Source organism: Aristolochia californica, unplaced genomic scaffold, assembly GCF_029961685.1.
Source record: "Aristolochia californica isolate CCGP_79_NKW_82.1479 unplaced genomic scaffold, dmAriCali1.0.hap1 SCAF_6, whole genome shotgun sequence".
NCBI lineage: Eukaryota > Viridiplantae > Streptophyta > Magnoliopsida > Piperales > Aristolochiaceae > Aristolochia > Aristolochia californica.
In genome coordinates, this window is record NW_027182257.1 from 39,093,847 (window position 1) to 39,234,606 (window position 140,760).

General features: G+C 36.8%; 10 protein-coding genes across 15 annotated transcripts; 5 read left to right on the top strand and 5 right to left on the bottom strand.

Moving 5' to 3' along the window:
- Positions 1–1,561: 1,561 nt before the first annotated feature.
- Positions 1,562–3,600, bottom strand: LOC137934861 (protein CANDIDATE G-PROTEIN COUPLED RECEPTOR 7-like). Its single transcript, XM_068779416.1, has one exon. The coding sequence runs from the start codon at positions 3,325–3,327 to the stop codon at positions 2,002–2,004; it is 1,326 nt and encodes a 441-aa protein (XP_068635517.1). The 5' UTR covers positions 3,328–3,600; the 3' UTR covers positions 1,562–2,001.
- A 7,267-nt stretch (positions 3,601–10,867) lies between these two features.
- LOC137933882 (uncharacterized) lies at positions 10,868–23,104 on the top strand. The gene is made up of 8 exons (XM_068777967.1): positions 10,868–10,967; positions 11,669–11,894; positions 11,989–12,123; positions 12,422–12,644; positions 14,907–15,093; positions 15,238–15,422; positions 21,806–21,943; positions 22,964–23,104. Exons 1-8 carry the CDS (start codon positions 10,880–10,882, stop codon positions 23,090–23,092), a joined length of 1,311 nt encoding a protein of 436 aa, XP_068634068.1. The 5' UTR covers positions 10,868–10,879; the 3' UTR covers positions 23,093–23,104.
- Positions 23,105–23,140: 36 nt separating this feature from the next.
- LOC137933883 (ALA-interacting subunit 1-like) lies at positions 23,141–27,631 on the bottom strand. The gene is made up of 8 exons (XM_068777968.1): positions 27,348–27,631; positions 26,935–26,993; positions 26,774–26,848; positions 26,564–26,680; positions 26,072–26,142; positions 25,407–25,707; positions 23,498–23,787; positions 23,141–23,372 (listed from the first exon to the last, which is right to left on the bottom strand). The coding sequence occupies exons 1-8, from the start codon at positions 27,430–27,432 to the stop codon at positions 23,318–23,320; spliced, it is 1,053 nt and encodes a 350-aa protein (XP_068634069.1). The 5' UTR covers positions 27,433–27,631; the 3' UTR covers positions 23,141–23,317.
- Positions 27,632–30,750: 3,119 nt separating this feature from the next.
- On the top strand, positions 30,751–75,392 carry LOC137934721 (succinate-semialdehyde dehydrogenase, mitochondrial). Of its 3 annotated transcripts, none has more exons than XM_068779223.1 (21): positions 30,751–31,036; positions 31,171–31,284; positions 31,388–31,487; positions 31,935–31,983; positions 36,578–36,665; positions 36,757–36,867; positions 51,006–51,068; positions 51,146–51,256; positions 51,435–51,500; positions 51,645–51,722; positions 51,936–52,013; positions 54,155–54,221; positions 54,560–54,645; positions 59,548–59,580; positions 59,859–59,891; positions 62,791–62,891; positions 68,444–68,529; positions 68,916–69,022; positions 69,113–69,190; positions 72,664–72,776; positions 74,776–75,392. In XM_068779223.1, the coding sequence occupies exons 1-20, from the start codon at positions 30,965–30,967 to the stop codon at positions 72,700–72,702; spliced, it is 1,560 nt and encodes a 519-aa protein (XP_068635324.1). In that variant the 5' UTR covers positions 30,751–30,964; the 3' UTR covers positions 72,703–72,776; positions 74,776–75,392. The 3 variants fall into 3 exon arrangements, with proteins under 3 accessions (XP_068635324.1, XP_068635326.1, XP_068635325.1); XM_068779225.1 differs by lacking the exon at positions 74,776–75,392 and adding an exon at positions 74,244–74,298; XM_068779224.1 differs by lacking the exon at positions 74,776–75,392 and adding an exon at positions 73,694–73,844.
- Positions 75,393–82,706: 7,314 nt separating this feature from the next.
- Positions 82,707–87,991, top strand: LOC137934694 (heterogeneous nuclear ribonucleoprotein Q-like). Of its 3 annotated transcripts, none has more exons than XM_068779180.1 (9): positions 82,707–82,795; positions 83,625–84,073; positions 84,216–84,332; positions 84,422–84,562; positions 84,654–84,830; positions 86,247–86,454; positions 86,538–86,713; positions 86,817–86,902; positions 87,610–87,991. In XM_068779180.1, exons 2-9 carry the CDS (start codon positions 83,654–83,656, stop codon positions 87,758–87,760), a joined length of 1,476 nt encoding a protein of 491 aa, XP_068635281.1. In that variant the 5' UTR covers positions 82,707–82,795; positions 83,625–83,653; the 3' UTR covers positions 87,761–87,991. The 3 variants fall into 3 exon arrangements, with proteins under 3 accessions (XP_068635281.1, XP_068635280.1, XP_068635282.1); XM_068779179.1 differs by having other exon boundaries at positions 82,713–82,795; positions 83,366–84,073; XM_068779181.1 differs by having other exon boundaries at positions 82,785–82,795; positions 83,606–84,073.
- Positions 87,992–91,191: 3,200 nt separating this feature from the next.
- On the bottom strand, positions 91,192–93,319 carry LOC137933878 (endoglucanase 1-like). Its single transcript, XM_068777959.1, has 8 exons — positions 93,163–93,319; positions 92,866–93,075; positions 92,577–92,777; positions 92,391–92,483; positions 92,148–92,309; positions 91,956–92,067; positions 91,701–91,864; positions 91,192–91,611 (listed from the first exon to the last, which is right to left on the bottom strand). The coding sequence occupies exons 2-8, from the start codon at positions 93,016–93,018 to the stop codon at positions 91,288–91,290; spliced, it is 1,209 nt and encodes a 402-aa protein (XP_068634060.1). The 5' UTR covers positions 93,019–93,075; positions 93,163–93,319; the 3' UTR covers positions 91,192–91,287.
- Positions 93,320–100,463: 7,144 nt separating this feature from the next.
- LOC137933958 (endoglucanase 1-like) lies at positions 100,464–102,571 on the bottom strand. The gene is made up of 8 exons (XM_068778101.1): positions 102,434–102,571; positions 102,093–102,302; positions 101,816–102,016; positions 101,646–101,738; positions 101,387–101,548; positions 101,118–101,229; positions 100,874–101,037; positions 100,464–100,787 (listed from the first exon to the last, which is right to left on the bottom strand). Exons 2-8 carry the CDS (start codon positions 102,243–102,245, stop codon positions 100,464–100,466), a joined length of 1,209 nt encoding a protein of 402 aa, XP_068634202.1. The 5' UTR covers positions 102,246–102,302; positions 102,434–102,571.
- A 9,631-nt stretch (positions 102,572–112,202) lies between these two features.
- Positions 112,203–112,676, top strand: LOC137935389 (uncharacterized). The gene has a single exon (XM_068780044.1). The coding sequence runs from the start codon at positions 112,203–112,205 to the stop codon at positions 112,674–112,676; it is 474 nt and encodes a 157-aa protein (XP_068636145.1).
- Positions 112,677–113,184: 508 nt separating this feature from the next.
- Positions 113,185–115,048, top strand: LOC137935081 (beta-carotene isomerase D27, chloroplastic). 2 transcript variants are annotated; one of them, XM_068779729.1, is made up of 7 exons: positions 113,185–113,634; positions 113,710–113,861; positions 114,096–114,188; positions 114,272–114,333; positions 114,417–114,523; positions 114,621–114,716; positions 114,800–115,048. In XM_068779729.1, the coding sequence occupies exons 1-7, from the start codon at positions 113,430–113,432 to the stop codon at positions 114,847–114,849; spliced, it is 765 nt and encodes a 254-aa protein (XP_068635830.1). In that variant the 5' UTR covers positions 113,185–113,429; the 3' UTR covers positions 114,850–115,048. The 2 variants fall into 2 exon arrangements, with proteins under 2 accessions (XP_068635830.1, XP_068635828.1); XM_068779727.1 differs by having other exon boundaries at positions 113,185–113,861.
- Positions 115,049–123,386: 8,338 nt separating this feature from the next.
- On the bottom strand, positions 123,387–125,428 carry LOC137934048 (3-ketoacyl-CoA synthase 1-like). The gene has a single exon (XM_068778245.1). It carries the CDS (start codon positions 125,232–125,234, stop codon positions 123,624–123,626), a length of 1,611 nt encoding a protein of 536 aa, XP_068634346.1. The 5' UTR covers positions 125,235–125,428; the 3' UTR covers positions 123,387–123,623.
- Positions 125,429–140,760: the final 15,332 nt, after the last annotated feature.

Here is a 140,760-nt window from a genome sequence, read left to right on the forward strand (position 1 = left end):
GCAAATACCCTGAGCATTTCAGTATTCAGAATCCAACTCTGACTCATAGACTATCAGATCAGAAAGTAGAAACAGAAGACCACTTCAGTCTTGCATTCTTTAGGATAAGAATTATGAATATTAGCAATATCAAATAAAAGCTGCAACATTTAAAATATATAAATAGAAATTTTTAAATCTTTTTCATTGAGAAAAGAATTTGGATAACTTGTAAAACTATAGTGTTTTACAAGAAAATACTACGATAACTATACTTACAAAATATAAATTCAACCTTTTGCATGCAAACAAAAATAGTCCATAATGGCATTTTTAAAAGCAGACAAATTACAAGCTGAATTCAAGAATTGTTCTAAAAACCAAATTTGATTAAAATTCACATGGTATGGATGAAAGTTTGAGCTTTTAGGTCACATCCTACTGTCCATTCCCATAACCAGTAATTATAGACAACCCCCTAAAATTGTTCAGTAAAACTCACATTCGCAGCTAGTTGAACTTCGACGAATGATAGAAATGTTTATGGCATTACAGCTGTTCATATATCTCATGCAAAATGTGCATATCTTCTCACCAATGAATGCAGAGTCCAAATCCAATAAGAGGGAGCTCCAAGAAACCCTGTTCATTGAGTTTATATTCCAGGCTGAATATGTAGTAGTATCTTGGTCATACAACCTGGACCAACTAGAGATTCCTAACTTCTATTACAGCAAAAGCACATTGTAGGTTTGGCATAGTTTAAAAGGTTGAGTTCCATATACCTCCGCCATTTCCTTCCAAAAGACCTTACACTAGTCTAAGTGCCAAGACTTGTTTCTCTTCTTGATTAGCAGAAAGGGATACAATAAAAAAATTGAATTCAGTAGCAAGAGCTGCAGGTAGGTGTACTTTTGGAACCATGACAGGTAAATAAAAAGTGGACGTGTTATAAATAATAATAATAATAATAATAATAATAATAATAATAATAATAAAGGTGGACTCCCTCTATCAACTACAAGAATTAGCCAGGTGTTAGCATCAGATAAAGCATGGAGTTAAAAGTTCAAGGCACAAATATTCATATGATTCTCAAAACAACTATATCCAGTTCATCTCATGGAAGGAGCATATACAACAGAAAGCCTTTGTAGGATGGAGATTGAGAAGCTGTCTGTTCAGATTACCAGGCGCAACTGACCAAGGATACCCAAAAGCAAGTAGAAACTGCAAATTAAGGTCCACTAAACATTTCAGAAATGCACGAGAAGTGCCTACATTGGCATCACCTCTCTACTCAACATCTATTATCTACACACTAGTATACTGATATATTGGTTCAACTATAAAGCTTTGTGATAGAATTTATAATGAACACCAAAAGATCCAAATATCACCAAATTGACGGCTCACAGACAGAACTTCAAGTTCTATACGATGGACTAAATCCAACATAGAGCTACCAATAACTATCTGTATTCCAAAATCATGAGGAATTAAGAAACTATTTTTTTTTCTTTTTAACTGAATACTTCCATCAACCTCGTTGAATAGCTGCAATGATAAGCACGGATGCATGTGAGTGAACCAGGATCTCTCTTCCAACATTATCCACAACAAGTACACATCCCAAAACAAATAAAAAGATAATTCAATTTACAAATATAGTGGAAAGGATCGAACACATTCCACCCACAAAGTATCAAAACCAATGAGTATCCCAATCTACAAAGCTAACTTTTGAGCACACACAAAGCCAAAAAGAAAATTGACAAAAGACATGAAGTGTATAGGATGAACAAGTGTTGGATATAGTCTATACGATAAACAAGGCTGTTGAAAGTTTTTAAACTATATTGGATTAAAAATGACCTATTTCATGTGGGGAATCCTACCTGAACCTTCCCAAGGTCCTTGCTCCTCAAGTCTTCCTCTTCCTCAGAATCCCAGCAGTTCCAGAATCTCCGTTCAGTTACTATTCCAAGGAATTTCGACCTTTCAACTCAAGCCACAGATTTATCACAGTTCAAAATCATCATCAAGCTTCAAAGCTTCGGCAGCAGCTTCTTCTTCCTCATCATCAATCACAAAATAAGGATTGTGGACCTCCGGCCTGAACTTATAACCCGTGAACACATAGAAAGCAAGTGTAGCTAACTCCCCTGCCATGACACTTGTCCAAAGATACCTATATGAAGTAATAGTGACCAACGCATATACAACAACTCTCGTGAAGTAAATGTAGCAAATGACTACTATATAGTATTGGCGGAAGAGCGTGAGCTTCATCAAATTAACAGCAGCTTTCCCGTCTGTCCTGGCTGCCTCTCGGAGGTTCTTGATGGACCATACGATTGGGAAGAGTACCGCACAGCAGCAGATTACATCAACGAGCAGGAACACCTGCTTCCACGTGATCCAGGCCTGCGCGTAGGGCCCGTTCTCGTCAATTACAACCTGAGCGATATTCGCCACAACCTGAAGAGGAATTACAATCATCAAAACCTTCTTCTCCTTATCTTGTAGGTAGGGTTTGATGAAGGACCAGCCGGTTCCGATGAGAACGATAAGAGTGAAGAGACTGATCCCCTTCAAGAAGCTGAAAATGTAGAAGAGCACATCCCATCCATGCGCAGACCCAGTGCGCTTGATGTAGGATTTATCCTCCGCCTCGCAAAGGAGATTAAGCGCTTTAAGGATGACAACGGCAAACATAAAGAAATGGATCCTGTAGACAGTAAGGCGTTTCATGTAGAGAACGTAGATCCAGAGACCGGCAAGCGCGGAGTAGACCAGAAAGAAGAAGAAGTAAACCCTAGGAAGCACAGTTTTTCCAGCGGAAAGGTAGTCCGGACGGCCGTTCTTTCCCTCCAGGTTGTACATAGCAGAGCGAACGTCCATGGAGACCTGTACCTGAGGAAGACAATTCGCGAAGACAAGAGTGAATTGATTGGCCTCCGACTCCTGCAAGAGCGTATCAAAGGCGGAATTGCCCCGGAGGCGATCAAAAGTGTACACAAGCTTGATCAGGTCAGACTGAAGAGCGCAGGTAATATCCAGATCCTGGATCTGCTGCAAAACGTGGAGCCATGAATCCCGCGTGCAGAGGAAGAAGCCGATCTGAGAGAGATCATACTCCGGGCTAGAGTTTGAGAGGGAGATGCGGGAAACATTGAGTTCAAGACGGCCGGAATGCGTGAAGCCAAACTCGTCGAAGGGAATGATCGAGCGACCGTCGGACCGGATCTCAGAGAACCGGATCTCAGCAAAGGAAAGCGGGAAAGAGAGGAGCAGGAAAACAAGCGCGGAGAAGATGAGATCGGAGGGTTGAGAAGAGATCGCCATGGCCGCCAGATCGGATCCCCTCTCCCTCCCGACTTCCCACACTGGAAATGGACCAAATGCCAGAAGCCGCAAAAGCAAGAGTATTATCGGGAAATGCAGCCGCGCCGCCACACCCCCCGACGTTACGCTAGGATTTCGCCGCTGGAGCTTGGAAACGAGAGGGTTGAATATCAAATATCAATTTGCGAGGCCGTGAGCTCAAATGAGATGCGACTTCTGTTCTTATTCAAAGTTCAAAGTTGTTCACCCCAGAGAAGAAATGGTCTTTCTTCACCTTCTGTGTGTTTTCTGGGTGACAATTCCCTGTTATTGTTTAGTTTGTTACATAATTACCACTGGAATCCAAAATAGTTGGTGGCGTTTTCGTAGTTTCTGGGTAAGGTGGCGTTATTGTTTTGTCCAGGCAAGATGTGGATGATGACAGCATGAGGCATCAACCATTTCACTTGACGCTTAAGGCTTCCCCTCGTGTTTTTATATCTGTCGGTGGGATTATTTGTACGAGTGTCCAAGCCTGTAGGATCCATTCGTTGCTTCTATAGAAAAGCCGTTTCTGCGCTTTTATGTAGGATGATTAATCGATGATTAATTGAGTTTCCAATGGGCACTTCTTAGTGCACTTGGAAAGCAAATCACCCCGAAAGTAAATTCTAGGGTGACCAACTTTTCCTAGAGAATGTACTTTCTTTGTATTAGATAATGCAATGGAAATTATAGTGGAAAATATTTTTTTTTGTCAGTGTAATCATAAAAAGTATAGAAGGAATTTATTAATAAAATATTTAAACTAAAGTTTTATATTTAATTAAATATATAAAATAAATTTATATATTAAAATACCAAAATGCCCCTATAATCAAATATTTACTTTTATAATATCTAAATTCACTATCGTAAATTATTAATTAAATATAATATTATAAATCATGAAATCATATATATACAAATATAAATCATATTCTAATTTATCAAACTACCTTTACTAAAAATAACCATGTGTTAAAATTTTAATTTATTTATTCTATTTTACCAAAATACCCTTCATACAAATAATGTTGTGTTAAAAATCTAAATTCATTACTCTCTCTCATAATTTTTTTATTCATTAATTTTTAAAATTTTATTACTCTAATTTAAATGTTCAATTTTCCCACAAGTCACAAGTCTCATAACAACCTAAATGTTCAATTTCTTAAAATACAAGAATCAATAATTTTACCACATTTGAACTGCTAACAAATCTCCAAAGTAAGATGTTCTTGCAGATTGTGTTACATGCTCCCTTTGAGTATTTCTTAATTGATCTTCTTCGTCGACAAAATCATCATTTTCATTTCATCTCCACTTGCATCATTATCCTGATTACCCTTCTCACTTAACTAGTCACTTGAATTATCATCGTTATCAAATATATCCTAATCATCCTCCTTGTGTATGTACTTATGTAAGACACAACAAATAATCATAATTTTTGCCTGAAAGCCAAAAGCAAAAAGAGGGGCATCTTTTAATATTTTAAAGTGAACTATTAAAGCTCCAAAAGTACCCTCAAATGTTGTCCTCAACAATGAGTGCCTTGGGTTGAACAGGTCTCTTGAATTTGTGGGAGAATTATCTCCAAATTCTTGCAAATGGTAACTAGTCTCGTAATATAGAGCCAAAAACCATAGAAGATTTACATGCCTAGCACTGACTAAATAATATTTACCTACAATAAAAAAAATTAATGCATGATTTAATTGGAAATAATAAATAAATAAAATAAACTAAATAATTTTGTAATGAAACGTCATTTACCTTCAGGAACCCAGAGTTTATGTTATCTCGTTAATGTTGACTTTAGTACATGCGAAGCAACTGTTTATCCTTCCCAACTAACACGTACAGATCACATTTTTTGAGAGAAAACCTTTCCTGTTCCAGAATCTCGTTTGTTGACCAAACAAAATATTTGCCTTAATATGGGTACCATCAATAACACCTATACAATCCTTAAAGTAAAGATAATACATATCACTATTCAAAATCTTTGAATTGGTATGCCTTGAAGGCCGTTTAATGTAATCAAACTACAATCTGACAATAGCATCTAACACCCTATTAAAATACTTATTGATGATCCAATTTGATTTATCAAACATCTCTAAGGTAACACTGTGTATTTGTTGTTAACTAATAATAAAGCAAAAATATGCAAGTTATCTCCCACCAAGATAGTCCTTGTATCAAATCAAAATCCTCTACTTCTCAAAATCCCAACCAACTTGACAAAAAATATCTCGATTCATTCTGTAAACTCTTCAAAATTTATCAGGTGATCTTTTTAGAGATTTTTACAAATATGTAAGACCACCCATACCATAAGAGCATTGTATGTGCTCTCTATGATGTTGTAAATATTATTTCGTAAGAACAACTACAACTATGTAAAACACAATCACAATGGTAATCTTTTCTTTGATTTAAATATTATTCATTAGTACATACAATTTTGCACTTTCAATAATTAAATAAATTTTAAAATCCAAATTAATATCTGACATAAGTTAAGTCATCATAGGTATAAAAGACATAGGTATAAAAAAATAACTTATGTCAATATATAAGTTTCATGATACAATAAAGACTTATAGAAAGAGGTGAAATTACATTGAATGGCCTTTCTATAAAAGACGGTTTTACAATAAAAACTAGAAATCTCATCATATGACAACCTAATGCAATGCATGTAAATTAAATATGAGTCATTCACATTTGTCTTTTGGGGTCATCTGAATGAACATTTCTTTTTTTCTCTAAGGTGTCCAACAGATGAGGGGCATGAAATTTTACTTCTTTAGGCAAGTTTGAAATCTCTAGAAAAGCCTCATACCAAATAAGTTTTGTATTGACTTCTTTTGGTTTAAAAATCTCCACAAGTGTGGTTGTCATATTATTAATTACTTCGATAAACCTCTCAAAATTGTCAGGAGATTGTTAAAATCTCTTCCCGCAACGAAATGAACTTCCTCCAAACTTGGTATCTTTTTTGTGATCTTCAACTTTGGACTCCTTACCACTACATGGTGGCTTTAAAACCTCCCTAATGGCATCAATTTTATCTATCTTTTCAATTAGTAAACCTTCCACTATAGGAGGGAGGTCTTTGTCGATTTCAAGATTCATCTTACTAGCTACTCCTATGGCTATGGAATTTTCCACAACTAAGGCTAGCCTATCGTATAGTGGACATCCTTCACGCCTATATTTGTCAACTCCTTAATGTCCCTACAAGAAAAAATAAATGTTTGAGAAAACATGTTATCCTAGTTGGTTCAGTTGAATAGGTACACTTTTCATATATTATAATACTAACCTTTCTATACTTTTGCCACACTATATTACTTGCTATGACCCTTTGTGTGGATGGATTTCATCCAAAGCCACTAGTATTAAGATAAGCTGGTTCAACTTGATTTCTTCCATGTTTTGGTTCAGTTTTTAAGTTGATCGTAGGTTTTTTTATGGCATCTTTATTAAACTTACTCACGCAAACAACAAAAACATTGTGTTTCCTAACTCCATTTGGTAACTTGTTGCCCAAATTTATTTGCTCGATGAGTAAGTCAAGCATTTTATTTTCGTTGTCAATCGTCCATGGATCATAGTTTCTTCTAGTTCCTTCCTCCAAGATACCCTTCATTTTTCTTCTTCCAACCATCTAAACATAATAGTGGGTTATTCTACATACATGGCAATAGAAAATCCAAGATATAATCAATTATTGTCTCATTAGCATCAGTATATTAGACTCAAGCTTACCCATCCCACTTTCGGGTATGCAAGCTTTATTTCTTATCTAACTCTAGTTATCTTATAAGGCATCTGTCTTTGCTAACAAGACAATAGCATAAAAAAGGATGCCACTTCGGGATGTCTTCCAACACAATTAAGTGTTTGGCTTACTCTGATATCAATTGTTGGCTCAAGTCGCTTCTCAAGAGGGGGTGAATTGAGAATTTTAAATTTAAACTAAGTAGTGTGTGTAATAAAAACTTATGCATCAAAGCAATTTCAATGTAAAGCAAACATGCACACACCATAGGAGACAAAAGAATTTTTGTTATTAATGTTCTCCTATTGGTATTCACTGCTCAAGAACCCTTGTTTGGGAAATTCCACTATTCAAAGTTCTAATAGTTGAAATTACATAAAGAGTTCCAGCTCTCTATAAGTCATGTGTAACTCAACACATGTTTTTTTGCAATACCAATCTCTCCAAGAGATTGCTACAAGATTCTAGCTCAAACCAGTACTTTCTATCTAGATTCTACAGGTTCTAAATGAACTTCTTACAAATTATAAACAAAAAGAAATGAAAATTTACACCCTTACTTGGAGAGATCCTTCTCCTCAAGAGATCCAAGCTCCCACTTCTTTAGCAGCACAATGTAGAGTGATTATAAGACCTTGACTAAGATGAAAGCAAGGAAAAGAAGGAAAGTGTAGTGAAATTTTCAAAGGTAAACCTTTCACTCTAAAATACTTTTTTAGAGATTTTTAATATTGAGAGTAAAGGCCCTAAATAATTGCAAATAAATGCTCAGTAATTTCTCAATACATGGTTTGGTGGGGTATTTATAACTTTTCCAAGTCAAGCTAATCATTTTTTGTCCATTTGCAAAAGTCAATACTTCGATTGATCAATCACTGTGATCAATTGATCATAACAACTCTTTTTTTCTGTTAGACAGTGGTTTATTAATCGATGGATTGATCAATCAATATATTACCATTGGTCCTCAAAAGTTAAGTTGATCGATCATTGCCAGGGGATAATCGATTTGTCAGAAATCTCGTCTGGCGGTGCAGTACAAGTTAGATTGATCAGTGCAAATCCTATGATAGATCATGTTTTATGTCCCAGACTGGCAAGATTCTATTTGATCGATCAATCAAGTGGGATGATTAATCGTTTCATGTACAATTTGTTTGCCTGGACAAAATTAATCGATCATCCCATTATTGATCTCCAAATGGGATGATCGATCATGCTTTATAACATAAAATGGCCATGTCCAAGATGATTGATCAATTGACTATGGTTGATTGATCATGCTTTATAATCTTAGCATGCACACTTCTGGATGATCGATCATTGGCAGAGGCTAATCGATGATTCTAGTACCAATTCAACTAAGTTGACTTTCAAAGCATGGCATGATTTTATCTAAGTGCTCTAACTTGTTTTAAAGGGTGTTTATGATGCTTCTAAACTTGTTTACATACAATTTATGACCTAAAGCTCCATATTCACAATTGTACTCAAAAAAGGGAGTTTAGGAATACTCTCTTACATTTGTGATTAAGTTTAGACATATGACTTATGCATTTGAACTCTAGTCTTCTTGTTGTCTTCTTCTTTGTAGGTGTTTCTTCAAGAGACGTCCTTCAATGATGCTTGAGGTCTTCAGTAAGCTTGATCGCTTTAAAGCTTTAGACCTTAAGATGCATTGACTCTTGAATGTGAAGTAACTGAAATACTTGTCAGATCAATTAAGTTTTGTTATCATCAAAAGTAATATGGGAATCAACCTATGGTCAACAAAAATTGTCTCTCCAGTATATCAAGGGGTATAAGTTTTCCTTTCTTTTGTATTTTCATTATTTATTCTATTGGTTAATCTAGAACATGAAATCTAGATAGGAGAGTTGCTAGAGCTACAATCTAGTATTAAATCTCTGGGGACATTTGTAAAATATGTGTATTTGACATGCGTGGCTTAAAAGAGAGATGAAACCTCTTTTGTGCATTTTCCACCTAATAAAACTTATTAGTAGAATTTCTTGAGCAAGGGTTCTTGGGCAGTGAATACCAATAGGGCAACATCATTAACAAAACTTCTTTGTGTTCAAACCTTGCGGTGTGTGTATGCTTATTACATTCTTGCTTTAATTTTTTCTTTTGAGCACTAAACAATATCTTAGTTCACCCCTCTCTTATAAAGCCACTAGGCGAACATGATCATGCGACACTTGATGATCGATCATGCTTTATAAGTTCTACCATACTGCATTCTATATGACCGATCGTGCCCACGTAGCGTGATCAATCATGCCTTCTGCCAAGAATGTAATTTTAAGTTTGAAGCATGATGAAAACAAGACTAAGGGTTTAGCAAGTTTAAATCAGTTATATGCATCGTTTACACATGGTTTTGGAAAATGTTTATGCCCTAAAGCTCCAATGCTCATGTACCTTAGAATCAAAGTTTGATGATTATCCTTTTACATGTTCTTGAAATATTTCTATACAAGTTTGACTTTAGTCTTTAAGTCTTCAACTTTTACATACTAGTGCTTCTTCAAGATGACTTAACACGTTGCATAGTTTGAGGTTTTGTATTGAATTTGTCGATTCTTTGCTATAGACCTTGATATTGTGTTCATTGAAGGTAATGCATCTGAATGTTTGAGTTTTAAATATTGACACAATTACAGATAAGTTTTATTATCATCAAAATATGAATTAGGGTCAACCTAGGTCAGCACATCATAGAGGAAGAGGTCATGGTGTGATGAATAGGTTGGCATAGTTGCTTTCACGATGGAGAGGGTGAAGTTGATCTGTGTGAAAATGATTAATGATTTATATGAGTTTTAAAGAGTTTTATATTATGATGAGATTATCTGTTCCCTTAATCTTATTAACGGATCTAAAGTGGATCGAGTAAACAGTTGATGATAAAATTTGGATTAATGTTCAAGTCAATCTTAATTCTTCTTCAGATTTCCCCTTATTGACTTTCCTCTTTATGTTGGAGGGGGTATGGATGAAGGAGAGGTTAATTTGCAGCAAGTATTGAAGATTGTGGATGATTAACAAGGGAGGATGACTTGGAGGAGAAATTATTTTGTTCCCAACTCGGGACGGGGCCCACAAGTTAGAAGGTGTTTTCTTTTATTTTCTTTTTTACCCCTTTTCTACACAATTGCTTTTGGGGTTTGGATATAATAAAATGACATAATGTGCAACATTGCAAATAGTTAATAAAAAGATATGTCAAAAAATAATGTAAATTATCGGGTGCAAAAATATAGAAAGTTTTTAGCACTGCTAAAATGAATTTGGGAAAGAAAAAATTTAGCTTGTACTTCGGTTTCAAAACTAATAATATATTCAAACCCGATGTTTTTTTATTGAAATAGAGGCATATTTAAAAAATAAGTTATATATTAAAAAATAAAGTATATATTTAAAATTGAGATATTCAAAATTAAAACTCGAAATATTTAAATCAAGCTCGGCTCGAACTAGGCAGGTTCGGGCTCGGCTTGGCTCAATGCCACACCTAGCTAGATTCCCCTCATAGATTTTTTCTTACGTGACAATCCTTCATGTGAGCTGAAGAATGGAAAATCAGATATTATCGGATATTATCAGTTTATCCGGATCGGATCCGCTTACAGCCCTAAAGCTTCTCTGGTGTTTGTACTCCCGTTTTTGCCCTTCCTTGGGACAAAGTCTCTCGACTTCGCACAGTTTGCTGAATGGATAAACTCTGCCTCAAATATGCAACTTTCTGCCCGTCTCATCAAATCCCCCTCTCCATTCTCTCACTGTTACGCTTCGTTGCACGAAGTTACAAGCAATCGCAAAGGTTCTCTCTTAAATTTCCTTGTAATCTTCATTCCAATTTTAACTCTTGGACCTCTTCGGTTCCGTATACTCAAATTATCTTCTTTTGAGACAACAAAGCACATTCTTTTTTGGAAATGCCGGTCTGCTACAAAATCTCAGTATCATTTTTTTGCAGTATAATGTATGCAAGTTCTATTGTTTTGGTGAAACAAATGACGAGATACATTTCCAGAAAACTCAGTCTATCAGTTGCAATTCAGTCACTACGTTTTCTGCTTGCAATAATGCACAGAATTGTATGGTTCTATGTTCATTGTGCTTGATGTTATCCACTAGTTCTTCGAAGTGGTAATGTCCTTCACGCTCGAGAACTCGGAAAACATATTGTTCATACTGGATTGTTGTGGCACGTTGTAGTTCCATTTCTTATCATGTAAGAAGGATAAAAAACTAGCATATGGACTGGGATGATAAGACCTTACTATAAAATGAAAGCTCCGGTGCCTTAGACTTATGTTCTGTATTTGAGGCCTTCAAAAACTATTTTGAACCGATTTATGGAAGTGATATTGCCAGAGAAGAAATAGAGCAATTGTGTGACCTGAGATTATCTAAGAAGAAATAATCATCCATTATCTTATGTGACTTGACTACTCAAACGATTTTCTATGCATGCTGCAAAAAAAAGTTCTTATGTTCACTTGTTACTTGGCCTTTCAGGGGTTGCGAAGGTTGTCCTTAAGAAGGGGAAAACACAACTCTTTCGAGATGGGAGTCCAATGGTCTACAGTGGTGCAGTTGATAGAATAATTGGTAGACCTCCACCTAAAACTGGAGATGTAGTTCTAGTTGCAGATGGTACGGAAAAGCCAATTGGGTGGGGCTTGTACAACTCTGTCTCTATGTTCTGTGTGAGACTCATGCAAATGGAAGATGAAGCAGCAAGGTTAGTATTATTATTTACAGCGGTTTTCCTGGTATTTTTTTTCTCATTATTTTAATATTTTTAACTTTTTTCTTTATCTGGTACTTGGTTTCAGTGATCCATCTTGTGCCCTTAACATGGAGAAACTGCTGGAGAAAAGAATAACAGCAGCCATTGAATTAAGGAGGCGACTGGATCTCCCTTCTGTCTGTACAAATGCATATCGACTTGTTAACAGTGAAGGAGACAGGCATGCCCCCTAAGCAGAGAATTAGAGAAATTACAGTAGTAAAGCATGTCATAAAGTTTTCCGGTTCACATGCTAATGTTAGGGAGTAGATGGATGCAGAGTAGTTGGTTGGAGTGTGTAAATTACTTTAAGTCATTGGATTGCGTGATAAGGCAACTTATATGTGGTTTACAAGTGTGTTGGTAAAGGGAACCTATTTAATTTTTCTTCGGTTCAAGTCAAAGATTTCTTTTTTCTCCAACTTCTGTTACAACAATTCTGTATACATTTTAACCTTCTCTTCACCTTCCCATGGCAGGCTGTCTGGCCTAATTATTGATATTTTTGGTAACACAGCGGTAATAGCATCTTCTGCTGCTTGGGTTGAGAAGTACAAATCAGAAGTAGAATTTAATGTCAGTATACATAAGGCAATAACTCAAATAAAATGGAGGCCATCTATTGATATATTGAAGGAAGAAGGACTGGATGTGGCAGATGCAAGAGAGTCAAATTCATCTCCATATTCTGAGAGTGTAAAGGTAGAAAAATCTTGACTGACTTATCAGTTTATTACTCAAAGAACTCAGCCGTTATGGAAGTATACAGCCCTTCAAAATTTCCTACTTGGGAGAGTTCTTATGTTATGTAGTTTCTATGTTTTACATGTGATCTTTCTCAAGACTTGCTGATCCACCATCACCATGTCTTTAGTAGAAAAAATGGTGTGGTTTGAATACAGAAAGCCGTGCATGTCAGTGATATATGAATTTTATTGGTTGTGCCACCAATTTATCTTTTTGGTAAGGATTCAGAAGGCAATGCAAACCATAGCTGTATGAATTTTATTGGCAGTGCCACCAATTTATCTATTTTCCAGAAAGCCTACAGATAATGATGACCTTGTTGAAATTAGAATTTTTTTGTAGCTTTTACCAAAATCTTGTCCTATAGCATGTGTTTAAAAGTATATATTCATAGTTGCCATCTCAGGATCTGTTTTTAAATTTATGGATTCCTGGATCTAAGGCAATATTTAGATTATAGAATGTACATATTTGGTTTCCTGCTTCCTGCCTGTTGAAGCTTATAAGAATCCAATGTTCATTAATACTCTGGTAAAAAATGATAAGGAGAAAAGAGTTACTGTTCTAGAGGTTAGAGAAGAGATAGAAGAGAAATATGGAAGAAATAAAAAAGAGAGAAGTCGTGAGAGCGAACAGATCACGAGAGAGAAAAAATAATGGTTTACGAACTTAAAATCAAATTGCTCGATCCCTAATCGTTTTAAAGTTCCAATGACAGTTTTACCCTTCACTTAACAGCTTAAAGTGAGGGCACTATAGTACTTTAACAAAAGTTATAAAAAATAATAAACAGTGACTTAAAATACAGATACTCCTGATTCTCTAACTTGATCCTATCTCTCAAGCCTTTTGAATTCCTTTTCTAGACTCATCCTGTTATTCATTAATTCTAGACCCACATTTACTGTGGATTTGTAGCAAGCTTTTGCTGGATGTGCTTTGGTTTAAGCTTTCTATAATTTTCAGAGGCCCTTGAACTTTGGTCCAAAGTCTATCCTGCATAATGGAAATCATTGGTCTTGGGACTTTAATTTGGGACATGGTGCTTGATAACAAGGTCTCTGAGGCAAGTAGTTTCCATTCCCTTTTTGAAAGTGCTTTTGTTAGAGGAGCTGGCACCATCTCATGCTCTTGAAATGTTCTTATGAGTCATATACTAATAATACCTACCAGTGCACCTACTTGATTGCCTAGGACCCAAGCATATTCGTACAGTACTCCAGTGCCTCCACAGATCATTGATTCCTTTTCTACTGCAAAAGGTAAGACTCCGGCTTTGGATCAGTTTAATCTACAAGGTAGAAATACTGAAAATTTGCAAGCTTATCAATGTAGAGGATGAGATCATCTATCATCCTTACTCCGTTGCCCCTACAGATTCAAGTTTGCCTCTTTTTGGAGGTTGGAATTTGATTTGAGTCCCCGCATGCACCAACATCCCCGAGTTGTTGGAGGCTTTTCTAGTTGGTAAGTTGGCCAAAAACCTTAGGATGCTTATTGTTGCCAGAGTCTCTGATGCACATGAAAGAAAGAAAATGTGAGGAACTTCAACGAGTCCAACATGGGCTGATGCTTTGTGGAAAGAGACATAGCTAACGTCATTTGTTGGCTTTTGGGAAAGATATCTTCCCATGGTGCTTCAGGCAAATCCTTCACAAGATAGAAGACATACCCCCTGATTGTCAACTGGACTCACACACCTGGAAACATAAATTGGATTGTCGATTCCTTCCCATGAATATACTGTTGTTGGTATCACATTTTCAATTGTTTAGCCTCCATCTCTGTATATTGTATTCTACTATTTGATCCTTTTGCATGTATTTTAGCGATATTTTTTGTATGTCTTGCTCCCCAAGGGAGTTTTGTGTATCGTTTTCATTTTATTGATTTCTTTCTCATTGTTTTAAAAAAATAATGATACAATATGGATTATTGAAAGCTAGAGAAGTTTAATCTGCATTTTACTACCCCAAACACCTGAAGATGAGCAATATTGGGTATTATGTTTGAATTTGTGTTTACAAGTCTTAGAGCATGTATTTGCTAAATCTTGGAGAAGTTTCATCAGCATCTTTATGCTAAAAAAATATCTAGCCTACAACCCACTCAGTCCATTTCATCATTATGTAAAACATTTGAATTATCTATGTTTGGTGTACACACTCCTTGATTTGTTGACAAAAATTCTTGTCTTTCTATTTATCTCTGTGCTAGGTTATGGAAAATGGGATCTATTACAAAGTATTGTTAGATGGTCAGAAGACAGGATTTTATGCGGACCAACGAGAAAACAGGCAATTTCTATCTACACTCTCAAAGGGTCAAAGAGTTCTTGACATTTGTTGTTATAGTGGTGGGTTTGCTCTAAATGCTGCTCGAGGTGGTGCTACAAATGTCATAGGTAAACAAATGGACATGGAAAAGAAATAACATAAAAAATCATTCTGAATTGTTCCAAACTCCTAGTTGTTCTCATTCAATTTTTGGATAAGCTTACATATCTATATCAATTATCATTTAGTTGACTTCACTGATTGTCTCATAGGTATTGATTCCTCATTGTCAGCCATAGAGCTTGCAAGAGAAAATGTATTACTTAACAATTTGGATCCAGAAAAGGTTTCTTTTTTAAGAGACGATGCAACTGAGTTCATGAAGGGTGCTGCATCCAAGCAGGAGACCTGGGATTTGGTTATCTTAGATCCACCAAAACTAGCTCCTCGGAAAAAGGTATAGTATTTCTTTCTTAGGTGATAATTTTATTAACTCCGGTGAGGAACAAATCTAGAAGGGGTATGTATAGGTTTGTTTACTTTTTTTGATAAATTTGGCCTCTTTTTAATTATTATCTTTTTCTCATGTGTGTTCACAATCTTGATTCTTATTTAATGTGCATACAAAACATTCAAATCCACGAAGAACACAAAACTTTTAGTGTTTTGGATTGTTAATTCACTCCCATGGTGTTGTGCACCTATAGCAGATTGAATCTAAGGCCAATTACAATGTTGCCACATAGGGACTTATGCTACTCTACTAACCACAACAAATAACTTACATAAGCTCACCCTAACACAAGTTCATAACAACTAACTAGGCACGAAACCTAGATCCACAAAGAATTTTTTGTGGCTTACTAGGAGGCTACACGAGTTGAAGTAGCAAAGGTCAGTTTTGTCAAAAATCTCTCATTTTTCCTATTTTTTCTCCTATTACTTCCCCATGCATTGACGTTAATTGAGTTTCTTTTTCTCATAGAGTCCTACTTATTTAGATATATTTTCCGTTTAATCAGAGAGTTTTATGTTAGACTTAAGCAGTCCATGTTGACATTTATTAATTTGGTTTTGAAGGAACATCGCATGAGGCAATTTGGCCTGGGGTCTCCTCTCTAATGTTGGCTTACTTGTCTGCATCTATTGCATATCTTCCGCATCGTTATCTCCAAAAATTATGCTCACCCCTAGAATTCTTTCACTTCATACTTAGTCCATCTTGTTTGTTATTTTTCCAATTCTACCGTTACAGTATCCCTTAGTTTTTCGAAAAAAAGGTTAACCTCATTATTGATTTAATAAGAAAAGTCCTTATTAATCTCTTTAGAAACTCGGTTAAAAATAGTTTTGCATTGGTGCCTTCTTCTATCCAAAGCTTCTATAGTGAAGTAGAGTGTTGCACTATCACTTCCTCTAGTATTTCTTCAATTTATTGTTTTTTCATTATGCCAGAGTAATGCCTAGACCCACCACCTACAAAGTATAAGAGTGCGCCCAACATTCAGCGTGAGTCTAAGTCTTTTATTCTTCATCCAAAAGGTGATTTTCGTTTGAGCTACCCTTAAATTATGTCAAAATTCAAGGGTGAGTATTAGAATTTAGGAATCATAGATAAAGTTAGATCATGGATTTCACAATATGGGCACAATTGATTGGTTCTGCCATGAGATCAGATACTCAAGACCTTGCCTATGAGTCATACTATAAGTACAGTTGGTTTCAAAGCATGACTATCAAAGATATGTATGCTTATCATGTATATGAGCATCTTTTTGGCTCATTGATCCACTTGGAGTATTTAGCTTTTATCAACAAGGTGAAGCTAAGGGACATGCTAGTGCACTTTGCCTATTCCAGACATTTCTAAGAATCCTTTTCTTATACTAAGCTTGATCTTGGTGTATGCATGAGCATTTTTCACTCATAAAAAAATGTTATCTTAAGAGGCTTAATTATCTTTTCATTACCCTACTTAGGTGTGAATAGTTAATGAACCTATGACTTTTAAGGTCTCAAGTCCTAACTTGGGTTCTAAATTATTTTCTTATCATTAGGCATCCTGATTTCAAGCCCTTTTAATGTCCAGCCATGGGAGAATAACTATTGCTCTTTTTAGGTTTTGAAATAGAAGATCATATTGAATGCATGCACCAAAATTATCATACCTTGTGTCATATTTTTAAAATGAACCATTTTGAGCCCTAATATAGATTTACATATCTTAAAAGGCTTGGATACTTTGGACAATTAGTTTTGGCTGATTCTTATCTCAAACTTTATATTCTTTTAGTCATACCAAACGGTTTTCCCCAAATGATTTTTACCCATGTGTTAATTATCAAACTTATGTGGTTTTTACACAACAAATTACCAAGACTTGGACAGGTGGAAATTTTCTACTCATGTTTGCCTACCTCAAAATTTTACATATGCCATGTACATAGGCAAACTAATTGAGTGACTTAGCCTAGTTAAGTTAGGTTTACTTTGTTGAGGAAAGGACTATTCGTATGATTTCAACTTTTGACAAAGGATATGAAAATTAAAGTACAATGTCAATAAGCACACAAACAAATTTAACTAATCAAGCATATGGTTTCATTCCATTTCACAATTTTTTCAAAATTATGCACAATTGAAACCTAGTGCTATATACACAACTATTTACGTGGAATATGATAATTTCAAAATAAGCACAATTCCACTCAAATAACTATCAAGCTAGTGTTTAGTTGATTTTAAAATTTGAGTGTTTATGTCAAACTTGTGATAGTTGTCTCTAAGATGACCATCATCCCATTAGTCGAAATTTTCAAGCTTAAAGAGTTTCAAATTAAGAGTGCTAAGCTTTGAGCTCAGAGATGCTATTCATTATGGAGTAGATGAGTCCTTCAAGGATCTCTATTGTGATTTTCCATTTTCAATTTCTTATAAATTTGGTTGTGCAAATCAGAGTAAAGGAGAAATCATATACATTATTGGGGGAAGATTAACTAATTCCAAAGTCTACATGGTCTAAGGCATATAGGGCTAGTAAATGTCTCTTAAATTGACTTGTTTGTCCCTTCAGATTTTTCACAAGTCAAACACCTCAAGCTAGTAAAAGATTTCAAAATTATTTCTTTTACCTTAAGTTTGAGACACATTTTCCATTCAATGTAGTCAAGTGATCTTGGGTGCCCAATTTGGTTTGGATCCAACAGTTCTTAATATTTAATGCAAGTTTGGCTACTCTTGGGTCTTCAAACTTCCTTCATCCTCTTAAGCTATGAGTTTCTAGCTAAGCATTCAAATGCATAGAGTTCATTGCATCCATAATAGTGGCATGAATCATTATGAGAGGAATTACTCGTGGTCCTTGCCATGTTTGTTTCAACACTTTGTTTCATTTCCAAGAGAACACCTGTTAGAAAAGTCTTGGAGAAAGATAAAAAAAAGCCCAAGAGCATAAACATGGGCTTTTCTCCTAAACGTGGTTTGGAAACCCACGTTTATGTTCTCTTGGGCTTTCCTCCTAAATGCAATTCTTGACTTATCTGTCAAGGATAATAGTTCTCTCAAGTCAAGTCATATCATTCTCACTCGTCATCATCGTCATATGAGATGATGTCCCTGATCATGCGCATGTGGTCAAATGAACACTTTGTATAAGATGAACTACCCATGCACTCTTCCTAGAGTTACACTCTAGTTTGTCCCAGATTTTTTTTGTTGATTTGTAGGATGGAACTTGATCGACTACTTCATTGGTTACCATTCATTTTTTGGGATGGGAGATGAGGTCTATGGCATAAGAATTTCCATATATCTATGCTCTCAAATTGAAGGAATACTTTCATTGTATATGTCAATATTGATGTTGAGTCTCACCAAACATTGGAAAGTAAAGGCACCATGGTCCTCCAAGAATATAATACTTTCACATGTTGATGTTGCCATATCTATGTTCTCCTAAGGCAATCAAGGTTAAGGTGCGAGTAACCTAATTCTCCATTAGAATCTATGATTCTCAACCTGAAACCATGTTTCCAGAATACACTAGCTCCAATATTACTTGTCAGGTTCGGTGATGAGCAAACCTAGAGGAGGGTAAATAGGTTTTTATTTTTTTATTGATAAATTTGACTTCTTTTAAATTATCATCTTAATTTTATGTGTTCACAAACTTAATAGCTATTTAATGTGCTAAATCAATTTCGCAATTAAAGGTGCATAATCAAACATTCAAATCCACAATGAACATAGAATTTTTATAGTAGTTTATGATCCTATCTTAGATTGTTAATCCACTCCCAAGGTATTTTGTACCTCAGGGTTCTAGTACTATGTTTAGGTTGTCAAATAACACTTTTAGAAAATTGCATCTAATGCCAATTATAATATCACTCAAATAGAGACTTATGCTACTCAATTGACCACTACAACCAACACGCTTGGATTTATAGCAGCAATCTAGACGCACAACCGAGACACAAAAAGGGATTTTTTTGCTGCTAATTAGGTACAAAAGTCTAGACTGACACAAGGTTTTGCAGAAGCAACTCACTGGGCACATCACTCATAAAAAGATTTTTAGCACCGGTTGCTAACACAAGGACTTAGGGCTCACAGTAGAAGCAGCAAGGCTTACTAGTCTTTTACCTTAGAAATGTTGTTGCCAACTAAGCAACTCAGTTTAGACCCACAAAAGGTTTTCACAATAGCTAATTCACAACCACATATGCTACTCTCAATTAAATTCTGATAAAGGATGGTTTTGCCTACACAAGGCTTAACCAGCTTTGCAAAGGTTACTTGTTTATGCTTTAGCACAATATAAAAGCCTCTCAATATTTAGGTTTCGTAATTCAATTACAAACAGATAGGTACGCCAATCCTATATACCTTATCAATTATAGCAACTCAGTAGGTCCTAGATTAAACAAATTTTATAATCAAACTCAAGATAAAAATTGTATTAGTTTTGAAATGTGGGGAAAACACTTAATACAACTTAATTTAAAGCTGATTTTACTATAGGATCATTAGCAGTGATCTTAATAGACTATCTTTGATTTCAAAATAGAGAAGCTTAAGTTCAGTTTTGCTCAACCAAGCTCAATAAATTATTTTCAAAGTATAAGCTTGAAGATGCTTGAATTTTGAAAAAAACATCCCCAAATAATGAAAGCCTTTGTAAAAGCCCCTTTAAATGTAAATGCTAAAATGAATATTATGATGTCAAAGTATGAGTGCAACGATTTTAGCATAAGAGATGCTAAGTGAAGATTTCAAAGTAGAAGATAAAAAATACTTAGCTCTTAGGCAGTTGGCTTTTCAAAAATTCAAATTCAACCTCCAAATTCGATCTCAAAGAATGAGTGTTTTATGGAGTGATCATGGAAGCCTTAGGAGTCGAGAGAGAAATTTTGGGGCAAAAACGATTTAAATAAAATAGTTCTCAATGTTCAAAATCGAACTATTGAACTGGGAAATGGACGTTTTGTCCTTTGCAAATCTCATTTTAGATAGGTCACTTACGGATTTCGTATACTTATTTTGGCCAAATTGAAGCCTTCAACCTCGTTCTACACTTTCTTGGAACATGTCGTTAGGATGATTGTGGCCGATCAAATGGACTCAATTGGATGTCCCTTTTCTTCTAGTCTGATTGTTCGGTTTTTTTTACTTGGTCACCCTATTGCCTGGGCAAACAATTCCAAGTAGAACCTTTTATCTCTCCTATCAGTTGGACAGAGTTAAACTATTTCTTTCTTCTTCAATGTTGTTGGTCGAATGACCAAACAGATACTTATAACACATTTTCTCTTTCATGTCATTTGGAAGGGGATAGGTGGGTCAGAAGACCTTCACATGGCTTTTTTTTCTTCATTTCTTTTATCACCTTCGTTGGGTTCACCATTTGGGCGTATGGGCAAACAAACTTTAACCAAGTTTTTCTTCTTTGTCCAATCGGATGGCTCTACCTTGTTCGCAAAGCTGAGTTTTCTTGATTATTCAAACGATATTGCTCGACCATTCAGGCAGTGTGATTTTTACATGAGTTGTTTGCATTGCTTTTGTATTAGTCATTCGGTTGATCCTCTACTAGTAGAATAGATAGACTATCAAAAATTTCCCTTGGGGCTTTTTGAGAAGTAAGCTATATTTATTTCACATTAATAATAACTAAGTGTTTGTTATCATCAAAATTATCTCAATAGTCATGTTGAAACCAACATAGTCATTTTAAATCCTTTTAGCCAATAAAATTTCTTAGTGGGCAATCCAAGGACTCCCTACTCAAAATATTGCTTTAAGCACTGACCTATTTTGGCAAAGACCTAATTAGCTATTTTTTTTTTATAAAGATGTATTTATATTAACAAGAGATAAATTACAAGGGAAAATGGAGCAAATCCCTAACAAGAAGAGATTGCAGGGTCGCTCCCTACTTGGCTAGCACATCTGCTGCCGAATTTGCAGATCTCAGAATGTGAGACCAAATACAAGAGAATAGTGAGGTAAGTTTTAAAATCTTTAAAATCTCTCGAAAGATTTTAGTGAGACCTAATTCGCTATTTGATCCATAGATTTCTGTCAGTTAACATCTGATTATTTCAATTCAGTTTCATGTCCGGGTATGCTGTCTGGAAGAGTTTCTGACTCGAGCTATGTGTAATCTAAGCCCTTCAAATGGTGCAGTCTAGGTTGTTAATGATACATGCTGCATTTGTGAGAAGAACTGCTTATATCAGAGAGTCTGCTTCCTTTTCTTTTATACATTTATATTCCCATTGACACCCCCAGTGGATATTTGTGATAGCTGCTTCTTATTTTCTCAAATGGTTTTTCTAGGTTTTACAAAATGCAAGTGGTATGTATCGAAATTTAAATTCTTTAGCAATGCAAATTACAAAGCCTGGCGGACTTCTTATGACTTGTTCATGTTCGGGAGCCATGACACAGAGTGGAATGTTCCTTCGTATTCTTCAGGTATGTCAATGATACCCACTTCTTACTTTGTTTTTCTACCAGCCATTTACTGTCATTTTGCTTAATATCCAAGTTCTAACCCGTGCTGGATGGTGCCGACCATCCTATCAATTGGTAGCATACACTCGCAAATTGCCAAACCTCTGATTCACTTCTGATTCTTTAGGTATTTCTTATGCACAATTTCTGAAACATAAACGAGAAAGTTTCTTGAAGTCTGAATTAAATTTATTTCTTTGTTCCAAGTCTTGGACCAATTTTTTTAGGGTAAGTTTTAAATGCAGCCCCATGTATGCTATATAGTTCCAAGTAGTAGCCCTCTAGAAGTGGTGTTTTAAAATATGACCTACATTTAGTGGACCAAATACGTAATCCCATTAGTGAAAGGTAACCGAACCATTAGAGTCACATGAAATAACAATAATTTTTTAATGGTACATGACGATAGCAATATTACCCTTCCAGTAATTTTAAATTTTAAATTAGAATAAGGGGAAGGGGAGAAAGAAGAGCCTGATGGCTTGCCTCATCTACCTCAACTTCACATTTTTTTAAAAAAATTATCCAACTATTTAAAGAATTCACCTAAAGTGTGGTTTGGTTCAAACCAACCACCCAAATAACATCTTATTATCAACTAGAGCTGTGAATAGATCCCAATCTGATTTGAAGTCGTTGGATTCAGTTAGTATTTGGATGTAAACTAATAGTCTGATCTGAACATTTTATTTTTGGATTCGAATACTGGTAAATGATCAGATCCTGATCTTGTTATATCCAATCTAAATCATATCTGTTTACGGCCCTAATTCCAGCTACACTAATATGTTTTAATATGAGGTTTCAAGTTCTAGTCTCATTGAGAATTGTGCTGTGTAACTAACATTTTGAAAAAAACAAGTAAACAAGCTGCACTCTTGTATCCCAAGAATCCTATTCAAGTAATAAATTTCCATCTTCAATACAGTGAATGTGTAGGCTATTCAAATAGTCAAGTACTAAGTCAGATCCATCATGTAGGGTGCTGCGGCCAAGGCAAGGAAGAGAATTACAGTGCTACGCCATTCAGGAGCTGCCTGTGATCATCCCATAGACCCATCATATCCTGAAGGCACGTATCTTACCAACATTTTGTTAAGGGTACTCTGAACATCAGAAAAGATGCAAAGATTGGCAATGCAATTGAAAGAATGGAGAAGTTTGCAATTTCTCACTCTTTTATAATTACAAATGCATGACTCTAGCAGAAAGATATTCCCCAAGCGGGGCAATTTCTAACACCTATAAAATACAATAACATGGTGGCTGAGGGGGTCTGAGTATTATGCAAATACGTGTAGTAGTTTGCTTAGAATCATACTATTTAAAAAACATTCAGCGGCCTCCAGGAGCTCTGTTCCATGACAAGTATGTTGGATCCCCAAGGCGCCTGCATGTTAGAAAGTAAATTATCAAAGACATAATTTAATGAACGGAAGACACCTTTCTATATAAGGTATGAATAGTATTGAACAATCGTATAGATGTAAGAAAGTCCGTCTTTATGCAACTAACCTTGGCTTAACCAGATATATAACAGTGAAGGCCATTGCTAGAAGGAAGCACAATCCCCCCACGGTAAGATAAGCAATGCCAAGGAAATCATTCTTCCCTCCCAACCAGCTTGTGTTTGAAAGCACAAGCTTCTTCTTTCCGCCAAAACTGTAAGTGTTGTAGTTGTTCTCCAATACAACTGTCAAGACATCATTTGCTTCAAGGTCAACCTCTATCTTCCCATAAAGCTTTCTGAAAGTGGGGAGAGCTGCAGTTCTCATCCAAACAATAAGGTCCTCTTGCTCACTCAGCTGCCACACAAAAATTCCAAGTCAGATCTCATATATTTTTGAAACTTAGACGAAAACAAGACTGTTGAGTTTGCATTAAGGATGGAAAAAACTTTACCAAAAAAATTGAAACTTTCAGGGTCCTCATACTTTTAGAGGCATGTAAATAAGTTGCAAACTGAATCACCTATTATCTAACATGATTTTTTTTATTCTTATACTAAACAAACATTATATGTAGAAGGCAGAAAATTAACTATTTTTTAATGGAAATTATCAGTGCAGAACCCTCTCCAAAAAAATGCCTAACCCCAACTCCACTAGTTGCTGTCTTGCTGGACCTGCTAGAAAAGTAAGGCTAACAATCTTGAAAAACAGAAGCCCTTTCTGGTTTATCAACATACTTGATAAGAATCGGACCAAGCCAAACAAAAGGTTGATTTCCCCTGATTGATATAGTGGGAGTGGGTGGGGTCAGGACTAATAAACAACATTATTATAAAATTATAAATGATAATTTATAATTTCAATTGAGCTTTCAAAAAGCTATGCCCAACATATTAGCCCCTTCCTGACACTGCTTTATATCATCCGCTTAATGAAATTTTCAAAAACATTTTTATTTACTAAAAACAATGAAAGAAAATTATTTCTAAGAATTAGTACCACATGTTTTTTCCTTCAAGTTTCTTTCTTTTCTTTTCTTTTCTTTTCTTTTAATTGGCATTATGCATTTTAGAAGTTGGGATATAGGAGAATCAAACTCACTGTCCTCATGACAACTTAAGTACCACTAGACCAAACACCTGACATGTAAATTGACTCAGAATAAGTTTAGGCATTATAGAGAAATAGACGAGTATATGTATGATTTAAAGAAGCATTTTAGCATTTGAAGTCAAACTTATAAGCCCTTTTCTATTCGATATACTACCAAAACCTAATAACATTTAATATATGAGGCGATTAGTGTGTTTTAAATTCTTCAGCTTGAATAAATTTCCAGATTTTTCCCATACTCAGAACTTTGGAGTTAGTACTATCTCAGGCTTTATAGTCCATATGAGAGAGAGAGAGAGAGAGAGAGAGAGAGAGAGTAATTTAAGATTGTTCAAAGTGTGTTTAGTGGAAATCAAGTACTGGAGCGGATGATTGCAGTTGATGGACCTGAGATGATAGAGAAAAAAAAAACACAGATGGAAGTGATGAGGAATGGCTTGAAGAAGGATGACCTAATGGTGGAACTAGCAAATGATGAAAAAAATTGATGATCTATGTAACCGACATAGCATAACAATTGATAATTTAAGCCACAGCTGGATGGTCAGAGGTAAATCTTTTTTATTTATTTTTTTATTTTTTATTTTTTTACGAAGGTCAGAGGTAAATCTTAAGCATATTAATTCGGACGAGGACAGGAACACTGTTTTTAAATTGCACTTTCTATCATGTAGACTACCTTTCTTTTGTTTCTATCTATTACTTAAACTGCACAAATTTGCCAGTTCTCTTTCTTCTATATTTCTCAGTTGGCATCCAATGGAATCCAAAGATTTAAAATTAGAATGAGGATAAAACACAACAATTATTGCATCACTGCATGAAAAAATCTCAACTAAATGTGAAGAGGAAAGACTTACCGATTTGTTTGGATCTAGTGATTTACCACCTATCAGAGTTCCATTTTGGAAGTTCTTTGGAAAGACATCAGACCCAAACTTTTTCTCCCTGTCACTTTTCCATGAGATATCCTTTTTGTTCACCGCTAGTTTCTCATTATTGCGGGAGAAACTGTAAGTGTCATTGAATAAACTCCAGGCAATTAGACCACAAGGAACAATTGGGGATCCATTTCCAGTAGTATCCTCAGGATCACAACCACTTGTGGTATTTGCTTTACTGTCATCCTGCAGCTGCTCATCATTACGACTCTTGACATACCTGGATCAGTTTAGAGGTAGATGATTTAGGCTCTTGAGAAACACGAATAGCAATCTGCATACATTTCATATTCTCAAGAAACAAATAGGTGAAGGGAACTTCGATGGGGGTTGGTTAACTATTAAACAAGTTGATATATATTGACAAGGATTGAAATTTTCCTGTTGTGGAGCTAAGAAATCAGCAGCAAGGTGGTGAGAAAATTCATTGCAATACTAAACTCATTCACCTAGCAGAATTGTGGATGTTCTATAATTCAAGAAATAAATCTTTAGCTTTAGTTTTTCTTGATAACAATATTAAATGGGTCATAATAAGCATGAATGAAAATAAGTTCTCTTATGAAACAAAAAGATATATATACCTGCGGTGGTTCTGGTAGAAGTTATCAAGTTGGTAATACACATATATTGGCTTCTCCATACGCTTTGGTACCTGTAAGGTTGGCTCATCAGATGGTTTATTTACAAAATACCTAAAAAATCTGAGTTCATGTGGACACTGTGGACTTATATAGTTTAATAGGAGAGAGACCCACTTAAAATTCTAGCTAACAATTAGCTCTGTAGCCTGCATCTATATTGTTCAGTGGAAGCTGTGAGGCCAACATGAGTTTTATCTGAAGAGAGATGGTTCTGGTTTACATACTAATTTTTGAAGTTCCATTTTTCCAAACACTTTTACTACTTCAGTCCCAATATTTTAACAACTAGTGGTCCAAATAACCCTAGAGCTACAAAACAGTGACACATCATTCAAATTCATTGCAAACCACTTTGCTAGAGCCATTCAAATTCTTTCTTTTAACTTAAAAAGGAAAGAACAAAACCCATAAACCTGAGCAAGAGAAGCTTACTGTTATGTTTCTTGTGCATTTTTTGTTTGTTGATGGATTTTGAATATATGCAAGCTTATCATTCCTGGCATTCAGTGGTATGCAATGTGTCTCATAGCGATCAACAATTTCCACAACCTACAAATGTAATAACATGTAAGCCAGCCAAACAAAACAAGTAAGCAAGTAAGAGACCTTGAGACAATCAAAGAATATGACTCGTGAACATACATCTCTAGATGCCAGCAGGGAAGTAACTCCAATGGGGATGAAGATTATGCTAATGAGAATAAAGGTGGAGATCACCTGCAAAAAAACAAAGCGTCTGTGTAATCAACAGTCTTCTCACCAAATTGGTTCCAATTTAATACTCAGTATCCATTCAAGCTTACCCACTGTGGTGTAAGAATCGGCTTGCAAGCCGGGAGTTCCTGTTGGGTGAATCTCGAATCTGAAAGAGAATGAAAAACGAAAACAAAATAAAATAAAGATAACAGTTTTGATAATCCATTCGGCAGGGCCGAGTGGCGATTACAGTAAACAAGTAATCCAGATGTGAACACTTAATCCAATTAAAAGAAGCTAGCACAAACAAGAGCGGGGGAAAAGAAAAAATTGAGACCACTGGAGCATATTTTTTTGTAATATTAAGACAACACAATCGAAATCCACAAAACGATATCTACAGACAAGATCTAGAAACTTTATAACTACTGAAAGAAAACAATAGAGCCAGTACAAAAACATGCTGAACGCCCAGAAAACAAAAACACAGTAACTTGCAGCAATATAAGGTGATAATTACACTTGGGCCTCTTAGAATTCCTTCTGGGTGCCGATGTCTCGACGGATCCGTTGCTGCCGGACGTCGACGCCGCCGTCGGATTCATCTAAGAGAGGAAGCAGACAGCCTCAAGCTCGAGCAGTCAGACGGGAGCGATCGATTGTTTCAGTGAGCAAAAGCGGTGCTGGGTTTTGGAGATTCTGAAGAGACGGCTTTGGTGGTGGGCTCTTCCAATTATTCTTCCTCCTGTGGTCTCTTTTCTCTTGGCTTGGCTAGCGAAACCAAAGAGAAGAGGGAAGAGGAAATATGAAGGAAGGTGGTCCCTCAGGCCGGCTGCCCGCCTCGAGAAAGCCATGACCGACGAAGGGTCAAACAAAGCACTCACGCGGTTGGTTGATTTGTTTATAATTAATTATTTTTCACTCCATGCTTCTTGAGTGGCCCGCGGACTACGAAAACTTCCTCGCGAAACAAAAACGTGTAAAATTATACCGTCTGACCCGCGGAGAAGACCTCAACTCTAACGAGTCAACTCAGATTTGGGAGGGGAGGGGTTGGATTAGGGATCAGATTTTCCCACTTAAACGAGTCCTAACTTAGGTTTTATTTATTTATTTTGTGTCCAATTCTATGTCCGGGTTGGAGAACTTTTACTTGAGTCGATTAGTAGCTCGGCTAAATCAATTCAAATTCGACTCATGAGTCATGAGTCATGAGTCTTGTTACTGGAACCTAGGCCCGGGTTCTCGGGTACCGAGTGGATTCCCGAGTCACTTGCTTGCAACATTGGCGTTGCCGGCAGCTGGTAACAATTAAAACAGCATTAGATTTCGTCTAGATTGTGAGCCCACCTGAAATGATAGCTCTCCGGGCCATCGTATGATTTCAGCGACTTTTCCATTGGTTGACTGCGTCCGTCCATCCGGCTGGTCACTATGTCTTCGATGCCAACTAAAAAAAAATAAAAAAAATTGTGTGTTTTGACGGTGACTCGTCCGAGTCAAGTAAAAGTTTGACTTAGATAAGGTGAAGGTGACTCATCCAAGGCTTGTATGGAATTCATGAGCCAGGTAAAGGCTTAATCGAGAGCTTTTGATTTGTATTGAATGTAAAAGAAATGTATAAAATTGAGACCAATTTGAATTAGAAACTCAAATAAAAGGGAAAAAGACGTGCCCTCTTAACAATATTAGCCCATTTTAATGCCTCTTGAATAGACAAATAGAACATTGAAGCTCAATAGTTCCTCTTCTCTCTCCTTCACCTCACCTTGTGCTGATTATTTACGGTATTATCATGGGATCCTAAATCTAACATGGTATCAAAGCATTGGATTTAAGATCCCAATGTTCAGATGGCGATTAAGCAGTGGATTTATATGATAATTATGAATTATTACAGAGAATGAAGACTTTAGTGAGTTATTGGGTGTTGATTAGTAATAGGGGAACATCGAGAATACAAAAAATATTTTATCTTTTATTGTGGTGTGAGCTTAATTAATTGTTTTACTTTTACATTTTATAAAATCATAAAAACTTTAATTTAAATCTCAATTCACCCTCATATTATAAAGCCACCTAGGTATAATCATATATATATATATTGATCCTATGTGCCTAATACAACTCCTATTAGCCATAAAATCTTACATATATCAATTAATAAGTGATAAAGATGGTTTACACATCTTGTTATTTAATAACAATGGATGGAATATTACAATAGTTGCCAAGAGAGAGAAAAAATTAATTTTTTAATAAATTTACCTTTTAATTTATACTAATACAATACAAGCTTAGTTGCTAAAATAATTATCACATACAAGATATTATAACTAAACAATATATATTCTATGCTACCTAACAACAAAAAAGACATTTCTCTCCCTTTTTTTCTTTTATTTTTCTTTTCTTTTATGTGGGGTTCTAAACAAGCCTTTACGGTTTGGGAAGGTTGCATTGAATGGTGCTAAAAGTTCAAGGGCTTTCAAACCTGTTTTTTTATTTTCACATTAAAATTGTTCGAGAGGGTCATAGTGAATGAGTTTAATAGGTTGCATTGTATGAGGTTACTGACTACTATTTTCAACAACATATATGTCTTTAATTTTATTGTTAAAAGCTTCAATCGTTATTTGTGATATTTTATTAATTAAATTTACTTTTCCACCCTAAAACTGTGTTTGGAACACAAAAAGTGGAGAGAAAATAAAAGAAAATAAAAGATGCAACTTTTCTCTTTTTTAGACACCCATGGAAAATGAGAGAGAAAATTGAAGAAAAATATAGTTTCTTATATTTGGATACATACGAAAAGTGGAAAAGATAAGAAAATTAATAATATTTAAAAAGATTTATGATTAAAATTTTCTGGCAAATTTATATTTCTTTTATTTTCTCTCCAAATTTCATATTTTTATGATTTTTTATCTATGTTGTCTCTTATTTTATTTCCTTTCAATGATTCTCTACTACCAAAAAAAAAAAAAAACTTGCTCCTCCATTTTATTTTATTTATGTGAGAGTGGTTTCGTCCACTTTTGTAAGCGGTAGTTTTACGCACCTAACAGATCGGTTTTTTGGGTGTATTGGCTAGCCGCTGTCATGGTATTAAAGTTGGGCACGCTGCGTCCTGCATTTGAATCCCGTAAGAGGCGGTCAAGAATGGGTAGAGTGAGTGTCAGAGTAGTTTCTTCTACTCTTGTAGGCGGTAGTTTTTCGCACCTAACAGATCGGTTTTTTGGGTGTATTAACTAGCCGTTGTCACCAAATAGGTTAAAAGAGAAGATGGACATATTTCATAATTTGAACAAGATAAATTTTTCTAATGTACTTACAAGCAGATTTGCTCGATATATATGTAACTACCTTTAAATTTATCAAAATCCACTAATAATGCATGACATTACCATTAAGGGTGGTTAAGTTGAAATTGAATTTTTTAAAATCCAAATTTAACATCAAATTCGAATTCAAATTCTAGAACCTGATCCCAAAAATATCTTGTAAGAAAACTGTATGCTTGAGCCATATTCGCTGCAAGGTATAGTTCAATCTATCGTTCATTTAATATTAAAAATTATAAAAAATATAAATATATTATTTTTATTTTTAAAATAATACAAAATTTTAAATTTATTTATTTTAAATATATATATTTTTTGTTTAAAAATATAAATTAATGAAGTTGGATTAAAATCGGATTGGGTTATATTTGAGTTAAATTTAATAAAAAAATTCTTGAATCTCTATCACTGCCTCTCCCAGATGTTTTCAGTTCAAGTCCCTTCTGGTTACCGAACGAAACCGGACTCTCACGAGTGCACCACGATCACCGTAATCGAACCCGCGCGAAGAGCCCACGTGTGTTTCCTTCACTGACTGCCACTGCGTCCTCCTCGCCTACGTGCGTGCGGCGACAAGCATCCTAGATTCCTGATTCAAGAGTCTTTCTTTACTCGTTGCTTTCTCCTCTGGAACAAAATCTAGAACGGAAAAGCTTTCCAAAATAAAAAAGGACCAGATGTAAAAAGGGCTACGCCCACAGTTCGATCGAAAGCTCGTCGCTTGCTGTGCAATTGGCTGCCACTCCGATACTGCGTGTAGCCTCTGGTGTTTCGATCTGAAGTCCTCTTCATGGCGATGTCTCGATTTGCTTTCGGTGCCTCTAAGCTTCTTTCTCCTCTTTCTGCTCTGCAACTCCGCCAAGTTAGTTCTTTTTCTTTCTAAATGACCTCCGTCTTATTTTTGTTGTTAGTGTTATTTAATATTGCAGTATTTAGATTATGGCTTTTTTACGTTTTAAAATAATGACGGAGTTCCTCCCCTCTCTGTGTGGCCAGATGAGCATGGATACCCAAAGTGCTGCTGTTCGCTTGAGGGAATCTGGGCTTCTACGAACTCAGGGACTTATCGGCTCAAAATGGGCCGAGTCTTACGATGGGAAGTCTATAAAGGTTCCAACATACAGGATTATGTTCTCTGTTGTGTCTTTCATTGATTTTTGCCTTCTCTTTTGATAATCTGGTTTGTGAGTGGCTGTAATTCTTGTGATGATAGGTGCATAACCCTGCAACTGGTGATGTAGTCGCTAGCGTCCCGTGCATGGGTGCTAAAGAGACGAGTGATGCCATTTCTTCAGCTTATGATGCTTTCCAAAGTACGAAACAGTCCTTACTAATGAATGTTTATTGCTTTTAAGTAAACAATTATTATGTTTATTCAAATATTATTGAGTTACTTGTTGGAGGCAACTCTTACGAAGTCAGATTCTACATTCTTGAGTACTTGTATGAAGACATAAACTTCTTTTTCTCTGCTACACTATCAGTTAAGTTTTGGGCAAAATAAAATAACTAAGTGAAATATAAAAACACAAATCTTCCTTTTAACTATATACATAAAGTAAACAAAGTTTTTATAGTCATAGTGAATATGGTGGTCGTTGGTACTTTGGATTCAGATGTGCTAAATAATAGCCCGTTGTTGGTATTTTGGTTTTTTGGATATTTAAATAGTGAGAAACATGATAATCGCTGGCTGAGTGAAATACATTTTGAAAGGAGATGGTGCACTAAGTTATTTCATCTTTGTCTTTTTTGTGCAGCTTGGAGCAAACTCACTGCATCTGAGAGAAGCAAGTGTTTAAGGAAATGGTTAGTGAAATTTTAACCATGTCAATAATAATCGTTATTATTAGGTATCATCTTGGAGAGAAATTTGTACGTTTAAACCTTTTCTTTTGTTATCTTACTGTTTCAAGTCAATTAGGATAACTTGTTTTGCAACAAGGTAGTTCTATTGTGGAGGAAAACCTTCGACCTAGGTTTGTTTGTACTTAATCTTCCCTTTTAATCTATTTACACACTTCTTCTTCTTAAAAAAAAAGGTAGTTCTATTGACTTGGAACTTCGAGTGACAGTTTTCTCTTTGTGAGATCTAATATATTTAATTATATACTTTAATCCATCTAATATTCTAATGATGATTTTTTAGAATAGTCTATCTAAAGTAAACAAAGTTTTTTTTTATTTCAATCCATTTTATTCAGTTTGTCTTTAATGAAAAATGGATCTAGGGTGCCTTTACATAATTTTCTACTTGGCTTTGATTTTCCTTATTCTTATTCTCACCCAGTAGTAGTTTGTTCATTTGTTTTAAGATAAATAATTTTTTTTTCTGCCTTTCAGTTGTCATGTGTATAGAAGACAAGTACAAATAAAATGCCGTGGAAGCATGTATGATGGCCATGCTTGTGGTCATCCTTTTCTGTCTGTAGCTAAATGACTCAATACAACTAGAGCTAGGATCATTGGTGGAGGTGCAGCTACTATGATGTTTCTACTGATCCCAGCTAGATCTTCATAAAAATTAGATGCCTTTGCTTGTAAAATGCTATTAGTCTGTGTGATGGTTACAATTTTGGCAATGCACCCCACCTGTTTTTTCTGCCACTAACACATAATTCATAAGTCTAGACATATAGGATCGGCACTAACAATGGGGAAACAATTAAGGCATTATTTTGATTAATTGTTTATTTATTTTGGGTGAGTGATTAGTAGCTTGAAAATGCAGTGAAGCTCACATATTTCTTTTAAGTATTGGTTACCTAAAATTTATAGTTGTGAGTCCCTTCCATGTTATGTAGCACTCTTTACCTTTGTGTTGTCTTTAGAGGACTTAAGTTTCTTTCATATCCGAAATTCGTGAGAGAAGACAAAAGCATTTTAATCTGAGAATCTAGGACAGCTGTAGATATAGCTGTTCAGATTTCATGATTCAATGTACTAAGGTTTGCTTTTGGCATGACCAACAAACTTGCTAAATAGGGATCCTCCCTCCGACACCTTGTTGTGAATCTAGTTTCTCCCTCTTGGCCTTGTAATCCTTTGCTTGTTTTTAAAGTTTTACACCATTTCCTAAAAAGAAATAAGATATAACTGGTTTTTTTGAGCTATCTGAGGGTAGAATAAGTGGTGGAGCCAGAAAATTTTGATAGAGGAGCGCAAATCATACTAAGGAGAAAGAGAGAGTAGGGACCGAAAGATGCCCGAGGTTGAGAGATAGGGTGTGAGGTCCCGGTAGACTGGGGACAAGAAGTCATTCCTTCGAAATTTGGGGGACACTTTGTCTATCAGTTGAGATCGCTCTGCTTGGAATAGAAGGAGATGACTCAAAGCAAGGAGTTAGGGATGGAACCTTTCATCATCTCTACCTTTTGATATGGGTGATGGGAGTGTAATATTGTCCATATGAGGTAGAAAATGGTTCTATCAAGGATATACATTCCAAAAACTACTGATTATGGTTTTAGGTGGTAGAAATTTTTAGATGCCCTAGCCAGTTTTTTCCAAGGGAGGAGCAATCCTCTTGTAATGCTATGTTGGAGAGACCTGCTTCCAAATCCCAAAAATTGAGCCAACACTTCCACTATGGCCGATTGTGGGTGTGTGGTGCAAGAAGTCACTATTACAGTAATAAGAGAACTTCAGTGACTCAACCCACCATTTATCTTCTCAGATTTTGGACAAGGGGTGTGCTAAATATATCAACAATGTGGTTGTTGAGCTCAATTGGAGTTCTCGCAGACTACATGATCTAGCATCCTTGATCGCATATTGTTGAATTTCTGGAAAGAGAAAAATATCACTGACTTCATATAATTTGAGTACAATAAACCTCTATTTATAATAGAGGAAATTAGTAAAATCCAATTATACTTAAACTACCTTTGTCCCAATTACACCCAAAGTCTAACACTTAAAGATAAGTCCTAGTTTAATTAAACAACTGAACATAAATAGAAGATTAAAATAACTAAAACACCTTTTAACTGAAACTCTTCTGTGTGACCTCTTCCTGTGAGAACTGTAAGACCACCATATTAATTTTGGCTCTGTGAGACTTCCTGCTGTGAGAGTCATGAAAAACTTTTCCATATCTGCTTTTCAACATGTTAAGAAATAGTCCCATATGGATTAGTGAGTACAAAGATCTTGAGTTTATTAGTTGGGAAAGAGGTTTCCTACGTTGGCTAGTTATTTTGGGATGGGCCTTGGACCCAACTTCACATGGTATCAGAGCAGGTACTCATATGTGGGCCTACACCTAAACTATCCACTTGTAGAGCCACAAAAAGAGGGCCTACACCTAAACTATTCACTGTTAGAGCCACAAAAGAGGGCCTACACCTAAACTATCAACTTGCATAGCCACAAAAGAGGACCTACACCGAAACTATCAACTTGTAGAGCCACAAAAGAGGGCCTACACCTAAACTATCAACTTATAGAGCCACAAAACAGGGCCTACACTTAAACTATCAACTTGCATAGTCACAAAAGAGGGCCTACACCTAAACTATCCACTTGTAGAGCCACAAAAGAGGGCCTACATGTGAGGGGGAGTGTTAAGGAATAGTCCCACATGGATTAGTGAGTATAAAGATCTTGAGCTTATTAGTTGGGAAAGAGGTTTCCTAAGTTGGCTAGTCATTTTGGGATGGGCTTTGGACCCAACTTCACACAACACATACAATTGGAAGTTTTTGTATATTTGACATGTATTACTCCTAGGGCATAAATGATTTGTTTTCTTAACCATGAATGATGATTGCCTGCAATTTCTCTCCTCGTAGTCTGATTTTTTAGATACTGTAAAAATTTAAGATTGTGGAGTCGAAGAGAGGAGAGAAGGAAGGGAGAAAGCAGAGAAAGGAGAAAAGCTTGAGTCTTTGTAAATTAAAAAAATGCCCTTAAACTATCAAACCTTATCTCCTTATATCTCCCATTCTATGTCCTATGTTCATGGAACTTGAACCATAGATACAATTTAACATGTGGAACAAGATTACATAGAAGAATAAATACATTGATGTGATGAAATGACCAAAATACCCAGACTTGTTTTCTAACACTTTCCCTCAAGCTGGAGCGTATATCTCTAAGAGGCCCAACTTGTTACAGATAACCAAAAATTCAGTCTTTCCCAGCATCTTAGTAAACACATCTCCAAGTTGATTTCCAGATCGAACAAATGCGGTGATTGACTCCTTCTTCATCATGTCATCCCAAATAAAGTGATAGTCTACCTCTATGTGTTTTATCCTCTCATAGAAGACTAGATTACTAGCAATAAAGATAGCTGCTTGATTGTCATAGACCATGGTCATAAGTTCATTTTGGTAGAAGCCTAATCCTTGTGAGACAGATCTCACCCACATTAACTCAATGACAGTGTGAGCTATTGCCCTATACTCACTTGGTGCATTGACTCTCTTCTCTAGGCCATTTCACCAACATTAGTGAGGATCAGATGCGTTCAAATTAGTTACATGTTGTTAATGTATCTCAAGGAACAGCGCCATTAATCATGGAATGGTCTTGCCCAACTCCTGAAGTGTTGAAGTTAAACATTGATAGCTCATCCATTTCACCAACATTAGTGAGGATCAGATGCGTTCAAATTAGTTACATGTTGTTAATGTATCTCAAGGAAGAGCGCCATTAATCATGGAATGGTCTTGCCCAACTCCTGAAGTGTTGAAGTTAAACATTGATAGCTCATCTTTGGGTGACTCAGAGTATGTCAGGTTTGGTGGCGTATTCAGAAATGCAATGGTGAAATCTTTCTACCTTTGGGGGTCTTGGCTGGCATGCTGATTCCATCACTGCAGAGCTCCTTGCTGTTCACAAGGGCCTTTCATATTTTTCACAGCAGTTATCGGGGTTTTCTTCATGTAGAAAGGGATTCTAAAAGTGTCATTAGTTGGTGCTTTAGGAAAAAAACCCCTTGATGGCGTTATTCGTAGACAATTTATGAAATCCAAGATGTTAGTCCTAACTATGTTTGTAATTGGGCTCACATTTTGAGATCTGCTAATGGTGTACCTGATGAGTTAACTAAAGAAGGGGTTTCTCTCCAATCCTTTGTTGTATGAGGGTTCCTCTCTTAATTGTTTTCTTTTGCGCTTGGGAATATACAACACCTTTTCTCAAAATTTTTTTGGAGCTCTGAGTGGAGATAGTCAAGTTTCAAATGGGACGGTTTTTAATAGATTCTGTTTTATTATGTTACTTAATGTCCTCTGTGGAAGGCTTCTTATAAAAAGATGATCCTTGGTCCTCAAAAATAATTTGGATGAAGGATTAAACAACAAAGGTGCATTTTTTTTCGTTATAGAGCTTGTAAACCTGTTTTCTGAAGCAAATGTGCCTCAATGGTCTATTCTTCACATGCTTCTTGAAGGTATGATTTATTGATTTCACACAAGGAGGATCTTGGACTTCTTATAACAATGGAGCAAGGGAAACCTTTAAAGGAGGCCTTGGGTGAGGTATTTTTATATGATCCTTTCCTATGCATATTTTGTCATTTCAACTTCAAGTCATTTCAATCCAGGTATATTGTGAGATTTAAATCTACAGGTTGCTTACGGCGCTGGTTTTATCGAGTTTTATTCAGAGGAGGCAAAGCGTGTTTATGGTGATATAGTTCCCCCTACATTAGGGGATCGTCGGCTACTTGTTTTGAAACAGGCAAGCAATAACATGCATACTTCTCATTAACTAATTTAATCTTGTTGTGCACTTTTTTCTTGTTGTTTTTTTTTTTCTTTCAAATTTCTTAGTGTATTGAAGAGTTATGGGTGAATACCCATATTAACTTGGTCTTGTGAATGTTGATAATCTTGTTTTAGCTCCTACGGGCAGTTTAGATTTGGCAAAAATATTGGACCTCCGCCATGACCTCTGACATTGAGATTAAAACTGGTAATTAGGTCAGAAGAATTATCTCCCTTTGGTGGCTCTTTAACAGCAGAACAAAGTGCAGGCTCTGCCCTCAACAAACCAGGACATGTCTATTCGTAAGATTGTGATGTAGAACTGGCCAAAATTTGAGATTTAACTGAATCATGTTTGGTTAATGGCTCTATACAAACTAACAACCTGAAGTGCTTCTCTTTGCTTCTCCAAGGTCTTCTCATCTGCCACCAGCAGGTGACAATAAGAGTTCCTGCCACATGCTGACTAATCACCCTGCTGCATCATAAAAGCCTTCATGTACAATCATAAATCCTCAACATATTATCATCTTATGAGAACCACTTTTGCAAAGTAGTCCATATCCCCCAAGTAGTCTTGTTAAAGCCCACTTGGTTAAGAATTTTGTGCTTTCATACTGTTCAATAGCACTGCCATAACAGTGTTATTGTCTCTCCAATTCTTCTGCATGAGTTGTAGGAGGCTCATCATCTACAAATTTCAACTTCTTCTTCGAACTAAGAAAAAATTGAACAGCTTATGCCCAAACTACATAATTCATATTATTCAACTAAACCGTGGTAATTTGAGAAATACGACTGTCCCTTTCATCAACTTTTGCAGGCTTCACACCACTTGATTCAGCCATAATTCAAGTTGCTACATGTGAGAAATATACTATGCCACTTAAGAAGCCACAAATGAGAAATAACTAGACACCAGTAGACAAAACAGTATCAAACTTGGTGTATGAATCGAACTTTAACTTATCAGCTGCTAGTAGGGCTGATGCACACAGTCACATATTAATAAAGAGACAATTTTTAGTCTGAAAATCACTCTCACTGATGCTTATTTATCAGTGAGAGGGTAGGTAGGCACTGAATTATATCATAAGATCATAGCCAGGCACTAGTCATTACTCGTAAGAAAAACAGAACCCGGAGAGTTGCAGCTATCAAAGCAACAACCTGGATAGGCTGTAGGAATAAGAAAGAAGAATAGGGAAAGGAAAATTTTGAGTTTTTTGGGTTGAGCTCGGTTCCATCCCAAAATGACTAGCCACTTTGGAGGCCTGTTGCTCAACTATATAACCTATTAACTTTTTTTCATTTTCCAATGTGGGATTTTTTTCTATTCAATAGAAAAGAAGGGGAAATATTGAAGAAGATCATACTTGATGTAGTTGTTTACTGCTCTGATACTGTGTTGAGAGAGAATACACCAGGTTGAAGAAGATCGAAGAAGAGAAAGAGGGAAGAGATGCTGCAGCAGTCACAGACGGCCATAATTCTCCATAATCTATAGTTAGGTCATTATCTGACCTTAAAACAATATATGAGGGCTATGATTGTTGTGCCCTTAATGACTTAGCTCTCCAAAAAAGAAAAACAATTAAAAGACATGTATACCCTTGGCAAAATTATAAACATAAAAATGGTATTAATCACAGAGATACTCCAAACTCTACTACCTCTCATCAAGTATAAAGGTTGGATTTTCACAAGCTTCTGGGACCCACTCAAGCTGTAGTAATTCATGGGTATAAAAATAAGAACACCTTCAAGAGAGTGGACCAATGTTGAAATCCATTAAAAAATTTCTTTTGTTTCTCCTTTTTTATTTATGTTTGATGCCAAAACTCTAGCCTCAGTCAAGGACATGGTTACAAGTTTAAGCTTGGATAATTGCTACCGAGCCTAGGTTTGTAACCAATTGCTATCAGGGAATTGATGGTCCAAGTGTTTTTGCTGTTGGATTGAGTTGCTGTTTGGCAAAGTAAAAGTTTGACGTCCTTTCTGTTTATGTTTGGAAACATTTGCTTAGGGGGCCATAGCCTTGCCAATCTTCTCAGTTTTCTCTAAGTTTGATTGAAGACAACAATTTTTCTGCATTTGTGCCACTACTGGTTCAATGTTGGGGGTGACAAGTACCTTCTTCAAGGTGACTTCAAGTCTTCTCAAGAAACATTGCAGAAACTGTTTGACGCAGCTCAACCCCACTCCAAGGCCATTCCAAGTCTTCCTGAAAGCATTGTTGCTCTTAGGCACCCTCAAGGCAACCCCATCCTTGAGGCGACTCAACAAATACTGGATCATTCTTTGGTGCTCACAACCTAGACCCAGATGGAGAGGAAAAGAGCCAATTGAGCCATTACATCCTTGATGGATGGGATGATCATGTCTATGGATGGGCGTATGGCCAGAGTCAACCAATTTGAGGCCAATTTGATGGAACTTCAGGTGCCTCAACAAACTCTTTCAAAATGAGTGAGAAAGCTGGTGGTCAGCCAAAGAGAGATGAAAGTGAGACTGAATCGGAAGTTTAACCTGATTTTGGCATGCTTGGGATTGATACCTCAGGTTGAGGTAGAAGATGTCAAACTCAAAGATACTTAGTTTGGGGAAGTTCTGGCTTATAGAGCTTGAAACATGAAGCTTCAGTTGGGGGAGTGTGCAGCCAAGGTTGGCAATGCTTGACTTTTGGAAATCCCAAAATCCTTGAAAAGTTTCTATAATTTCTCAAAATTCCAAAATTTTGAGAAGCGTTTCCATAAATTCTCTGGAATGAAATCAGAGATAGTGATGGAATCATTTTTTCTGCTCGATATGGTGAAACCGTTCATTTCTGTGAGAAAAGTGAGAAAACCTGATCAAACAATCACGTAGGGTCATGTAATTTGTATAGGCACTAAAGAGAGATTGCAGAAATTACTTATTGCTTATCTTGATCTCTCGGTAACAGTCAACAGAGATACATGATGGGATAAATAGGCGCTTTACAAAGCAGGGAACAATAAAAAAATATAAATGAGAATGTTATTGTTGAGTCCCTTTTGTACAAAAAAAAAATTCTGAAGAGGAAATTGAAGCTTGAACAATGAAGACAGTTTCTTGCTGTGTTTCCAACTATAATAAACTTAATATGGCCTCCTCTTTTTGCTGTCAGATCGGTTAATTTCTGCTGTTCTTGTTTTCCTTTACAATAGTTGATTGAAGGAAGGTAGGTCTTCTATTTTTCATTTCTTTTTCCAGATTGAAGATATTATTTTTTTCCAATTTGATCATCAATATGAGTAGCAATAAATTCTTCATTGGTTTAGTTCCTTATGAATATGCATTATTATTGTGTAGTTGAGGCTGCTAAAATTTTAAAGATAAAGTTGAGTTTCGACTGAAATGTGGGTTATCCAACTTGACTTTGAGATTTTTGGATTTGAAGTTCAAGGAGTTGAGCTGAAATTGCAAGTGTTGTTTTGTAGCTAGAAGCTAACATGCGAAAAAATCACTAATATACTATTCTTAACAATGAGATAGAGAAATGAAGCTGCTTCACAACTAAAAGCAAAATTGTATTTTTCTTCTAATCTAGATCCAAGGTTACATAAAAAAAGAGCTTTTTTAGGACTAATTTTTCTATGTACAGTTGTACTACTTGCCGAACAAAGAATTTCAGCAGCTAATAAGTCAAAATAGCCAACGATAGATTTACTATCTTTAAGATTTTCTTAAAGTGATTATTATTATTAACTTTCTAAGAAAAGACACGTTTCATTAAAAGCCTGTTAAAAGGTACCCATGCGTGTAGGGGTGTCATGATTGGTAAATAAGGAGAACTTTTATAAAGATGGCATAGAATTGTAATTATGCAAAATGGTGTATGTCCTCTTATGTCTTTTTCCTTTTTAAGCATGTAGCCCTAAGGGCATTGTAGTCATTGTAAACACCTTCACACAATTACAACCTCAAGGCTTTGGGTAGAGCATTCAAGCCTCTTTTCTTGGCTCAAATATGTTCTTACACCTCTTTCTTTTCCTTTTTTTCTCCTTTGGTTTTTTCTCTCTTCTCTCCCTAAAGCTAAAGTTCCTCTCTTCTCTCCTTCCTTTCAAATTTTTTGTGTTTATGTGTTGGCCCTAAAAATCAGCATGGTATCAGAGCGGGCAAATATCTGACATGCAAAAGGAGAAGATGGAGATGAAAGGGGGGAAGAAGAAGAAGAATAAAAAGCAAAAGAAAAAGAAAAAAGAGGAGTTTCTCGTTTTTCCTTTAGTCTTCTTTCTAAATTACTGTTTTTCATTGATGCTTCACTCTCCTACTGTATGTTTCATATAGCAAATTATACACCGTTGGAAAGATCGTTGAGTCTAGTTTCCAACTCAAAAAGAATCATTGAAATCAAATTTTTCTAGAAAGAGAAATCGACATTTGAAGCAACAAAGGTTAAGCAACACAAAATTTTCGTGTAGCAGCAGAAATACCAACATGATAGAGAATTTATTTTGAGAATTATATCTCAAAAAAAGTTATGTGAGTCTACTTTCTATCCTAATAAACCGTTTCTCAATCTGATCTTTCTAGAGAGAGATATCCACATTGAAAGAATCAGAGGTCATGCTGGTATCCTGTTGGATGCGAAAACCCAAATTTAAGCCAAATTTTTTATTTCACTTTTGAGTTGCTAATGTTGGCTAAGTTTCCTATTTGTTTTCAAACTCTAGTCAAGATTTTACCAACTTGAGCATCTTTCCTTCATTAAAACATTTCTTTCTTTGATCTCACATCACATTAATTTTTGTAAGAGAAGTCTTTCCCCGTATGAGTTTGGTTTCCTTTTTGACAAAGTATGAAAATTTTGAAATAGAAAGTCTTGTTTTCTCATTCGAAATTCCAAATATTAGTGTCATAAAACATCCCTTATTCCAAAATTTATCTCTTGAATATTTCTTTCCAAATTGGTCAAGTTGTGTTAAAAAGTATTTGCCTTATATGAGAAGTTTATGTTTAAAAAGTTTTTATTATTATGTTTAATCTCAAAACTTTTTTATTAAATATATTTTTTAAAGTTTTCTCAATCATCATGTTTTTTTTTTGAAATGATGCTGCTTTTTATTAAGACAAAAGATCAAGAGAGCATATTACAAAGGAGGGAAGCCTTCCCAAACAATGAGAGATTGCTAGGAAGTTCCGAATTTTGCCAATTTATCAGCCAAAGAGTTGGTTGATCTAGGAATGAGATTCCAATTATAATGTGTAGAAGATACAATGTCAGCAATACTATCAGTGATGGGCCAGTGGCGCCAAGGGGGGAAGCTGTCTTTGGAACACCAACTAATAACCGTCTTCGAGTCTCCTTCAATGATTAACTTGCCATGGAGATGATCCCTAAAGATTTGGAGGCCGAACAACAGAGCACTAACTTCAGCAGTATTAGAATCAGCAATGCCCATCGGACCAGCATAAGAAAGATAGGGTTTCCATTGTGACCTCTGAACACACTACCTGCTTTAGCTGGCCCAGGACACTCAATCATCACGTTGATAGAGGTATTTTTTTAATCTGCCTCTTGAGTCAAACTTGGTCTCCCCCCAAAAGTCATACTTGGTCTAATTTGTTAAATTAATTTAATTCTACCATTATAGTCTCTCCTAGTTTTTCAAAAAAGAAAAAGAAAGTTCACATTCTAGATTTGTTTGGAAGTATGTGTGTTGCATAGTCACCTTCTTCTAATTGAAGTTATTTCCCTCTTGTATTTCTTTAGTTTACCATCTTGTGTTTTTACCCACTACCTAAAAAGTATAAAAGTATGCCCAACATCCAGCATGAGTTGAGTCTTTTATTCATCACTCAAGGGATGATTTGTGTTTAAGCTACTCTTAAAAAGTGAGTAGTTTCTTTGTTGTGGTCTAATGTTGGGCTGTTTTTTCGCCATTGAAATTTAGTGGAGTATGTTTTAGATTATGATCGTTTTGACTGGTGTATGAAGTTTTTTTTTTTTTTTTTTTTGAAAAAGATGTATTAATAAAACGAGAGAAAATTACAAACATTGGGGGAGCAAGTCCCTTACAACCAGTGATTGTAGGTTAGCTCCCTGCTTGGCAAGCACATCTGTTGCCGAATTAGCGGATCTTGGAATGCGAGTCCAAATACAAGAAACAATTGAGGTAATTTCTAAATTTTTTCGAAAGGTATCCCAATGCCGCCACGGGGGAGGGGAAGCACTCTTACGCCATCCGATAACCACTTTTGAGTCTCCTTCGATATGAAGAGGACCGCTGCAATTGTCTTTGAAGATGCGGAGACCGGAGAGGAGGCCATGTAGCTCTGCAGATGTAGAGTCGGATATGCCTAGAGGGCCGACATAAGAGAAAAGCTGATTGTCGGAATGGTTTGAAATAACTCCTCTGAATCCCGAAATCCATGGATTACCAAGAGACGAGCCGTCAAAGTTTTGGTGTATGAAGCTTTGTCGTACAACTAGGAGTGATTTTTCTTCTCTGACCATTATGTTGTGCAAGCTGGGTTTCTTGGTAAAGAACAGAGAGATCCCGAGCTTGAGGTAACCAATAATGAAGAATTCCATGTGTTGCAATAATAAAATTTTATGTGGCTAGAATATCCGAGTAAGGGGAGAACAAAATGAAAGCAAAATGTAAACTAGAGCATAATAAATCTAAGCAAGGCAATTATTTTTTTTTTTTTAAGCACACAAGTTGCTTGACCAAGATTATTTGCAAGTGAAGTTACAAACACCTGTTTGAGATGGAGTGTTAAAAGGTACCCACGTGTGTAAGGTGATATGACTAGTAAATAAGGAGAACTTTCATAGAGATGACATATAATTGTAATTATGATCGTATCCTCGCGGGCGCAAAAAGTCGATTTTTCAAAATTTTATGTGGCTAGAATATCCGAGTAAGGGGAGAACAAAATGAAAGCAAAATGTAAACTAGAGCATAATAAATCTAAGCAAGGCAATTATTTTTTTTTTAAGCACACAAGTTGCTTGACCAAGATTATTTGCAAGTGAAGTTACAAACACCTGTTTGAGATGGAGTGTTAAAAGGTACCCACGTGTGTAGGGTGATATGACTAGTAAATAAGGAGAACTTTCATAGAGACGACATATAATTGTAATTATGATCGTATCCTCGCGAGCGCAAAAAGTCGATTTTTCAAAATTTTCGGTACTTTTTCAAAAAAATTGTAATTATGCAAGCTGGTGTATGTCTTCTTATGTCTTTTTTCTTTTGAAGCATGTAGCCTTATGGGCATTGCAGTTATTGTAAACACCTTCACACAATTATAAATACAACCTCAAGGAATGGGTAGAGCATTCAAACCTCTACCTCTTGGCTCAAATTTGTCCTTGCTCCTCTCTTCTTTCTCTCCCTTGGTTTCTTCTCTCCCCTCTCTTTAGAGCTAAAGTTCCTCTCTTCTCTCCTTCCCTTTAGATCTCTTGTGTTTATCTAAATGCTTTCGAAAAAAAAAAAACTCTCCTAATAGGGATTGTTAAAAATACTTTAAAAGAATCATGTAGATTTTTCTTTGGGAAGGGACTGTTGTAGGGTTCAAGCATCATCTGGTAAATTGGGCCGAGGTTTGCTAGCTTGAAAATAATGGTGGTCTGGACATAAGGACCATTCGTCATATAAACCGGGCTCTCCTGTCTAAGTGGTGTTGGAGATTGAACACTTGTCAGAATCTTCCTTGGGTCAATCTGGTGGCTAAAAGAATGGGGTATATGGATGGCTTTTGGTTCTTTGGGGCAGGATCTCCTAATCGCATTTCTACTGTTTGGAGATTATATTTTAGAATTTTGTTCACTTTGCTCAAAATGTTCGTCTTTACACTGGTGATAGTATTATCTTCCGATTTTGTCTTGACAAATGGCTGCTTAGTGAGCCTCTGAAGACCTCCTCCCCTCAGCTCTAATATGTGGCCAGAACTTAGAATGCTGCTGGCTAACTTCATCACCAACAACAATCTGCAGAATACAAATTGGAGTTCCTACTTCCACAGAGACTAAATGATGTCAAAGCTGTTGATTTTAGTAACCTTACCCTCCTCATTAATCAGTATTACATCAAGCAGTCCAGTGCTGATAGGATGATCTAGTGCCCCAGTCCAGATGGGAAATTCTCTTTTGGCTTCTTGCTATAGCCTGTTATCATTGCTTGGCAACATGACTCATTTTGCAGCTACTGCTTAGACCCTTTCTACCCCTCCAAAAGTCCAATTCTGCATTTGAAGTGCGTTACATGACGAGATTATTGTGAAGTTGGGTCCAAGGCCTATCCCAAAATGACTAGCCAATTTAGGAAGCCTCTTTTCCAACTAATAAACTCAAGACCTTTATACTCACTAATCCATATGAGACTATTCCTTAACACTCCCCCTCACGTGTAGGCTCTCTTTTGTGGCTCTACAAGTGGATAATTTGGGTTGAGGCCCACATATGAGTACCTGCTTTGATACCATGTGAAGTTGGGGGTCCTAGGCTCATCCCAAAATAACTAGCCAACTTATGAAGCCTCTTTCCCAACTAATAAACTCAAGATCTTTGTACTCACTAATCCATGTGGGACTATTCCTTAACATGACTAAAGCCAACCTTATTTGTAGGAGACCCTCATTCCTTGCCTGATTTGCCTTTTCTGTGCCCATACGGAGGAGATGACTGATCACTTATCCAATGCAAATTTTCTTGGCGAATTTGGAGTTTCTTCTTCAAGTTCTTTGATATCTTGCTTTACATCCCAACTCACTTGGTGGCCTAATCAGCATGGATCTTCCTTATTCCCTTCTTTGGAAAAACAATGCTCAAGGCTTGCCTTGCTTTCATCCCCTAGGGAGGAACCAACAGCAATTTCAGCAAGTTTCTCTCTGGAAGGGTGTTGATTAACCGGCTTCTTAACCCTATTGGCCTTTTTTTTTAATTGATGCTGTTTTTTTATTAAGACAAAAGCTCAAAAGAGCAAATTACAAAGGAGGAAAGCCTTTCCAAACAATGAGAGATTGCTGGGAAGTTCCGAATTTAGCCAATTTATTAGCCAAAGAGTTGGCTGATCTAGGAATGAGATTCCAATTACAATGGATAGAAGATACAATGTCAACAATACGATCTGTGGTAGGCCAGTGGCACCTAGGGGGGGAGCTGTGTCAACAATCTCTTGGCTAGCCTTGCTAGAGTTTTTTGAAGATACTTGTTGCAATTACCTCAAAAGGAACTAGGTGTAGGTTGCTACCGTCCCTTGGCATTTGAAATCCCTCCCTTGGTGGTCTAGGCTCCTGTATTGAGCTGCATCAAGCTCAACTTTGATGACTCCTCGCTTGGTAATCTCTATTGGCACCAGGTGGCTTTTCTAGAGGGGAGGAGTGAATTTGAAATTAAAGCAATTGTAATATAAAATATGCACGCACCACAATGAATACAAAGATGTTTTATTCGGAATGTTCCCATAGTGGCATTCATTGCCCAAGAACCCTTAATTGGGAAATTTCACTAATTAACTCTATTAGCTAAAATTTACATAAAAGATATTCCAACTCTCTTTTAAGCCACGTGTATGCTGATTACAATAATCTTTCCTAAGATTTAGCTTGATTCTATCTCTAGCAAACTCGTCTATCTAGAATTAAAGGTCTTAGATCAACCTATGAATTAGAAATATAAAAATACAAAAGAAAAAAAACTTACACTCTTTGTATTCGGTGGAGAGAACCTTCTCCTTTGGAATCTCCAAATCTCCAACTTTGAAGCACGAGTAGAAATGAATTTGGAGCTTGATTTAATGAAGTGCAAGGAGAAATTTAAGAGAGATGAGAATTTTGCAAAGTAATTGGCTCTTTTTGTCGCAAAAATGGACTTTGAAATGAAATTTAAGTGTTGAATGCTTTGAATAAGGTAGGTTTGACAATAAATGCTCAATAACATCTCTAAGGCATGTTTGGTGGGGTATTTATAGCTTCACTAAGCCAAATTAGCCGTTTACAAAAAACTGACAACTCAATGATCGATCAATGTAAAGTAATGACCGATCAATCGTGTGTTATGGTTATATTTTTGTCAGACCATAAGCTGATTTAATCGATCAATGCTTGTTTGGTAGATTAGACATTTTAAGTTGATTGATCAGTCCACCTAGATTGATCGGTCTGTCTACCTAGATAGATCGAGCAATCTACCTAGATTGATTGATAATCCATTAATCCTATTGGCTATGCAAAACCATGTATGATTGATCAATGACTTATGTTTTATCGATCATGCATTGTGTCCCTCATAGGCATGCTTTTGTGTGATCGATCATGCATTGTGGCCCTCATAGGCATGCTTTTGTGTGATCGATCAATACAATTGGTATGGTCGATCATTTTTATAATTTTTCAATGCTCCGATAAGATTGATCGATTAGTCCAAGGGGATCGATTGATCAGTCCAAGGGGATCAATTGATCATGCTTTATAGCACATTCTAGGCAAGTTATGTCTGATCTATCAATCACACTTATTAATTGATTATGCTTTATATTTACAACCAATGCAGATTTTGGATGATCGATCATTGGCAGACTATGATTGATCTTTGATAGACTATGATCGATCAGGTCAAAGCCAGGTTTCTAATCTAGGCTTCAAAGCATGATAAATGTTTGTCCTAAGTGATTCTTTGAAAGTTGGGCATGCATCGGTAAAACATGTTATGAATGCAAAATATCCTATAGCTCCAAATATTCATTTGTACCTCAATTTTGAAGATTTGGGACTGCTCTCTTATGGATAGAGTTCTTGAGATTTTCTAGAAAAATTGGACTCTAAACTTCCATTCTAAAGTCTAGCAGAAGTCTCAAAGGAGGAGGTCTCACAGAAGAGTCTCAGTTAAAGGTGTTTTACTTATGTTAGTCTTCTATTTTTGTTCAGTTATTCAATTGCTCTAGGATTTATCTTCTCTTGTTTAACTTTGGGTGTAATTGAGACAAGGGTAGTTTAATTGTATTTGGATTCTACTTAGTTTCCTCTATTATAAATAGAGACTCACTGTACTCATATTACAACAAGTTAGCGAAATATTTATCTTTTTTTAGAAATTACTTTGGGTGAATTGAATTTCCTTTTCTCTTGGAGTCCTAGTTTTTTAGGTAAATTTCTCTTCTAATCAAAGATTTTTGGTTAGTTATAATCATTCCATGATGTGTTCATTCAAGGTATGCATATCCTGCTTGGTTGTTGTTTTCAATTTTTAAGTTCTTGTTAGTTGGTTGTGTATCTTCCGCATTGTCATCTCTAATATATTGTGGTCACCCCAAAAAGTTATATTTGGTCAAATTTATTAAGTTCTACCGTTATAGTCTCCCCTAATTTTTTTTAAAGGTTACATTCAAAATTCGTTTGGAAGTATGAGTGTTGCATAGTCGCCTCATTGCGAGTAAAGTTATTGCCCCAAAAAAGTTATATTGGGTCAAATTTATTAAGTTCTACTGTTATAGTCTCCCCTATTTTTTTTTTTTTTAAAGGTTACATTCTGGATGCGTTTGGAAGTATGTGAGTAGCATAGTCGCCTCTTTCCGATTAAAGTTATTTTCCTCTAGTATTTCTTCAGTTTATCATCTTGTGTTTTTATTTTAGAGGAATTCCTAGCCCACTACCCTAATAAGTATAGGAGTTGTGTTTGAGCTACTGCTAAAAAGTCAGTAGTCTCTTTGTTGGTGCTATAAATTGGGGCATTTTTCTGCCTTTGAAATTGAGCAAAGTGTATTTTAGACTATGACCATTTTGATTGGTTTATGGAGCTTTGTCGTGCAACTAAGAGTGATTTTCTTTTCACATATTGTCTTTTGTCCAAATTGGGTTTCTTTGTCTTTTTTATCCCTAGTTTGAGAGGAGGAGGGGGGGGGGGGTAGTTGAAGAAGAAGTACAAGAAATAGATATGTTGTTCCACATATTGTGAATTTTTATGTGAGCAAAATATTTAAGAAAGGGAGAGAAAAAAAGATGAAAATTTTACATCTATGAAAAAATTTTTAACCCATGAAGATTGAAGACCAATAATCATTTACATTTCAAGTTGAAGTTATAAACTTTTAGTTTTAGGGGGAGTGTTGAAGAGCAGTTATGGAAGAGTTTTACATGACTTTCACAACAAGAAGTCTCACAGAGCCAGAATTAACATGGTAGAGTCTTACAAGAGTCTCATAGGGGGAGTTCTCACGAAAGAATCTCAGTTAAAAATGTTTTAGTTATATTAGTCTTTTATTTATGTTCAATTATTCAATTATTCAATTATTTATCTTCTAGTGTTTAACTTTGGTTGTAACTGGGACAAAAATAGTTTAATTGTAATTGGATTCTACTTATTTTCCTTTGTTATAGATAGATGCTCATTGTACTCAAATTCAACAACTTAGTGAAATACTTATCTTTTCCAAAAATTCAATATGCTAAATTTGCAATTGTTTGTTCGATTAAGTTTTATTATCATTAAAATATGGATGAGATTCAACTCTCGGTCAACAATCTCGACATCTTTGGGCGTTGGGGGAGACTCTAACATTTTTGCTTCCCCCTTGGTGCCTTTGATTCGACCTTTGTAGAGCTTTGGCCACTCAGACATGGCTTGCTGGTCTTTTGGAGCAGATTTCAAGGACAACTTACGTTGATAGGGATTATACTAATGTAATCGCTTGGTGCTTTGGTGCCAAAGACCCCCTTGGCAGCTTAGCATTTTTTTTTTTTTTTATGAAGTGTGATTTTATTAAGAGAGCAAAAAAGAGGAGCTAACTCCTAACAACAAGAGATTGCAAGGAGGCTCCTTGCTTGGCTAAAGCATCAACCACAAAATTTACTGATCTCGGAATGAGAGACCAAAAATAGTCAAAAAGATTGACAATATCCAAAATTTTAAAAAAGGCATCCCAATGGCGCCACAGAGACAAACATACATTCTTACACCAGCTGATCACAACTTGGAGTCTCCCTCGATCAGGCTTGGCCCGGAGCAATGATCACGAAAAACACGAAGCCCATTAAGAAGGCTTTGAAGCTCGGCCGTTGTGGAGTTCGCAATATCGAGAGGGCTGAAGAAGAAGACGATCTGGTTCCCAAGAGAATCACGAATCATGCCGCCGAAACCCGATAAGCCAGGGTTACCGAGAAGATCTGTCAAAATTCAACTTAAGGGACACTAGCAGGTGGCGGGGTCCAGTCACAGATAACGGGGGGCTTCGAAGAAGTGTGGAGCTGGGCAATGCACCTCCAATTATTTCTGATGGATGATCCCGAGAAGGGGGAGAAGGCTTGTTGAGAGTGAAGCCAAGTAGCAATATTGCTTGAGATGGTTTCAATGACCCTATCTTGAGTGCTGAATTTGGCATTGAATCTCCTTTGATTGCGTTCTAGCTAAACACTCCAGGGGATGAATGTAGAGAAGGCAGAGATCATCAATTTTCCAAGATCGGGGATTGGAGTCCCTACAAGCATTCGGCAGGTGGCGGCCAAGTCCTTTAGGAAGCAAAGATGGAGCCCAATTTTGCTAAGTATCGACGTCCTAATCCCCCTGGAGAATGTGCACAATAGAAGCAGGTGACTAACATTTTCTTCATTTGCATGGCAGAAAGGGCAGATGGGGTCTACTCCAAGCTGGCCACGAATACATCTTGTTGTTTGTAAATGGGCCATGTCCATAACTCTGCCAATTGTATTGTTGATGCTTTTGATAGGGAGGGGGCCTCTCTTCAATCTCTCATTGTGAGAACCAATCCCACCTTTTGATGTTTCTTGCCTTCACGCTGTTTCAATAAAACTGCGCTTTCCTCAAAATAACAAGGGACTGTTGAACACTCTGCATCTATTCGAGTTTTTTTAGAAAACAACTATTAAAGGTAGATAGTTGCTGACTTTTCATTTAAAGACTACTAAAATTGAGTACTTTCCCAAAACTATAAATTTCCAAAAATAGAAAAACATTAGTCGTGGTCTTTAGGTCACTTTTTATATTTTTTTTTCCGTTACTCTTCCTTTTATGTAGTCGGAATTGTTTAGATGATTTTCTCTATGTATTCCTCAGCTTTTTCTTCCTTATTGATGCATGTACTACATCAGTAGTTTATTATGTATTTTGCTGTTTTTATTCTGCAGCCCGTTGGTGTTGTGGGAGCAATTACTCCCTGGAACTTTCCTTTAGCCATGATCACTAGGAAGGTTTGTCACTTCTTTAATCTGGTTTAGTCTTTGGATTTTCAAGCATATGGAGTAAACTCAAAAATGATGCTCTTCAGGTGGGTCCTGCTTTGGCATGTGGCTGCACAGTTGTTATTAAACCATCTGAGCTTACACCTTTGACAGCATTAGCTGCAGCGGAGCTTGCTCTTCAAGCAGGAATTCCACCAGTAATGGCTCACTTTCTTTTTGTTTCAAGAATTTTTGTAATTGTCATTGATCATCTTTTGCTTTCAATGTAATTTGGTTGTGATATATCTAACTTGCTTTTTCGTTGTGATTGCCTCTTCTCTACTCTAATTTAGAATATCCGTCATGATAATTCTTTCCTTGTTTGTTACTTTCCAGGGTGTGATTAACGTGGTAATGGGTAATGCCTCTGACATTGGAGACACTCTATTAGCAAGTCCACAGGTTTTTCCTTAATTTTTATATATTTCAATATGTCATCTTTGAATAATTCTACTCTGTAGAATATGACTGAGCATATGATGAAGATTTTTTAAATTATTCCATTTTGTATTATTTTTTTGGTAATGTTGCCAAAATTTGTCTCAGGTTAGAAAGATCACCTTCACAGGTTCAACAGCTGTTGGAAAGAAGTTGATGGCCGGTGCTTCAGGAACTGTTAAGAAGGCAAAGCACATTAACTCTTAACAAAACCTTGAAAAGCGATCTTTTGTTACTATTCTGATTTTTTATTTTAAGTGAATGTTATTTTATTTAAGAAACATTCCTGATACGCAAATGTCTAATGATTCACAGTATTTATCTTAAGTACTACTAAAAACTATTGGCTTCAGAAGAAACATCATTTATTTTTAATTCCTTTGAGTTTGTGTTAACCAGGTCTCATTGGAACTTGGTGGAAATGCACCTTGCATTATCTTTGATGATGCAGACTTGGATGTAGCAGTGAAAGGCTGTGTAAGCGATAATTTTCTTCATAAACTTCAATGCTAGATTGAGGATCTAATTCCTGTTTTGCTTGAGTGGGAAATATTAGTATTAAGGATTGTGAATGGAAGTTTGTTTTGTTCACCATCACTTGCAACCGCACTCTTAGATCAGCATAGTATCACAGATTCATTAGCTAGAGCCGGTTTCTCCTGACAATGTTTAATTGTGGGAATATCCTACCTTTGGACTAGTGTTATTCCTTCTGTATCATTTGTTGCTACTTATTGTTTTATGTATTTACTAGAGATGATGCAATTGGCCTCTTTGGCCCCATTGTACCTTCGTTTTCTTTTATAAATCTCTTTCTCATTATTCTCCTGAGATAGAAACGTGATAGTGACATCTTTGGTACTTATCCACATGACTTTTTACTTATATGTTACTTATTTTTTGTTGAATTTCACAACTTTGTAAGTTTTAATTTTCTGAGGTCAATAGATACAAGAGAGACTTTAGCTGCTAGAGGTAAAGAATGGCAATGACGTCAACTTTTATGCTTTCCATTGAACTTTTCACCCTTTTAGTTTTAACTTTATTTCTAAATAAATGCAGCATTACAAGTAATCATTTGAACATCACAGGTTAGTAACGAAAGGACCAGAAGAGTTAAAGATGATGTACCATGTGTTAGTGGGAACAATCCCACATGGGATAATTCAAGAAATGTCTAACTGAGTATAGACCTCCTAATTTCGGCTAGTTATTTTGGATGGACCTAAACCCAATCTTAAACATGGCATTAAAGTAGGACATCTGCCTTATTGGACCCAGTTTGTACCCCATTGAATTTGTACCCTGTTTGTGTTTTTCACATATGAAGCATATTCCTTTTGAGTAGACCTGGATGAGAGGGGGATATTAGTGGGAGTAATCTCAAATGGGTTAATATTATGAAAAAGTCTTATAGTTTTTTTTTGGAAATACATTTCCCAAGTTCGGCTAGTCATTTTGGGATGAACCTGAATCTGAATCCAACTTTCACGGTATGTAATTTTACAAAAAACTCTTTATTCTATATTAACCTTATTTTTGTGTTAGTATGTTATTGCAATTTCTTGAACAATAAGGGTATTAAATATGTCTCTATGCTAAACTTCTTAACTAGACATTTTTGACCTGGCAAGTTTTTTAATTCCTCTTCAACTTTATTTCCAATAAATAAGAATCAAAACAACCAAATGTATTAAGGTAATTAAGTATCATTTAGAGAAACACGTTGGTCTCACCAAAACCTGCCTCCACTGAAAATCTGTGGGGCATTCTATAATGAAATCCGATTCTGCTCTGTAGTTTAGATCTCACAATCCCTGATTCATTGAGGGAAGGTTGGGTCAAGTGTTGTTTTGCCCAAGATGTTGAATCTCTACTCTTGCATTGCATCTGGGGTTTCTGTAGTGGAATTTGTTGGGAATTGCTCTGCAGGTTAGACGCCACCTCTGTCCTTGCTTCATTGTGGGAGGGTTAGGTCATGTTCCCTGTTTAGCCTAAGCTGTTACCATCCCTACTATTAGTGTTGCATCTGGGATTTTCTATGTGGGTTCTGTTTGCTCATTTGAGGTATTCCTTCTTGTTATCTTTAACAAAATCACTATTAAAAAAATCCATTTAAAAAAAAAAACAACGTTATCCTAACCTAGTATGATGACAGCCACAACTATTATAGACTTGTCTACTATGCTCCCATGGCTCTTCTTCTTTATATTGAAACAGCTTTTGATGGTACAAATCTAGTTTTTAGTTTATGGTTGATGCACTTTGGAGATATGAGACCAATGACGCCATGGAGGGCTCAAGAGAGAAGAGCCACCCCCTTACAGATTTGGTTATATTACCATCACATGATTGATTGTAAACCTTGTTTGGTTAGTTACTATCATATGACAGATTATAAACCATGTTTGGTTGATTACCATTGTATGATGGATTATAAACCATGTTTGGTTAATTACTATTATTGATTATAAACCATGTTTATACATGACGTACAAAGCTATGCTTATTTCATGAACTTGGGGTTGGGGGCATAAGTATTGGCTTCTCAAATGAGTGAAATTGATATATTTGTACGGTACAAATTAGCTGATTGTCCTTTTCTTTTTTCGCTACAGCTTGCAGCAAAGTTTCGGAATAGTGGACAAACATGTGTCTGTGCAAACAGAATTTTGGTGCAAGAAGGTTTAATATTTTTTTTTTTTTTTTTGCTTTAACAAAAAGGTCTGGATGGTACAGAATGTTCATTGTTTCTATCCTTTTTCATTTATAGGATTTAGATGAGTCTGTTTCTGTCATATTCTTAAGATCAAGCGGAGCTCTTCAACAACAATTATTCTCATTTTAAATCCCTCCATCCTGATAAAGTTTAATTCTGTTCACTTAGGTGTAATTGTTTGTTGGAGATTAGGTATAGTTGTCAATGTTCTGAAAGATTTTATATTTATCCATTCTTATAGTTCATTTTCATGGTTTGTCTGTCACCTTTTTTGCACTGCTTAAGACTTTGAGAGCCCTTTCAGGTATTTATGAGAAGTTTGCACATGCATTTGTGAATGCCGTTGAACAGCTACAAGTGGGAAATGGCTTATTGGATGGGGTGGTTCAGGTATGCCTCTTTCTGAGATACATGTTTGTAGGACTTTGCGGGGGAAAAAATGTGGGAGAGATTAGGGTTTACACTCTACTCTCTTATTTATTATGAAAACAATAATCAAAACTACATCCATGTTCTTATAATCTATAAACCCCAAGAATCTACTTTCTACTGCAAAGACTTTCCTAGAGCAAAACTACATGAACCCTTTTTTTTGAAGTGGTGATGATTTTATTTCAAGAAAGAAAAAGAAACATTAAGGGAGGCCTTCTCTTACAACGAGGTATTGAAGGGAGGGACCCAACTTAGCACAAGAATCTGCAACCGAATTGGCTGATCTGAAAACATGGGACAAGGTTCAAGGAATAGAGTGTACAAAATCCATAATGTCAAGATAAATCTACCAATGACGCCAGGGTGAGAAGGTGGAGGAGGAACACCAACTAATGACAACCCGAGAACCTCCTTCCAGACTGCTGAAATGATCATGGAATATATGGAGTCCGTGACGAAGCCCGGATAGCTTTGCCGTAGTCGAATCAGCAATGCCAAGAGGGCTTGAGTAGGAAATAATAGCGGTACCACTAGCGTCGAAAATCACCCCGCCAAAGCCCTCCAAACCCTTCCAAACTAGAACATCCAAGAGCGCACTGATCAAAGTTGAGCTTGAAGTGGCCAGCTGGGGGGAGGGAACCCCGAGCAACCATCTAAGGGGATGGGGTGGAAGTAGACATATGAGCAATCACCTTCTAGTTGGTGCAGAGGGGGACACTGAAGAGGTGTTGAAATCCCTTCCAGGAGTGCATCCATGCAGAAATGAGACCTGTGGCAGTACAAGAGACCTCCATTGCCATCTGATAGGTGTGTTCAAATCTCCTAGCATTCCTCTCCTTCTAGAGGCACCAAGGGATGTGGGGCACACAGGTAGATAATAGGAGCTTGCCTAATCTGGGTAGGCGCTTCCCAGAGGGGAAGAGACACAGAGTACTTAGGTCCTAAGGTATACAAAACTGGAGGCCCAAGCTGTTGAGAAGCAATGACCAAACTTGCCAGGTGAAGGAGCATTGCATGAGCAAGTGACAGATAAATTCCTCTTCAATCCTGCAAAAGGGGCAGAGAGGATCTGGCGATGAGTCGCCGTATCAAAGTATGTCAGCAGTAGTAGCTGAATGAGTAGTAGGGGTTCTTGTCCAACCCATGAGGTGCCGGTAGGCCGAGGAGACTGAAAAACTGCCACTGTCATCGGGGAGCCAAATTATCCAGTTAGTCACATGAGTCTGGATGGTGATAGCACCAAGATCATCGATCAAGCTGTAGATGGCAATGGTCTCCTCATTAGAGAGATCATGTCTTAGGTGGAAATCACAAGAGCTATTAACCCAAGCATTAGCAACAGAAAAGGTTGAGACATGTAGTAAGTTGAAGAAGTGGGGGGAAGGCAGAGGCAAGAGGCCTAACTCCTGCCCACCAATCAGTCCAAAAATTGAAACTTGATCCGTTTCCAACAAAAAACCTGTCAGCTGACAGGAGGACCCGGAATAGACGATGAAGTGCTTTCTAGAGGGAGAGAGGTTATGCTTGCTGCTATCAAGAATCCACTTTGCCTCAGTTTGAGGCCACCATCGGTTTCCAGAAAGCCACAAAGTTGGAATTGAGCTTCCAAAACCACTTAAGGAAGAGAGTAGCTCCAATATCCTTAGTGCGTCTAATTCCCAAATTACCCATAGACTTCAGCATACAAACGTCATCCCAGCTTACTAGATGATAATGAAAATCATTGCTAGTTATGCGCCATAAGAATCGCCTTTTGATCATGTCAATGCACCGTCAAATAGAGGCGGGGCAAAGAGCAAAGGAAAGGAAGTAATTGGGTATACCCGCCAAACAAGAGTTAAGAAACATCAACCTGCCAGCTTTAGAGAGGAATCTCCCTTTCGAAGTAGATAAGTGACACTCGAGTCTTTCAATTACCGGGGCCCATAGCCTTTTCTGTGGCCTGTAGTTGATGAGGGGGAGTTCAAGATAAGTAGAAGGGAGAGTCATAATCAAGCAACCCAAAGTGTCAACTATAATCTATAATAAAGGGGGGGGGGGGGGTCAATATGAATTCCTATAATTGTTGTCTTACTATTAATCTTTTGCCCGGTGGCGATCTCAAAAAGGCCATATAGAGCCTTGATATTTTGGATTTGGTCGAGAGTGCCAGTGCCAAAGTAAATAGTATCATCTACAAACTAGAGAATCGGGATGTCAAAGGTACTCTGATTTGAAATGACATCAAGTCATTCAAAGTTGCGGGCTGAGTAGAACATAGAGGACAAATACTTGACAATAATATTGAAGAGTAGTGGGGAGAGGGGATCTCCCTATCGAATGCCACGGGAGCCATGGAAGTAGCCGCAAACAGTGCCATTGAGTAGTAAAGAGTAAGAGGCCTATGAAATGCAACTTCGGATTCAAAATCTCCACTTGTCCCCAAAACCCACTTCGTTGAGGAGAGTCCAATTCACACGGTCAAAAGCTTTGTCTAGGTCAAGCTTGATGATGAAGCGTGGGAGGCCCTATTTGGAGAGGTGGTCTATAATCTCATGAGCAGCCGTGGATGATAGTGGGGAGGATAACCTTGAGGAGTCGGGCCAGGACACGAGCACCAGCAAGGAGCCAAGGGTTAGGCCATTGAGGAAGAAGGTCAGAGAGCTTTTCTCAAAGAAAGCAATGTTCCCGGTAACGGGTGGGCCCATAAATTTGAGTAAGGCTGGTACATCTATCCCATAATTTAATGCCGATAGAAAAAGTGCCAATGATAGGATCGGGAGGGTAGGCGGGGCAGTTGAGAGGGGTAATGAGGGGGGTGAATTGGAAGTGAGCTGGCGGGGGCTCCTGGTGGGGGCCTCCAAGTGGGAGAAAAGTAAGCCAAGTGGCGGGAGTGGAGGGAGGGCCTTGTTCTGAAAAAAAGTGGGGTGACAAGGGCCTATGGGTGTGTCAGGATGGGAGGATGGTCGGGAGTACCACCAGCACTCCTACCTCGACCTTGGCTACTTCAGCCTTGTCCTCGGGTACCACCACCATTACCTATGCTTTGAAAGTACATGGCAGAAGTCTCTGTGTATGATTGGTCACTCTGGATTTGTGATTGGAATACGAAGCATTGTTGCACAAATTCATCAAATGTGGGCTCGGTTGTTGAGTTAAGAATTTGCAACTTAGCAAATTCACAATATGGCTTCAGATTTGCAAAGCAAATTGCAGCTGCTAAGCTCTCTCTTTGCTGTTCTTGAACAACAAGGTCTGTGGAGTAAGGTTGAATGAGTTTGCATTCCTGTCGCAGCCCTCTGAAATGAATATTATTCATGTAGATTGTCTTCTTGTTAAGTATCAAAGATCAAGTAAAAGATATCATACAACTTCTGTAGGCTATCAGAACTAAGGTATAGCTTGGCACATATATCCCAAATAAGTTTTTCAGTCTCTAGGTGAACAACATTATTAGCAACATGTTCTTCCATACTATTAATCAACCAAGTGATGACCAAAGTATCTTCCTTGAGCTGTTTTTTGTAAGTAGCATATTTAATATTCACAGTAGGTGCAGGTTGAGTTTGTTTCTTAGCAAGGTCCTTAGTAATCGGGAACCTTTTTATAGACTGTGAGAAGGCCAAATAAATGGACAGACTTTTGATTGTGATAGTAGTAATTTTCAAAAAATCGTTTTTTCGAACATATTGGCTGTAATTTCTTCAGCCATAACTCAAATAAATAGTAGGAGTGATCAGGATAGCTGCTAAGAAAAAAGAACTCCAATTAGCAAGGATAATCCATCAATGTGAACAATGTATTATTGATTAGACAAAGGGCAGTAGAGATGTTTTAAAACCTATGATCGATCAATGATATGGAGGATGATCATCTCACTGAGCGTAGCTGAGGGGGCTTATGATTGATCATACAAAGTACAGTTAATTGGATTTAAAAATTATGTTCGATGAATTTGACAATGATTGATCAATCATACATAGAATGCGGCAAAAATAGCACTATTGATTTTCAGACTCCAAGAACTAAGATGATTAAGGATAGACTAGGAGGTGGGTTTCGATACTCATTAGGGAGTAGAAAAAACATATTTTTGCATATATAAGCAGCAACAATAGGTGGAATAGCTGAAAGTGTATGATCCCAACAAATCGATAAAATTCACACTTTTCAGTTTAGAGGTAGAACACGATTTGGGAGACAAGATGTAGGCTCGATTATGATAAAAAAGACTTCAATTTAGAAGAAGAGTACCGCAACAAAACAAACAACTTAGTTGGGATTGCATAGTAGACAAAAAAGAACCAGTTTATAGCTTCTTCAGTAATAGCAGGTTACAGTATTGAGTAGTAACAAAAAAATCCTAGAATCCTTGGTCTGATACCATGTACAATACTAGGATCTCTTGGCTATTTGGTTTAAGAGTATGTGTTTATGTAGTGAGAGGAGAGGAGAAGATGAGAAGGAGAGAAGAGAAGATGAAGAAGATGCAAGTAGATGGAGAACATGTGAAGGAGGAATTAGGGTAGGGTCTGCAGAAATCTACTCCTTGACCCCTCTCCTTATCTATTTATTATTCCTTTGATCCTTTCATAATTACAAGTGTGCCCCTCAATGAGGGCTGGAATGAAAAAAGGGAATACGACTTGAAATAAATTACATCTGTGCTCCTATTTATTTTCCAACAAAATTCATAGTTGATGACCTTATGTTTTTAAATAGGTAGAAGTGAATATGAAAATATTAGGCTTGAGTAAATGACTGTCTGATGTCTGGTTTTCTATTTGCTTGGTTTACTAATACCCTGATTTTGTATATTTATTTTCCTTGTATATTGGTTTTCCCTTGAGCTTGATAATTTTTTTGTTTCACTTCTAACAGGGTCCACTTATCAATCAAGCAGCAGTCGAAAAGGTCATAAAAACGGTTTACTTTTAAGAACTCATCCAATATTGGTCAAGACACGCTTGGTTGCTAAACAAAAAAAGCACTTTAAAATTTTAGTTGGGCTACCATCAGATCTTTCTAAGTGTTTTCCACGTCCACTACTGTGGATTTCCTGACATCTTTTGATCTCCCAAGTCAAGTTCAATAGATTGATATATCATCACTGTCTAACTAATCCAAGTAAAAATGTGCATTTTTCTAATGATTTACTTCTTATATTAACATTTTGCTAGTTTCTTGAACAGGTAGAGTCTTTAATCCAAGACGCAATTTCTAAGGTATGTTTTTTACTAGAAACTATAACACACTTCTATCTAGGAGCCAAATGTCTTTTTTTTTGTTGTGTTTTTTATGCTTTGTAATGAGATAGAATATCATTAAGAGGAGAAGATACAAACAACATAAAGGGGCTTAACTAAGTAATGCCCCCACCAACACAATCATCCTACATCAATGGGGTATGTATTATTCTCAGCAAGGTGATGAAGAGTAACTCCTTTCCTAGCCAAAGAATTAGCTATACAATTAGCACTATGCACAACATGCAATTACACTGTTGAAAAAATAGCATGGGTTTCTTGACTCTACTTTAAGGTTTGTTAATCTAGAATAAAATGCATTTATGTGCAGTCCGTGTTTGATTTATTGACTATATTAAACTGTGTTTGAAACATAATTGATTATGAGAGTTGAAGTTTTTGCTTTCTAAATAGTCCAGTAAAGTTGATGTAATTCTCTCTTATCTTGAAAAACTGTTCTTTTTGTCCTAGAAAATAACCACTACAAATTGGCTCTTTTCTGAGATGACATGTTGTTAAAAAATGGTGTTATAAAACTAGGCTCAGATTGGCTGGGGTTGACCTGGTCCCTTGTCCATGTCAGAAATACGTAGGACTTGGGATAAGGTCAAATACTGTCTGACCAACGAGGTTCATCAGTTCAACAGTGAGCCGCTGATACAGCCAGGTCAGCTAGGCATTGACTCATGCAGTGAAACTTCTTTTGCAGGGAATTTCAGGAGTGCCTTCTATACATTCCTCCTCTTTCATTTTTTATTTATTTTAAATTTACCACTTGATCTGGGTTCAATCTGACCTGGCCACCTTTTCTGATCAGTGAGAGGTCTGTTTTAATACCATTGGTTGGAAATATTGAAGCTTCAGAGTCCCGTGCTCTATAATTTTCTGGTACAAAACAAAAAGAGGAAGAGAAGAGTTTCTGCTTTAGAAGTTAAGAGAACAGGGAGAAGAGAGAATATGGAAGATGAGAGTCAGCCTTTTTGAACTGCTGTTTGATGGTGTTAGCCCCTGTACTGTCTGTCTGAATGTGCTGGATGGCTATGTTGCTTGGTAGTGGGGCAAAAAGATCTGCTAAAAGCTCTGAATTTTTTCTTCTTCATACCCACAATACTTGTTGGTGCTGCTCATACATTCTTGCTGACTGGTTTGCTCCCAATAGCATCATAGAGTGGAAGTTCTGCATGTCCACAGTAAATACTGCCTCAACCTGTTCATGAAACTGCCTAGTTATGCCTTTTCTAACTGGATACATGATTGAACAATCTCTCAAATTTGGCCTGGTATGGCTTCACCGTACTTGTTTAATAGCTTGAACTATGCAACATCAAAGTCTTTGTATTTGGTTAGGCTGAAGCAGACTCAGTGCAAGCACAAAGGTAAGCACAAAGGTCTCCTGGTCAAGACCTGTTCTCAAATGCAAATACCACTTGAACCATGGTATTGCCTCCATTTCAAGATGCCAACATTTTATAGTCATTCTCGGTCTGGAATCTGAAAAACTACTCCATTTTGTATGTGCAATTCATGAAATCTTTGTCTGTCATGAATTTTGGAAAGTCGAGCTAAATTCAGCCTAGGGAGCCTAGGTTGCACACTGCTCCCTGGTGCTGGTTTGGTTTCATGGTCTCTATGAGTTGTGTTTGGTGCAGGCCCTCTCTAGCTTTGCAGACTTTAGGCTGGCTTGTGGTGAGCCTCTTGGTGTCCTCATACTGGCTCATATCTCTTTTGTCTCGACTTGTCATCTTTTGATCTAACTTGGCACAACGGGTCCATGTTGGCCACATCATGTTCAACTTTCTAGCAATGTCAGCTTTAAACTTCTTTTCGCCAAGAGAGCTTGATTTGTTACTCTGATCTTTGCCAGTGTTGCTACAATCTTGTTACCTCTTTTGGTGAAGCCATTCATGCACGAAGTGAGGCCTTTCGTCTTTGAAATGACGACTTGAATGTCTTTGTCTTACTCCATCTGGTTGTGTCTAGTAGGCACCAAAGTAAGGTTCTGGTGGGTGCCTGATGTAGTCTTCTGCTAACTCATTGATCAGAAAGAAAGAGAGAGAAACAGGGTATAGAAAATCTTAGGTAGGTCTCTCCTAACCAGCGTTCTTCAAGAAACACAAAGAAACATCACCTTGCACTGATCTTCTTCTTGTGTCCTCTTCCGTAGCTTTGGACTGGCAGAGACATCCCTCAAATCGACCTACTTTAATACTAATTTGTTATCGATGTGGCTTTGGAAACAAATTTCCAGATTCAGGGTTAAGTAAGTTGGCATCAAAGAGGAAGATAGGAAGAGAAAAAGAGAGAATAAGAGAAAGAGTTGGATGAGAGAGAAAGGTAGTTCTTGGAACAAAAACGTAGGAAACAGAATGAGACTAATTTTTGGGTCTCAGAGTCTTAGTTTCCCTTTAGACATGTGCTTATTTTATAGTTTTAGAGGAGTTTTATAGCCTGGTGCATTCCACATGTTTTGGACACGGCTTCCCCAAGATATTCCCAAAATATTCGGAAACCTTCTTATCTTCCTGAACTACCCCTGTCAACCTTAATTATCCAAAATACTCTAGGAAAATATAGCTATCACATGAAAATGCTATCAGTTTCACTCTAGCAAGACTGTTCAAAGTAACACCCATTCAAGCCATTGAATTAACCATTCCACTCGCACTTCTAACAGCATGAGATCACTCCAGCTTCATTTAGAATGTGCAACGGAATCTACATTTTATTATGTTTTTGTCCTCTTTTGTGAATAGGTCATGCTTATGTCTCTTTTGGAGTTCAACGAAATTTGAAGCCCTTGTTTGAAAAAAAATCATATTATGTTACTGTCTTTAGTTTTTGCTCAGTTTTTATAATAATATTCACTGTCTATATGAAGGGAGCAAAAGTCACACTTGGAGGTAAGAAGCACAATCTTGGAATGTCATTTTTTGAGCCAACAGTACTTACTGATGTTGACAATGAGATGCGAATATCGAGGTAATGTAGTTATCTTATTTACATGGTGTCAAATACTTGTGCGATTAACCATGCTAAAGTTATCCACTTTCTTGTCATTCTTGTGAGTAAAAACCAATGATATTGTTTCAACTGTCACTGAAATTTTCAGCTGGGGGAACCCGATTGAAATGGAATACCTTTCTGGCTTATCTGTTAGCTGCTAAAAATATCCACTTTCTGTAGCTGAAATTTTCACGTGTGGAAACCTGATTGAAATGAAATACCCTTCTGGCTTATCTGTTAGCTACTAAAATTATCCACGTTTTTGTCATTCTTTAAGAGTAAAAACCATATTGTTTCAACTGTCACTGAAAATATTCAGCTGTGGAAACTGCTGGTAATTTCCCTGATTGAAACGGACTACCTTCTGGCTTATCTTTTAGCTCTCACAGTTAATAATTATTGGCCAACTAACAGTTGATCTTACTGAATTTTAATTGGTAAAAAAATGCGAAAATATTGTTAATGTGATAACTGATATATTTTAAAAGTCTTGAGTGAATAATGCTCTTGGGCTGCTCAAGTATCACAGAGATTTCAGACATGCATGTTGGCCATACTCCAACATAATAAGAGGTATTTCAGATGAATTTTTCAATGGCCAAGGAATAAAAAAAGGAAGAAATGAGGGATATACAGCCATAGGAAATGATCAATATATCCTTTACATGTATTTCAATTGTTAGTGTGAAGAAATAAGGAATAGAGGATTAAGAGAAGAGAGAGAGAAGAAAAAAGGAAGAAGAAGGTGCTGGAAGAGAGCCAGTGAGAAGCTCTCGTTGTGGTTCTGAAATTGACCCCTAATGCTTCTTATTAACTTAACTGAGTTTGAGGTACAATGACACAATTACCCCTCTTACACTTAACTACTTATAACTACCTATCTATACCTCTAAACAACATAAAAATTGGACCATAGAGACATCTTATCCTGCTGAACAAGTTAGTACTCTCACTGAGATATATAGACTATGCAAAAAGACCAAACTGCCCCTTATACTACTTTCTAACAGTTAGGTTAAGATGTGCTTTAGCACTAGATCGGACCACAACATTTTGGTTTTTTACTATTCCAACTGACCAAGTTATCTCCTAAGAAAACACAATACCCAAAGGTTACTTCTTGTCCAGTTTGGACCCAGCATAATTAGCATCAGAGAAAGCTTCTATCATCATTTGGTTATTAGGTCTAAATAAAAGATCCTTTCCTGGTGCTTCTCTGCCACTTCCGATAAGTCCTTGCTCCAAAGTCAGATTGCTGGCCTTGATTTGATTGAGGAGCAAAGGTGCCTTTCTTACTCGAATTCTCTCATCGTGCTGACCTTCAGAATAAATTTCAGTCTATTATTCACACCAAGTGGCTGCAATGGAAGCAATGAGCCCGATTTAAGTAGCTAGCCAAGGGTAATGCCAACATGAAGTTCTTTCATGCCATTGCCTCGGCTCGTTGGAGGACTAACCGAGTTACTTCTATGTCTATTGACAGCGAGGTTACCTTGGATAGGGCCTCCATTACTGATTCTTTCCTTAAAATTTTAAACAAATTTGTACATGGAAGAATGTAGTCACTGCTCTCAACTCTCACATCTCCAGTTCTCCTCGATCTCCCTCGTGTTGGCTGCCTTCCTTGAGCTTCCCTTAGATCTTGAAATTGAGGAAGCCGCTATGGGTCTCCCCCATGATAGGGCTCGGGGCCCTAGGCCTCGATGGTTTCTATGGTGAGTTCGATGGATCATGTTGGCCTACTTTGAAGTTGGATATCCTCTCCATGCTCCGCAACTTCTATGACCGGGGCATCACCTTCAAGAGCATTGGTGCCTCTCTCATTGCTCTAATACTGAAGAAAGTTGAGCATCCGCGTGACTTCAGACCAATTAGTCTTGTTTCTAGCCCTTACAAAATAATTGCTCGCGTCCTGGCAGCTCAAGGTTATTCTACCCACTATTATCCATAGAGGTCAGAGTGCTTTCTCAACAGTAAAGATATTCTAGACTCTGCCATGGCGGCTCATGAGATTATTGATCACCTCTCCAAACTGGGTCTCCCCTGCTTCGTCCTCAAGTTGATCTTGAAAAAGCTTTCGACTGTGTAAATTGGACTCTTCTTGACAATGTCATGCGGCGTATGGGCTTTGGGGACAGGTGGAGATTTTGGATTCGAAGTTGCATTTCGCCGGCCTCTTACTCCTTGGTCCTCAACGACACAGTCTGTGGCTACTTCCAAGGCTCCTGTGGCATTCGGCAAGGAGATCCCTTCTCCCCGCTACTCTTCAATATTATTGCCGAGTATCTGTCCTCCATTTTCTTCTAAGCCCATAGCCTTGGTTGGCTTGATGCCATATTGGATCAGGTGCTCCTTGTCCACCTTCCTGCCTTGGCGCCATTGACAAATTTATCTTGATATTATGGATCTTGTACCCAATCCCTTGTACCTGGTCCCATGTTTTCAGATCAGCCAATTCGGCTACAAATTCTTGTGCAAAATTGGGTCCCTCCCTTCAATCCCTTGTTGTAAGGGGATTCCTCCCTCTTATGTATTTTCATCTTTCTTGAAATAAAATCATCACTATTTCAAAAAAAGGTTAAGATGTGCTTTTGTGTCCCGTCTATAGTTTAAGACATCCTTTGTTATTAGACTTTTATCCCTAGTGGGAAAACTATTTGAATCTCTAGAAATTATTGTTAATTGCAATTTTTGTGGGCACTTGGAAGGAATGCAATACAAGACCGTTTGAGGGGAAATTTAGTCGAATAGAGATAATTATGAAAAGATCTTGTGTCAAATTTTGCAAAGCAAGGAGCCTTCCTCCAATCCCTTGTTGTAAAGGGTGCCTCCCTAGTTTGTTTGTTTGTTCTCTTTGCTTAATAAAATTATCATTTCTTCAAAAAAAATAAAATGATTTGGCTTAGGGAACTATAGAGTCAAGTCATTAATTGGATGTCTAAAAATATATTACCTCCTTCGCGTTCTTGGTGTTCTTACCAATATAGGGGGAGATTGTGGATATTTTGTTGATCTTGACCATCTCAAGGCTCATGTTCTGCATTGCACTATTGATCTTGCTGATTCCTTGGCTAGGTGGGGAGTTTTTGTACAACATCTTTTTATGGGGGTTTCTTCTCCATTGGATTAATTATCATGGTTTTCTTGTTGTTTTCCATTAAGAAGTAGGTAGCATACACAGAGGTAGGCTGAAGAAAGAACCAATCTTTTACAGAATTACAAGAAACTAGAACTGGAAAAGCTAACAAACTAAACATACATCAAGCTGGATTGATATCCCACAACAAGACAGTAAGAAAATGCTTTGATGAGCCAAACAAATCATCTATGCTATTTGTGCTGCGCAATGTGTGAGTCCACTCAACCTGAATATTTCAAATGAAGAAACCGCCAAGGAGGAACTATGCTAGAGAAGAAAGTCACCATGGAGTCCCCCTTGACCACAAGGGGATGAAAATTGATGTAGTACATGGCTTAGTTGTGGAAGAAGAATGTCATCCAGCACTTGAAGCTATACAAATGAAGGACGAAGAATAGGAAAGAAGAATACTCAAATACAGCTATTTCTATTTTTGGAAATTGCTGTTTTAGGAAAGTACTCTTATCTCGCTAATTTCTATAAAGGGAAAGTCAACATGTTTCCACTTTAAATAGGTTCCTAGTTTGCCTACACTCCTAATTAAGTAGTTCTTTGGAAAAGTGTTTTGTTAGTAATTTCCTTTATAGTCAATTGAGGAAAGTCATAAAGTTAGTAAGTCCATTATTAGTAGTTTCGATCTCAGTGAGTTGCTGGAATTCTTTCCCAGCAACTAATTTCAACATAGAAAGTCATTATTCCTATTGTAATTAGGATATCTACCCTTTGGCAAGTCTTTAGATCTTTTAGAGTTTATAAATTGGTGATCTGCTGTCACTTTGAACGAGTTTTGAAGATTAAAATAAGGGTTTTTTTCTTTTCTTTTGGGGTTGCTGGAGAACCGTTACTTCTCTTTCTTTTTGTTAAGATTAGTTTCTTAGTATATTTTTTCTTGTGCTAACTACTGCTAGTTACAAAACAACACCTGAAAATTCAAGTTCTTTTCATGGAACTTGAAAACTAGTAATTTGCTAGAGTTAAGAAGATATAGGTTGGGTTGCCCATATTCCAGCCTTTTATATCAACTTTATTTCTGTAATTTGGTTGCATTAGAAATACTGGCACAAGAGTTGCAAACCATGTAGTGGGGCATAAATTTTTGCATAAGATGAATCACACTAATGATACGGTGTGGAGTTACACTTGAATTATTTAGTCATGAATGGTTCCAGATGACTCCTCACCAAGAATTCTAGAATCAGAAGATGCAGCTATATCCTTCGAGTGCATTCTCATGACTGAGCTAGGTAAATGTTCTAGAGAGGAATATTTGCAGATTCAAGAATGAGTGTCTGAGATATACCTCTCAAAGTTGTTTTATTCTTTTCTATTCAATGAACCCAAATGATAGCATCAAAGGACGCTGTCCCCGGGACTTTAAGATCTGACAACGACCTTTTCAAAAACTGAACCATTAAGTTTGGCAAAAGCAGTGGAAAAAAAACCTAAAAATATGGTCGTTTGATCTGCAACATCAAGCCAACGGTGCCTAGCAAGTTGATCTGTTGTAAGAAGTTAGTGGCACACCAGAAATGCTTAACCTGAGGAATGACTTTTGTACTCCATACTAAAATTGAAGCAATATGATACTGAATATTGTTGAATAAAAGAATGGCATAGAAAGATTAAACTATAAAAGTCCCTGAGGGACTAAATTTGACATCAATTCATCACTGCCACTACACCATACGAAGTTACTGTAAAAGAGAAATTAAGTTCCCCTTTCACTTCACGGGCTTTGTCATTGTGATGTCTTCTTCTAAAATTAATATTTGGAGCACCCATCAAATGATTGGGAAATGATCCTGGGCCACAATAAAAAGTAGATACAAACAATGGATAAAGAAGAATCTTTTGTTCACTGTTCAAGCCAAAATTGAACACTGTCTCCACCTTGTAATCTAAAACACTGAGTTCTTTAGCTGGATTATGGATTTCCAAAGACTAGAGGCATATGGAAGAACAACATCCTGGGGCAACCAAGAGTCAAGAAGGTAGTTATACTTAAATTCAAATAAGTTGCTTTCATGAAACATTACTCTCAGTTCCAGACCGTCACAACTATTTGGCCATGAGACCTTTATTCATTAGAGTAACTGGTTGGATACCTGATTTAGCTTGATGCCGAGGCACGTGAACTTCATCCCACCTAATCAAGTAATATCTAAAGTGCTCTTACGACCCTCTTCATAACATTGACGTATTATGAGTTCAATCCTAGATGAAATAGAAAATGGACATTGAACAATGAACATGAAATATCATTCCTCACTTTTCTTAAAGAAAGATCTTATAGGTTGTGGAATTTGTGCCATAAAAAAACTAGCAATTGCTCTTGCTTGGTTTCAGATATTTATGCATCTTTATGTCTTGATTCTATTTATATCTGCAGGGAAGAGGCATTTGGACCTGTTGCTCCATTGCTGCGTTTTAAGACCGAGGAAGACGCTATATGCATTGCTAATGACACCAATGCAGGTTCTGTTTACAGACTCATGCCAAAATATTGTATAATTTGATGTAATAAACTATATCTTAATCCATTTGTATTTATGCATATTTTAAAAAAAACAGAAGCATATCTAAATCCTTCTCTTTGTTAACTTAATTTTTGTATACTTCAGTCTATTTAATTTGATAAAAGGCAGTTATATTCTTCTTTCTCACAAGGATTAGAGGTTCTCTTTGATAATTTTTACACTGCTGCTATGATAAGGATCATCATGAAGATTATCATAGCTTTATTCTAACTAGGTTGTCCCATTTCATGCTTTATGTCAAATATTAATCGCTAACTATTATCTTGTTTGTGTGGACAAAGCAGTATAACTATTGTGGAATGATCATTTTTATTTCATATACAGGTCTAGCTGCTTATATATTCACAACAAATATCGGACGCTCTTGGCGTGTGATGGAAGCACTTGAGTATGGTCTAGTGGGTGTTAATGAAGGACTAATCTCTTCAGAGGTGACTAGATTCCAGAACATATATTTGACATTGATAATAGTCAAGAAAGAAGGGTTCCAAATGATTTGTGATGTTTTCTTCTTGTTGTAGGTTGCTCCATTTGGAGGGGTGAAACAATCTGGTCTTGGTCGAGAAGGTTCTAAATATGGAATGGATGAGTATTTGGAAGTAAGTCGTGTGAATCTTTTTTTTTTATTGAACAAAATGAAAAAAATATTATACCATGGAGCCAAAAGAACAAAAGATTCTATGGAATGGGGAATCAAATGTGACTTTCCATGTTCTGTACTTAATATGCATGCAGACGATTTCTTTAGAAAGCTCCACATCAGGATTTACTGTGGCCTGTAGAGTTTGAAAAACCAGAATTGGAAGCTAGCGTCAAAATAGAGGAGCATCATGAGCTCTCATCAATTCATTAAGTTTTTGAGATTAGGGCAGAAAATGACCCTTCTTAACTTAATACATATTTACCTTATGTAGTACTAAAATACCCTGTTTTTGAGAAAGGAGAAATTTTAAAACAGAACCACAATCACATTAACGACATAAATTTCCCTATTTGAGGAAGACATAATAAAATAATTTAATTCCAAAATTACCCCTGATCTTGTGCCTCTTGATGCTCCCCTTTAAGCTGATGCATATATATCAAATAGATCCAGTTTGTGACATAAAAAAACACTTTCTTTGGAAGAGTTTTAGTAAACAAATCACTAAGTTGATCAAAAGATTGCACACAAGGTTTAGCAGTGTTTATAGAGATGGTAGCGGGGTCGGGGGGGGGGGGGGTGGTTTATGGGGAACCCACTCTACCTCGCCCCACCCCGCTGAATGAGGGGACAAGGTGAAAGCCATATCTTCGTGAGAGTTCCCATTCCTCGCTCTTTGAAAACCCCTGTGTAAATATTTACCTTTTAAATCTTTTTGAAAACTCAAAACGGTAACGGATTAAAGAATTAGACACCATTTTTTTAGTGAAGATGGTTTTTTTTTTCTTTTTTTGTAATATGCATGGAATGGACCATGGAGATGAGGTTAAAAAATCAATCCCATCTTGAGGATGGGGCAAGGCCCACGGCTAAGTGACTGTGAGGTGGGGGGGATGGGGTTGATTCCCCATGGGGTGCGCTGTGTCATTTTGAGGTGAGCTTGGGTTTTCTAAAACCTGCCTTGTTGTCATCCCTATTTTCCTCCTCATAACTGATCAATCATGTGAGAATCCACTTTTATGTGATTTGTTTGTTCATGAGAAACTAGATTACCAGCTATAAAATATAGATTGATTATTATAAAACATCTTTATAGGCTTATGAATTCACAAACCATAGTTTGATAACTATATCCAATTGTTGACGTGGCTTATAATTCAGTCCTCTTCTTGGTGCATCTTTAAGATCAAAATTCTCAGTATTGCCTCATAATGGACACGTCTAGGGTCCTCTTCCCTCCCTCCCTTGTTAGGTGTTGTGAAACTTAATTTTGATGGTTGTGCCTTCGGAAATCCCAGCCTTGCGGGCATAGGGGGTGTGCTTCATACTTTGGCCTTATTGGTTATGCTGACTTTACTTCTATTGAACTTCTGACTAAGTGTTAGGGGTTATCATTTTTTCAGTCTACCTTGTGGGCCAGTTTTGAGTTGAAGGTTGAAAAAAAAATGAAAAATTGAAGAAGAAAGAAGATAGAAGACGGAAGAAGAGATAGAGGAGGGGAGAGTATGTTTTGAGAAAGCATGAGAGTTGGAGAAAAGTCGGCCCTCCTCTTTCTTTTATTCATTGCTTTAAGTCATTTGTAATCAGATTACCCCCCTCATTACTTAAAATGACATAACTATATAACTAGACATTAGAATGACGTGTAATTTGAATCACAGACTCCGAAAAAATTTCTAATCTCATTAACCAGATTAATACAGACGTGTAAAATAACAAAAATGCTCTTACTTTGTTGAATTAGGATCCTATGATTAGAACCTCGAGTAAAGTAAGAGAAGGTGTGGAAAAGAAAAGAAGAAGAGGAGAGAAGAGAGAAAGGGAGAGAGAGAGAGCCTTTAGGCTAAGCGAGAGCTTGGACGAATTAAGAGAAGGGGAGAGAGCTTGAATCTCTACCCCAAACCAAGGGCCTCTATTTATAGTTTTTGAGAGGATGTTACGATGTCCATAATGTCCTTAGGGCTACAAGTTTTACATAAGAAAAGACATAAGTAGACATGTTCCTCCTTGACTAATTACATCCTTGTGCCATCTTTATGAGAAGTCTTCTTATTTACCATGATGCCACCTCTCTTGGATGTGTGGGCCTTCTCCTTGGATGTGTGGGCCTTCCTTGGTTGTGTGGGCTTCAACCCATCTTCCAACATACTTGATATTTAAAACTCCCCCTCAAGTTGGAGCAATTATGTCTAGAAGCCCTAGCTTTTTGCAAAAAATATTGAACTCAAGCTTACCCAAAGATATCACCAAGTTGGTTCCCTGATCGAACATATGGAGTAACAACTTCTTTCTTCATCATTGCATCTCGAACGAAGTGGCGGTCAATTGGTGTATGTTTAGTTTGTTCATGAAATACTGGATTGTTTGTAATGAAAATAGTTGCCTGATTATCATAGTCCATAGTCATGGGTCTTGTGACGTGTAGGTTCAACTCTTGGAGAACAGATTTGATCGACATCAATTCACTTATTGTGTAGGCCATTGCTCCGTATCTGGCTTTCACACTTGAGTGAACTTTTACATTTTTCTTCGTACTCTTATAACTAAATTTTCGCTTACAAACACACAATACACAATGGTAGACGTTCTATCACGTTCGAACCCTGCATAATAATGACGATGGGGTTCAAAGAGTAACCCTTTTAAATATTTCAAAATCCTTTTGAGCTACTTCCATACGTACTTTACTGGACAATCCTTGAACTAACTCACCACACTCATAGCAACTAGTATATCAGTATGTATGATAGTAGCATAAATCAACTTACCAACAAATCTCCTATTCATTGTTTTATCTTTAAGTTCCACTTCCCTCATTGTGAAGATCATTATCAACTCCCATTGGTGTCTCAAAAGGTTTAGTCATAGTAATCCATACTCCTGTAGCATATTACTAATATGTTTCTTTTGGGTAAAACAACTTCAGCCTTACTCCGAGCAACTTCTATCCCAAGGAAAATCTAAGAGAATCAAGTTTCTTGAAAGCATATTTTGAGATCAGCTAATCATTTTGCAGATGGATAAAGCTAATGAGCCCCAATCTTATTTCTCTCGCCAAGGCCATACTCTCTAAGTCTTTTACTAAAATGATGTCTGCTTTTAGGGTTATATGCCTTTTTATCAAGGCTTAGGATGTGTTTGGATCATTTGTCGGCTATTTTCTATTTTCAATTGAACAGTTTTCCTTGTTTTGAAAGTAGGAGTTTTTTGCTTTTCTAATTTCTATAGTATTTGCCAAAGAGTAAAAAAGAAAGAAAAAAAAATATGGAATATATTTTAACATTGACACAGGATCCTTTTTAAAATAATTACCAACTGATAATGAACATCAGGAAAGTTTTTTGCAGAACCATGAAGTTTTTCCACCCTTATCTTGTCTAGTATATCGTTTTATGAGTTGTATATTAATTTGCCTTCTCACTGCTGCAGCTAAAGTATGTGTGCTTGGGAAACATGAAAGGTGAATAAGATGATGAATGCTAAATGTTTATAGAATGTGTCTTCATGGGTGACTAGAACCTTGGTTTCATGCAAGGACACAGGTGAGAATCCACATGCCAGTTTTAAATTTTTTTATATTGTATATATAATTTTGATTAGTTTGCTATATGATAAGGGAAGATTCTATTAGATTATATAGGTGGTCATTGCATAGGATTGTTGTGTAAAAGAGGAATCAAGAGAGAAAAGAATAATAAAGAGGAAAAGAGAAGATTAGCTTTGCTCAAACTTAGGTTAGGGTATAATTTGCCCCCTTTCTCTATTTTATTAAGTTACCTAAGTAATACCATTGATGTGACCAAAATATGTTTCATTTGGACGTCAGTTAAGATACATGTAAGCGATTTGATAATTTTACTCAATCAAAAAAAAAAAAAAAAAAAGGCTAGTGCTCGACCTCCCTTTCAAGCTTGAAAATATAACTCAAACAATGCTTTCTTTTTATATTAAAAATATTTTTTTTCCTAGCAAGAGCCATAGTAAAAATTTCACCTAGCTGATATTTGAACTTCACATGGGAAGTGGATATTTTTCCTAGTAATTGGAAATTTTTGGGGCATCTGGAAGGAAAGTTGTGTTTAGAACGATCTTGCATCATATTCTTGGTTTTTTTTTAGTAAAATTTTAGAGTTGATCAGGTAAAAAATAAATTAAAATTCATCGTTTGGTCATCATCAGCTCCACTATCATCAATTGGGGTGTAAACGATATACGGATGAAACAGACTAAGGTTATTCCTCATACCATTTGATTATCATTCTAGTATCATATCTGTTCCATTTGATTATTTTTTAAGGTATTTCTATTCTGTATATTGACCCGGTTATTGGCTGGATAGATAAAATTCTTTATAATTAAAAAACATTTAAAAAATGTCTAAATACAATGAATGTCAGGATTACGCAGTTATCTTCTGAAAATTTATTGGAGGTGTGGTTTCTGTTCTGGGAATGGCTAGCTCAGAACAAAGCTGGAGAACAGAGATTAATGACCAAAAGAAAAGAGATGACCCAAAGTCCAAAGGCCTAAAAACATTGTAGAACATAGACTCTGTACTTCTTGTAACTTCATCTGTTTGTGTAGCTATCAAGTGATACTTTTTAGGTGAATGGCTGTCAAGCTTTTTTTTTTTTTTTTTTTTTTTTTTTTTTTTTTGAGAAAAACTGTTAAGCTTGTTCTAATTGCATGTTAGATAGGATCAGGGTTTATTCTAAAATGACTAACCACTTGCACCTTTTACCATAATTTCTTAACTTAACAAGATCACAATCTATTGCCCTAACTTAACAGGATCACAATCTATTCAGATGTGGGACTGTTCTTAACAAGGAGAATGGCTTTGCATAAACCAAGTTTGTGTATAATTCATTCCCTTCCTCTCTTTTATGAAGTCACTAAAATTACAGTGATCAAAATACCGCTGAAGCCATTACTTTGGTTATGTGAATTGACACTTTTTCCTATTAAAACACCATAATGTTCGACATTTTGGCATACATGTGTTTCAGACAGAAGAAGGCAAATATGTATGTGCTAGAGAAGTGATCTGCTTGACTGGATTAGACATTAGTTTTCGCTTTGTATTACTTAATCTACGGCTGGCAGTTTGATCCAATAACCTGTTTTATATTTTACCATGGTTTGTCATCCGTTGTGGAAAAACTTTTATGTGCATAAATACCTGGTAATTTTATTTGTTAATCAAATTGTCTATTATTTCTGGAAAAGATATCCCACACCCAAATACCTGTTTGCTTAAGTGAAGTTTTATGATTTAATTTAGTCTTTGGATCAAGTTATCTAAGACATAAACTTTTTACATTGTTTTTCTATTTGTTTTATAGTAACTGAACATGTTAAAGTTCTTGTTTAGAAGCTTTTGTGCTCTCTATAGATAGTAACTTTTTTTTTTAAATATGAGATATTTAGATTTGTATGGATAGATGACTTAAAATCCTTTTACTGAAATATAATTCCCAATTTGGGTTTACATCTTTCATGTATCATAAGAGCTTACTCTTGATTATTTGACGTGTTCAGATTATTAGTCCATGCTCTAAACTGCTACCAGCTGAAGTGTTCTGCAACAGCTGCAAAGGTTTTCTCCAGTGCTCTCAGTTAGTGAAGCATATCTTTTGTTTTTTTTTTCCTGAATAAAATGATAATTGGGATATAAATCACATTCCTAGAGGGTAAGAATAAATGAGGCTAAAACTTTGGGGGTGCTTATAGCGATTGTTGTTATGAAGCAGCAATCGACCTCACTAGTATTGTATTTTGGGGTGCTTTTATAGTATTGTCTTTCACCAAATGACCAGATTTGCATCAGGAAAATCTACTTTCTGACCTCCCGAAGATGATGCAAGTGTTTCTTGAGCAGGTTTAATCAGAGGGAAATCATTATACAAGAACATAATAACATACGACAGAAATCATTACGAAAACAGCGAAGCCCCTCATGCCTCAATTGTTGGACTAATGTATTCCACCTATGAGTGAGCTTTTGACGACTGACGATGAGTCTTTCTTAACCTTCATTTTGTATAAAACATAGAAGGGGGTTATTAGTTTTGTTAATTTTTGTTACTATTTGAGTCTTTCTTAACTTAATTCTATATGTATTTGTTTATTCAATTTAAAAAATATACACAAGTAACTTTATAATCGATGTATAAGCACATATAATTAAAGTAAACATGGAAGCAATAATGATAAAGTACATATAGGATTTTTATGTGGTTAGCAATTCTTCTATGGATTGCTAGTCTTACCCCTTGACATGTTTGCCCACTTCGAGGTTTCACTAAGTTTGGATTGCCGTATGGTATTTACAACAAATCGCCTCTAACACCAATTACAATGTTGCCTATACTTGAACTTTTGCCAATCAATCAAGTACAACATCCAATTTACAATGGTATATTCTCACTTTGTTTTACAGTACCCGATTAGGCTCTCAACTTAGATTTATAAAGAGATTTTCAACAACTAACCAGGCAATCATACCTAAATCCACACTTGGGATTTGTAGTAGTAGCTCACTATGAACACAAGATAGACCCACAATGGGTTCTCAACACCGGCTGCCTATAATGTGAAACACTAAGCAAGAAAAATTATAGCGAAAAATTATAGACTCATGTGAAAAATTATATTCAAGTTTTGATAGCCTCTAAAGACTCTATAACGTTTTCTAGACTTTGTATAACACTAAGCAAGAAGACAATCTTAATAAACATTTTGCCAAATTCAGAGGTTTCTATAGGACTGGAAGCTTGCAAAAACATATTCTACGAATATTGTAATTCAGGGAAATCAATGGGAGGAGTTAGTAGGAGCTATTTGTCTGGAAAATATGAAACCCTATCTCGATATGGCAAAGTCTCAAATTTTAAGCACCTCTACCAAGCCATCACTTGATGATATAAGTGCAGCCATGTATCGATTCTAGCCAGACAAATATGAAAGACAATAGATTTCTCCCATAGAGACTTCTGCCATGGTCCCTCGAGGGAGAGGCAATTACTATACTTCAAGAGGCCGAGGAAGGGGTGGACGAGGTCGTGGCAACAACAACGGTAGAGGATGAGCTATGTTTGACCAATTTAATTCCCGTTCATGTTCTTATTGTGGTCAGTTCAATCATGAAAGAGTGAAGTGTTGGAAACTTCATGGATGACCAACCAATGTGAACCAAGTCACCTCCACTACCACAAAAAAAAGAGACTAAATCAATCAGTTCTCATAATACAAAGGTCCTTAGTAAGGAATTAATGACTTAAAACTATGTTCATCACACCTACAAGCACCTCTACAACAATCATTGCCACTATAAGTTTGTCTTCTGCTCTTTTTTGTGATAATAACTCATAGATTATTGATTTTGGCACCTCTAAGCATGTTACTAGGAGAATGGGCAATCTATTTACAGTATCACCTCGTCCAACTAAAATGTTTATTTCTATGGTTGATGGCTCCCAAACACAAGCCCAATGGTAGGTTGTTCGACACCTTCATCCTTACCTCAAACTAATGTATTATTTGTTCCTCAATTCTCTTTAAGCCTCATGTCAGTTAGTCAAACTACAAAAAATTTCAGTTGTTCAATATACTTTTACTCTACTCATGTGTTTTTCATGATAGTTGGACCAAACAGGTGATTGGTGGAGGCCATGATCAAGAAAACTTTATATTATCTGGATAATGCAGTTATTGTAGTGTTGACCTCATCCAAACAACAATTAATTTAATATTAGAACTGGTTGGTCATCCTTCTTTGTTTGTTGTGTAGTCTCTTGTCTCAGCCTTACATTCTATTAATTTTTTGTCCTATGAGGTTGATCATTCTGTCTTTGTGAAACATACAAGTGGAATATGGTTCTTATGACTGTATATGTGGATGATATTATACTCACTAGTAGTGACAAAGTTGAAATTCAAAAGACAAAGGAGGGAGTTAGTAAAGTTTTTCGAACTAAATATTTGGGGTTCCTGAAAAACTTCCTTGGCATTGAAGTGTTACAATCAAGACATGGTGTTGTTCTATCCCATTCATAAATAATTTAAAATAATATTACAATCAAAGCATAACCCTCATTTGAGAGATGTTGAGATCACAAATTGTCTCAATTTTCCGTCATTCAAATATCACATAATAATCAAAGCAATTAGTTAAAGATGGGGATTTAACTCATTTTGTGAAGTTGAGCTAGCAACAACCCTCCCTCATCGAGGTCTACTAAGTAACTTCCTTGAGGCTAATTTTTAATCTTATAATACTTCATTCATCATTCCTTGTCTAGGGTCATGTGCCCTTTCTTCAATTTATGAGCTTCTTCCTCCCCCTTTTTCTGAGCTTCTATGCACTATTTTTTTTTGTTATTGCCAATTTTATGTATCTTTCAATCTCCTCTTCTCTTCACCTTTCATCTTTTGCTCTTTGGGAACTCTTGGCTTCATTTTTAGCTCTCTTAACTTTAGGTCATTTCTCCATCTGCCCTAGACCCCACTAGTACATTGTCATTTTCCCCAATCTCTTTCTTCTTTTACCTATTTTCTTAAATTTTTTGGAGGTTTTGTTACATCCTCTTTTTTAGAGAGCATCAATTTCCCTTTAGGTTGCCTCCTCATATCTTTCTCATCTCTTCGCAATTCAAATGAGATGTCATGATTTCAAAGTTTGATTTTTATCTCATTTCTCTTTTCATTCTTCTTCATGTCCATTTTTTGCATTAATGGGCATTCCCTTAAATTTGAGATATACAAAAGACAATATTAAAAATTCAAATCATAAAGGCATACAACTATATAGATGTACTAACCTATTTCCAAATAAATTGAAGCAAAACATTCATTCTACTCAAAATAAGTCTCATTAGAGATTGAAAGATGCCTACAACACTACATATACTGATAATTACTAAGAACCAGCTCATAGTTGCCTTTCTACCAGGTTCTTCCTATGTTGGCATCCTCCGAGTTAGAATTCTGACATCAGTTCATTTTTCAACCATCTTTTCGTCCACTATTTTTCTGTGGAAGGAATTGCTTCATGACTATCCATCTTTAGGATTCATACATCAATTTCATCATATTTGTCATATTTATTGTCTAAGTTTCTTTCTCTTTATATAACTTCCTCATTTCTTACAGTGAAGTGGTCCAACTTCATTCCCCATCTCCTCTAATGACTTTTTTTTTAATTTTTATTAAATCCTAATTTTTTTTATCTTCAATGATCATGTCTTTGGGGCCTCAACATTTCTTCTTGAGATCTATTAAGTTCCTAAGGCAAGATTTCTTCTACAAATCTGTTCTAGTCTCTAAGTCTCATAGTCATGATCAAGATGGTAAATTTTCTAGATTTACCGTGGGGATTTGATTCTAATTTCTAGGAGAGATTTTTTTCCAACATCTAACCTTTGAGAAATATGCTCAAATACTCAAGGATGAAGCTTTGAGATGCACCAATGGTCTCACTCAAGTTGACACTCAAACAACTTTTATTCATTCATTCAAATAGATAGAGGTAAACACAATTTAAGGGAGAATTTTTAAATCCTATAGTTCAATTCTTGAAGAAATTCAGGAATGGCTTTAATGTTAATGAGACTTTTAATTTCTTTTGCCTATTTTTCTCATTGGGTGAGGATTTTGACCCTATATTATATTGTATGCCAAAATCTATTGCTCATGATGATTTCATATGATGGTCAAGAGCATTTCATTTAGTCATTCTAGCTTATTTTGATTTTTGAGTTTTATGTGAATATGCTATATGCTCCAAAAATCAAAGAATAAGGCTGAGTAGAATATACAACTAGTCATATCCAATCAAGCATAGTTTGATTTTACAATTAAGCTCAACTCTAGGTTCTCATTTCAAGATTATCAAAATACTTTTGTGAAGGTCTCCATAGAATTAACTATGTTGGACTCAAGATCTTCCCTAACTTAATGGACGAGTTAATCCGTAATTGTCATTTAGATTTTAGGTCAGTTTCAATTGCATTAAGCATATTCAAATACCTCTCTCTAGCACAACAGTGAGCAAGACATGAATGTTTATGCATATAACCCAATTCAAGAGTGATAGCCTAAATTATGAATATCACAATATGAGCATAATTGATTAGTTTTTTTTTGTGGGATGAGATTCCCAATATCTTGAGTACAAGCCAAATCACTAGTGCATTAGTTCCAAGTCTAGCTCTTAACAATACTCATGTCTATGATGCTCATTGAACCACTTGAGTTTGTTGTTGTTGTACATATGAAGCTTAGGGAAGTTTCTAGACACATGACGAATAGTATTTCTTGAATCATTGATGTCCTTAATTTCAAATTTTGGCTCATGTGCTCTGCATATAATACAATTTTAGTCCAAGACTAGATCAATTTTATAAATTTATCTTTATGTTTGCAACTATAGAGTTCAAAATGTGTTATCTTTTTGGGCAAACCAACAAGGTGATTGAGTTAGCCAAGCTATGTCAAGTCCTCTTTGTTAAGAGGATGGCTATTTGTTTTTCTTCTATTTTTGACAAAAAGGAGTTGGAATTTTTGAGTTCAAAGTCAAATTTCCATAATATGGTAGTTTAACCTTTACAATCATGCAACTTCAATTCATTTTAGAATGTTTCAATCAAGTACAATTGAAACCTAGTGTTACACACAAATAAAAAATGTGAAATACATCAATTTCAAAATAAGCACGCCTCCACACAAATAAGTCTTCAAGCTTGAATCAAGTTGATTTTAATATTTTTAGTTCTTTTATCAAGCTTGTGGGAATTTTCTCCAATCTGACCATCATCACATTGGTCAAATTTTTCCATCTCAATTATGATTCCCTATTATCAAAATCACATGGCTCATTAAATTGTACATGCAAATCATCTAAAGTAGTGGAAGAATCATATACTTTGATCGAGGGTTTGTGGATTTCAAAGTCTAAGTTCCTACTCCTCTTATGATCACTTTAGTCTATGTGGGAATGATTTAAGCCACATAAATGAGCCACAAATTTGGGAATAATCTGGGAATGAATTAAGCCATCATAATTGAAGCCAATTTTTGTTTCTCGTCTCCAAATTTCCTTCATTCCCTTAAGTTCAGATTTTTCTTACTAACAGTTTTTGGGACTTTAAGAGCGCAATTTTTTTCTTGGAGCTCTAATGTCTTTTTAAACACATTTTTCATATTAATTACTCAAGTCTCCTTAGACCTATAGCTATGCATATTTGGCACTAAGCATATACAAGCATGGGGATATAGAAAAATTATGAACACATATTGGGGATATAGAATGAAAATAAATTTCCAAATAGAATGAATTGTGCAATTGAGCTCATTGGTCCAAGGTCAATCCGTATTAGCAATTGACTATGGACCAATGAAAACATTGTGTACTCATTGTTCAATTGTGAACACACATTGGGGATACAAAATGAGCACACAATTGACCATATACAATGTTATTTTCATTCTATATCTCAAATGTCTAAGCTCGCAATTGACCAATTACAATATTGTCCACACAAGGATTTACACCAATTGACCATAACAAGCAACTTATATAAGTTCACATTGACCCAGAGACTTACAATAATAAACTAGGCATCTAACTTGTACTCACAAAAGGTTTTTTTTATAGATAATTAGGTAATCCTATATAGGGATTTACAATAGTAGCTCCTATATTAAGGGATTTTTTTAGCCCTTAGTTTTAATCAATTTCCAACTTTCAAGCCTTTTAATTTATTAGGAAGTATTTTAATCAATTAAAGGAACTAATATGTAATAGTTTAGAAACAAATTGAAGGAAGGCTTCAATCGATTGAAGGGTTTTTTTTCAGTGGATTGAAGCACTACATATTTAAAAATGTGAATGTTGAAAATGATTGAATCGATTGAAGCACTAAATCAATCAATTGGAGGCACAAACGGATTTTGTTTTGCTCAAATTTTTTATTTCAAGAGAGCTGCAATCTAGAATGTTTTATCTTGATTTTTTAAATAGGATTAGATTTTTTTTTTTTTTGCAACTCATCATTGACGCTCTACTCAGTTCATCTCCTGACGTCATTACTCATTCTATCTTGAATCAGAAGATGAACTTCAACCGTATTATTTAGTTCATCTCCTGATGTCGTTAGTGGAGCACCAATGCCCGATTCATATTGATGAATTAGATGAATCCAAAGATAACATCCACGGTTTAATTTTGGGATTTCGGATTCCGCAGTATATTGCGAATCGACCAGATGAATTGAGTGGGACATGTCAATTTTTTTTTCTCTCTCTCCCATACTCTTCCCTCTTTTGGTCTCCTTCTCCCGCACTCTTCTCCCTTTTGGCCTCCCCTTCTTCTTCCTCTCTTCTTCCTCTCGGCTTGCGATGAGCGACAAGAGACGGAGGCTGACGATGAGAGACACGTCTCAGAGCATTCAGTCGGAGCATCTCTATTGCAGCGTTTTCGGCATATCGTCGGAGCGCTGCCTTCGTCGCCGTTGCTTATTGGTCCGCCGTTGTCTCCCTACACTTATCGGTGTCGTGAGGAAGACAACATTGTTGATTTAATTTTTCCTATGATAGGAAAAATTAAACTAGCGTTATTTATTCCTTATATTTATTTTTAATTATTGTATTATATTAGTGATTTAAGAGTGGTAATTAAAATATTATTAAATCAATCATTTGATCAATTATTTTGGTTTAATTAACCTATTTTTATAATTAATAAAACCAAATTTTTTAAATTTAATAGAAAATATTATTATTTAATAATACATAAAAATATTAGCATTTGATCAATTCTTTTTGTTTAATCATTCATTTTTATGTTAAAGTATATCTTATGTTATTAATAAATTAATAACTTAATTTATTATATTCAGTTATGTTATTTTTAACTTTATTTTTTGTATAATTAATCACGTGCAATCATTAAATAATATAATATTTAATTTAATTAATTAGTATATTAATATATTTTAATTATATATTAAATTACTTATTCGTATATTAATCATGTTTATTTCACCTAATTTGGGGTTTAGGTATTATGTTTTAATTAAGTATACTATTATTACAAGTTACTTATTATTTTATTTTTTATATTTTTCATATTTGGGAGCACTCACTGGAAACTGTTTTGCAATGCGCATGAACTTGTCCACACTAACACCAAATTTGAAGTTGAAGTTCATGTAAATGATTGAAATGAATTTAAAGTTAAAGTTCAAAATTTAATTTCATTGACTAACTTTTAACTTATAAGCGTCAAATTCGTCAATTGCTTGGTATTTCTAATTGATATGGGATCCAAGTTTATAGCACTAAATACACTATACACCTGCGACAAAATTCCAATAAAAAATTATACGGAAACTTATACGTAGACGGGTCCGAGTCCCGACTCTCCGTTAATACCGACGAAGGGGGTGCCGAAGAGGCTTTTTCTTAGGGCGTGGAAGCCGAAAGGGTACTTGATTCGAACTGGTTAGAGAGGAGAAAGGGAAGGCCGCAGCCGCCAGCCGAAGATTGAACCAAATCATTGGTAAGTTGCAATTTTTTTTGGATATCTGCTCGTTAATTGCCTATGCCTTAGCGATTTCTATTCAAATAGCTGCCTGACTGATACAATCTTCTCAACATACAAGCCTCTATCTGGTCAAACTTTAAATTAGTTTCAGGGTGTTCGTCAAGTTCCAGCGTCATATTGTCGAGGTCGTGGGATGTTCAATATTCTCCTTTTGTTTCTTGGTTTTGTTATTATTTTTGTTTGTTCTGTTATCTGAAAGTATTTTTGAAGATCCTTTCTCTCCATCCTACCTCCTTTGTCGGTGGAGTACCTTTTTTTCCCGAAAAATCTAAAATGTTCTTCTCATCTTCTATTCTATGATACCATTTGGAACTTTTTATTTCTAAACCTTCTTTTGATGTGCTCTGATCCTTTGTTGTCGTTAGCCTTGTAAAGCTTGTCCATTATGAATCTTTTTTTCTTTGATTTTATTTCTTTTGTACTAAAATCTGCTAGTTATTTTGAATGCAATAATGTCTAAACTGTGAGAAATTTTCTTCTTGTTCTTGCACCTGTGGGGATTCCTCTTGCATCTTGATGAATCAGAATACTTCTCTTAAAAATTGCCTGTTCAGCTCATGCCTATTTGTCTCTATTTACACCATAAAATTATTACCCTTTAGTGAAAATCTATCAGTTGTCACTCTGAAAAAGAAGCATATCATGGCCCAAAATCCATCAAGATTTTCACTCTGCGAATCCTGTTGGCCTCTGATTTATCTCCCCCAACCCACATTTCTCCTCCATTTTCTGCAAATGCTCCCGGCTTCTGTGTTTCCTCCATAGTTGCTGTGCAAGCTTGCAGGTACCTAGGACAAGGACAAATCAGGACAGATGACAAGCCCAGGAAATGATAATATGGAGGAGACTGCACCAGTGGGACCGGAAGAACAGGTTGATCTTGACGAGGACAATGACTCGGAAGAGATGTTGGATGAAGACATTGATGAACCAGCGGAGGAAGAGCCTCCAGAAGGGATAGAGAGTTCTGTAAGAGATGGCTATGCAGAAGAACAGGACTCTGAAGTAGAAGGCCAGGGAAAAGTCACTACTACTTGTGCTTCTGATGCTGATGTTTCCGTGAACAATGATGAGATTGTCAATTCCTCTAAGGCTGAAGTTGACATTGAGAAGCATGCAGAATTGCTTGCTCTCCCTCCCCATGGGTCTGAAATTTTCATTGGTGGTCTGCCTCGAGAGGCAACTGAAGAAGACTTGAGGGGACTATGTGAACCAATTGGTGATATATTCGAGGTGAAAATTCTACTAATTAAGTGAAATAATTTTATCACCTTTCAACAATGACTGTTTATTCTTTACTTTCTTTGCTATAATTTGTTTTCATAGTTTTATTTTTAAATATTTTTTCCTATTTTCTGTTATATTCTTGTTGCAGGTAAGGTTGATGAAGGATAAAGATCGCAATGAGAACAAGGGTTTTGCTTTCATATCATTCAAAACAAAGGAGGTTGCACAGAAAGCAATTGACGGCATCAACAGTAAAGAATTCAAGGTAAATTCTAAAAGCTGAATTTCATACTCACTTAACTAGTTTCAATTTCATTGACGTGGTTCTTTGTGTTATTGATCTCATGCTTGCAGGGGAAAGTGTTGAGGTGTTCCTTGTCTCAAGTGAAGCACAGGTTATTTATGGGAAATATTCCAAAGAGCTGGACAGAGGAAGAGTTGAGGAAAGTCATTGAGGAGAATGGTCCTGGAATTGAAAACTTAGAACTATTGAAGGTGTTATCTGCTGATGAACTGGGATGGTACCTTTTTTATGAAAATAGTCTCCTCAGTTAGTTTATCTGTTATTGTTTGTTTGTATTTGTAGGACCCACAAAGTCCAAGCAGAAATCGTGGTTTTGCTTTCATTGAGTACTACAACCATGCATGTGCTGAGTATGCTAGACAGAAAATGACAAGCCCAAAATTTAAGCTGGATGGAAACACCCCTACTGTAACATGGGCTGATCCCAAGAGTGTGCCTGATCCTTCAGCTGCTGCCCAGGTAAATAAATTTTATTTCAATATTAGAGCATAAATATTTCTGACATGGGCCGACCCCTATTGTGGCTTGTGTTTTTGGCTCAATAGTTACATTGGGAGAGGGGGTTTTTAATTGAGTTCCTGATTTCAAAGTCTCACTATGGAATAATTAGGGTGTGTGGGCATGTGTAATCAACATGCAAAAGAAAATGCCAGAGCATAAACATTATCCATGTCTTTATTATTATCTTTTTAATGCATGAAGCTGCAGCGAGTAGAGATTGCTTCTGAACTGCATAGACATGGGAGAACTATCTGCATCAGTTAAGCATTGTGTCATTTTCCTTACCTGCTGCAGATATATAACTTTTTTTTTTTTTCAAAAAACTCACAGTATATTTGATAAAATAATTTGGCATTACTCCTATATTTTCTAAAAAATGGTTTTTAGAGAAAATTACATCAAGTAGTACCAGGAATGTTTTTTGCTTTTTACTTTTTTTTCCTTTAATGCATGTGTTAATGCTGGTTCCCGTAATTGTCTGAGAAACTAGTTGAAAGAATAACAAGTTTCCATAATAGCATTCCAGAAATTACTGTTCTTGCTTCTAATTATACGGAAGAATTGATGAAAAAGAAAAAGACCATAATAGAAGTAGATTACTTCTTCTGGCAGAGTTTTGGCAAAATGCTTAGAGTTGTATATAGGTTGCGGTTAGTTGGTTTCTATGATCAATTGTAAAGTATCGAGCCTGTTTATGACTAACTGTAAAGTATCGAGCCTGTTTATGACTAACTGTAAAGTATTGAGCTTGTTTTATGACTAACTGTAAAGTATTGAGCTTGTTTTATGACTAACTGTAAAGTATTGAGCTTGTTTTATGACTAACTGTAAAGTATTGAGCTTGTTTTATGACTAACTGTAAAGTATTGAGCTTGTTTCTATGATACCTGTAAAGTATTGAACTTGTTTCTATGATACCTGTAAAATTATTGAGCTTGTTTCTACGATACCTGTAAAGTATTGAGATGATACCTGTAAAGTATTGAGATGCATCTTTTAGGTGTCTGATGTGGCGTGTTCTCTAATAAAAATTCTCCTGCCATCCTGAAAAGAAAGAAAAAAAAACTTAAAAAAACTGTTTAGTGTGGAGATACTACTGAAAATTTGGCTTGTAATTAGGGTGAAACTAAAATGATTATCATTTAATTGATGGAAGTTGATGGGCATATAGCAAGTACTGTACTGAAGATGTTGTCGAGAAGGTTCATGTATATGACAAATGGTTTCATAATGCTTTCTTAAAAAATGGTTGTTTCATTTAAAAATAAATACAAAAAGGTTGCATAATGCTTTCTTTAGAAAACGGTTGCATAATGTTTCTTAGAAAAACAAATGGTTGCATTAAGGTGTGAAACTGAATTGTGGATTTCTCAGGTGAAGGCTCTTTATGTGAAAAATATTCCTGATAACACCACACCCGATCAATTGAAGGAAATTTTCCAGGTTCATGGGGAAGTCACAAAAGTTGTTCTACCTCCTGGCAAAGCTGGGAATAACAAAGGGGGTTTTGGTTTCATCCATTATGCGGAGAGATCTAATGCATTGAAGGCAGTAAAAGAAGCTGAAAAATATGACATTAATGGTAATTTATTTTCAATGTTTCTAGAAAATAATTTTGGAGGGATCATTTATATTATTTATATTTTTCATCTTGTTGGAATATAGGCCAGGTCTTGGATGTCTCTCTTGCAAAGCCTCAATCTGAGAAAAAGTTTGATTCTTCTTCGAATTCTTATAAAGGCGGGCTCCTTCCAAGTTACATGCCCTATTCTGGTTATGGCTTCCTCGGAGATTCCTATGGTGGTGCTCTTGGTGCTGGGTATGGAGGAGGAGTTGGACAGGTTTGTATACCTCTTGTTTTTGTTGCGATCTCTACATATCAGTAGATAATTTTTCGTGTAGCCTCACTTTAGCTTAACTCAGAAGTCTGCTATTCTCTTTCAGCCTATGATATATGGTAGAGGACCGATGCCCCCGGGGATGCAAATGGTACCAATGGTCTTACCAGATGGTCGCCTAGGTTATGTCTTGTAAGTGGTACTCTTGATTTTTCCTTTTTTGGATAACAATGAGAAATAGAAATCCATTATGAAAGCTCACATAGGAAAGTATAAAGAAGAATATGGTAAAATATGATAAACAAACTCAGCAAAAAAGACAACAAATGAAAACTCAAAGAGGGAGATCGGTGCCAATAGCAAGGTATGTGTCAGCAATGTAACTTGCATTCCTAAGAGCGTCTGACCAAGTCACATTTAAAGTTTTACAAATGCCTTCAATCTCATCAAAATATGTTGAGAGAGAGAGAGAGAGAGAAAACCTAAAGGTTCAAGTACACAGAATTTTTAATTGAGATTGGACATTAAGAGAATTTGGAGGACTAGTATCTGAGTCCCATTAGAAAACCTGATTATAGATGGGATCCTCTATTGGACCTATTGTTTGGTTTTCAAGCCTGGGAGTCCTAGAGCTACTTGTTATGTCAACAACCGCCTTTTTTACTTCTGGCTTTGTGGAAGACTAGCTAGGGTTTTTCTCTACTCTTAGTTTTGTCGTCTAATCAAGGTGACAAATCCATGTTGCTTGTTTAGTTGTTTGTCTAGTCTTTTGTTTTGACAGATCTGGCCTGCTGTTTAATTTGTTCTCTGCAGTGGTCAAAATTGCTTTCTTTGTTCATTGACCTCCATATTCATTTGATTTTGCTTTCTTTCCCCGTACATGTGCAACTCTTCTGCAGACAGCAACCTGGTGCACAGGCTCCACCTTTTAGGAAGGGAGAACGAGGTGAAAGGAGTGACAGGACAGGAAGTGGAGGTGGATCTCACGGTCGAAGTGCAGGAAATGCAGGAAGTGAAGGCAATCGTGGGCGACGGTTCCGCCCTTACTAGCTTATAGAGAGGTTGTTACTGTTAAGACTGATGGATTTTTGTTCAATGAGTAAGGTGTCCTTTAACATGTAATCCTCACAGCTGGGCATCAAGAAATTGAACTTTTATGGTGCCTACAATCATTGATGGTTGCTGTTTGTAACTTTGGCCTTTGAGTTACAGAAAACGGACCAGGCAAAAAGTTTTTCTAATGTTGATTACACCATGTGGCCATTGACCATGGAAAAATAATTGCTGCCTCCAATACTAATTATTGGATGTATAAGTGCCATAAGTGATTTTCATATGTTATAACCATGGAAAAACTTTCATTGTAGAAGGGTTGAGTCTGACATTCAACCTGATAATGTGCTTGTCTGACATCAATGGTTTGGGGTGAGACATTTATCTGATTATGTTACATGTTAAATTTTTCATGGTTTTACAATCTGAATTTATCCTGGACAACTCATTTGTGAAAAGTTTTTTTTACCTCAAATTTGGTATATACTTGGGTGATCTATTTGGAGTTTTCAACCCTAAACATCAAGAGTGGTTATAGTCTGAGAGTCTATTTGGAAACAACATATTTGTTTGTGTAGTAATTTGTTCTTACAAAGGAACGCATGTTAACACTTTATATTGGGATTTTTAGATGATACCACTCCACACTCCTTCCCCCTCAAATGGTTACTCTCTTGTTTATTTCGAATCAAAGCATTTAGGCTAATTAATGCCCCTCTCTCTCTCTCTCTCTCTCTCACACACACACACACACACACACACACACACACACACACACACACACACTCACTCCATCAACCTTTTCAGATTACAAATTTGCATCAATTAGGATATATATAGGCTCAAATCTTACATCAACACGTCAATGCTCATAAAATATTTCCAAAGTCCAAATCTTTCATCTAAAAATTTACACAACCAAGCTAGTGTCATCTACAAATACATAACCTTTTTAACCAATACAAATTTGTCTTCAACACATATTTTGAACTTAGAATTATATCACCACTAAACACTGATCAAAACTAAGCATGAAGGGGATTGTTTCAACCTATATATAGATTTCCTTAACTTACATTATTTCTCCTATTCAACCACAAAATCAAGTAGTTAACACATATAAACTTCATCATACAAATCACCATTCAAAAAAATATTCTTTATGTAGAGTTGATGAAGATCCCAATGAAAATTAGAAGCAAGAGAAATAAGAATTTGTACACTTAATCACCAACTAGAATATCTCATCATAGTCAATATTATGATAGAGTTGGTAAGAGATTGTGGGTATGTGCATGCTTGGCTTGGTGTCTCATGCACATGTCCTTGGTAAGAGGTGGCTAGACTAATGTATTGATGAGAGGTTGATGGAGTATATCTTACACTTATTAGTTGGGAAATAACTTCTTAACTTGGTTAGTAATTTTGGGATGGCATCAAACCTAAATTTTCACATAGTATTAGATCATGTGCTCATAAATAGGCTTCCACTTAATTTGTTCACATATAGAAGTCATTAAGAGAGCCCACACATGAGCGGAGTGATAAAAAAAAGTCTCACATGGATCACTGTTAAAAGATCTTGGTTAACATAGTTAGTTATTATGGGTGAAATTAAAACCAAACTCTAATATCATATCAGAACGGGTAAGTTTATGTGGGTTTCATTCCAAAATCTTCCACATGTAGGAGTCACAAAAGGGTCTACACATGAAAAAAAGTGCTTAAAAATAGCTCTATATGGAGCAAATATGAAAAGATCCTAGACTTACTAATCAAGAAACAACATCAAGTTATTTTCCAATGGTCCTTGACCCTCAAATTTCACACTAGGAAGATGATACTCTACAATCGGCTACGCTCCGAGGTAGAAAACGAAATGGAGTTATGCTCTATCCTATTGAAGCAGCCATATAGTCGCATCGGTTAACGTATACAACTTGGAGACCTCTAAAAACCACAATGTCGCATGATGATTTAGCCCACGTGGTGGTAATCCGACAAGAATAGGGTCAAACCTCGGATAATACTTAGTAGCTGCAGAAGTCATATTGGGCCTATAGAAACTATTAAGTCTCTATTGTATGAAATCTACTGTAATAGATTACATTTTGCCTGGATATTACATAATATGAGAGTTCCGCCAAAAGTGGTTTATTCTCTTCCAAGATTTCTAATTATCACTCGTTCAACACATGTTTCCTTTACTTATTTTATTTGGAACTTGTAAGGATAAAACTGCCTTTCCTTTTAAGTTCTATTTTCTACGTAGTCTGACTGGTGTGTCTCTTTCTTATGGACGGTGGCCGACTTTTGGGTCTCTCCTATAAATTGACCACGATACACGCTCCGCAAATCAGGCGAGAAAAGAAAATTTGCTCCGGAACGAAGGATTAATGTGCTTTACCAGAGATTCTCGGAGCTCTTCTCGGTCATTCAGGAAATAATCCAAATCCAAATGAAAGTAGTGGTGGCAGTCGTCGAGTAACTACATATCTCTTTATCAAGGAATCACCTAACTGAAAATGATCCTTCATCAACAGGGAACCCTATAGGATTTAACAGCTTAGCACACCTGAAAAATCTTTCAGGAACATTGCCACCACAACTAGGCAAAATTGTTGTTTGATTCTGAAACCAAGGCTTCAGAATAATTTTCTTGAAGGATCGATTTCCGTTGAGATTTTCAATCCTGAGAATTTCCTGGTGCTCTCCTGTTAATAATCAACTTGGTAAGACTCCACTGGTGAGTGGGATGTGAGTAATCCAGTAAAGTTAGCTCTGTAAAATAGCAATGTCGATCTGATTCTGAGACATCACCAAGCAGAGCTGTGTGCAGCACTCTGGGAGGGAACAGTAATAAGCTCAATGATTTTATGGATGTGACAGAGATAAGCTCCATGATTTCTCCAGTTGCTGGAATTGTTGGTTGCATTGGTCCACTTTACCTTTATAACTCCTTAAATTCATTGTTATCTGTGTTCTTGTTTTCCAGTTTTATCATATTTGCAGAAAAAGCTTTACATTTCTGGTTTCTGATTGATTGTCCATGTGTATCTTTTAAATTCTGGAGTATGGATATTTTAACAAATATAGTGACAAAATGTGATATCTACACCCATGGAGTTATTTTTCTGGAGCTTCTTTGAACAAAAGTACCAAGTGACCCATGCTTTGACAGTGTTTAGATATTGATGCCTGGACAAACAAAAACTTGTCATTTGTGATGGGATGCTGCTTACTCTTTCTTGCTGAGTTTATTTGTTTGTGGACAGAAAGTGAGAAATCTAAAAGCAGTGAACTACTCAGGTTGGCTTTCTTGCACTTAATTGTTATTTGATGCAAGAATGCTATGGGAGCTAACCAGATTGGTAATAAAGTTAAGAACTTGAACACAGGAGCAGTGGGGAGAACCCACATTTACTAGTAAAAAAAAAACTCATAACCTGGGAGAGACCTTCAGGTCTTTCACACTCTCTTTGTCTAATTCTATAGAGCTTGGATGGGATGAAGTGATTGGTTTGTCATGGGTTTGCTGCAAAGAATGCTAAAGCACCTACAAATGGTGCATTAATGTAAGTGGCTGGTTCTGACTGCTGATAGTTGTTCCTATCATCAGCAAAATTGTCTCTGTTATCTGGCCCACCCAAAACTGCTCCAACTAGGATGTTTGGGTTCGGAGAACCTGAATAGAGGTACTGAAATCCAGAATTGCAGGGGATAGAACCAGGATGAACATGTACAGATGGAACAGAAGAGCCTCTGTGATGGACATGCTGCGGATATCTCTCTCCAAATCCCACCATATATGACATCTTTGCTGGGTTTTGTCCTAGAATATAATCAACCTGATATGGAGGCCCTTGCATCAGTGTATTCTAAGCCAATAAAAAAAAAGGAAAGGAAGAGAAATTTCATAATAAATACGATTGAATACCTGCTTTTTTGCTAGTGAAATGAGAATATTGGGTGTGACAACTTTAGTGCCACATGATGCTTGCCCTTCATTGGAGCTCAGATACTTGGCATAAGTTAGCAGTAGGAAAGCTGTGGATGTTACATATTGCAAATTGCTCGCACTTCCTTTATAAAGTAGACCTCCTGCATGAATGAGATCTGATTGGCTGAATGTTCTGATTAAATATTACAGGAATGTGAAAAAGGATTGATTGAAATTGAAATGGTGACTGACCTGGAGTATATTGTGCCTGGAAACTAGAAGTCCCAGGAATTAGAGAGCACATATAGTTGTCTGAGTGTGCCTTATATAACTGAAACTCTTCAACTCTATTTTGTAAGAAGCCCTACAGGAATAATTTGAAAATCTCAGGCATTAGCTACTGTCACTTACATAGAAAGATCAACAGTAGATGGTAACAAGAACCTTGGAAAGGAGAATCTTGGTTCCAACTTTCTTATCATCCCAACTGAATGAAAAATCATCATCATCTGCCCCCATGGTTTGGCCATTGGTTTGAATATAATCCAGATATGAACTGTCTCCTGAAGCTGCATGTAGCCATGATGCACCCCACAGAAGCTCGTCCTAAGATGTCAGAAGCCATATGGTTTCAGTGTCTTGTTTACGAAAATGAGCTTCAGATTAACAGGTTGAGAGTTCTCTTACGTGGTATCCAGAATATGAGCAATAAAATGGGCAGACGACAGAACTCAGGGAATCACTGTAAGCTCCTCTGTATCGGTCAGCAAAGTCAAACACCTGCATATTTTTTATTTGTCATTAGCTCGATCATACCATTTCAGGAACTCAGAAGCTGCTGAAAAATGTTGCTGTTTTGATGCAGGTTCTTACTTTCATGGCGGTCTTGAGTAATATAGTGGAATAAGTAGGATCAGATTCTTTAAACACAATAGAAGCAGCAGCCAGTGCTGCTGCTGTCTCCGCTGCTACATCGGAGCCTGGGTTTTGAGCGGAAACTTTGTAAACGTTTCGAGGTGTGTCCATATCTTCAGGCCTCTCCCAGCACTTGTGATCCTGGTTAGGATCTCCTACCTGCATGACTCGACCAAAATCAAAACCTGAAAAAAGAAAAAAAAATTTAAGAATATTTTCAAAAGAAATCTTCCTCTATCTCACTCACTTGCACATATAAGGTGTTTGGGGTGGCCGTAGCTGCCTTCAGCAAATAATCTGTTCCCCAGCGTATCGCAGCTCTTGCATTATCTATTTGCTTGGGCATTAAGCTACCAAACTCGATCACACTCCAGGACAGTAGCGTGGTGGTAAAAGCCATTGGCAGTCCGAACTTTACGTTGTCTCCGGCATCGTAATATCCGCCTGTAAGATCGACCTGAAAGAGACGACAGAAGCAGTTATTCCACAACGAATCAAAGCACTAGAAGACTATGAAGTAGATAAAATATAACAGCCGTCATACATGGTAAGAGGAGCCGTCGGATAAGCCAGAGTTACTTCGCCAAGTAAGACGCTGGTTAGCAGGTAGTTTTCCTGATCTCTGCCCCTCGAAGAAGAGGATCGACTTCTGGAGTGCATCCGAGTATGGGAAACTAGGAGTACTACAAGAGATGAAGGACAAGTATGAAAGCAGAAACAATGTCACATATACCGGCTTACTGCCCATTTCGATACAGGCAAAGAACAGGAAGTACCCTCGTATTCGATGAGCGTGGAGAATGTTTGGAAGGGATTGGTGCATTTATAGAGGAAAAAGAATTAGGCAAGGATTTTGTAAGCGGCAGTTAGTCGTTAGCCGCAGCAGAAAAAGAGGAAGTGTCACGAGATCAACTGCGAGAGATATGGGTCGTTTGGGGAAGAAGACAAAATTGAGAATTTGGACTGAGAAGACCCGACACCCGTTTCGTTGCCGCGACGTCACGTGTCTGCTCTCCATAGGAGAAATCTCTTCCAGACGTCGCGAAGGTGAAACAACAGATACGATAATATGGTTACCTCCCTGTTTTCTGTTTGTGATCGGATTGCAATTTGCAGCGTGAATTAAGGGTAGCTTTTGGCGGTTTCTCGAATCTCTTCAACGGCATGGTGCCGTGACGACCTGCACTGGTTTTTCGGCGGCAACAAGTCACGGATTGGTTTCTGCCTGAATCACGTGAATACGGGAGAGATAATTGTGGCGGAAAGGAGGAAGACATGGAAGAAGAAAAAGGAAAAGAAGCAAGGATTTCCATGCACTTTGAAAGATGATGTTTTTCGGTAAAAAAGTAGTGGAGAAGTGGCAAGGAGAGGTGGTCCAGACTACAGAGTGAGCAGAAGAAGCAGGAGGAAGGGGATCAGTTGAAGACCTGGAGATTCACATGGACGCAGTTATTGCTTGCTTTCAGGAGGATGGTGGAAGAAACATAGCCTGTATCTTTGGTAGCTATTGAATAGTTTTTGTCTAGGAAGAGTTTGTTTCTGGTTACGGAAATTTTTGCTGGCCGCCCGTGATGCGTAGCTCGTAAAATTAGATTCTGGTTTCATGGATTAAGGGAACGCCATTACAGTCCTTGTCTACCTCTGGTGATTCACATTCAGGAGCAGGGAAACTAAGTCAAAATCTGTGGGGATAAGGAAACTGCGACTGTCACTCTGTTTCATTCTTAAAGAATTCTCCACTTTGCTGGAAAACGTTTTAAATAATATCAGAGACATTTGGGTTCATTGCAGAGCTCAGACGAAGAAATCCATACGATATTTAAATTTCAACTTTTTGTCTCAGAAATTTCATACTTGCTTAGAATAAATCGCCTCGTTTCTTCATTATTTGAAGGAATGAGGAATTCCATTAGAAGAGATACCCATCATTTACAAAGTCAACTTTTAAAAAGCACGATATTTACCAACAAATGCTTTGCTTATTTTATTATTTATTTATTTTAAATACAAATTTTTCCTTTATTACTTCTATCAAAATATGATTTTTCTTATGAAAAAGAATTTTTATCCAATATATGTTACTTTTTATCTTTAAAAATTATTTTTAACTATTCATAGTTAAAATAGTTATTTTATTTAAATCATTGATTTTTTATTAATTTAAATAATATAAATATTATATAAATATATTCAATTAATTATTTTGATAAAGTATTTTAAAATTTTAACTTATTAAAATATAAATATTTATTTATTATTTTAAATATATTTGATCTTAGTACAAAAATATTTTTATCATATAAAATAGAATTTTTTCTACTTCTTTATTTTAAAAACAAATTGTTATTTAAATCATATAATTTAGTTATTTATTAATCATATATGAAGTATTTTAATAACTTATTTTATTTTAAAATTATTTGTCATTCATTTTTAGAAATATTAGATGGGATCTATTGCATGTGAATTTTCACATATCCTAGATATTTTTATTATATATTTTCAATATTGATATTGGGTCCCATCAAACTTTGAAGGGTCCGAGGGATTAAGGACCTAAAAAAGTGAATGCTCTCGTATGCTAATCGTATGCTAAGGTAATGAGGTTTAGGTTTGTTGAGTTTTGCTACTAATTTTTGACTCATTTTTTTAGTTTAGCTTGTATATATTCCACTTTTAATGTAATTCAATGTAACGTATTAATTTCATAATCAAGTCCAAACAAAAGCAACCAATCCCACAAAGAACACACCATAATTTTATAATGGTTCGCAATCCTATCTTGGATTATTAATCCACTCCTACGGTGTTTGCATTTCTGATCTAATTATATGATGTTTGGGTTACCCAATGATACTTGTAGTATATTGTCTCCAAGGTCAATTATAATATTATCTTTACAGGCCATATGCCATAACTTTTTGGGTACGAGAGTAACCCAAGAAAATACACTTAAGAGACTTAGGGTCAAACTTTTTCTTTGCGGGAATGTGATATGAACAAAACATGTACAACGAAAGACCTTCAAGGGAAAGGAGAAGGGGTCTTCATTTGGAAATAACAATGAATATGGAGATTTATGATTAAGCACTGAAGAGGGTAACCGATTAATAAGCAAGCAAGAAAGCGGTAAGAATGGTGTGGGGCCAATAAAAATATTGCATATGTATAGAATAGAGTAGACCATGAGCTACCTCTAGGAGATGTTTGTTTTTTCTTTCGGCTACACCATTTTTTTGAGGGGAGTAGGCACATGATGTCTGATGGATAATGTTATGATCTTGACAAGATGATTGAAATTCACTGGAGAGTTACTCTTGCCTTTATCGGGATGAAAACTTGTACTTTTTTTTACCAAATTGTGTGTACACCATGGCATGAAAGGACTTAAATACGGAAAATATTTTAGACGTATCTTTGAATAAAAACAAACATGTGACTCGAGTGAAGTCATCAACAAAAGTAATGAAATACTTAACTTGTGAAATGTTTAAGACACTCAATGGTCCCCATATATCCGAGTGAATTAATGAAGAGGGAGCAACACCTTTAAGTTCAGCTCGAGGAGAATATGTTGTCCTTTGGTGTTTTCGCAACTGACAGACGTCACAGTTTAAACCAGACAAGGTTTTCAAAAAAAGAAATAATTCCTAAAGTGATGTTGCTGATGGATTTCCAAACCGGCTGTGCCATAATCTTGCATCTGTCTAAGAATTGGAAATTGCAGCCACTGGAGACAAGTCCAAGTAATAAATGCTCCCCTGTTCATGACCTCCACCAATCACCTCCTTCGTTATTATATCCTGGAAAACACAAGAAGAAGGTGAGAAAGTGATGGAGCAATTAAAATGTTTTGTTAACTAGCTAACAAACAACAAATTTAAGGGAAACTGAGGGACAAATAAGACATTAGTAAGCGGAAGGAGGGTATAAGAGAGGAGGATCACTTCCCAAGAACTCTTATTTGGGATCCATCGGTTATGGTAACAAATTTGTCTGGTAAACATGGAGATATGGAATATAACAAACTCTTACTACCAGTGAGATGCTCGGAGGCCCCTTAGTTAATGATCCAAGATGAAGAGGAGGAAGTGGTAGGGATCAAACATGAAGCAGTGGTAGGAGCAACAGTAGTAGAAGATGCAAGAGAAGATACCATCAAAGTCTTCATTCTTTGAAATAATTCATAATCATCATTGGTTATAGTCTTCTTCCATTTTGTAACTCAGATTTGTCTTCATTTTTCTCATTGTGAACTGAGGCTTGGTTGACAGTGACCTAGTCTAGTTTGCCATGAAGCTTCCAACAGGTGTCCACTAATTCGTTCTGTCCACCACAATGAGTGTAGGCCCATTTATCAGACCTCGACGGACCAGAGCCAATTCTACCACTTCTTGTTCGGCCTCCTCTATAATTTCTATCGCGCCCTCAGGTGGTAGAAGGTGTACCCCTATTACTTGAGTACATAGTAGATGATACCTCAATGTGAGAGGTGGAAGAAGGGGCTGATAGCTAAAGTTATGTGGCACTTATGTCATCGAATGATGGAAGTGTCGAGGAGCTGACAAATTGAGTTTTGGCCACCTCAAGGTATGACTTGATATTTTCTAAAAAAAATAGTAGTTACTAAGGCTACCCTCTGCTTTTCTTGAATTGATATATCAATGGATTAGGGCTGAGCAATTTTCCACTCCTGAATTAGCCCCCGAAAACGTGCCAAGAACTCATGTAGACTTTCTCATTGCTTCATATTAAACATGTTGTGAACAACATCATATAATTTATGTAGGTTCTTCGTACTTAAGTACAATTTGACACAGGTGTCCCATATCTGTTTGGTCGTCTCCAGGTGAACCACATTGTTGGCCACATGCTCCTCCATGCTATTTAGGAGCCAACTAATCACCAATTTATCATTCTTCAACCACTTAATATCGGAGTTGTCCTCCTCATCAATAGGTGGAGTTGGATTGGTTACATCATTTAATTAACCATAGTAGTCACCTTAATTACAATGCACGCTCTCACATAGATTTACAACAACAAACTAGACACAACTATTGATTTCTAGGGTCAACACATAAACACAAGATCTCACAGGAAGGAGAAAACTAAGGAACTCTAGCTCTAGGAAGAGAGGAGAGAAAAACTAAGGGAGAAAAAGAAGAGGAAAAAAGAGAGGTGTAAGGACAAATTTGATCCAAGAGGAAGAGGCTTGATTTGAGTGCTCTACCCCATGCCTTGAGGCTATATTTATAGTTGTGAGAAGGTGTTTACAATGACTACAATGTTCTTAGGGCTAATTCTTCAAAAGAAAAAAAACATAAGAGGACATACACCATCTTGGACAATTACAATTATATATCATCTTTATGAAAAATCTCCTTATTTACTAATCATACCAACCCTACACATGCGAGTGTCTTTTAATAATTGCCTAGACCTACGAAGGGAATTTGCATCATCTAACTTGGCTACACCATCCTAGACTTACATAGGCATTTGCAGCAGTTCACTAGCCACAATAGCTAAGACCCACACAAGGATTTTCATCACCGCCTACCTATACAAGGACTTATGGCACATACAATAGTAAAAAAAAACTTATCAGTCTTTGCTCCTCAACTACACATGATTTTCTCAAACCAATTGAGATAATGATGGTCTTGCCTACACAAGGGTTATTTGGTTGATTGTTCAACCCTTTTTCAAATGTCTCTAGAATTGGCGGATTTCATAATTCAAGTGTTAGATTCTAGGGTTACATGCTTGAGAGGCTTAAGAAAGAGGAGAATAAGAAGAGGGGAGAAGTAGAAGCAGAAAAGAGGAGAAGAGAGTTTAAGGAAAGGAGCTCGAGTCTGAGAGAGGAGACACTTTAGGCAAGGAAAAAGAGGAGCTTGAGTTATGCCTTCCCTCTAATTAACATCTTATTTATAATGAAGGGAGGAAACCCTAATACATGATAAAAAAAAAAGTACTTGTAATAATTAGTCATTACAAATATGCCACTCACCCCCTTAATTACAACGTATGCCATTAGTGGTTCTTCAACATCAAGCAAAATCATATAGGTACACAAATCCTAATTGCTTATTTTATGTAATAGCAACTCTATAGGTTCGTCAATGACAAAAATTTAAAAGCAAAGCTCAAAATAAATCAATTTTTTAATCTAATCACGGAAAATCACTTAAAGCAGCTTAGTATAAATTATGATTTAAAAAATATAAGCCCACGAGTAGTAATTTGAACCTAATTGACTATTTCAAGGTACAAAAGCACAAGTTCAGTATACTCAACCAAGTTCGAACATAATATTTCAGAGTAAAAACACGTTGAGAATTGGATTTTTTAATACAACTTCAAAATCCAGTTCGCTAGAATGTGTAATATATTTCAAAATATGATAGCACAGGTTCTAACATGAAAGATGCTAAAGAAAACAGATTTTTTTTTTTTAAAAGTTTGGAAATACATTTGGAAAAAAATAAAAAATTAAGTTGTTGAGATTGGAAAATGATATTTTGTCCTTTTTTGAAGTTGAAGAAATATAAACAAAAATTCAAGAGAAAATACTTAAAAATTTCATTGCGAGTTGCTTATCAAAAAGATTGATTACTAGCAGATTTTGGAGTCCTATCTTGGCAAGATTGAAACCTTTGTTTGCACGGTTGTTTTGCTAATCAACAGTGTTCATTTTGTTGTTTTATGGAAGATTATTGAATCAAAATGCACGCAGGCCGCCACTGTCGCTTGATCTTCCCATAATACAGCGCAATTTCTGGATTTTTATCATTTATAATTTAGTCCTCCGCAGGTTGCAACTTAGAAGGAGAGATTAGATTAGTGGGGTCCTGTAACTCATGCTGTTGCTGACACAAATCTCGAATTCTCTTCATTGAATGGGATATTATGGTAGGATTGTTAGGGAGAGAATCCAGGTTGTCTCTGGAAGAATATGACCCTCTCTTTGTCAGGTCTGTGGAGGGAACTTACAGGGAAAGAAAAACAGGAAAAAGACGTAGCTGGAGGTGGAGTGAAAGAGTGAAGGGAGAAGAATGAAGAGAACAAGGGAAGCTTTGAACAAGGTAATGAAATGCTCCACCAACGCGGCAACAATTACTGTTCAGTGAATGAGTGATTGAAGGCTGAGGCCTTTATTTTGGATCAATGAAGGCCTCATACTTCGTATGGTTTAAAAGGATAGAGCGTGGCAAAGTGGGAAATCAATTGAATTGCTGCGTTCAATTGGTGTGAAAGAGTGAGTGAATCATATCCCCAGTGAATGAATGACATAGTAGTAGCTTTTGGCAAAAAGGGTGTTGTTAGTCTGTTCAATTGCTGTGCTTTTTAGCATAAGCTGCAAGTTTCCCTTTTGAATTTATGGTCGGACCAGACCAACTGGCCAGATCATTCAATTTTAAGCTATATCTGGATTTTGCTTAAATAAGAACCGGAAAAGGGTCTGGTTCCGATTGAACCGACCGGTTCGGTCCAATTTTGATAACATTGAAAGGGTCTCAAATTCGTGCCTAGTACAATATTCAATTTGGTCTTCTTGGACAATTTTGTAGCATTTAGCCGTCTAATTCCTCATTCACTCTGATGACTTTATTTTGTTTAGCAAATTACTTCAATTAATGGGACGCCAAGATCAAACTAACCAGTTCTCTTCAATTTATGGGAAGCCAAGCTCAAACAAACCAGATGTCATTTTTTTTATTTTTCAGAGAGAAAAGCTTCACAAATGGTGAAAGTAAAGCCTACTTTTTTTGTACTTTTACAGAATATTAAACCTTATTGGGCGTTTATTCCTTCAGATGAAGCCATCCAACCTACCTAGCTCTACTGGCCTGCCGCAAAGAATGCAAGAGCACCCACAAATGGAGCATTGATGTAAGTGGCCGGCTCCGCCTGCTCATACCTGTTTCTTTCGTCAGAGAAGTTATCGCTGTTATCAGGGCCTCCAACTACAGCCCCAGTGAGGATGTTTGGATTGGGAGAGCTTGAGGAAAAGTACTGAAATCCGGAGTTGCAGGAGATTTGAGCTGGGTGAGAAAGCACTGACGGAACCGAGGAACCTCTGTGATGGACATGTTGCGGGTACCTACTTCCGAAACCCACCATGTAGGACATTTTTGCCGGATTCTGCCCTAACATGTAGTCAACCTGAAAGTATCTCAATCGGTCAGACGAGCGAACTGAACTGGCTCAAGCTGATTCAAATCCTTATTAGTATCTTTCTGTCTATATACCTGTGTCTTAGCCAATGAGACGATGTCAGCTGTAGTCACAGTTTTGCTCCCACAGGAGATTTTACCTCCAATAGAGTTGAGATACTTGGTATACGAAAGGAGAAGAAACGCTGTGGTCGTCACGTACTGCAGATTGCTCGAACTTCGTTTGAATAGAAGGCCGCCTGCGAGTTGAGATTGCCTGTCCGTCAAGTTTCCAACTGAGAAAAAATGAGGCAGCGAAGATGGGGATGAGCCTCTTTACCTGGGGTGTATTGAGCCTGGTAATTGGGAGTCCCCGGAATGAGATAACAGATGTAGTAGTCGGAGTACTCCTTATACGGTTTCAGTTCTTGGATTTTGTCACCCAAGAAGCCCTGCATGTAATTAGAAGCGTCAACTCAGATTTTCTTACGTCTTTTTGAAATTCTTTAGATCCTCTTGAAAATTATCACATGTGAATTAATTACTTAGATTCATTTTCTCTTCTACTGGTTTCAATACAAGATTAATACTCATCCGCAGAAACAGAACCTGGGCTAGCAAAATTTTTGTGCCGATTTTCTTATCGTCCCAGCTCAAAACTCCATCACCCACTTCTGGTACCAGGGAATTTCCGTTAGAGTTGATGTAAGCCAAATACGAGGCGTTACGTGAGGCTGCATGAAGCCATGATGCACCCCAAAGAAGCTCATCCTGCCCAGAATCCAACCAGATGAGGTTATCAAGTTACCTAGCTAATTCCAGCTGATCAGCAAAGTCGTTAAAGTAAATCAACGATATTAGCTCATACTTGGTATCCAGAATAGGAGCAGTAAAATGGGCAGACCACCGAACTAAGAGAATCGCTATAAGCTCCTCGGTATCGATCAGCAAAGTCGAATACCTGCAAATTGCTTTCAATCAACAGTTTGCCGGCCTTTTAATAAACACAACCACCTATAATAGTAAAAATGTAGTTACTTTTATTGCGATTTGTAGCAACTTTGCCGAGTAAGAAGGATCGCACTCTTTAAAGACAATGGAAGCCGCGGCCAATGCTGCTGCAGTCTCAGCAGCTACATCAGATCCTGGATTTTCTTTAGAAACTTTGAAAATAGTGCGAGGTGTGTCCATATCTTCAGGCCTCTCCCAGCATCTGTGATCCTCATTGGGTTCTCCCACCTGCAAAATTTATGTACCAAAAACTAAGTTTTAATTCAACAAAAAAAATCAGATGAAGCAGAGCTCGTTTACTTACTTGGACGTATAGGGTGTCCGGAGTGGCCGTTGCTGCCTTGAGTAGGTAATCAGTGCCCCAGCGAATGGCAGTTTTGGCGTTGTCAAGCTCTTTGGGCATCAAAGAGCCGAACTCGATGACACTCCAAGAGAGCATGGTGATCGTGAAGGCCATCGGGAATCCGAACTTGACGTTGTCTCCCGCATCGTAATATCCACCTACAAGGTTCACCTGAAAATGAAGAAATTAAGCAGACTGTTAATCTTTGGCGACATCTCATTCCACAAATAAATTAAACTTCGCTCTATCATTTCGAATTCGAAGGGATTTAGCACAAGAGAACAACTCGAGTTTATGATTACATTGGAAGAAGATCCATCTAAGAGAGCAGAATCACCCCTCCATTTGAGTCTCTGGTTAGACGGTAACTTTCCCGACCTTTGCCCTTCGTAGAACAAGATGGACTTCTCCAGAGCTTCCGCATACTCCAAAACAGAGACCGATTCGGCCCGCAGTGTAGAAGCTGAGCTGAGGTCGAAAGCCATACAAAAGCTTACGGCAAGAAGCAGCGTCAACAGAAGTAATTTACTACCCATGATTTCTAAACTGAAGTTCTTCTCACGAGAGAGAGAAAAAATGCAAGCAGCGACAATACCATGTACGAGTGTGAAAATTGATGAAGCAGAGAGTGCAATTTATAGAGGACAAGGACAGAGAGAGAGGAGGAATCACTGTGTGAGATTGGACGGATACAGAAGAAGAAAAACATGAGATTAAAGCAACGGTTTTACCTTATCATCTGGGTTACCTATAGAAACGGTTGCGGATACGACTCTATATTTTCGTCACTCGATCACGCAATTTAGTGTGTTCGGCCGGATAACCAAATGGAGGTCAGCTTCCGATTGTTTTACGTGTTCGAGAGAAACAACTTGAACGTAGGGAAAAAGTGAAAGATTTTGTTAGAGGCAAAGCTCCTGCTGGGATTGGGTGAGAGGACACTCTAATCCTTACCGGCGGTTGAGCAAATGACAAACCGCATCTGCGCTTCGGCGAGCATTTTGTTGGTTTCCATCGTCACACCGGGCAAAAGTGAGTCGTCTTTTCACGGCTCCGGTTTACCATCTACGAAACTAAATTAAAAAACAGGGGAGTGATTTTTTGCACTACTCTCTTATGTTCTTAGGTACCGGATCACATTTACCCTTATGATAAATAAAAATGTCACAAGTAGTTACGCTTTTATGTGGGAGACGGAAAGTCTCCATGCGTGGCATTACAAGTATTAAACCCCATGCGTGGCATGGAAACCCATCTCTCACCCAAAATCTGTTGCAGTCTTTTTTTTTTCCCACCCCATCCCTAGGTTTTCTGGTCGGGTCAGGTCAAGTCCCCTAATAAACTTGACCCAATGCCCACCCCTAGGGGTGCCTTCGAACCGAGCCGACTCGCTAGCCGCTCGAGTTCGGTTCGATTCGATTCGTTATCAACCGAGCTCGAGCCGAGTTCGAGCTCTGAAATCGGCTCGTTTACCTTAATGAGCCGAGCTCGATCGAAACTAGGTTCAGTTCGTTGGCTCGCGAGCCGGCTCGAAGTGAGTCGAGAGCGGGGGGAGCGGGATCGGGATCGGGAGCGTGAGCGAGAGTGAGGGGAAATTTTTTTCCTCCCCTCGTCACCGCCGAGCCCATCCCGTCAACTGTTGTCGCCGCCTCTACCACCGTCGACAACTACTCGTCGGCCGCCTCTATGGCCGTCCATTCGATTTCTTCCTCTCCTCGCCATCGCCTCTGTTTCCGTTATCACCGCCGCTTCTGTCGCAGCCGTCATCTCCGACGACAAGTCCTCCCCGACGTCGTAACCCCCTTCCCTCCGCGTCGTCTCAACTCTCAGCGGAAAACCTGAACCAGTAAGTTCATGGGAGAAATAATCTCCCCCCTCCCTCGCATGAAGATGATCTCGCACGTGCGAGATGGTAAAGTAAAAAAAAAAAAAAATCCTTAAACTCTCTTTCCTCATAGCTCTTAAAAAAAATTAAAAATACATTTTATAGAAATAAGTTTCTATGAACTATTAGTGTCTCATGTTTTTTTTTTAATATTTTTCTTATTAAAAATCATATAATTTTCTAAGTAAGATTTTCCTACAAAGATGGGGTAGAAAACTGTATAGAAAATTTATAAAAAAGTATTTAACAGTTGATGCTATAATACTTTTAGCATGAAGCAATTTTCATTGCAATTTTGTGTTTGACATTTTATTTAATTAAAAATTTATCGATAAGTATAATAATATATTAGATTGATTATTAATTTTTATTTATTTCCCTAGAAGAGGCAATAAAAGGTCCATTTAACTTTCCTAAGAAAAATTTAAAATATTTCTTGTAATTTTCCAATAAGTCACTAATAGTAATAAGATTTTATTTAAATATTTTTTTGGGAATATGTATCATAGGAAAAATATTTCTAGTTTTTCCTAGAATATAAATTTTCATCTAGGGGCACTAAGGAGGTCATAGTAAAATTATGGCCAGATTACAAGCTAGACAACAATTGGAGTAAAAAAGATTAATATTGGTGCATTTTAATCCATTATTGAAATTCAATCCTAAACCTCCCTATCATTATTTTTTTTAAATATAAGTATAATTTTATAAATAGTTTATTCGAAGCCACCCCTATGTGCGAGATCATAAACACGGAAAAAAAAAACTCTTTGTCCCTTCCTCATGGCTCTTGAAAAAAATGAAAAAATATTTTAGTAGAAATACGTTCTAGAGACTATTAGTGGTTTTTTTTCAATAAATGTTGAAAAGACATTTTTAGTAGAAATATAGGGAAAATTAGTGCCTCATGTTTTATGAAAATATTTTTCTAATTATAAATTTTTTTTAAAAAATCATATAATTTTCTAAGTAAGATTTTCTTGCCAAGATGGGCTAGAAAACCGTATAGAAAATTTTTGAATAAGTATTTGACGGTTGATAATATAATCCTTTTAGCATGAGACAATTTTCATAGCAATTTTGTATTTGACATTTTATTTGATTAAAATTTTATTGATAAGTATAATAATATATTAGATTAATTATTAATTTTTATTTATTTCCTTAGAAAAGGTAATAAGAGGTCCATTTAACTTTCCTAAGAAAAATTTAAAATATTTCTTTTAATTTTCTAGTAAGTCTCTAATAGTAATAGGATTTTATTTAAAGGATTTATGGTTTTTATTTGGGTGATTGTAAATTGATAGTGATATTTCATTTAATTTTTTTGTGTTTGATTATTGTATGCAGTTTATTCATAATGTTATGTGGTTTATGGAGTGTTTAGACTATTTTATGGAGTGTATGGAGTGTATAAACAATTTCATGGAGTGTTTATAGAATGTATAGACAGTTTTATGGAGTGTTTATGCAGGTATTATGTAATAGATTATGCCCAATTTTAAGTAGAGAACATGCCAAATTTTATATAAGTATTATATACATAGATTATGCTTAATTTTAAGTAGAGGTCATGCCCAATCTTATACATGTATTATATATATAGGTTATGCCCAATTTAATGTAGAGGTCATACCCAATTTTATGTAAAATATATGCATAATTTTATATATAATTTATTATATACATATTTTTTTGAAAGGTTTTAAATATATGTAGAAGCTCGGCTGGAATTCGGTTAAAATTTTTGGGCTCGAGCTTGATAATAATTTTAGGCTCGAAACGAGGTTCGGCTTGAAGCTTGGCTCGAACATAGGCAAGTTCGGGCTAGGCTCGGCTCGATGCCACCCCTACCCACCCCTAATGTTATAAGTTTTCACCCTGTTCCCATCTCCTCTCAAATGACAATTTGATTATTTCTTGCGTGACTTTCATCTTGTCAATAACATTCATTCAAATGTGAAGAAGCATGAGAAGGAGAGTGGAGAAAAAAATCAAGTTTCTCTCATGTGCTCTAGATTTCTTTTCCCTTATTCTTTTCTCAAGCACATTGTCATTGATAGAAAAAGAACGAAAGGAAAAACAAGAATGATAAGGAGAGAAGAAGAGAAAAAAAAAACTTTTCTTTGCAAAATCTAGAAAGAGAACAACCACAAAAATGTTCGACTTTTCCAAATTTAGTAGGTTTGAATTCTATTTCTTCCTGTTTTTCTACTCTTTCGAAGTGGAAAACCTATGCAATTTTCTCTGTTGATGTGTTACTATGTTTTGCATAAGCTTCCTCGGTTTTTATGCTAGCTCTTCAAATCTTTATTTGGGTCCCACAATTTGCTTTCATTGGATGGTTTGGTGTTCGATACTTTCTTTGTTGTGTTCATCTTAACAAGCGCGATACATGCAATGGAGAGATGTAGAGCAGAGATGACCCCGATTTATTTCCTTGGACCCTATCAGATATCAAGGTATCTTCCAATCGAGATTCTCTGTCCTCCAAAATAATAAAATGTTGCCCCATGTGGCTTCTCAAGAGGGGGTTGAATTGAAAATTATAACTTAAAATCTTAGCTTAAGTGTGGAAATTAAATCATGCAATAAAGAAATTTCAAAGTAAAATTCCGACATCCAACATAGGAGACAAATGATTTTTGTTATCAATGTTTCCCTATTGGTATTCACCGCCCAAGAACTCTTGTTTCGGAAATTTCACTATTTAAAAGATCTTATAGTTGGAATTACATCGAAGAAATTATGACTCTCTTTAAGCCACGTATAGCTCAGATACACACTTTTACAAATATAATCTACCCAAAAGATTGGCTAGATTCTAACTCTAGTTGACTCTTTCTATCTAGATCGAAAAAGGTTATAAATGAACTTTTCACAAAAGATAATTAAAACGAAAGTTAAAATAACTTACACCCTTTTTCTTGGAGAGTACCTCTGTTATGGGCGTCACACCCAACCCAGGGTGTCCCATAACACCCTGGGGCCCTAGTGGTCCTGGGCTAAGGGTCGAGTACTTATGTCTTCCGCTCCTAATAGGTCGGTCTTTTGGGTAGTATTGGCTAGGGGCTTAACATTTGGTATCAGAGCCAACCCTCAGTCGGGGGTTCGATTCCCCATGGAGGCATGCTAGCGGAAAGGAGTGACCACACCAAAAGGTGCGACCACACGGAAGGGGCGACAGGTATTAAGTCCTAGTGGGCTGCCGTGGATGAGTGGGCTGTCATGGGTGTCGGCCCGCGAAGGGGGGGGGGGGGGGTGTAATGTTATGGGCGTTACACCCAACCCAGGGTGTTATAGGACACCCTGGGGCCTTGGTGGTCCTGGGCTAAGGGTTGAGTACCTATGTCTTCCGCACCTAACAGGCTGATCTTTTGGGTAGTATTAGCTAGGTGCTTAACACATTCTCCTTGAGAGATCCAAGCATCCACTTTTTACAACACAATGTGAATACGAGAGTTTGTCTAATATGAAATACAAAGAAAGGTTGAGGAAGGAGTAGAAGGTTTTTAAAGGGAATGACTCTCTTTCACTCAAAGCACTATATAGGAGAATTTTCAAAAGTTGATAATAGAGTGTTAAGCTCCTAGCCACTACTACCTAAAAGACCGGCCTGGTTGGTAGCGGAAAGCCAAACACTTAACCCCAAGATCATAACAATACTCCAACCGTTATGAGCCGACGTCCACGACGGCCCACTTTAGCGGCCTAGTCTAGCGACCCAGACCGCCTTTTTGCGCTACATAAGTCTCTAGGTCGCCCCCTCTGGGATTCAAACTCGCAACGGCGGTATAGGTTTGATACCAATTATAAATCACCTAGCCGATACTACCCAAAAGACTGACCTTTTTGGTGGTGAAAAGCCAAGTACTTAACTCCAACATCATAACAATACTCCCACCGTTATGAGCCGACGTCCATGGTAGCCCACTCTAGTGACCCATACCTCCTTTTTGCGCTACACAGGCCTTAAGGTTGCCCCCTGTGGGATTCGAACTCGCAACAACGGTATAACTCTGATGCTAGTAGTTACGGTCTTAGATCTAACCCAACGATTCATAGGGAGGAAGAGAGAAGAGAAGAAAATCAAGCCAAAGGGAAGCTTGAAAACCCTAGGAGCTTGTTGAGGAGAACTCAAAACCCTTGTTTACGCTAAATCAATACTTGTTTTTTCTCATTACTCTTACCCCCTTAAATAGGGTTCACCCCTACAAGGTTCAAGATAAAATATTACAAAAATACCCCTATGGCCTATTAATTCTTTAACTAAAATAAAATAAAGTAAATTAAAGAAAAAAATTAATTAGACTCTAAATAACTTTATAATGTTATTGCTTCCATAACATAGAGGCTTGAAGATTTGCCAATAAATGTTTATTAACTTCTCTAGGTGAGGTTTGGTGGGATATTTATAACTACCCTAAGCCCAACTATCCATTTTTTGTCCGTTTGCAAAAGTAAGTGTTTTGATTGATTGATCGATCAATTACATTTAATGATTTTGTTTTTCTCAAGATATGACTTACAAATCGATGGTATGATCCATCAACATATTACCATTGGGCTTGACATGTTAAGCTGATTGATCATTGCCAAGGTATGATTGATCAACCATAGTGCAATACAAGTATGGTCGACCAGTGCTCTTCCTATGATTGATCATATTTTATGTCCCTAACTAGTAAGATTTTGTCTGATTGATCAGCCGTGTGGGTTGAATGATCACTCAATGTAAACTTTGCTTGCTTGGACAATATTGATCGGTTAGTCCAAGTAGGATGATCAATCGTGTTTTATAGCATGATATGGCCATACTCTAGATGAATGATCAATCGGTTTAGAATGATCGATCATGCTTTATAAACTATGCATGTGCACTTCTAGATGATCAATCATTGGCAGAGGTTGATCGGTCATTCTAGTGTCAGTTCAATTAAATTAACTTTGAAAGTATTGCAATGAATGCCCTAAAGCTCCATGTTTGACATTGTACCCCAAATTGAAGGAATTTGGACAACTCTCTTACATATGGACTAAGTTTTTATATACATCAATCAATCCTAAACTCTAGACTTCATTTTGTCTTCTTCTTAGAGGGTGCTTCTTCAAGAGTAAGTTTTCCATGATACTTGAGGTCTTGAAGGTAAGGTATCTGATATCATAAAAAACAAGAAGGGAGTCAACCTATGGTAAACAATCTCCCCCATTTTTATGATGACAAAACCTTACTTAAAAAATTAAAATACACACAATCCCGAAGGTTGGAGCTAAGTCAATTATACAATTTTGAAATAGGCTCCCCCTTAATCTTTGCATAGTTCTGTTAGTCTTTTAATTTTTAAAATTTTAATTCCTAGAGTTCCTAATGAGTCCAGGTCTAGTTTTCCATCTTATCCTCCCCCTTTTTTTCATAGTAAAAAATATTATAAATACATAGTAGTAAACAAAAATTATTGGCTCAAGGCAATTTCATATATATGTTGCAAGGCTTTACAAAATTTGTACTAATTACATATGCTTCAAATAAATACAAGTATAGAAATGAGCAAATGTAAGTACAAGGGAGTCAAAATGGTCCTAAGGACTACATATAGCTAGGCAGGTGGCGGTAGACCTCTGAGGAGAGCCTCAAGCATGTTGTCAATCCTCTATTGACCAACTTTGAGCTATTTTTGCGTGGTAAGAATCACAACCTGAGTGGCCCTAACATCATTCATTGCATCCTCAAGTGCGATGAGTCGATTGGAAGATGATGAGGTGCCTTCTTAATGTGTTCTCTTCCTCTTTGCGAACTCGAATTATTCGGCTTGAGGTTTCAGACTCATCTCGTCACCAGAACCAACATCTTGAGGTGCCTTTATCTGAATACTATCCTTTTGAACCCATTGACCTCGCCATTTGGCCAAGCCGTGTTTCCCAATCTTTCTTTCACCGACGGACATTTTCTTTGTGAAATCCACGAATTCCTCATTGGCTAAGTCAACTCCACAACGTCAGAGGATAGCCGTAATCTCTTGAGAAAATGGACGACACTTTTCTCTAGAGCTAGAATCTATGTTTGTCATCGACATGCCCTAAAATACCCAAAATTCAATTGCACTTTTTGAGGGATTGCCCACATCCAGAAAATGTCAACGGTGTTGAGGCATGAGTACATCCCTTTCCTTGGATTCAGGACGAGAGTCACGATCTCCATGAAAACTCTCTAAGCCATAGTGATATCTTTGATCTTGACCTCATATGCACTTCTTGCCTAGTGCTTGAATAAGAGTAGGATGGCATTCTGGATGTTTTGAGGGTAGTAGGGGTGAAAATCAATTAGCCAATTCTCCTTGACATAACAAGTCATACCCATGAAAGTGGTGCCTAGGAGATCATTCGGTTCCATGGACCGAATGGAAATGGAAGTCTTCTTCATGGAAGAAATTATCCTCAAGTTATGAGGCCCAAGTTCTTCAACTTTAAAATTGGAGTAGAAGACTTTAACAAGGAGCGGGTCAACGGGCTCTTCTCTTCCAAGTAATCCCTCATAGGATGAGAACATGGTCTCGAATCCTTTAATTTCTCTTTTGCAAAAGACCATGTCGACCTTGCTAGGTTTCACTATGCTCTTTGAGACAAAGCTAATGAATACTCTTTTTTTGCCTATTGTTGAAGTGCACTCACTAATTAGGCATTTCTTCACAAACATTGCTCTCTTTCATCGGGGTTTACTCCTTAGCCTTGACTTTAGTATGCACCATGGTAGAAGGGTACGGTTTTTGAGAGAAAAGATGTGAAATAGAAGTGTTAAGTCATCTTGAAGAAGTACCTTCAAAAAGTTTGAAGACTTGTAGACTAAAGGCAAATTAAGTAGAAACATCTCAAGAACTCTAGCCATTGTATGAGAATAGTCAACCAACTTTCAATCCAAAGGTACACAAGAGTTTTTGGAGCATTATGATAAATTAGTTTCAAAATCGTGTTTAGCCAATGCATATTAATGGTTAAAACCTGCTAGAATATCTTAGGGACAATTATTTATCGTTCTTAGAAGCTATTTCAGAATATTGGCAATTGGCATGATCAATCATGCTACTGATCATGATCAATCATCCAAAGTAGTAGTGTGGCAAGCAATTTAAAGCATGACCGATCAAACTGACTGGCTTGATCGATGATACATTATCTTGAAAGAATGAGTTATAAAGCATGTTCAATCTTTTGGACCGGATTAATCAATCGTACCAAGTTCAAACATAAAGAATTATAAAGCATGATCGATCATACCAATTGACTTGATCATTTGAACAGAAGTATACCATAAAGGGATATAAAGTATGATCAATCATACCTCTTTATATCATCAATCAATTGACTTATGCATTGTCAAGGCTACAAAGTATGTTTAATCAATCAGGTAGGATTGAACGATTAATCGTGTTTTTTTGAAAGGCGTGAAAACATGTTGATTAATGCTATGACCGATCAACAAGCCTATGGAATAAAAAAATATAATAATTACACATGATTGATCAATCAGACCTTGCCAGTAATCGATCCATGTGTCTATCAGCTCTTTGAAAATGGTTAAATAATAGCTAGGTTGAGAATCTTCTAAATAGTGTGACAAACGTTCCTTACACAAGTGATTGAATATTTACTTGCTAACCAAAAGCACTCAAATATGCATTGACTTAAAATTCCTACTCAAAACCACTTTTGAGATAAAAGAGCCTAATTTTGCATTTCCTTTCACTCTCAAAGTTTCTCAACATCCTAGTATTCTCAAGTTCCATTAAATTCTCTCTTGGATTTGAGACTTTGATCTCACTAAGCGAATACCGATTCTCCGACTAAAGAGTGCAATTTTTTTTTCTTTTATATTTTACTTTTAAATTCTATAGAGGTAGAATCTAATTGTTTATCTTTTGAAAGAGTTTATAATAATGTCAAAATCTCTTTGAGATTGTAATTTTAAGTTAATAGAGCCATTGTTTAATTTTTACTTGCATTAATTTTTTATTATACACTAAAATTTAATTTTATATATCTCAATTCACCCCCATTTGATAAACCACATGGGCAACACCTCCCCCATGCGCCAAGCGGAACCAAAAGCAAGAGTCTTGAACATATAAATCAACCGCTGGTGTAGCCGGGGCTCGCAGATAGAATTATTTCCGACTGATTTACGAGACGCGATGCTCGTATCAACGGCTCGAACGTTCACCTCGCCATCGCACCTTTTACTAGGCCTTTCACGCCGTCCCGGAATTGTCTCTGCCAAGTTTCACAGGCGACTGAAACAACCTTCGGTGAAAGAAGATACCGGCGGCGTCGGTTTCGCCATCCTTACCGCTGTCAAATCCGACTCATCAAAGAACTCGGAGCCGCCAAGACGTCTCAATGATTCCAATGCCGTTGCTAATAACTCCACAGGAGACGAAAGGTCTCTCAGTGGATCGGATATCCTTTTAGCTCTACAGAAGGCGGCCGTCCAGAAGAGCAGAAAAAGAAGCAGAGGAAAACCCAGGGGCATGGCAGGAGTGACCGATGAAGGAGAGGATGTCTCCGATTATAGCAATGTTAGGCAGCTAAACATAAGGAACGATTGGGCGGCTCGGTTGGACGAGCTGGAGAGGGATCTTGAGGAATTACAGAAGCTGGAGGCTTAAAAGGGGCGAATTTGCATCGGCGGAGAAGACCTAACATGGTTGAAATATTGGGAAATCATTTGATAGATATACTGTAAATTGTCAGAACTTACATCGATTTCTCTCGTCTTGGTAAAAGCACTTGAATAATAGAGCTCATCCAATTGCTCATGCTGTAACTAAAATTTCTCTCATCAATTCCTAGCCAAAATGAACTGTCTATCTCATCACATTTGTCTATTTTACGGAGGACAGAGATCAAAATCACCATTTGCAGAGATTCAGGTCGCAGAACGATCACTTTCAAGGGGTAAATTTTCAGCACCAGAATTACAATAAACACTGGAACACGTTACAAAACATCGTTCAGTGAAGCTCTGCTAGCCACTACTCCCTCGTGTTGTTTCGTGGGAGAAACAGGAGCGTGTCTAGGCCACGCGCTTGTCGTCGCATTTTAGCCTCATAATCTGTTCGAAAGAATGTCTAACAGGCAAGAGGATAACTGGTACTCAGAGCCACTTGAAAATGATCTCTAATAATTTCACGCAGCAGAACCCGAACAACCATAAAGCTACGGTTGGAATTTCGCCAGGACGAATTTGAATTCAGCAGCTTCAGTTCTGGAGTAATCCAAAATTACACAATATCGTAGAAATTCATTCTTGGGCACCAAAGAAAAGGCCGAATTCTGATTCGTTTTGTTAATAATGAGAGGATAATTTTTGTGTGTCCAGAACTACCTCCTTACCAAGACAGCAGTAAAATCAAACAGAAATGGAGCTCTGCTTCCCGGCTGCTCGATGTCTACCCGCGAACCAGTCCCGGCGACGCAAGGTGCGTGACGGTTTCATCCGTTGCGGGATAGCGGAACCCTCCGGAATGCCAGCTCCGATGGGGCAGAAAACCAAGTACAATGATGGATTCTTCGAGAGAGCTTTCATGTCTCTCTTCGCGAGAAAGATGGACAAATTCGGTTCTGGTACAAGTTTCGTTTTCGTTTTATTCTTCCTTGTAGCATGGCTTCTTCACCAGTTGGAATTTGTGGTCATGATAGGCAAAGGGGGAGATGGGGATTTGAAATGGTACGACTATGGGGGCTTCGTAGAGGTATCAAAAAAGGTGATGCAGGGTAGAAATCGGAAGCAACAGCAGGAAGTGGTGAGGGAGGTTCTGCTCTCTATGCTGCCGCCCGGCGCCCCTGCTCAGGTTCTTCATCCTCTTAAAATAATGAATGCTTAAAACTCGCGTGTTTGAAGAAGAAAACGGAAACTCAGCTTGAATAAACTTGAAGTCTGACCCATTCTTGATCTGAATCCTGTCTCTGTGACATCCATGGCGTCGATTTATTGAATCGATTATCGAATAAGAGATAGTAATCAGAAAATCTAATACCCGAGTGCCCTCTTCATCTGAAACATGGATTGTTCTTCGCAATTGCAGTTCAGGAAACTGTTTCCTCCAACCAAATGGGCAGCCGAGTTTAATGCTGCATTGACTGTACCCTTCTTCCATTGGTTAGTTGGCCCCTCTGAGGTACTTCCCCTTTCTTCCTCCATGAACTTTCTTGTCATTTCGAACCAGTGACTGAATTTGTAGCCTATTTCACAATCCTAAAGGTCATAGAAGTGGAGGTAAATGGAGTGAAACAGAGAAGCGGGGTTCTCATTAAGAAGTGCAGGTAATTCTGAAGCTATTAGAGGTCTGGCCTCTGGCCTTGCTGATCATATCCTCAACTGATTGCCTTCCTCATCCATTAAAAAGGTATCTGGAGAATAGTGGATGTGTGGGTATGTGTGTGAATATGTGCAAACTGCCCACCCAAGATTTCTTCACAAATGAGTTTGGACTTCCCTTGACAATGAACCCCAGTAAGCGGCCTTCACAAAAAAAAACTTTGCCACATTAGTTTAAAACAGTAACTGTGGAGTGGGCACTGATCTATCATTCCAATATTGCTAATTGCAGATTTCGAAGATATGAGCTGTGAAATGGTTTATGGACAAGTGCCTCCTCCTATTGAAGAGGATCCAGTCTCTAAACAACCTTGTTTAGCTGATTTATGTAAGTTAACATGAAGCCATAATTGATTTACATTTGAGAAAGTTTGCGTTTTCAGCTGTTTTAACATACCCTTGTATCTACAGGCTCAATTTCAAATCCCAGCTCCACTGTCTGCCCCAAACTACAGGGATGAGTTCATTGCCTTGGTTAATTTCTTCAACAAACTGATCATTAAATTATTAATGGAATCATGGAAATATACATTTACATTTGAGATTTTTGTGAACGTAAATCTGCTGCATGTATAGTATAGTATAGTATGTTTTGCTCAGGTTTTATCATGATGAAATTGGTAAAGCCTCGAGCAAACTTCTTTTTTGGTGGAAAGTACTTCTATGATCAAATCTTTATTTTGTTTTTATTTTTCTTAAAGTCTCTACAAAAGACAACTAGATAGGTTAATCACTTAGTATAGGCAAGCTTACACGGCAAAAAGAGCAATTGTGGTAGTGCAAGTCCTTGACAATTATTAGTTATGAATTCATAGATCAAGTGAGTTTGTCGAAAGTGAAAAAATGCAACAAATTTTTTTACCTTTGTCGAAAATGAATCTAGCATAGCCAAAGTTCAAATCTAGTAGAGCTAAATTGAACCTTATAGAGCTACACTCAAATACAACAATTTTGAATATAAATACTACAGTTCAAAAAATATTTGGATATAATGAAAGATATTGGAGTTGGCAGTAGACACCATGGTTCTAAAATGTACCTCAATTTTGAAAGATACTAGAATCTAGTTGTATTGGATCTTTTTGAGGAGAGATTGAGATAGTGTAATTGGGTATTACACTTGATGTAAAGTGTTGACCTATGTTGGCTCCCATTCTCGATTTTGATGATAATAAAACTTAATTAATCTAATAATTGCAATTCTAGTATTTTAGATGCAATTCCTTCTAAAGACTCAAAATTCTAGTATATACAAAGAACCGACAAAAGCTTCTCAAAGACCTCGAGTTACACAACCATGTCAAAGTCATCTTGAAGAAGCACCCTCAGAAAAAAAGAAGCAAAAAAATTGAGTACTAGATTTTATGAAGTCTTGGAAAATCACAAAAACCTATTCTTCGTAAGAGAGCAACCTCAAATCTTCATATTTGAGGTATAATAGAAGTTTTCAAAGCTTTAGGATAAAATTGTATTTTAAACATGTTAGAATCACTTAGGATCAATTTTTTTCATGCTTTGAAAAGACAATTAGAGATTTAACACTAGATTGATCAATGCATCTGCAAATGATCGATCAACCAAATTATGCATGGGCCAAAATCATAAAGCATGATCGATCAAACAAGGGTGATTAATTGATCAACTAGAACATGACCAAATTGAGTTATAAAACATGATCAATCTTTCCTTGTGGAGTGTTCGATCAATGGTGTCTAGGCAATGTAAAATTATGAAGATTGATCGATCAACCACTGGACATTGATCGATCGTTCATAAGTTTGTCAACCACAGTTAAAAAGCATGACCGATCATAGGAACTCCATTGATATCATACTTGCAATACACTACCAGTAAGAATTCTGATTGATCAATCAATTAAACTTGTTAGAGCCAATAGGAGGATATTGATTGATCATACCATTGATCAATAAGTCATTTTCTAAAAAAAATATTGTCATTGCACACGATTGATCGATCAATACCTCGTACTGATAGATCAATGTAACATCATATTTTTGCAAATAGGCAAAAATATTTAGTTTGGCTTGGGGAACTTATAAATACCCTACCAAATGTTCTTTTGATAAGTTAATGATTATTTATTGGCATACCCACTGTATTCAAAATTCTCAACCTTGCAATTCCTTTCCTAACTTGAGTTTTTGAGAAAGAAAAAACTTTCCATATAAATTCATTCGTCCTTTCTCAAAACCTACTCCTAATATTCATTTAGACAAGCCCCAAACTCATCTACATTGTGCATCGAAGTTGGAGTCTTGGACAATTTAAGGGACAAGGTTGTCTCTCCAAAGTTCAAAGGTTGTAAATTATTGATTTTATCTTAAAGGTTCATCTAGATCCTTCAATCTAGATTGAATATCTTGCTAGAGCTAAATTCTAGTACAATCTAAAGGGAGATTACTTGTAATCATGTATTTGAGCATACACGTGGCTTAAAAGAGAGTTGAATCTCTTTTGTGTAAATTCAAGCTAATAGAGTTTATAGTAGTGGAATTTCCCAAGCAGGGTTCTTGGGCAGTGAATACCAATAGATGAACATTAATAAAAAAAAATATGGTGTTATTGTGTTGTGTGCATTTGTTTTACTTTTACTTGTATTTATATTTATTTTAATTTGTGCGCACTTATTTTTATTTTTAAAAACTCATTCCCCCGTCCTCTTTGAGAAGCCACCTAGGCTAACATAAAGAGTACCAAATTTCTTTTGTAATTTCAGTTAATAGAACTTATTAGTGAAATTTTCTCAAACAAAGGTTCTTGGGTGGTGATTACCACTAAGAGTATAGCAAGAACAAAATCTTTTCAGCCTCTTTGTAGTGTGTGCATTTTAGATACATTTCTCAATTTTATTTGCACAATTAGCACTTCAAATTTAATTATTATTCCCAATTAACCTCCCCCCACCCCGACATTTGTGACGAACAATGTGTACGGATTAGTTCATTGTCGTAAAGCTGACCAGTTGGAGCCTTCAATCCAAACTGAGGATGGGGTTTTTGGAAACTTTCCCAACAAAATGATAACTTCACTAGAAAGATTATTTTATATATAATAGTATGTAAATATTAGATGTTAAATAAAAAGAAATAGGATACGAAGTTAAGTAAAACAAATTTCCCAACGAATTTGGGAAATTCGTTTTTCCTCTTTTCCTTTTTTTTCTTTTTTTATTTATTTCTTTCTTTTCCCCCTTCTCATTTTTTTCATTTTCCTTCTTCTCCCTTTTCCACGTAGAGGAGCGGAGTAAAATGACGGAATTCCTCCCAACAATTGGGAAATTCATTGGGAGAAGGTGCCCTTCTCCTAGCGAGTTTTCCATTTTCGTTTGGAGAAAGTCTTCCTTTTTATTTTTATTTTCCTTCATCTCCTTTTTTTCCCCTTCTTCTCCTTCTTTCTTTTTTCTTCTTTTCCTTTTTTTTATTCCTTTCTTTCCTCTTTTCTTCCCTCCTAGTTTTCTTTTTTTTTTCCTTCTTTCCTCCTCTTTTTATTTTTTCTTCCTTCTCCATTTTTATATTTTTTATAATTTCATTCTCTTCTTCCACAAGTAAAAGGAAGAGAAGGAAAAAAGGAGGAGGAAGAAAAGGAAAAAAATAGGAGAATAAGCAAAATAGGAGAAGGACAAAAATAAAAGGGAAAAAAAGAAAGAAACACTTTCCTAGCAAATTCTAAAAAATCGCTAGCAGAAACTTTTCCTAGGAATTGAAAAAAATTTCGGCCTAAACCTGACCTGAGAAGCTCTCTCATAACGAATTTATATAATTTGATGGCAGAAGGTGATTTTTACAAGCAAATTAAAATTTTATTGGGGGAAAGCTGACTTCTCCCTATGAATTTTGAATTTTACTATAGAAAAAATAAATTTATTGGTGGGTTTTTTGTTGTCAAAACCTGTTTTTCTTGTAGTACAGATTACATTATGGATAATCGACAACAACCAGATGTTACCCACTAGTATTTTGAAATGGTTTTAAGCATGATAAAAATTATCCTAAGGAGTTCTAGCAAGTTCTTACCCATTAGTATGCATCGACTGAATACAATTTTGAAAACATTTATGCCCTAAAGCTCCATAACACAAATGTGCTTTAAAATTGAAATTTGGTTAGCTACCTGCTTACATGGTAGAGTTCTTGAAATGTTCTATTTGACTTTGACTCTGTCTTAAAATCATTGTTCTTCTTCTTTTTGTAAGTTTTTATTTTTAGCCATAATTTTCAATATTTTTTTGCTTCAGGTCTTGAATTGGCAACTTGATTGGTGATTCTTTTGTCGTAAACTTTTGCCTTAAACCTTGTAATATATATATATATATATATATATATATATATATATATAGAGAGAGAGAGAGAGAGAGAGAGAGAGAGAGAGAGAGAGAGAGAGAGAGAGAGAGATATCGGAAGGTTATGTCTACAATATTGATAACACTATTAGTACCACACTTTCAAGCTACCCATTTTGTTATCATCAAAATAATGAAGGTCAACATGATTGTACAATTTGGTCTAACAAGAAGAAGCGCAAGCGGTTTGGGGGGGGGGGATGTGCTTAAGCTGCAGCACTGTCCACACTTTATAGAGGGGTTTTCCTCGAGGACTGGAAGTAGTTGTGCGAGAATATTTTAGGGAGAGAAGTTTCCAGTGATTAGATTTCTAATGATTGTTTTAAAATCTCAATTATTTTTATTTTAATCATATTTAATTTCTATTTTCAAAAACATTCCCAAGTAATGTCGAAAACATTAGCAAACAAAATGTTTGACATACTACAAGGTCTAAGTCTTTTATGTGTATCAGAGAAGAGATGGTATGTATTTAACTCAGAGTTTATTTTCTTTTAAATATACTACTAATGTAATATATTTATATGCACATGTACTTCTAAATCTCTAGGGTAAAAATTGCTCTGATATTAAGCAATTTCAGATTACCCATTAGTCCAAGTATATGTGGACTGATATATTTGAAGAAATACTATGTAAGTATAATTTTATTATAAATAATATTTTTATTTTAAGTAAAAATAATTATAACTTGACTTATGTTATTTTTCACAGGAGGAGATACAACGGTTGGTACAAGAGATATAGGAGGTTTATGAGTTGGTTGATGAGCATGCGATTGTGCATAAGGTTCGTAGAGCTAGGTTTGGGTGTTTTCTCAACTGCCTCTACTCAGGATGGTATACGTATAGAAAAGGATTTGCAGGAAACTAAAGAGGCATTATCCCAAACTCAGGACTAGCTGAGAAATGTACAACATTGTGCAGAGGAGTTTGAAGGTTGCGTTAAGGAGCAAGATCATAAGATGAAGAACTTAGAGATGAAAATGTAATGGTTCTTTACAAAAATGCAAAAAGAGCCGACCACCTTTGGATCCTCTCATTGAAGGTGTATATATATTTTATAATTTGTAAATTTTTTTTATATTTTAAACCTATTTTTATAATTTATAAAATATTTTAGGATTTTATTATACATATTTTTCATTCAGTTAAATTTTTTAATTAAAACATTTATTAAAAATGAAATAATTTGTTAAAAATAATTTAAAATTTTAAAATAAAATATATTAAATTTGATCTACCCCCTACCAGCAAAATTGCGAATTTACTAGTGGAGGTTGCATCTGTTCTAGCAAATTTAAGAAAATCGCTAGTAGGGGATGCACATCAAAAGGGCCCCTAATTTATTGGCAGAGGGTGGACACTTTACCAACAAATTTGATAAATTCGTTGGACAAATTTTTTTAATTTCATTGGTTGGAAGTTTGACTTTTGCTAGCAAATTTTGAAATTCACTAGCAAAATCCTCTCTCAGATGAAAGTTGCCAACAAATTTTTTGCTTAAAGAAGGTTTTGCTAGTGAAATTTTAACTTTTGCAAGCAAAATCAATCACTAGCAAAAGTCTAATGTCTTGTAGTAAAGATAGGATTATTAAACACTATTCATTGTTTTGTGTTTTGTGTGTTTCATTGATTGTACTTGAATGTTGACTATTAAATCAATTTTGCATGTTGAATTGTAGAAGAGTGTGGGCACACATTAATAATGAAAAAGGAATCAAAACTTAAAAGTAAAAGTTTAACAAACCTATTCAAACACCACCACCACCACCACCAAAGTTGTTCCTCACTAGACCTAACATTAGCATATTACTAAATCAAGGTGTTGTAGGGGAGGAGATCGGAAGAAAAATTTGATGCCATTGAGGATCACGGGATGTTAATCCAGGTAAAGCTCTGATCCCATTAAAACAATTTCAAAATTCACCACGCTGATCGGGGTGCTTTGCTTTCATTAATTTATAACTGTGATATCCCAATTACAGGGATTTACAATTGATTACAATGGATTTGATTTGTACAGAAAATGAAGGATTGAGCTTCATTAGCTCCTGTAATGGAGGATCAATTTCTTTGCAAGGAATGCCCTATACAGGGCAATGATTCTCAATTGATTTTCAAATAGTGTCTCTTAAGGCAGTATCTTCAGCACTTAGAAACCTATCTACGAAGAGAACTCAGTCAACCTAACATGCTGAAAATCTTCTCAACGAAAAGTAACGCTGGAGATGGATTGTACAGTGAACTTTGCAACAATTTCGGTGTTTCTGTGTGAAGTACAGCCACCTTACTGTTTCATCCAAGTGGAATAATTTCCCTAATGCGATGAATCTTTCTCCTTCTTTGCACATGAACATAAATTGTGAATCACCAACCTCTTTGACCTACAGGAGAGAGAAGCGTAACAAAATAAGCAGAGAAATGGCAACCTGGTCAAGCTGTTTCTATCAGAAATCCCAGCAGGGAACAGGAGGGATTAGCTGGAAGAAGCTATTATGAGCAACTGTCGTGCTCTTGTGGCAATCGAACAGGCGAGCAGAGACATGGGCCATGTAATGTTGATATCCCAATTACATCACCAGCTAAGTGATCGAAGCCCGCACATGATAGCCTCCTTCATTTCATTCCCGAAAGGTTATCAACCTCGCCTCGAAAATGGATCAACTTGGGAATTTCTTCATAAATGTAGGAGGGCAGAGAGTTAATACGACGCGTCGCACTGTTTATACTCATATCTGGAAGAATGCTTTGATAGTAAACTTAAATCACTCTGTTCTCGTTCAATGAGAGATAACTATCGCCACCTTAGTTTAGTTTCAATTAACCACTCCACTTTTGAAAGCCTAAACCGTCTGAATGGAGATTTCTCATTTAAAAGGCAAAAAACCCTTTTAGCAGATTCAGCGCACGACCTGACAGTCGACACCAACCAGACGAGTTAATTGGCCCCAACTAGGTTTATAAATGCCCTTTAGTGGTTTTGGAGTGTCGTACAGATGAGAAAAATATCTCAATGAATGAATGAATCAGTTCGTTCCCGATTCAAGAAAGGGAACATGGACGTCTGCCCGATATAAGCCATTTCTCTTACCTCTTTTACTTCAGATCATCAGATGCTCAGTCTGAAGATGAACTTTTCATGCTTTCAGTCTGTTACGGATCGCATTCATCTTCATCGACATCGAATTGAGACTGACCAGTTCAAGAGGAGTGCAAGTTGATGCTCTCTGATATCAGTAAAGTGGACAAGGACAATCAATTACAATGTGTAAGCGCAACAAAGAATCTCCAACCACCCACATGTCATTCTTCAATCCACCAAATACGACGTAATAAATACGAACCCAGAATTGTCATTCATCCTAAAGAACAGCTCGAAGTAACAAATCAAAACTCTTTCCACAGTACGAAGAATCTAATTCGCATTTCACACTCAAAGGGTTCTTACCAACTGAGGATAATTTTTTAAGTTTTGAAAGGGAAGGGAAGGTGATCACTGAAGACGTTTTCTCAGCCGATGTATGGAAAGAGCAATACTTGTCCGTCTGGTTTTAAGAAAAAGGAGGAGGTGACGATTCATGTGTAAATAAAAATAGGATGGTGAGAGAGAGGCGATAAGGTTGGAAGAGTAGAGTGGAACTGTGTGACAAACAAGGCAAGGCAAGGCAGTAGTGGTTGATCTGACTAGCTTCTATTCCTACTTGCTAACCTCACTTAGTGCCTCAATTCTTTGATCTCTTCTTCTCCCTGTTTTGGGTTAAGAATCTTTACTTCCTTCACGCCTAACTCTCCAACTATCTACGCCACGCCATCTGCTCGCCCTTTACTTTTATACTTTCTACTGTCAAGTCAATCTACGTGCGCGTTTTAATACATATTTATGGCTGGGTTATTGTCTCGTAAAATTTGTCTGAGCTCCGACGTTAAGCACCGATGGGATAGAAATCCGCCATTAGCATGAACTAGCAGATTGCTATTCCCCTCACATAGCAGAGACTCCCCCCGTCTTGACCTATTCTTTACAAGAAGAGGCACCCCCTCCCCTCATTCCTCCTTCTGTGGGTGACAAAAGCTCCCATTCAGGACAGAAATGGAGTAAGCGCCTCCCTCCCACACTGGAGAGTGAGACGAAGACCTGTTTCCATCTCTGCCTGTATCTCCTCACATATCAGAGAGCCCCCCCGTCTTGACCTATTCTTTTCAAGAAGAGACACCCCCTCCCCCTCTTTCCTTCTTCCGTGGGTGACACAAGCTCCCATTCAGGACAGAAACGGAGTAAGCGCCTCTATCACCGGAGAGTGAGACGAAGACCTGTTTCCTTCTCTGCCTGTATTTCAAGCCAAGGGCCTCAATCAATTAGAGGGAAGGAAGTGCAGTAGCAAATCTAAACCCACCAAGGATTGCTCCAAATTCAGACTTAGATGCAAGAGTATGATTTTAATGTCTGCATGTTAGAATTATTAGCAGGCAATAATTATCCGATGCTCTTAATTGTCGAGTTTAATATCGGGTTACGAAATCAATTAGTACAATACCGTAAAGGCCCGGCCTTTTGACTTGGAATTGGAATGATTGTTCAGTTACGATAGTTAGTCCAATCCAATCATTTGGGCTAGTGGATTATATACACTTTAAATTCTAATTCAATTGATTGCTTGAGATAGTTACTTTCGTAAAACAAATTCAAACACAGGAACAATAGCAATTTGACAGTTGATAATGGGGGAAGGAAAAAAAAAAAAACAAAGAAGAAGAAAAGGCCATTTCATGTGTTCTTTGCGGGTGGCTAGCTGCGCTTGATTGTGTACATTTAAGATCTGCAAATAATCACAGGCTGAGAGATGAGAAGAATTGCCGAAAGAAACGTATGACCTCAAGCATTGGTCAGAATCTTGACGGGGTACTTGTCAATGGAGTCGATCCAAGGGTTGCCAAGCCACTGATCAGAGGTGGGCTGTTCGCCGCTGCCGAAGGTGGGGGCCGGTGGAATCTGCCGGAGTGCTCTCCAGACGGCGCTGTTGCACTTGAACCCTGACCCGAAGGCGATCTGCCAAATCCTATCTCCACGGGAGACTCGGCCTTTGGCTTCGGTGTACGCGAGCTCGTACCAAAGGGAACTGCTGGAGGTGTTGCCGAAGCGATGCAGCGTCATCCGCGACGACTCCATGTGACATTCCGTCAGCTGCAGGTTCTTCTGCAGCGCGTCCAGCACTGCCCGCCCGCCCGCATGGATGCAGAAATGTTCGAACGCCAGCTTGAAGTCAGGGATGTAAGGCTTAACTCTGGAGTCCAAGAGCTTCCGCCGAAACAGCGTCAGCAGAAACTTGAACTGCTCCGTTAGGGGTAGTACAAGTGGCCCCATCGTCGTGATGTTGGTCTTAAGGGCGTCGCCGGCCACCTCCATCAGTTCCCTCGCCAGTGACACTCCCACTTTCCCCTCTTCGTCCTCTCTCTGATACACGCACTGGTAACTATTATCGTCTGCGCCCTTATGCGTCCTCACTGTGTGGACAAGCTGGTACTTGGACCTTCTCCGGTCCCGCGGCCTGTTCGATAGAAGCACTGCCGCACCGCCCATGCGGAAGATGCAGTTGCATAGCAGCATCGACCGGTCGTTTCCGAAGTACCAGTTCAGGGTGATGTTTTCCGTGGAGACCACCACAGCGTAGCTGTTGCGATTCGCCTGGAGAAGATCCTTAGCGAGGTCGACGGAGATCAAGCCAGCGCTGCAGCCCATCCCGCCAAGGTTGAAGCTCTTGATATCTGTCCTCATCTTATAGTGGTTGATGATCATGGACGACAGGGAAGGCGTGGGGTTGAACAAGCTGCAGTTGACGACTAGAATCCCCACGTCTCGTGGCCGCACGCCCGTCTTCTTGAAAAGAGCATCGAGAACGCCGAACATGACTGCTTCCGCCTCTCGCCTCGCCTCCTTCATGCAGAGGTTAGGCGGCCGAGACGTAATTCCCCAAGGCAGGTACGTTTCTTCCCCTAATCCAGAGCGCTTAGCTATCCGTTTCTGGAACTCCACCGTCTCCTCCTCAAAGCTCCCATTGCTCTCCGTCATGTCCAGGAACTCGTGGTTGCTAATCTTCCGCTCATTCTCAGGCTTGTAGCAAGCAAAATCGACAAGGTACACTGCTCCTGGCCGCTTCAACCAGTAGACAGTGAGCAGCATGATCCCTACAACCGCAAATATCAACCCGGTGGCAAAGTCGAGATTGAGCTGGCTCCAGACAGCTGAAAACCTCTGGAACCGGAGCCGGATCATGGGAACCGCCAGCGCGATCAACAGAAGCAGCCCTGCCAGCGCCACGTACGCTGCACGGCTGCTAATGTACCAAAGCCCAAGCCTAACGTACTTGAGCTTCACCGACTGTAAGAAATCCGGCAACTTTCGCCGGATTTTTATTACCACGGAGGACGAATCCCTGAACGCCATCTCCGCCGTGAGCCTTTCCTTATCCATATTAATATTCTCCATCTCTTCCTCCTCTCACTCAGAAAGTATACAACAAAGCGGATCAACTGCAAATAGAGATTCAGAGTTTCAAACAAAACCCAATATCGCTCTATCGATCAATCTCTGAGAGACAGAACTCAGGCTTGACCCTTTCGTACGTAGACCATTTAAGCAGATCAAAGGACACCGTTTCTGCTCTTTCCATCCTCCTCTATATAAAGAAATGTTAAAGAATGGAAGGGGTGAATCTTAGCTACAAGAAAGCTGGATAAATGGGCGCCATTTAATGGGAGTAGTTCAGAAAAGGGCAGATCGTTCAACTACCAAAGAGAAAATGAGAAATTGCGTTTTAAAGCCTTTTGTTCCTGCGCCCGTGTTTAGGTACGCGTTGGTGCTCGTAGCCTGTAGTAGTTCGCTTGTCTTTCAGATATTTGCCGGTTCTTGTTATTTGACTAAGGAAGAAAGAACGGCTGCCGTCGACATCATCTACACCTGGGCCACCACGACTGCCGACTTCCGACTACCGATTTCCGACCTAGATGCGCGGCCTGCTGATAAATGGGCGGCTCTTAAAGCACCTTAATTAACGGATTTATAAAAATTAAAAACTTTCATCAAGGCCATGGAAATGGAACGGAATGAATGCTGGTCAACGCGGTGCATTACATCTTCCCTTGATGTTTGCGTGGTACCACGGATTTTGCCTACCTGGATGACTTGTAAAAAGCAAATGTGACATTTACACGGCAAAAATAAGGTTCAGAATCTGTAAGGGGTTTGTCCTTCATATTACACGAGAAATATGAATGCGATTCATTCAGTTGTCCGTATGATTTCAAAAGGAACAATCCCTATGGTAAGTAGACTTTGAACCCCCACGAAAAGAGGTTATGATCCCCTTTCCCAAGTGATAGGAGAAGAGTAGAACTATAAATTAGCTCAAGGCTAGTCAAATCCCATCACTAAGAGAAAGGGAATGGAGCCTATATCTTCCATGTGAGTACATTCCACTTACCCTCAAGGACTCCATGGATTAGCTCACAGAGAAAAGGGGATAAGTCATGTTATAGACTTGTGTCCAAATCCTTTCCCTGAAGTTTAATTTGCAAATAAATAAAATAATAATATTATATTTATATCCTTCACCCATAGATTAGTGAAAAAGAGATAACAAACTCAAACTAACTACATTAGGGTTATCTTTATGAGATGATATCTTATTTATCATCATGTCACCTCTCTTGGATGTGTGGATCTTCCTTGGTCGTGTGGACTTGAACCCATCTTCTAACACACCTCTCTTGGATGGTTTATGTTTGTTAACTAATAATATCTGGAAAGAATCTTTAAAATATCATATTTTTTTTTAATAAATTTTCCTTTATTTATTTGTTAAAGAGAAGAAGTGTTCCTATTTTGAATTACGGCAACTTCCCAAAAAAATAGTTTCTTGATTTAATGTTGAAAATTACAGAATTATCTATGTAAGGAGATTCTGATCTGGGATCAGATTCAAAACGTGTTTCTTCTTTGGTTATGAGAAATCTTGCAACATATTAATCGCATGTTGGAGTAGCACCCCCTTATGAAGAGAGCAACCTCGCTCAGCTTGTCATTCGGTGCAATCCTTTCAAGTTATAACTAGTCTAGCCTCAAGTTTTGCTTTCCAATCTTTGAGCACTTGGTTGTGAAGAACATCAAGCTCGAAAAGGGCACGTTGGAATGTGACATGTGCTTGAGCGAATTTAACCATGAAGAGTTTGATGAAGGTTGTATACTGACTTGGAGGACTAACAAATTTGCTTATGTCTCATCCATTGGTATGGGTCTGAGGCCAAAAATTCAAATCTGGAAATAAAACCTCTGGTATTGCATTACAGTTGCAGGCCAACCAAGTTGTCAACAATTTTGTTGGTGATGATGAGGGTGAAGAGGGTGAATGCAATGAGCCCTAGAATGGAATCAAATAATATGAGCAGGTAGATAAATGAGAGCAAGGTCACTCAACAAAGTGTTATAGTCTTGGGGTTAACTACATATGCCTTTTGCTCCTAACAGGCCGGTCTTTTGGGTAGTATTGGCTAGGTGCTTAACATTTGGTATCAGAACAGGCGCTACATCGCGAGTTTGAATCCCCGAGGGGAGTCCCGATGTGAGCGATCGTGAATCCCAGACGCGAACTCCGTAAGGGAGTATGGGCTCCTGACCCGGACCCCATTGCTAAGTGTTAAGCCATCGTGGACGTCGGCTCACGAAGGTGAGGTGTACTGTTATGGTCTTGGAGTTAAGTACCTAGGTCTTCCGCTCATAACATGTCGGTCTTTTGGATAGTATTGGCTAGGTGCTAAACACAAAGTGATCCAAAAAAAAGAACTAGTAAGGAGATGACGCAGAAGCACGCGCCCAATATCAATACTAGGAATTGGATGAAGTTAAAAAAATCCACAATATGGGTAGGCCAACTCGGAATGAGCAGCAGAGACAACAACAGAGGAGTTCTAAAACACTATAGCTACAAGTCTTGAAAATCAATATTTTGATACCATGTTTATTTTCAAGACTCCATGGATTAGCTCAAGGAGAAAATGAGAGAAGACGTGTTGGGGAGAAAACATGAGGAAGAATGAGGTTATGGACTTGTGTCCAAAACCTCCCCTTGAAGCTCAATTTATAGATGAATAAAAGTACAAGATTACAATCATGCCCTTCACCCTAGAAAATTGAAGAAGAAACAAGAAACATAAACTAATCACATTGGTGCATCTTTATAAGATGACATCTTATTTACTATCATGCCACTTTTCTTGGACGTGTGAACCTTCCTTGGTTGTGTCGGCTTGAGTCCATCTTCTAACACACCTCTCTTGGACGTGTGGGCTTGAGCCCATCTTCCAACAGATTGCATGGAATTAACCATATATTGCTCCACATGATTATCTATAACAAATTTGATGTAAAACCCAAACTAACTCATCTTGGCTAACAATGAAAAAGATTGATTTGATGTTACAAAAATGCTTTAATAAATCTCAATAGTGAAAGAATCAAATGATTTACTCAATATATATCTAGTTATCTATCATTTAGCTTTAATGCAAAAAATATAAATAGAGTAAATCTATCTTTCATTTAGCTTTAATACAAACAATATAAATAGAGTTAACCTCACACCCAAAATGTGCAAGCTAGCCTTATCTCTTGGCAAAGTCAAAATTACTCTCATCCCCTTACATATTTAATGATAGTTATTGTCATCCCTTCCATTTGAATTTTGTGACAAAGAATAATTATACCATTATTTTGGTTTTAACTAATATTTTTACTTAAAAAGTTTCTACCATTAGTTGTTCTCTTCCTTTTAAAATAAAAAATTAAAAAGAAGAAAAAAAGAACATCTAACCATGATCAAGTGGATGTCGCAAGCAAAAATGTTGAGTTATCAGTTAAGAAGTTAATGGAGACTGATTATTTGATTTTTCCCAATCGAATGACAGTAGATAGAAAAAGCTCAAGTTGATATTGTCTACCTAGACGATTGGATTGAGCAAGGTGAATTTGAGGCATGAACAAAATGAGGCAATTCAAAAAGATAACTGATTGAAGTACCTCTGATTGATCAACCTATGCAAACATTGCCAGAAAAGAATAAAAGAAATGTGAAAGAAGCCTGACCATTCGAACAAGCCTGCTTTGATACCAATTGTTGGTCCAAGTGGTTTCTCAAGAGGAAGGGAGAATTGAGTTATTCAAATTAAAACTGATTTATTCATGTAATCAAAATATCATGCATAAAAGCAATTCAATACAACTAGAGACATGCATACACCACAGGGACAAAAAGATTTTTTCTTGATGTTAAACCCTAGTGGTGGTCACTGCCAAAGAATCTTTGCTTGGAAAAAATTCCAATACTATGCTCTAAGAGATTCTGGCTCTCTTTGACCACGTGTTGCTCGATACACGCTTTTTACACAAGCCAATCTCTCCAAGAGATTATTGCTAGATTCTAGCTCTAGCTAGGCCTTTGTATTTAGATTATCAGGTTCTAGATGAACCTTTCACAAATACAAAAAATAAAGAGAAAACTTACACCCTTACATATAGAGATGCTTCTCCTCGTGAGATTTAAGTTGCCACCTCCTTTGTAGCACGTTGTGGAATGATCAAGGAACTTGTACTATGATGCATGCAAGGATGATTGGAAGAGATAGAAGGTTTTTCAAAGATAAGACTCTTTCTCTTTCTCTCTAAAACACTTTTGAAAGGAATTTGCAAGATAAAGATTTATGACTTGAAGATATACCAATAAATGATCAGCCTCTTCTGAACTCATAGTTTTGGTGGGGTATTTATAGCTTCCCAAACTCAAACTAGTTGTTATTTGCCCATTGGTAAAAATCAGGTCGTTAATTGATCGATCACTGGTAAGTGATTGATTGATCAATCGATCATAACGGTTACTTTTTTTTTCAAACAATGACTTATTGATCGATTAACTGGTCGATCAATATCTTAGTATTGGTACAAAAAAGTTAAGTTGATCAATCATTAGTAGTGGTTGATTGATATCTCGAGATTCCCTTTGGTTGTGCAATATAACTATGATTGATCAATGTATTTTTCATTTGATGGATCATGCTTGGAGTCCCTTACTTGCAAGGTTATGATTGATCGATTAATATGAAGGGATTCATCGATCATTCCATGTGAATTTTGCTTGCCTTTATAGCTATAGTTGATCAATCATGCTTTATATTTCTGGCCTACCGTTTTTTATGATCAATCACAGTCAATGATTGATCAATCATCCAATGCTAGTTAAAAGATGTATATATTTATAAAGTATGGGAAGTTCTCTCTAAGTGTTTTAACATGTTTTTAAGTGTGATGTATGTTGGAAGATGGGCCCAAGCCCACACGACCAAGGAAGGCCCACATATTCAAGAGTGTTGGAAGATGGGCCCAAACCCATAAGATATGGAGCCACCATGATCACATGAGCTGGTGGGATCCATCATGATCACGTGAGGTAGCATGATGAGTCTTACACAATAAGAAGTCTTACATAGCCGAAATTATTATAGAAGCAGGTCTCATTGAAGAGTTTCAGATTAAAGGTGTTTTAGTCATGTTAGTCTTCTATTTATATTGGGTTATTTAACTATACTAAGACTTATCTTTAAGTGTTAGAGTTTGGGTATAATTGGGACAAAGGTAGTTTAATTGTAATTGAACTCTACAACCTTCCTTTATTATATATAGAGGTTTATGTACTCTGATTACAAAAAAGTCAATGAAGTATTTCTCTTTTTTATAAATTCCACATGGAATCAGAAGCAGGTTCTGTGATTTGACTCGGTCAACCCACAGAGGTAATGTGATCTTTATTTATTTATTATTTCTAGTAGTTTAAAATCATATTTTTCTTTTTTCAGTCTTTATACCCGTTATTAGATTTACGTTTTCACCTCTATACTGAGTTTATCATATTGCATATTATATACTGATGGAAAGATATTTAGGTCTAATTTCCAAGAAAAAACGATTTTTTTTTTATAGTCGGAGTTATCTACAAAGAGAAACCGATATTTGAAGCAACAAAGGTCAGATTGCAAAAGAGGTTCGTACAGATGTAGAAAGCTTTAAATTTTGAGCTATTTTATGCTATCAAGAATGAGACTTTATATGGAGAATTATATATCAAAAGAAATATCTGGAAGTCTATTTTTTTACCTATTCAACCAATTCTAGATCTGAGTTTTTATATGGAGATATTGATCTTGGAAAAGTCAATGGTCATGCTGGAAAAGGGGAAATAGTACTTAGTTCGGTAGAGACCAAAATCTATTAGATTATATATCTCAATAGAAGTATATTTCATGAAGAAAAATTATTCTTGGATGAAATTTATTTAAGTCTAGTTTCAGAAGGAGAAAATTTCATGTCAATCTGACCTATATTTAAGGATATATTCTAATTGGAAGAATCAAAGCTCGTACTAGTATCCTGCTGCATCAAAAAATCCGAATTTAAGCCGATTGTTTTGCGCCACTTTTTGAGTTGCTGTTAATGGTCAACTATATCAGGAAAATATCTCACTTACCCTTTTTTCATTTATTACATCTATGTTATTTGGTTCAAGCTAGGAACACTGCCATTACCTCCCAGCTTGAGGGGGAGAAGTACAAGAAATATGTATTTTATTCAATATGTTGTGGTAAGTTTTATGCGACCAAAATATTCAAGAAATACGGAGCACAATAGATGAAGCTTTTGCATCTAAGAAGAATTTTTTTTCAGCAAAGAAAATTGAAGATCAAGAATCCAGTCTCGTAGTAATAATTTTGGTAATTATCGGTGATACCTGACTCATCTCAACTCGATTCTATTTCTCCGGTAGGATTATTATTTAGAGGTATTCGCAACATACTCTTTGGTCAATATATTATTTGGTACAGATACTCGCATTAGATTATTTCATGGGACCTTTTACAAGGATTTTAATATTTTGGTTTGTGTTATATGGGCACATGCCCATTTCAACTGCAGTTATTGTGTCTCTTTGGATGAGACATTATTAGTGAAGACGTGGCGGCCTCAGCATCCTCTCTTCCTCTTTACCCATTACCTATTGGTTATTTGACAACCTTACTCCTACCATCCTTTATTTGACTCTGACATACTTCTTTGGGTCAACCTCTTGCGTGTTGCTTCGGTTGGAAGTTTAAGTCCAACATGGTTGGGTGTTTTAAGTCCATTGAGACTTTATATATATACCCGTGGGTCTTTTATCATCGTCTTGTGAATGATAGGCATTATCCACTTATCATATTTTTTATCGCCGTCTTGTGAATGACAAGTATTCATCACTCATTTCTACCTGTGAGAGTCGGTGCCCGAGTTGGAAAACCATGAGGGAGGAGTTTATTACTACATATATGTTACCCCCCTTAATTGGCATTTATTACTCCTACAATTTGAGAGTCATTGTCATGTGGAGGGACACCGTGATGGAGGAGTTTTTACTACACTTCTGAGCACTACGTATAGACCCACTACCTACGAAAGATAGGAGTGCCACTACCTGAGAATGATAGGAGTGTGCCCTACATCCAGCATGGGTTATGACTGGAGTATGGAGCGATGTCATACGGCTTGGAGTGATTTTACTCTCACTTATCTTATGCCAATTAGGCCTCATGGAAGAGAGCACCAGCGTGAGGGGGAGGGTTAGAAGATATGGAGGACACCCATTTTATATGCCATTTTATATGAGAAGATCTTATACATCATTTGCAGCAAGCTGGGAGTTCATGATGTTCTCTCACACCCAGTTTGAGGGAGAGTGTTGGAAGATGGGCCCAAGCCCACACGACCAAGGAAAGCCCACATATTCAAGAGTGTTGGAATATGGGCTCAAACCTATAAGATATGGACCCACCATGATCACACGAGTTGGTGGGACCTACCATGATCACGTGAGGTGGCATGAAGAGTCTTACACAATAAGAAGTCTTACAGAGCCAGAATTATTATGGAAGCAGGTCTCATAGAAGAGTTTCAGTTTAAAGGTGTTTTAGTCATGTTAGTCTTCTATTTATATTGGGTTATTTAATTATGTTAGGACTTTTCTTTAAGTGTTAGAGTTTGGGTGTAATTGGAACAAAGGTAGTTTAATTGTAATTAGACTCTACTACCTTCCTCTATTATAAATAGAAACTCATGTACTCTGATTACAAAAAAAATTAATGAAGTATTTTTCTTTTTCATAAATTCAACAATGTATATGATGATTCTAAACATGTCTATATGTAATTTATATCTTAAAGCTCTGATCTCTCAAGTACTTAAGAAATAGGAGTTAGAATGCTTTCTTACAAATATTAACAAAGTTTAAACTTGTGTCTTTGATGCTTGAACTCAAATCTTCTCGTTGTCTTCTTCCTTGTAGGCGCTTCTTCAAGAGATGTTCTTCAATTGTGTTTGAGATCTTCATTTTGGCTTTGAAGCTTTAGACCTTGAGATGCTTTTGAAAGTTAAGTATCTGAAATACTAGATTTGTAAGTTATTAACCCAATTAAGTTTTGTTATCATCAAAAGCAATATGGGATTCAACCTATAGTCAACAACACCCACATTTGTAGGGGTGGCATGACTAGTAATTCATGGGAACTTGCATAGATATCGCATAGAATTGTAAATATGGAAGTTGGTGTATGTCCACTTTTGACTTTTTCCTTTTGAAGCATGTAGCCCTAAGGGACTTGTAGTCATAGTAAACACTTTCCTAAAACTATAAATATAACCTCAAGGCATGGGTTAGAGCATTCAAGCCTCTTCCTTTTGGCTCAAATTCATCCATACACCTCTCTCTCTTTTCTTGTTCCTTCTCTTCCTCTGTTTCTTCTCTCCTCTCTACCAAGAGCTAGAGTTCTTCTCTTCTCTCCTTTGCTTGAGACCTTTTAAGTTTATGTGTTGGCCCTAGAAATCAACATGGTACCAGAGCATGCAAATATCTGACATGGAAAACGAGAAGAAGATGGAGAAGAAAGGGAGGAAGAAGAAAAAAAAAGAAAAAAAAGGAGTTTCTCATTTTTCATATAGTTTCTTTCCCAATTCCTATTTTTCATTGGATGTTTCACTCTCATACCTTATGTTTCATATAGAAATTACATATTTTTGGAAATATATTTGAGTCTAGTTTCAAACTCAAAAAGAAACGTTGAAATCAGATTTTTCTAGAAAGAGAAATCAACATCTGAAGCAACTGAGGTTAACATTGACTCTGTGGACTCCAAGTATTATCAAAATAAAATTTCAAGCCAGCCATACACATAATGCTAAGGGGCAGGCTTGGACATTCTAATGGTCCTCACCGAGGTAGGAATGGCTAGCAAAAACCTTATACCATGAGACATGAAATTCCTCCCCCCCCCCCCCCCCCCCCCCCCCCCCACCTTAAACATGGTAGGCCGAACATAGGGTGTATCTCCTCTGAGAAAAGCTTCTCTTCTAGATGTAGTTGCAGTCAACGAAGGGTTTCACTTTTAAAACTGGACCCAACGAGCCCAGGGTCAATTACGTCTATGGCAATTCTGAAATTATGGTTTAGGCAGAAGAAAAAGGACACCCAATAACTTTCAGTCACAATTTAAGATGATCCATTAAAGTCCCGATTGTCATTTAGAATTAAATAATAGGCATAAAATAGGTAATTAAAATTATAGGAAGTAAAGGTTCAATTTTCTTTACGCAAGTAAATTTGGGTAGAGATGGAGCAACTTTATCATAAAAAAAACCCCAAAACACGAGACTTACTCATTTGTGTGTGGAAGAAAGCGGAACTAGGAATCGGGCTTGGATACAGTATGTGGATTATGCATGGCCGACAACTTAAATTGAACCAATTAAAGAAAGTATATGTTTTTTTCTTGATCTAGACTGTCAGGCCCACAAAATCTATTTAAGACACTAAACCGATAAGCTGAGGGAGTGAAATTTCTATCCGTTGAGTGTCAAGTCATTTAGCCTAAATCACAACGTAAGTTGGACCATGGTAAGAGAGAGAGAAAGAGAGAGAAGACTAATTCAAAGCTTTGTCCATCTACCTGAAGAACAAAGGCTCCAAGGAGAGCATCTATAGACATAAGAATTTGAACACTAAAGTTAGAACCATGGTGGATGGTCAAAATCATCGACATTGATTAATGACCAAGAGAGAACACCTGATCATTAGTTCACATAGGGTCAAAGTCAACTCTTGATGGTCACAGCAAAGATATTTAGTTACACAAGTCAATAATTGTAGAGCTAGAGTTTTTATCAAAATATAGATCAATTATTAAAATCATGTGTCAATCAATGGTTAAGTTGATGGTGCCACTACCAAAATCAAACTAGAAGAGAATGACACTTAAGCACCACCTAAGAAAAAATGTGGCACATGGTTACATCTGGTGTCGCAAGGGAGTGCCTCCAAGCAAAATAAATGGTACATCGATGACATGTGGCATTGTATTAAAGCTCCTCTTAAAGCAAAGAAGTGATACTACTTCAAAATAGATGAGGTGAAGTGTCATGTATCACAGGAAGAAGAAAAATCCTTGCTAAGTGTTCTTCTCTTTGCCTGTATTGTTAGTCAAGGGGACAGGGAGTACTAGGGGATAGAAAATTTTAGGGTGGTTGAACCATCTCCACCACATTATAATGGAGACTTCCTATAGTCTTGAAGGACACATTTTGGGGAGGAAGACTATCGGGGAGAGAAAAATTTTTGGGGGGTTCTTAAGTTTAGTGCGACAAAACTATACCATTTATAGAGTAACTCTATTGCCCTCGCAACTCTTCAAGTTTCAGGTAAGCCTGAAGCTCGTCGGAATTCTGTAGTAAGATAATAATAAGAAATCATCTTTGTCACTACTTTACCACTATCCTTGTCACATGTAATACAAGATCAAATCATCTTATTGGGCACCAAATGGAGGTTACCTGTAAAATTGAAGCTAGTCAACCAAGGGATTTTAATCCGTCCATCTGATTAAGCAAGGCTCAAATCAAGGTCATACAAAAAGATCAAGTTAAAGGAGTCTTTAGAGACTAAATCGCACATCACCTGAAATATTGTAACTATCTTTTGTTGTTGTACTTATCGTCATGTTGCATTACAGACTTGATCCATTGTATTATTGACAGTGTATGTGCATATGCATTTTTACACCATAAGCAAATAACATCCTGAGTAGTCTTAGTATTCTCATCCACTTTCTAATTAGGCACTAGTGATTATTGGAAGACCTATATGTTTAAAACTTTTGGAATCTTTTTGGGGTTCAAAACCTTCCGTTTAGTATTAGAGATATTTGCATTTTTATGGAGGGATGTAATGGAGTTTCTTCCCCTAATATATCAATTATTCCCTTCAATGCTTAGCCATAGGCAAACAACTATTTTCTCCAATTCAGAGAATCAATTTTAGTTCATACATCGAAATGATCAAACATCATTTCACAATTATGGAGAATGTTATTTTGAGCCATAAATTCACATGACTTGAAAGACAAAAGTATTAAATATTCGACTTAGCTTTGGCTCCTTCACATTTTAAGCTTAGGAGGATGCCTAACATGCATTCAATCATATCAAATAGTTTCCCAATTTAGTTCTGCCCAAATATCAAGAATACAACTTATGTAATTCGCTATCATAACAAATTTCCAAAAAAATGGGCAATTTGTAATTTCTGTTCATGTTTCCAAACTTCGGATTTGAATTATTACATGGATATAGACAAACCAACAAGAAGATTAACTAACACAAATGCAGTCACATTCACCTTATTGAGGAAATGATTATTTGTTTGACATTGCCTTTTGACTAAAGATGAGAGAGTTTGAGTTTATTATCAAAATAGCACAGTTGGTAGCATACACCAAATTAAGCATTACAAGCATACAACAAGTTATTGAATTTTAAATTTTCAAAATCAGGCAAAGAACTCTAGTATGTCACTCAAATTAGTCAATGTGGAATGCAACAATTTTTAAAATGAACACCATCCCACAAAAAAAGTCATCAAGCATGAATTAAGGTATTTTAAAATCTAAGTTCATATGCCAAGCTTGTCATCACTTTTTTTCCAAGATGACCATGAACTGATTGCTCAAATTTCTTAGGCTACATATGTTTCAAATTCTCAAGTATAAATCTTTGAGCTTGGATACACTTCTCATCTTAGAGTATTAACGATGCCTATGATTCTTCATTATCAAAATCACGAGGTCCACTATTTTTTCTATACAGATATGCTAGATGAAGATTCTTGAATGAGGAGGTTTTCATATTTGAAAATCTAAATGCTCATTCCTCCTTTAATAACTTTAGTCTATGTGGGGATAGCCTAACACATGCAATTCATTGTGTCCAAGGTTGACTTGTTGATCTTACAAATCAAAGACCTCTTGCTACTAAAGGATTGTTAAATACTTCCCAAATCTTGAGTTGATCTTGGTCACCCACCCCAACTATACTTCCCAACTTATGGAGATTAAGTGATCTTGGTCCCCCACCCCTTTTAACTTAGTTTGTCTAACTCAGCATTCAAATACATGTTTCCAATGCATCCAGAATAGTGGCAAGCATTCCTATTCAGGGCATTCCTAGCTCTATAGGCTCTTATTATTTAATTTGAAATTTTCACTCTATTTCTCTCAAAATTAGATTCTTCACAAAGAGTGAAATTTATTTAGTCATATAACCTAAGGCATGGGAGATCTCTATAGCTTTTCTTCCACCCAACAGATTTTAACATTTTGAGAGCTCATTTTTTTCTTGGAGTTTCAATGTTTTCTACTCACTACATAATTCGATGAGCACATATAGGTTGAGGAAGTTGAGGTTTAAGATTCCTTGATATACTCAGATTTTTATGATGAAAAAAATAAGAATTTGGTCATTTGATTTTATGTGATTTTTGTGCAATAGAAGGCTTCTGTCAAACAATTTGAAAAAAAAGGAGTCAACTCCATACCATAGGATTCAAACTCATATGCAACGGGCACAAAAAGAATTCAAAAAATCATTGAAGACAAATACTACAATAAAAAATGAGTCATGTACATGCACATGGAGTCAAGTATAAAAGCAAAGAGTTGAGCCCATAAGTAATGAGTCAACCCCATAGATGAACAAGAATGAATCAAGGAATGGAACCCTACTTACATTAAGTTTTCGAATTAAAAAAGATTTGCCCCCTATAGGAAAGACCATTGTATAGTTGTAGACCACATAAGATGGACTCGATCCCAGTTGAAGAAAAGGAATACAAAGCATTTGACCATAGAATGGTAGAGTTACCCCTGGGTAGGGGAGGTGGGGGTGTGTGGAGCATAAGACAATCGATTCGAGTCAAGAAAGAAGGGTTCAACTGGAGGAGCTGTTAGATGCAAAAAAGGATTCGACCATAGGCAAAAGACTTGATCCCATTCTATACATATGGAAAGTTATCACTTTCTAGATGCCATAATAGGAGTTTTAGATGTTCAAAAATTTTAAATTACATACCACAATATTTAGACGCACAAGTAGAATTTAATAATTACTTTCATAATTTGTGGAAGATTTTTTAAATGTGTTTTGACTAAGGCTAGATACATGGCTAACGTATGCAACGACTAATTTTTTGAACTAGGATTTTGTGCTATAAATACCCAAGCATTTTCTAGCTTAAACCAGCAATTGTCTACACGAATTTTCAAACTTCTCTAGTCATTCTCAGTGCCCTCTAAACTTTATGATTTTCAAATTCCAAGGATGTATCTTTCCATGATTTTTCTTCAAAGAGGTAAGTATTGCAACTTCAAATTTTCATATACTTAGATTATTTTCCATTTGAAAGAAGTTTGGGTGCATTTTGTCTTCAAGCTCTTATTGTGAATTTCAATAATTCTATTCAGCTAACCATTTTAATTAAATTTTACAATCAATAATAACTACTGCTTATATCTTGGTAGTTTCACCTAGGATTAAGATGTACCTGAATTGCTTTATATATTTTCCTTTCAAGAGGCTTCTTTTGTGCTTAGAATTTTAAATCAAGTATCCCATGTAGAAGTTGTAGAATTCTCTATTAAGTTTAGATATTTTTGTCGAGAGTTGTTGACCATAAATTTTAAGATGTTCGTGCAGGTGTTGTAGATGTTATGGTTCTATTTTATAGATGTTGTTTGGCAAACCATAGTGGTTATTTTAACCCTCGTGCAAGGTCTCCCTGGGAGTTGATTAGCAATCTACAATAGAGAGTTTTAGTACACCACAAAGTAAAAAAAAAAAAACAATTCACCATCCTCCTCTAGGTTTATTGTCACAAAAACTTTTCAACTGGTATCATAGAAAGAGTGTTCCAAAATCTCAGTTTTGAGTAAAAAAGATACATATATGGCTACTAGTAACACTTCTCAAACTTTTGACATGGGATTTTCTGCCACAAAACCACGTCTAATTGATGGTATAAACTACTCGCATTAGAAGTACAAAATGACTTATGGGAAATTAAAACCCAAGGTCGATGTTCACTAAGTGTCATTGAACTCTCTAGATTAATAGGTGAAATTAGTGCAAAAGAAATAAGGGATAAGCTTGAAGTAACCCAATGAAGGGACTGCTCAAGCAAAAAAAAGGAAAAAAAATAAACATACTCACAAATAAGTATGAGAATTTTGAGATGAAGCTAGGAGAGACCATAGAGAATATGAGTGAGAGGTTTGACATCTTGAGTAAAATAGATTTGCTAGACACCCCCTTTCTCAAATAAACAAAAGGTGGACAAAATCCTTAGGAGACTTCTTAAGGGATGGATTTCAAAGGTTACAACCATCAATGAAACGAAAGCAATAAAGCCAATTACAATTGATGAGCTAATGAGTAATCTCTTCCCTTATGAAATTTGCCTCAAAGAGTTTGAAAAAGAAAATGCAAAACGAAATAGGATTTCCAATGCTCTCATAATTGAAGAATCTGATGACTCTAAACATGAAATGACCTAGATGATGATATAGATTTATTTGTTAATAAATTTAAGAGATTTTACAAGTTTATGACCAACATAGAACAAGTAAAATAGACAACAACAAATGTTTCAAATATGGAAGAAAGAACCATTTTATTGTTGATTTTTTGGTTAAGAAGGAATAAAGTCATCTAAGAAAATCTCATTGAGAGCTGAAACATGGGATGGAGTACTCTCTGGTTCAGATAATGAGGCTCAAGAAGAAGAAGATGTTGCAAACTTTTCTCCATGGCCTTAGAAGAAAAGGTATGTTGTGAACTAGATGATATTGAATGTCATGTAGATGAGTTAATTGAAAAAATGTGAACATCTACTAGTCAAAAACATAAAATTGCCTAAACACAATAATGTTGAGAAAATTGGGAAAGACGATGTCGATGCTAAATTAGACACATGAAGTAGTGAGTATGAGAAGTTAGTCAAACAACATAATGAGTGTAGAGGTGGGCATCAAACTGTAGAATCACATAATGTTTGTGTAAGCATCGAAGAGCGTGAGGCTTTAAAAGCCAAATATTCATATCTAGAAAAAAGAAAATGAGTGTCTATAGAAAGACTTAGAAAAAATTTCCTTGAGTCATAATAGGCTGGATACTTTGATCCAATCCCAAAAGGTGGCTCAAGGATGAAGAGATCTGGGACATGATAATAATTCTAGTCTTGATAATTTAAAAGATTACTTTGTGAGACCTAAAGAAATCTTTGATATTTGTAGTGAAGAGCCTATTATCTCAATGGGTCAAAACAAATAAAAAGAATTATCTAGAAAAAATAAAAAAGGAAAAATTTGAAGGTAGATAAAAATACATTTACATTCATTCTCTTTAAATCATCCTTGCATTAATCGTAGTACAAGCTCTTTGATCATTTCACAATGTGCTACAAAGGAGGAGGTAGCTTGAATCTCTCAAGGAGCAACTAAGGGTGTAATTTTTCACTTTCTTTTTTGTGAAATTGTGAAAGGTTCATTTAGAACCTATTAAT

What these genes read in the sequence shown, in the direction of transcription:
- LOC137934861 (XM_068779416.1), bottom strand. Translation starts at nt 3,327, where the DNA reads ATGGCGATCTCTTCTCAACCCTCCGATCTCATCTTCTCCGCGCTTGTT.
- LOC137933882 (XM_068777967.1), top strand. Translation starts at nt 10,880, where the DNA reads ATGCAACTTTCTGCCCGTCTCATCAAATCCCCCTCTCCATTCTCTCAC. An exon ending in CATATTCTGAGAGTGTAAAG is followed by an intron (nt 12,645 to 14,906) that starts GTAGAAAAATCT and finishes TCTCTGTGCTAG; the next exon opens with GTTATGGAAAATGGGATCTA. An exon ending in TGTTCCTTCGTATTCTTCAG is followed by an intron (nt 21,944 to 22,963) that starts GTATGTCAATGA and finishes TCCATCATGTAG; the next exon opens with GGTGCTGCGGCCAAGGCAAG.
- LOC137933883 (XM_068777968.1), bottom strand. Translation starts at nt 27,432, where the DNA reads ATGAATCCGACGGCGGCGTCGACGTCCGGCAGCAACGGATCCGTCGAG. An exon ending in CCCTGCTGGCATCTAGAGAT is followed by an intron (nt 26,681 to 26,773) that starts GTATGTTCACGA and finishes TTACATTTGTAG; the next exon opens with GTTGTGGAAATTGTTGATCG. An exon ending in TTCTACCAGAACCACCGCAG is followed by an intron (nt 25,708 to 26,071) that starts GTATATATATCT and finishes AAACTGATCCAG; the next exon opens with GTATGTCAAGAGTCGTAATG.
- LOC137934721 (XM_068779223.1), top strand. Translation starts at nt 30,965, where the DNA reads ATGGCGATGTCTCGATTTGCTTTCGGTGCCTCTAAGCTTCTTTCTCCT. An exon ending in TAAAGGAGGCCTTGGGTGAG is followed by an intron (nt 36,666 to 36,756) that starts GTATTTTTATAT and finishes TTAAATCTACAG; the next exon opens with GTTGCTTACGGCGCTGGTTT. An exon ending in GAATGGATGAGTATTTGGAA is followed by an intron (nt 69,191 to 72,663) that starts GTAAGTCGTGTG and finishes TCACTGCTGCAG; the next exon opens with CTAAAGTATGTGTGCTTGGG.
- LOC137934694 (XM_068779180.1), top strand. Translation starts at nt 83,654, where the DNA reads ATGACAAGCCCAGGAAATGATAATATGGAGGAGACTGCACCAGTGGGA. An exon ending in TCAACAGTAAAGAATTCAAG is followed by an intron (nt 84,333 to 84,421) that starts GTAAATTCTAAA and finishes TCATGCTTGCAG; the next exon opens with GGGAAAGTGTTGAGGTGTTC. An exon ending in ATGGAGGAGGAGTTGGACAG is followed by an intron (nt 86,714 to 86,816) that starts GTTTGTATACCT and finishes ATTCTCTTTCAG; the next exon opens with CCTATGATATATGGTAGAGG.
- LOC137933878 (XM_068777959.1), bottom strand. Translation starts at nt 93,018, where the DNA reads ATGGCTTTTACCACCACGCTACTGTCCTGGAGTGTGATCGAGTTTGGT. An exon ending in GCTCATATTCTGGATACCAC is followed by an intron (nt 92,310 to 92,390) that starts GTAAGAGAACTC and finishes CTGACATCTTAG; the next exon opens with GACGAGCTTCTGTGGGGTGC. An exon ending in TTTCACTAGCAAAAAAGCAG is followed by an intron (nt 91,612 to 91,700) that starts GTATTCAATCGT and finishes CCTCCATATCAG; the next exon opens with GTTGATTATATTCTAGGACA.
- LOC137933958 (XM_068778101.1), bottom strand. Translation starts at nt 102,245, where the DNA reads ATGGCCTTCACGATCACCATGCTCTCTTGGAGTGTCATCGAGTTCGGC. An exon ending in CGGACACCCTATACGTCCAA is followed by an intron (nt 102,017 to 102,092) that starts GTAAGTAAACGA and finishes TAAATTTTGCAG; the next exon opens with GTGGGAGAACCCAATGAGGA. An exon ending in TGCTACAAATCGCAATAAAA is followed by an intron (nt 101,739 to 101,815) that starts GTAACTACATTT and finishes AGCAATTTGCAG; the next exon opens with GTATTCGACTTTGCTGATCG.
- LOC137935389 (XM_068780044.1), top strand. Translation starts at nt 112,203, where the DNA reads ATGCTCGTATCAACGGCTCGAACGTTCACCTCGCCATCGCACCTTTTA.
- LOC137935081 (XM_068779727.1), top strand. Translation starts at nt 113,430, where the DNA reads ATGGAGCTCTGCTTCCCGGCTGCTCGATGTCTACCCGCGAACCAGTCC. An exon ending in CGCCCGGCGCCCCTGCTCAG is followed by an intron (nt 113,862 to 114,095) that starts GTTCTTCATCCT and finishes TCGCAATTGCAG; the next exon opens with TTCAGGAAACTGTTTCCTCC. An exon ending in GGTTAGTTGGCCCCTCTGAG is followed by an intron (nt 114,189 to 114,271) that starts GTACTTCCCCTT and finishes ACAATCCTAAAG; the next exon opens with GTCATAGAAGTGGAGGTAAA.
- LOC137934048 (XM_068778245.1), bottom strand. Translation starts at nt 125,234, where the DNA reads ATGGAGAATATTAATATGGATAAGGAAAGGCTCACGGCGGAGATGGCG.